Source organism: Parasteatoda tepidariorum, chromosome 8, assembly GCF_982258835.1.
Source record: "Parasteatoda tepidariorum strain Cologne lab strain chromosome 8, Ptep-v5.0, whole genome shotgun sequence".
In the NCBI taxonomy this organism is placed as follows: Eukaryota; Metazoa; Arthropoda; class Arachnida; order Araneae; family Theridiidae; genus Parasteatoda; species Parasteatoda tepidariorum.
The window spans coordinates 105,402,698-105,518,242 of NC_141762.1; the positions used below are offsets into that span (position 1 = coordinate 105,402,698).

The 115,545-nt window shown below is 29.0% G+C and overlaps 2 protein-coding genes and 3 long non-coding RNA genes across 11 annotated transcripts; 3 read left to right on the forward strand and 2 right to left on the reverse strand.

The window, feature by feature from the left end:
* Nucleotides 1-4,996: 4,996 nt before the first annotated feature.
* Nucleotides 4,997-61,810, forward strand: LOC147806619 (coatomer subunit gamma-1-like). Of its 6 annotated transcripts, none has more exons than XM_087169559.1 (9): nucleotides 4,997-5,071; nucleotides 10,855-10,929; nucleotides 15,404-15,706; nucleotides 18,525-18,648; nucleotides 31,013-31,089; nucleotides 36,418-36,601; nucleotides 40,254-40,383; nucleotides 41,701-41,763; nucleotides 60,458-61,809. In XM_087169559.1, exons 6-9 carry the CDS (start codon nucleotides 36,599-36,601, stop codon nucleotides 60,502-60,504), a joined length of 243 nt encoding a protein of 80 aa, XP_087025685.1. In that variant the 5' UTR covers nucleotides 4,997-5,071; nucleotides 10,855-10,929; nucleotides 15,404-15,706; nucleotides 18,525-18,648; nucleotides 31,013-31,089; nucleotides 36,418-36,598; the 3' UTR covers nucleotides 60,505-61,809. The 6 variants fall into 6 exon arrangements, with proteins under 6 accessions (XP_087025685.1, XP_087025684.1, XP_087025689.1 ...); XM_087169558.1 differs by lacking the exon at nucleotides 60,458-61,809 and adding an exon at nucleotides 45,166-45,215 and having other exon boundaries at nucleotides 41,701-41,768; XM_087169563.1 differs by lacking the exon at nucleotides 60,458-61,809 and adding an exon at nucleotides 45,166-45,215.
* Nucleotides 61,811-61,816: 6 nt separating this feature from the next.
* Nucleotides 61,817-80,398, forward strand: LOC147806620 (uncharacterized). Its single transcript, XR_015436041.1, has 3 exons — nucleotides 61,817-62,489; nucleotides 63,578-63,637; nucleotides 79,710-80,398. It is a non-coding gene; the product is annotated as an uncharacterized LOC147806620 (long non-coding RNA).
* On the reverse strand, nucleotides 80,347-88,219 carry LOC147806621 (uncharacterized). 2 transcript variants are annotated; one of them, XR_015436042.1, is made up of 4 exons: nucleotides 87,726-88,219; nucleotides 86,807-86,842; nucleotides 86,484-86,600; nucleotides 80,347-80,641 (listed from the first exon to the last, which is right to left on the reverse strand). It is a non-coding gene; the product is annotated as an uncharacterized LOC147806621 (long non-coding RNA). The 2 variants fall into 2 exon arrangements; XR_015436043.1 differs by lacking the exon at nucleotides 86,484-86,600.
* Nucleotides 81,619-85,273, forward strand: LOC147806622 (uncharacterized). Its single transcript, XM_087169557.1, has one exon. The coding sequence runs from the start codon at nucleotides 83,807-83,809 to the stop codon at nucleotides 85,157-85,159; it is 1,353 nt and encodes a 450-aa protein (XP_087025683.1). The 5' UTR covers nucleotides 81,619-83,806; the 3' UTR covers nucleotides 85,160-85,273.
* Nucleotides 88,220-107,559: 19,340 nt separating the features above from the next.
* On the reverse strand, nucleotides 107,560-111,450 carry LOC147806623 (uncharacterized). Its single transcript, XR_015436044.1, has 2 exons — nucleotides 111,374-111,450; nucleotides 107,560-107,666 (listed from the first exon to the last, which is right to left on the reverse strand). It is a non-coding gene; the product is annotated as an uncharacterized LOC147806623 (long non-coding RNA).
* Between the last annotated feature and the right edge of the window lie 4,095 nt (nucleotides 111,451-115,545).

Sequence of the window (115,545 nt, forward strand, 5' to 3'; positions counted from 1 at the left end):
ATAGCCCATTGTGCAGCTCTAGTGTGACGTAAACGAACAACAACATAAAATATATAGCTTACTTTTTTTTAATTTCATTTAGTACTTACTACCAAGTTGTTTCATTTTAGTGCACCGTTTATTTTTTTTATTTCAATTTGTACAGATTACCAAAATTAAGCTTCATTGGAGTCGATAATAGTATGGTGATTTTTCACCGTTCTTCAAAAAGAACAAGTACCTTTTCTTAGGACATACTTTTTTTTAATTTCAATTATAACCTATTACCTAGTGCATCGTAGGTGTCAATAATAGTACGGCAATTATTTATACTTGTCCTATATAAATTAGTACTATTTCTCCAATAATTTTGCTTTTCAAAACTTATTTTTCATTTTAATTACTTTTCTTTTCAAATTATTTCGTTTCATAGATTCACGTTTTAAAAACATAGCTATAAATAAAATAAACATGAATTAAATTTAAAATTTGTGGTTTATTATTTAATGTTTAAGAAAAACTCATTTTGACCTTTTTTGACACTATCATTTGGCACTATCACTTGTAAAATGTAACCTTTTTTGTAAAAAAGTAGGCTAAAAATAATTTTGACTGTTACTCTTTTTCTAATTGGTTACCTAGCAAAAACTTTTTGTTGGGCTTCCGATTTCCTATAATAGTTTAAAAATTGGTGGTGAAATTTAAGATTGTGGCTAAGTAATGAATTAGCTAAAATTTGTTTTACCCAATTTATTTTTGGTGGGTGTGCTAACGTACTGTAACGATTCTTTTCGATATGCTAATGTCTGATTAGAACATATTTTGGCTCGTGTGTTTTTAAGTTGACTTTCTTTGGTCATTTAAAGATCTGTTGGGTATTTAATTCAAACTTGTGGTTTTATAAGTCATAAATCAACTAAAATTTGTTTTGGACGTAACTTGTTTCTTTTCGCTTGTGAGCTATTGAAAAAATGTATCGGATTACTGTGAACTTTCGATAACTTACAATGACATATATAAGCTTTCTAGGTCCAAAGTAAGCTGAAACTTTTTTCGGGGATTTAAGTAACGAAAAGTATTTTAGGCTAACGTATGCTAAAGATTTCCAACAATGTGCTAAAATTTGGTTCATAACCTTACTTATTTGACGAGTTTCAAACATTTTTTATGCGTCATTGAATTGCTAAAATTGTTTTTGCCATATCTATTTTTGTGGATGGGCTAACGATTTTCTAACATAGTCTTAACTTATTTAAACAATATTTGAACTTTGTGGTTTCCAGGTCAAAAATTCGCTAAAAGATTTTTTTTGTTGCTTATTTGAATAAAGTTTGCCGGCTAAAAGAATTTTTTGATGTGTTTGTGTCGGCTAACGATTTTCTTCCACGGTCCAAATTTTAAGAGCGAAATTCAAGCCTTTTGCTTTTTTGTCAGGCTTTAAATTTTTAGCTAATTTTTTGCTAACAATTTATTACAATTGGCCAATATTTGGAAATAGAACTCAGACTTGTGAGTCTCTGTTTCAGAAGTTATCTAAAACTTTTTTTTGATCCTAAATTATTTTGGCTAACGAAGAAAGGAAAATTTATTATGGACTAACAATTTTCTATCATGGTCTAACGTTTGATATTCAAAGTTTCAAATCAAATGTTAGCTGAAATTTGTTTTTGCCATACTTTTTTTTTAGTTTCTAAACTAAAGAAAATATTCGTTGAGCTAACAATTACGTTCATTGAGCTAAGGTTTAAAAGGCAAAACTTAAAATTGCGGTTTCAAAGTCAAAAGTCATATAAAATTTGTTTTGGCCATATTTTTATGCGATTTAACTAAGAAGAGTTTTTGTTATATAACGAACTTTAAAATTTCTTTGATTTTCAAATCAAACGGTGATTAAAACTTGATTTGGTTAAATAATGAACATTTGAAAATTTTAACTTTAAAAAAAATTTCCTTAAAATCCTATAATGAATTTATTTAATTTTTAAATTGTCCTTTTCTGTAATAATCAACACAATAAAAAACATAATTCAAAAGTATTCAAATTACTTACTTTAATAAATACTTCTTCCACTTCTTTTTTTCACTGAAATTTAATGGAGAAATTCTTACGTTACTTTATTCTTTTAATATCTGAAATTTTACTTAACAAAACATATGGAAAAAAAAATCTCAACGTAAAAATTTTTCAAGGGTGTGGTATCAAGAAAGCATCTAATATTATGAAAATAGCTTGTAATTTTTTTGATGTAAAAATAACTTTCTACAATTCGATAATTAATTAAAGGTGCTCTATGCACTAAACCAACAATCTTGGCCAAAAAGTTACATAATATTTAAATTTTAAAACCAAAAAAAAGTAGTAAATATTATGCTTTATCTAAATTAAATTTGCGCAAACATATAATTGCATACGAGAATGAGACGAAAAAATATAAAATTTCTTACATCATCTTTTTGAAGCTGCATTTAGTATGAATTATCAAATTTTGACTACAATCAATTACTCTTTTGAGATCGTTGCTATAACAAAAAGGATTTTTGTTTAAAACAATTGCATTGCCTGTATTTCCCTGATAATAGATAACGCTTTATAAACATAAATAGGTTAAAGAAAAATTAGGTGTAAACATTTTAAATAGAGCTTTTTATAAAGAGAAAATTATAAAAATTGAGCAAAGGCTGGAGTCAAGTTTCCGACATTGGTGAATTAACCATAAAAAACTATGACATGCATTTAAAAAACTTGCTTTCACAAAGAATATACAGGACCTTACAGATGAAAATTTAAACGCGATTTTTTTCTACATTGATTTAAATTTTTTGTTTTTTACACTATAATGTAAATGTTCTTCAGCTAAATTTTAAATATTGAGCCGAAGAAATTTTTACTATTATCATTATTTTCTATTATATTATTTTAAACATGATATAAATAAAAATAAATACTTCTTATCTCAAGTAAAGTAATAAATACAATGCTAATAGTAGTATAATAGTAGTAGCCAGTAATTAAAGTAATAAATGCAATGTTAGTAGTATAAGTATACTTCTAAGCTAAAGTTTATGTTTAACTACAATGTTAAAATGAAATTGCTTTCAATATCTTGAAAATTCTAAAGTAACCAAATTTTGAATATATCTGTTTTCATAGTACTTAAGCATCACTATAAAAAAATTTCAAACAATATATGTTATTAAGTTTTACTAATGAATATATCATATCTGCCTACTGTCAATGACATCAGTTAGACACTGTGCTTTTATTTTATTATTATTTTTAAGTGATAAAGCTTTCCGAAGCAATTTCATACAGTTTTATTCTGCCAATGCAAGTTATTGTTCACTTGGAATGAAATCACACAGGCATGCGCCTTTCTTCTAACTTCTACACAACAACCAATAACAGGACTTTGAGCTACGAGAGATTTAAAGTGCGCCTTGCTGCAAATACACATCAGTAGCTCCGTTTTCTGTCAGGATCAAACTAACCACCCCCAATTTTCTACCAGAGTGTTATTTTCCATCTGCAGTGTCCAGCAGCACATCTCAAAATTAATTATTCTTTTCTGGCAGATTCGTTTGTAAATCTGGCAGACGAAGCTAACATTTTACTAGAAAATAGAAAGTAAAACTTTACATTGAAAACACGCTACATTTAAAACTATTAAGAATTGAATATTTTTTAAAATTTTGATTATTTAGTTCGAAAATATCTTTAAGAAATTGTGATATCCTTTATAATTAAATTCAAAGGGTAGATTTCCGTATATATTGCGCCAAAAAATCACGGTATCACCACACAAGAATCGAAAAACGTAACAGAAGGAAGGTGATTAGCTAAAAGCGTTTAATTTAACCACTGTCAAGTAAAAATTTTATTCTTTCTCTTTAAAACAAAATTATAGTACAAAATATTTAAGCCCTTTTTATTTGAAGTGAACATTCGAGCATATACTGATACAAAAAATCTCAAGTTCAATGCTTTTTTAAAAATTTTTAAAGATACAGTATGGCGCTTAACTATCTAAATATTTTGTTACATTGTATAAGCTCATAGAGCCAATAGGAAATGTTCATACTTATTTTCAAACTTCCTGAATAAAAATTGCAACTCGTTTTCATTCAACTTTAACACACTTGGAATAGACCATATTATTGCTTATTTTTTAATCATATTCTATTATTTACAAATTAATATAAATAAATATGCATCAAAAATCAGTCTGTATTCAAGGAAAGAAAGATCTTTAACTCGTTATTTCACAATAAAACAGGAAATTTAAATTAAGAAACAATAGTGTTCGTCTTGTGAATAAAATTTCAAACATTCTAAAATGTAATGGCTTTAACTGAAAATAAGCTGACTAATTAATAATTATTTTATCATGGCATATTTGTTTACAGAAAATTATTTTTATCTTTCTCATTGTTGTAGAGAAATTTTGTCAGATGCGAATAACCAAGTAAAAATTTTCTACTATGAAAAAAATTTCCAACTGAAAATTTCCTACTATGGACTGCGTATGCGAAACAATGCATTGGTTTTAAGTCAAACTGTTATTAAAACTTGATTTTGCTCTAGTTTTATTTAGTTTGATGGGTCAATACTATTTATTAGGACTAACGTGTGCTAAAAATTATTCAGTAAACTAACTTCTGAAGTTAAAATTTAAACACTCTAACTCAAAAGTTAGATTTGACCTTTTTTGGTCGATAGGCTAACAAAAATATTTATTAGGTTAACGATTGATTACTAAATGCTAACCATCGAAAAGAAAATTTTAATAATTCTTATTTTATGTTATAAATTAACTAAAACTTGTTTTTCTTAGTGGGCTAATTTTGGCTTTCAGAGAGGTATGGGAGTGTAAGTGCTTCATTTAATCACTTTTTTTTTCCTATAAAATAAATAATACTTAGAATCACTGCTAATTTATACAATGTCTATATCTATTTATATGTCTCTTTAGAAATGTTTATAATTTAATTTGGAATCTTATTCTTTCTTCATTTTGCAGATATGTTGTATTGAACTTCGTGAAGATTCATAGGATTGACTTCATCGGTATTTTGTGATACACCACTAGTTCTGGTAAGAATTTCATTATGCTTCAGCAATTTTAGGATTTTCAAATATGTAGGGTAATTCAAAATGAATATAACGATTACAACCGGCTATAACTATTAATTGAAAAAGGATTTACTCAGAATGTAGAAGGAACTTCAAAATTTTGTATAAATGCGTGACAGATTTTCTATGTGACTTCAATTGGCAGACGGACCATGTCTAGGCAGTAGTCCATTTCACGTCATACATTCTAACGCATTTGTTCAGTCGCCGACGCAATCGCGCGTTATTTGAGTTCTTCAATTGTTTTTGGGCATGGGGCGCACATACATGGGACCACATAGATGGAAATCGCAGGGTATCAAGTCCGGAGATCTTGGTGGCCAAGATCAGAAGACATCGTCGCCATCTCCACCTTGAACGATTCAAGGGTTTAGAAAATGTTGATTTAAAAGTGTGCGAACCATCGTACCCCAGTGTGAGGGTGCTCCATCTTACTGAAAGATGTAATCCGTCGAATCAGCATGTGGCACCATACCTTAAGCATGTTAAGATGCATACTAATTATGCATACCTTAAGCATAAGGAAAAAAGACTTATGCAGTCTGCTCTAAATGTGAAGCCCAGCAGGCCTCAGCAGAACATATCCTCGACTGCTTGGGCCTTTCCAAGGAGGACTTATATACTTCTCCACTTCTTGTAATCGACTTTTTGAGAGTCAACAACTTACTGGATCTTGTCTGACCTCGTCAGACAATTAGAGGATAAGCAACAACAACAACAAGATAACGTAACACTTCGCTCACAGAAGAAAAAGGAAGGTACAATTAACGTGATGACATCGTGCAGAACATCTTACCTTTAGCTGAGTCATGTTCAATTACAGTGGAAGGCCTCTTCGTACCCCATATTTGACTGTTGTGCCGGTTAACCACCCAACTTATGTGGAAGGTTTCTTCATCTCTAAAAATGAAACGATCAGCCGTTGTTTCATTCTCCATGCTTTCAGCATAATCCTTCATACGTTTGCCGTAATTTTCCTACTTCAATTGCTGTAGCAGTTGAATCCAGTACGGTTTCGTTTGCAGGCTCTGTCTAAAAACGCGCCACACCGCTGTTTTGTAACTGCTTTCGAGCGCCGATTTTCGCGGGTTTCGTTCTTGTTTGCGGAGAATTATTTCAACATTAACCACTGCTTTTTTTTATTTTACAAACATCCCGTTTCTTCAAACATCCTATGCCAGCCGTTATGACTCAGGTTATAGAGCGTTCGGCTGTCCAATAAGGTGAACCGGGTTGGAATCCTAGCGATGATCTTTTCTTGTCGTTGATCATTTTTGTAACATTTGATATGAGTATTAAAAATAGATGTAATACATTTATTGAATCATTTAATACAATTAATGGAACATCTCAGTAAGGAAAAAGTAACATAAGCACTCTACATACTTTTGGGAATTTTAAAATTCATTTAGAGCATTTAGCTATAAAACTACAAAGATCGTCAATTTGTAACGGTTTACGAATTCCGCATCCGGCTTGCACCAGCCGCAATGCTGACGTGAAATATCCTCAGTGGTAGGCGGATCATGGGTTAGTGTCCATTTGTCGTTAGGGTAACCGTGGGAGGTTCTAGTGGTCTTCCTCTCCACGCAAATGCGGGTTAGTTCCATCGAAATGTCCTCCACGAAGGCAAATGTTTGCCAATACTTGATCCAGGAGTTTCCTTGCCTTCGGGATTGGGTTCAAAATGACAAGGCTACGGAGTTGAATATTTGTAGTCGTAAACCCAAAAATTGGGTCGGCTGTTCAACGACAGTTATAATATAAAATAAAACATCCCATGCCATCTGCGTATGTTGTTCCTATTTTATAACGATGACGAAATCTTCTCTGCACTGTGATAACAGAATGAAATTTTTTAAATTCTAACACGCAGCATGCCTTCTACACGGGACTGATCATTCTTATTAATAAACTCGCGCATGCTTAGGATTCCGCTTCACTGCGCCTGCGCCTTACATCAAGAAATTTTGATGTTCCATCTACATTCTATGTTAATCTTAGCGATAAATTATTTTTTATTAAATAGTTATAGCTTTTTGTAATCGCTATATTCATTTTAAATTGCCCAGTATAACTTGAGGCATAGGATGCATTAAATGAGTAAGAGATTAAGTAAAGACAATCACGCACTTAAAAGTAATATAAGCATAACGTGGGGAGAGTAGATATCGTCAATGTCAACCTTCGTCTAGGAAAAGTCACCCCAAAATAGAATCGAGTCAATATGTCTTATACATTAATGAATTGGAATTATATTTCTGTAGTGATACACTACAGTACTCTCCCACCAGAATTATATCTGTGATAGAATTCGATGAACGTATACCACTAGTTGATTCATTGCTGTCTTAAAAGCTGTATTAAAATCACCGTACTTTTTGTTGATCGTGAGAGCTGTATTAAGTTCACGGTCGTGGCTGCTCCTGTGTTGCCATTAGCAGTCGAGTGTTTGCAGGCCGACGTTGCGTGTGATACAGACTGAGTAGCAACAACTCAAGGAGGTGGATACGGTCTCAGTCACAAATAGCAAGTTGATTGTTTAATCTATCGAAGTAGGCGTGTAAAAATCGAAGTGGGAGTTTCTGTCATGGTAGGCGTGTTCACATCACGTCCGAAGTTTACCAAAGTGGGGAGAGTAGATATCGACAACCTTCGTCTATGAAATTACAAGGCTACGGAGTTGAACAATAGTAGTCACAAACAAATTGGGTCGACTGTTCAACGACGGATATAAAATAAAATTAAAAATTCCGTGAACTTGAAAGGCAAAGAAAAATTCAGAACAGTCTTCGTCTATAACTTTTCAAATGCCTTGGCAAACACGAATGTGTAAATTCTGAAAGATAAAAAGAACTCCAGACTATAAATTTTATCAAACCAACGTGGAATTAAGATTTCTTACAGAGCACTATCATTAAAATGAAACATTACACTTTCTAGGTCAAAAGTAAACTAAACATTGTTTTGCATGTTACTCATTTTTAGTTGGTATGCCAACAACTTCATTTACTTTTGCGTTGTATCTATTTTATAGTGGTTTAGAAGGAAAAGTTTATTAAAACTTGTTTCGGCAATGACTTTAATGAATTAGTGGTCTAAATTAAATTTAAGGTTTGACGAAAGTTAGTTTTGGCCGTTTCTTTTAATTGACGATTGTAGAGCCGAAATTGCTTGTTGGGCCAGCAAATTCCTTCAGTGGACTAGTGTTTAGATGCGAAATTTAAATTTGTAATTAGATCAGAATATCGTTAAAAGGTTTAAACGGTAAGGTTAACAAAAGTTTATTCCACTAACGTAGTGCTTACGTTTTCTTACCATGAATTAACGTTTGAAGGCAAATTTCAAACTTCTTCAAATTTCAAGCTGTTTTCTTGACCATAAATGAGCAGACATTTGTTCTGTATTTAACTTATTTTGGTATTTGGATTAACGAAAACTTAAGCAGGAAATTTAAATAAAGTAACAATAGCGTTCGTCTTATGAATAAAGTTTCAAACATTCTAAAATGTAATGGTTTTAATTGAAAAGTAGCCAATTAATTAATAATTATTTTATCATGGCATATTTGTTTACGGAAAAGATTTTTTTTTCTTTATCATTGTTGCAGAGAAATTTTGCCAGCTGCGAATAACCAAGTAAACATTGTTTTTACAAGCAACTAACTACAATAATTATTTATTGTTGGACAATACATTTTGACAGAAAAGTCTACTACTAAGCGCAAACTACTCATTGTTAATAAAGAACACTATCATAAAATTACTGACTTTATTAAATATTAGATGCATGATCATTAAATTAATTCTTAACTGTTATGTTTAAGCGGTCAAGATTATTAAGTACACTGAATGTTTCTACAACATCATCTCTAACACATCATGTATTTAAGTACTTTATATTACTTTTCTAGTTGATTTTTAAGAAAACAACAAGCATTACTTACGATACTACTTTATAAGTTTCAATGATAGTTACACAAAATATTAAAATTTACAAAAAAATTGCTAGATTATAAATAACTTTGAAATTGAAGCGATTCATTCTTGCTGTCGACCACAAATTAAATGGCGATATTAACAATCTTAAAGAAGTTACAACTCAACAGTTGAAAAAGTTTTTCCAGTTTTGAATCGTTCGCGAACAAAACTAACACTTCCGCAAATCTTTTTTTGCGTTTTCTGTCATGAAATTACATTGGCTAAAAACGATATTAAATAATATTAATTTTTTTTCTTTCTTAAATAAGGGTTTATCTATTAATAATGTGGGATGCCCTTTCACAAAAAAGTAATAAAATAGATTAATGTTAGATTGGACGCTATCTAACCTTATATAATATGAGATATAATATTAGAAGATAGCATTCAGGAGACTAGCGTTTTCTAGCAAATTTAGTATTATATTACATCTTTCTAATGTTACATAATATCCTTTCGCTACCTGGGTAGCGACATTTAAATATTCTAGCTAAAGTGAAATTTAAATTTTCTGAGTCAAAACTTTTTTTTGGTATGTTGTCAAACATTTTTCTGAGCTAGTGATTTTCTGCAATGAACTAACGTTTTATGATAAAATTCAAGCTTGTTTATAGTTAACAAACAAAGGCCATATTTTTCGATAAATTGATTTTCTAACAATTTTTTTTTTTTGATTCTGCCTGCAATTTCCTATTATGGGTTAAAGTATAAAAACGAAAGTCAAAAGTTTCTAAATCATAAACTAACTAAAACTTGACATGACTTTTTTGGCGGGTGGGGGGCTACCAGAAAATTCTCACAATGCGCTCCTATTTGGAGTTAAAATGAATTTTTCTAAATCAAAAGTAAGCTAAAAATTTATTTGGCATAACTCCTTGATCTAAAAAAAAATTTTTTTTTCGGGCTACTGATTTCATATAATGGCCTAGAAATTGGTAATTTCGTACAAACAATTTTGATGGGCTAACATAGTACTAACGTTTTTATGTAATACTTGAACTCTTAAAAGAAATATCGCTGCTTTTGGATCATAAATTAGCTTTCATTGTTTCATTATATAATTTATAAATTGTTTTAGACTTCTTTCGGTGCTTTAACTAACGAAAATACTTGCTGGGCTAACGGTTAGTTGAACAATTTAAATTTGTGCTTTCTTGTTCGAAAGTTAGCACCCAGGCTCTTTATAATACAATACCACAATAGATTCTTTAAAAAATTATTTTGAGAAAATTTCGGATTGAAAATTTTCTACCATGGGCTACGTATATAAAAAAATTGCATTGGTTTTAAGTCAAACGGTTATTGAAACTTGATTTTACTCTAGCTTTATTTAGTTTGATGGGTCAACACTATTTATCAGGACTAACGTGTGCTAAAAAATCTATTCAGTAGCCTAACGTCTGAGGGCAAAATTAAAATTATCTAACTCAAAAGTTAGATTTGACCTTTTTTGGTCAGTAGGCTTAGAAGAGTACTTTATTAGGTGAACGATTTATTACTACGGGCTAACTATTGAAGAAAAATCTTTAATACTTCTTATTTTATGCTATAAATTAACTAAAACTTGTTTTTCTTAGTGTGCTAATTTTGGTTATCAGAGGTATGGGAGTGTAAGTGCTTCATTTAATTATATTTTTTTCCCTATCAAATAAATAATTCTTATTGACATTATATAAATTTACAGTGATTCTTTCGATTTATAACGTCTCTTTAGAAATGTTGATAATTTCATTTGGAATCTTATTCTTTCTTTGCATTTTGCAGGAGAGTTTGTATTGGTCTTCGTAAGGAGTCATGACATTGACTTCATTGGTATTTTGTGATACACCACTAGTTCTGGTAAGAATTTTACTATGCTTCAGCAATTGTAGGATCTTCAAATATACAGTGTACTTCAAAATAAATATAGCGATTACAAACGGCTCTAACTATATAAAGAAAAAGGATTTATCGATAAACATTACACAAAATATAGAAGTAACTTCAAAATTTTGTATACTTGAGTCACAGATTTTCTATAGGACTTCAATTGGTCACACGGACAATATCTAGGCCAGGGGTCCCCAACCCTATGCTCGCGGGCACTATGGCGCCCTTCGATCGATCTAGGTGAGCTCGCTGCTTGTGCCCAACGATAAAGTAATTCCATTTTCCCTTAAAATTCTATGCAAATGCATACTGAAGTACTCTGGCTCAGTAAAGGCAAAGTACTTGATAGATTTCTACATTTAATTGAAGAAATAAAAAATCAAATATTTTTAGAGCTAAGAGATCCCTCGCAGATTTATCTCTCCTAACCGACATGATGGAAAAACTAAGTAATTTAAAATTTGGAGCTGCAGAGAAAGGACAAACATATAGCAAGAATGACAGGGGCTCATTCAGAGATAAGTTATTTTTGTGTATATCACATTTGAAAATGAATTCTCTTCGGTACTTTCCAAACATGAAAAAATGATAGGTGACAGTGAAATTGGCTTATCAACGCTTCAAGCTCAATTTAAAAAGCGCTTTCAACAATTTAATATAATCGAGCCTTTGATCACCTTTTTTTGTAAATTCTTTCACTAACCAAATAAACATATCGTAATAGCAACATACCTGTGCATTTCAGAATTTCTTCAAGTAAGGCGAGAAGAAGGGAAAAGTTTTTGATCTTCAGGATGACATTATCCGCAAAACTATTATATCAGATGAGAAATTCTGTAATATATGTAGTTGACAGAAATAAATTCCATTCTTAAAAGGAGCAGCATGGTGCCATGCGACTTAAAGAATTCTGATCAACGGTGTGATTAAGGAATTTTAATGGGACAAAGGGCATGAAATTGTAAGTTACAAGTCACAAAATAAAGCATTAATACATTCAAGGAGAAAACAAAACTTATGTGGGGGAAATTCGAAACCTACATGCTTTCGGTTCGAGAGATGGGGTTAAACTAACTTAGAACTGCTCTATTTGAGTCTCTTTAGTGTTCATAGATGGCGTTGGCAGGGGTTTCGATTGTCACAGCAGCATATAAAATAAAGTCGTTTTTAGGTTCCACATACTTGTTTGAATCATTGTTTTCGACAATGAATGTCATAAACTCAAAATATAGATCCCGACTTACAGATGAACAAATTGACGATTGCCTGCGAGCAGGAATTTCATCATATTCTCCCAATTATGAAGCGCTGGCCAGTGAACTGCAATTAAGATAACATTAACTGTATTTTATATATTTTATAAATAATTTTTATGCTTCGTATGTTTTAAAAGCAATTTAGCAATAATTTATTTTACACAAGAATATGAATACTCTTTATATTCACGAGGTAAATTTATTTTTAAAATTAAATTTTTTCTGCATTATATGTAGTGTGTATTATTACCTATGTCTATCAATTATAAATTTATCTTGAAAAATAAATGGTCACCGCCATTCGATCGATATTCTGGTATTTGCTCTTAGGTACAAAAAGTTTGGGGACCCCTGATCTAGGCGGTAATCCATTCCACACCATACATTTTGACGCATTTTTGCAGTCGCCGACTCAATCGCGTGTTCTTTGAGTTCTTCCATTGTTTTGAGCGTGGGAAGCACATACATCCGTCTTTCACATAACCCATAGATAGAAATTGCAGGGTATCAAGTCCGGAGATCTCGGTGGCCAAGAGTAGAAGACATCGTCGACATCTCCGCTTCGACCGATTCAACTCTTAGAAGATGTTGATAAAAAATGTGCTAACCATCGTACCCCAGTGAGAGGGTGCTCCATCTTACTGAAAGATGCAATCCATAGAATCAGCATCTACCTATGGCACCATACCTTAAGCATGTTAAGATAACGTAACACTTCGCTCACAGAAGAAAAAGGAAGGTACAATTTACGTGATGAGATCGTGCAGAACATCTTTCGCTGAGTCATGTTCGTTTACAGTTGAAGGTTTTGTGGGGAGAGTAGATATCGACAATGTCATTTACAATTGTGGTTTTTAGAAGGGGAAAGGTTGCTGAAATTTGTTTTGGCCATAATTTTAATGGATTAGTAGACTAAATTAAATTTTTTTGCCGATGATGTTCGAAGACAGAGAAGAATAATGTTTGACGAAAGTTAGTTTTAGCCATTTCCTTTTAATCGATGAAGGTAGAGCCGAAATTGTTTGTTGGGCTTACAAATTTCTACAGTGGTAAGATTAAAATTTTTAAATTTTTATATAAATCAAGTGTCTGTTTAGAAGAAATTTGGGTCCGCTAACGGACCATTTACAAAATGATCTTTCTTTTAATCGGACCCTTCACAAATTTGTTTATCTTCGTTATTGTTTTGTTAATCGAATAAACCCTTCCCAAGGGAAAAAAATAAAGATGGATGTAAGCAAATTAAGTTTTGTCTTCGGCAGACGCTTCTTTCTATATTCGTCCGAAATGAATATTCTGCGTTCAGCAGTATCGGCTAAATACCAAATATTTGTATGTTGCATCTCTAATTTAGAAGCAGCAATTGCTGTTTATTTTTGAAAATTTAATTTTTTTTAATTATAGTTTTACAGTGTTGGGCATAATCTTGTATCTATTTACAATTTAAAAACTCTTTGAAAAAGTTTTTCGCATTAACAGGACCCTATTTGCACAAAATCATAAAAGCAGGATCCTGGTTGAAAGAATGTGACTTAACGTTTATTTTATATTCACAAATTACGAGTGATTTTTTCACAATTTTACAAAAACGGACCTTTTACAAAATGTCTGGACAGACTCCTGTAAATGTTTTTGAGATCTTCAATGACAAAATTTTGTTAGTAACTTGAAAATTTGTCGTAATAGCGAATTTCTTGTTGCATGCCGTGTTTGTATCTAACTTTCCCTGTACTCAACACTTTATTTACCAAATTATTACAAAAATTATCATAAGTGTGAGTAACTTTTTTGTCCAATTAAATATCGTTTATTTAACATCTTTGAGAGAAAAAAATTAAAAATTTCTAATTTACATTACATTATAAATTTTTTTATTTAAATCAAACATTTAATACTTTGTTTTAAATATAGTTGAATTAATGAATCAATAAAAAAATAAGAAAGACATGTGAACTTGATCGAGATAGAAAGCTGAGAATTGATGGAATAAAATTGAGGAATCATAAAATGGCGTCCCATAACGAATTACCAAAATCTAAATGGTTACTTTGGTGATGTTCAACTTCAAAATTCTCTTGAGTTGCTTCTATTTTTCAAAATATTCTTGAATTGCTAACCAGAAATGATAAAGGGAAAGTCATATTGCAGTGACGGACAAGTTCCAATGGGATATTTTGTTCTGGCTCAATGGCTTATAGAAATAATATTTGTTGACAAATATTTATTGTATGTAATATATGCTTATATAATATATGTTTATTCAGAAATATGTTTCATTGCGTGTATCGTTTTTAAAAAGTGCTTAAAGGTTCTTATTTTCGAGTTTCTTTTTTAAACACCCTTACAGGTGCTTTTTGTATTGGATGTTTTTAAAAAGTGCTTAATTTTCCCTTTTCGAAAATGAAATTTTTTTTCTTCTTTACCATATCGATTTTCATCACGTATGATGCAAAAGCGTGCTTTCCACATTGTTCTATTCAACGTTGTCACAATGCATTTAACCACAATACATTTCGGCGTACCATTGGTCCATGGCGTTTAAAAGCGTCAATCGTTTTACATGTTTGATGAAATACTTGCGAGTCCGCATGTGCGTCGACTGAGCTGGGTTCGGAGAGATTCTTGCACTCTCATTTGAAACTCTGCTGCATTTTGCAAGATATTCTCAATTTCAGGCTTCATTTTCCGCCCTCTGATATCGAACCTAAAAGTTTCTTGATCATTTTATAACGGCTAATATAGTCAAGAAAAAGAGCTCTTTGTCAGAAACTAGTTATATTATTATGATCGTGTAAAATCTTTGAAATTTATTTTGCATTTTGTTAATGTATATAGTGCTTTAAAGGTGCTTATTTTTTGTTGAAAGATTTGTCTACGCACCCTGTGTTTAGAATATACGTTATATAATATATGGCTATTCAGAAAAAGGACGCATTTGTATTTTGTCTGAGTTCGTAACTTGAAATGTCTGAACTGGTTAATTAGGATACTTGAAGTCACCCTCAGGAACCATTAAGACGGAATTTCTTCCCCGGCTGTTTAGTTTATCAACTAAATTGATAAACTAAAATCTATTAATTATTACTAAGTGAACTGTTGTTATTGTACAAATGACTGTAGTATTCACTTTAATTTACATCAGTTAAATTTAAAATATTTTTTAATTAATCATTTATTTTCACATATAGGTTGATCAGTTAAATGAAGCTTTGGAAGTATACTCATCAGAAGTTTTAAAACTTTGAAGAATATGAGCTGGAATGTAAAAGTGCTGGAAGAAAGGTTAAATTTATTTCAATAATTGTAATTGAAAACTCTGTTTCATATTTGTATATTTCTTAAATACGTAACTTATATTTTTTAAGCTTTTTATTTTGTTTCCCTTCCCAGCTGCTCGTCCTTTGTTGACAGCTTTGTTGACCTACAACCCTAGAATACATTAGAAAAAAGTTATAGTAACAGTAAAATCAAGGTATGAAAGTTTATTCAAGGTATTCTTTTCATATTTTATTTTATTTGCATCCAATGTTATTTAGTTAGACCACCGTTATAATAAAGATTAGTTTTTTCCGCTTTTTTTAAAAAATTAATACAGTCAAACCCCCTATAGTAAACATAATTTATAGTGAACTTCTGAATATAGTGAACGAAATGTTCGCTCCCTTGCCTTGCTATGCACATATATTATTTTTTGTGGATATAGTGAACCAAAAAAAAAAAGAGAGGAAATTGGAAATTAGGAACTTTTTTCTGTCTTCGACTGATTGTTTCTTCATTTTTTGGTAATTTTGAAATTTTTACATAAAATACATAAACCGATTTTCAAAACCATCTACTGAGTGGAATTTAGCCATAAGCATTTTTTTTTCTTGTTTGCTTCTTCTATCTCAGTTACTCATCCTTAAATAAAGGCCATCTCTAAATTTTTTTTGTGCGCAAAGTGACGAGTAATTAAAAATAAAAGTTATCGCTTTTTTTGTTGCTACATATTGTTTTTTTTTAAAAATTATATTTGTATTTCTTTTTATTAGTCATTTGATTAAACAATGCGTAATAAAAGGAAGTAGTTCGGAAAAATTAGTTAAAATTGCTTGCAGTACGGATATAGTGAACACCCCGTTAAAGTGAACCGAAATTTCGGTCCCTTGAACGTTCACTATAGCGGGGTTTGACTGTAAAAGAAAAATTCCGTCATTCTTAGAAAGTTCTGCTTTTTCTATTGACTGAAAAAACTTCCATATTTCAAATTTTTTTCCTTTCTAGGTAAAACGAATTTTAAAATTGCATTCACTTGATTTAAAATAATGGATCGCGGTTTATATGCATACGATTAACGAGAAAACACATCGCAGTATATATTCAGGACGTGATTTAACACTTAACCATAACCGTTCAATTGACCGTTAAAGTGCTTTTGCATCGAAAATGCTCTCATCGTTTTTGCACTTCATGACTTTTTCTAACAACTATATACAGTTAGTTAAAATATTCGTTTATTATTTTTTTATATTTTGTTTGTTTCGAATAATACTTGTCGTATACCTATTTCGCCCACAACCGGTCATTTGACCCGGAGAACAATTTATTGCTTTCGAAGGTTATCGAATCAGAAATTACGATGTAATGCGTGCACAACGTATTACATTCGATGAGTTGCACATTTCTGCAAAGACTATTGCGTAGTGAGTTCAATCACAATAACTGTGAATTCAAATTTCAAGGAAGTACCTAAAATCTTAGATTGGCATTTTTGTATAAGAAATAGTGGCAAAAACTAAATGTGTTGGTAAGTAGCTTATATTTTATTTTGTTGGCGTTACTTCATTTCTAACTAACTGTTAGTTTTTACCCAGAAAAATGTCGAAATATAGCGATTTATAGCGATGTAGCCAAAGATAGCGCAAATTTTTAGAAGAAATAATATTAATTATAATAATAATTGTAAGAATTATAGAAATAATAATGATTAGAAGAAATATTTTTGCGGAAAATGTACAATGTAAATGAGCAATGAATTAAAAATTCTTATTCTTTGTTATACATAAAAATTTGCAATATATAATTTCGTTTAATTATAATAAAGCTTTTTTTAATTTATTTCCTTCCTAACGTCCACATTTCATACATTCAATCAAGAAACATAAAGTACGGTTATTTGACCGGCTATGATAAAAATAGGTATACATTAAGTGTTAATTCTTATCCTAGGTGGTGGTAATTTATTGTCATTTACAATGCTTATGACTATTTTTAAAGGATGCAATAAATGTATCAGTAATACTTTTCTTATATAAAAATTTTATTCACTCTTTTTGTGCTATGTCAGACCAATTGTGTGGTTTCTTTTGAGGTTAAAACATCTGGCCTTTTCAGTTAACTCGGTGTATGTCAATTATCTATAATAGCAGCCCTGGCAGAGCATATTAAGGTATTATAGAGCATATATAAGTATTATTTTAACTGTCACTTTTATGATATATTAATGAAAAGAAAAAGTTGCCCTAGTACGAAATATTTCTGCTTCTAAAGTATGATAAAAGTGAAATGTAGTGTGTCTACCACCACAAAATTACAATTCCTACTCACTAGTAAATAAAATGTGTTACCTCGGTTCTACGTTGGGGTACATGTTCATAGATGAAGGTTGACATGATCGATAAATGTATCCCCATATTGAGGACTCGGGCGTGATGTGAACATGCCTGCATGGACAGGAAACTCCCACTTCAATTTGAACACGCCTACTTCGATGGATGGTCCACAATTGAACAGTTGACTTGCTACTTGTGACTGTTACAATATCCACCTCGAGCTGTTGCTACTCAGTCTCGATTACACACAACGTATTCACTCTACTGCTGAAGGCAACACAGGAGCGACCACGATCATGAACTTAATACAACTCTCACTATCAGCCCTAAAAAGTGGGGTGATCTTAATACAGCTCTCCCGACTTCTCACAAAACAGCAATGAATCAACCACTGGCATCCGTTCATCGAATTCTGTCACAGCTATAATTCTGGGGAGGGGGAGTACTGTGTCGACCGCTACAAAATTACATTTACAATTCACTAGTATATAAGAGATGTTCCTTTCCAAAAATGAAGGCTGACATGGTCGATAAATATATCCCCCCAAATATTTTTTTTTGGCTATGACAGTATTCTTGTGCATTCACGATACAGCAACCTCACATTATAACAATCATTTCTGCTCAAGCTACGATATTGAGTATTGACTGTGTTATTTAATTTCTCTGATTTTTCATATCTGTTTTTATATTTATTCTTTAATTTCCTCTTTTCTAGTGAACTGGAGTGTGCTTTGATGTACCCGCCCTTTATTCATGTGTGAGACTTCTTGAGAATATTATTTGAATTTACTGATAAGGGTTGGGAGACTGAACTTTGTGAAAAATGCACTTCATTTTTAGTAAGTACCAATTTTCCTGTTTCGACTATATTTTCAAAATTTTCTCCAAAAAAAAAAAAAAACCTCAAATATAACTTTAACACTTACTTGAATCTTGTATATCCTCAACTTTCATTCTTTAAGGATCTTACCAGCATGGTGCTTAGCTTTTTCAAAAAGTGCTTAAATGCGCTTATTTTCGATTTTCCTTTCTTAAAAGCCCGGGTGCTTTCTCCATTGGGTGTGCCCTTGTGGAGGACATTTTGATGGAGCTAACCCATGACTCTTAGATAGGGTGAACAAGCCTTCAAGTAAGAATTGTGACGTCACGAACAAGTGGGTAACATGGTAGAAAAGAATGTCTTGCTTTTTCTTCTCTTCAGATTAATAATTTTAGGTCTCCCTTGCATGTCAGAATAGTTTTTTTAAGATCTGAATTGAAAGTGATAATTCAAATGAACTTCACTTCATTATTTAACATTCTTATGATCTTAAAACATATTAATCGTTTTTAGGAAAATAAAGCTATCGATTATTTTTTACTGTCATCCATTTATAATTTATATCTGTTGATTGAAAATGTTATATTTTTCATAATCCACTTTAAACTGGAGAATTTTTTTTTTAAAATTTTGTAAATAATGCAACTAAAGATTACTTTATTTTATGATTCAATTTTTGCACAGAAAATTATATTGCTTTATTTTCTTTCCACATCATTATTATGTAAAGAATAAGTTTCAATTAAAAAATACTACATGCTGTTAATAATACATAATGTAATCTTTTCCTGCTCAAACTATAAACAATCTGAAGTAAATATTTCTTAAAATTAAACCCATACAAATATACTGAAGATTGGAAAAGTTTTTATTCACAATAATGCTAATAAACTGTACAAAAATAAAGATTTTTGTACTACCAATATTAAAAAATGCAATACTCATAAATAAAAATGGAAATATTATCTTTTTTATGAATGGCAATCCACTGGTCTGGCAGCTTCTTTTCAAAATATCATATAAAATCTTCATAATATTTAATTTTGTCATCAGCAGACCATTGCTTAAATTCTTCTTCCCTTCTTTTTTCAAGAGCAATAATTCTTTCTTCTGGTGCTTTTCTTTTTGGGGGCCTTAATTCCTTAGTTAAGTAATGATAGGTAAATTTGGGAGAATAGAGGGAATGCATCAGAAGTCTGTGCTCTTTCGAGGTACAACAAGTATCGAACCATCTGCTCGTACTGCTTTATGCTCTCTTTCAATAAAGCGTTCTTCAAAGTACTTAGAACAGATAACTGTAGAATCAGTAACTTGAAAGTCTTTTCGATGAGAGAATTTCTCCCATTGATTCCTTCTTTCTAAATCTTTTGGGAAGCTAGTGATATTTGTATATGCTTCTCCTTCGTAACTAGAAGGGTACCCAGGTACACAACATGATCGTGGCATCTGCAAAAGAAATAGATATAGCATGTTCCATTTATTTACAAACAAATAAATATCAAATTTGATATGAATTTAAAAAACAAATAAAAAATAATAAAAAAAACTCAATTTCATATACTTCTAATTGAAAAAAATCTAAAATTATAAGTTAAATATCATCATTATAATTTCAGGAACAGTTTTAGCAAATTTATAACATATGGCTCAAGCTAATGCTTGAAAAGTAAGAAATAAAAAAAAAGTATATGAAACAGATTCAAAATATCATGGCAAATTAGTCACATAATTTGTTTGAAAATAATCACTTTCTGTAACTAAAATGGTGAAAAAATATCTTATTGCTTTCATTCTTATTTCATGCAAAATTATGAACAAAACTAGTTCCAGTAATAGCTTTTATAGTCAGTGATATCTTTTCTTAGTGAGATTTATTTATCACAAGTGAAAAGAAAATAAATTTTAAAGATTATTTACTTATTTATTGTAAAAACAACAATAACAGAATTACTGTTATTTAATTAAACTTACGGCTTAATATCTGTTAATTTTTTACACAGACAATTACACCTATGAATATTAGTGTAGTAAATAATATCACTTGATAGCATGTAAGGCATAAAATAGTTGAAGAAAAACATTTTATAAGTTGACTAAGTTTTAAAAAAATGTACGACTTCATACGCATAATGTTTTGAAATAAACTAAAGATGCAAAGTAATATTAAACCTATATTTAAAAATCTAGCAATAAATACATAATGTCATAGCACATCATAAAATAATATGCTATGTTTAATCTATTGAAATTAGCTTTTATTATTTTCATTAAAAAATTATTTTATTGTTTTCACTGTCATTTATAGTACAATTATATGTGTTAGTCTTCATAAAATGTATATATAGATTTCAAAAATATTTGCTTGTAAAACAAAATTAAAACTATATGTATTTCTAGTTTTGCTTTATAGTGTATTTAAATTATTTGAAGTATTAGAAACAGTTACTTTATTGTTTTTTAATGTTATTAAAAAAATGTCAGGTAATTAAAAGAAAAGCAAAACAGTAATATAAGATTTATGTTTACAAAATGCTTCAAACCAAAACTAAGAAGCAAATCAAAATAAAGCTGCTTAAAATTTAAATGTAGATAAAATTAGGTTTTAAGTTGGTAAGATCAGAAAATTTTTTAATTTTTGAAAACTGGAAATAGACTAAAATAAAAATTAAACAGCAATTAATAAAAAAAATTAAACAGCAATTAATTTGATGTTTAAAACACTTTTATACACACTGATAGATACTTGCTTTTTATTTTACATGTTACGTAATAAGAAAATACTCAATAGAAAATACTTAAAAATTAAATAAGACCTGATGTTTATATAATGTTTCAAACCAAACCTAATGGAAAATCAGAACTAAAACTACAGTATAATTTTAAGAACATAAATTAAAATTTTGTATATATGAGTAATCTGTGTTTCAAGAATTGAAAATTAGAAAAATTGTACTAATAATTCAAAACTGAAAACAAAAAAATAAAAACAATTGTTTTTATATGCATGTGTAAATAATTCAATTTATAGGTACCAGACCTTAGTAAATATTGATGCAGCAAGCATTGCCTACTATACTACATAAATGGTAACAAATAAAAATATTTAATAAAAAATACTTAATAATAAAATATGACTTCATCTTTGCTTTAATGTACTTAATCGAATTAAAGCGGCAAAGAATTTTTAAAAATTTGAATTAAACAAGGAACTATAACAATTATTCATTACTGAAAATTTAAATTAAAAATTCAAGCATTTAATATTTTATACATTTAATTTATATAAATCAATTGAGAGGTACTTGTGTAAATATTATTGATATTTATTCGTTACTAAGTTAAATGTCAAATAATTATAAAAAAATCAACTTAATACTAAAACTGTAAACCAAAATAAAGATGTTATGTAATTTTAAAAACTCATATTAAGTTTTAAAGGAAGGTATAAAATCAGTGTTCTCAAAATTTAAATCTGAAAATTAATTATTCAAGACTAAAATTAGAAGAATACGAAAATTTATAAAAAATTATTTTAGCATATAGGTAAATGGATAAGTATTATTGCTTGATCTTCAATATTACATGCAAGATTAGTAATAAAGTATGACATAAAATCTCATGTATATGTTTCAAAGCAGAACTAATTTTTACTAACATAACTAATTGTCATTGATATGTTGATAAATAAGATATTCAACAGAAATGTACTATAAATTTTGTTTGTACTTAATATATTACAAACAATAAAATATACAATATGAAAAATATTGTACAAATAAGAATTACAGGTTTTTCACATCAAAAAAGAGAAAAATGCTATATAACGTCGAATAATCCAATATTTGCACAATGTAAAGCTAAAAAATAGATTTAATGTAATCTAAAATTATTTAACTAATCTCAATTACTATGTGATCTATAAAATATCTATCTAATAAATCATATTAGTAACCTTTATACAAAATAAAAAGATGGAGTTAGCATTTTAGTAACTTAAAAAGGAATGAACAATTTATTTTGAATAAAATCTAGTACGTAACAATTTTTTCGATAAGTTACTCATTGTTACAGGGTGTGATTATAATCGATACGATTTTAATTTAAATGTTAAATTTGATTAAAACATCACAATATATCTAATACATTAGAAGAAGCATTTAAATGTATTTAAATAAGATAAAAGTGAACTTACTTCTCAAAAGGTTTGCTTTTCAAAGATGAACACTTTTCAAATAGGTCGCTTGCAATCGGTTTAAATGGCTACCTCAGTTCGCTGTCTTTCTTTTCGACCTTCGTCTACTTAAAATCTAACCCCCCAGAGAGTAACATCATAACTAGAGAGTAGAAACAATATTTCGGCTGGAACACCCTATCTAGGAGGCTTTGAGCTAACCCGCAGTTACGTTACACGGAGAGGAAGATCGCGAGTACCTCCCACGGTTAGCCTGACGGCAAGGGGACTCTATCCCATGATCCACTGAGGATATTTCGCGTCAGCACTGTGGCTGGTGCAAGCCGGATGCGGAATTCGTATCGCCTGGGTTCGCATTATTGGAAGACGAACGCTCTATCTCGAGCAATCACGGCTCGTGATTTTCTCATTTTATTTTATTTTGAAAAGTAGTTTATTTTATTTTGAATCGTTGAACAGCCGTAGCCTTGTAATTTCGGACCCAATTCAGAAGACAAGTGAACTCCTAGATCGGTACCCCAAGAGGTATTGATTTGTTATGGGAACATGGAGGACTTTAAGACACGACATATTTAACGTGCATCAGTCACCATTTACTACCATTTTCATATATTCATTCTTCGGCCGGCTAGGATCGAACCCGTGACCTCTTGGACATCGGCCCAGCACCCTACCGACCAGGCTATCACGGTGTTTACACTGGCCAGTTAGCGAGGCCAAAACAGCCAAAAAGAATAAAAATTGTAAACGGCAATACTGTAAATCCCTAATATCGGTCGACATCAAGGGCGCCTTTGACTCCATACAGTGGACACACATAATACACAGATTAAATTCTATAAACTGTCCGACTCAGCTCACAAACATAATCAACAGTTACCTCTCACACAGGTCAGTTGAGTTCAACGGTGGAACTGATATAACTAAAGTCGATATCTACAAGGGTTGTCCACAGGGCTCCTGCCCAGGACCCCTACTATGGCTTTGCGGATATCTTTTTACAACAGTTCAAACACGACCATGTTAAAACACAAGCCTTTGTAGATGACTACAGCTTCATTGTCTCAGGCAAAACAAGGAAAGACCTAGAATCAAATGCTAATGAGGCAATGACACAATTCAGCAACTTTTGTGAGGCACAAAGCCTAAAACTGTCAATTAACAAGTGCAACTACATCACTTTTAATAATCCTTTCAAGCAGAGACAACCAATAATCAAAATAGACTGTAACACAATAAAATCAGTAAATCACATCAAATACCTAGGTATAGTATTGGATCATCATCTAAACTACCTTGAACACATTAAATCACTAAGAACAAGAGCCACAACACCACACAACAATCTCAAAAACTAGCCCCAATGACCTGGGGCATTAATACTAAAATGCTCAAGTATTGGTACAAGACTGTGGCAGAAAAGGCTTTTACGTACGCTGCAGCAGCATGGGGTACTGAACTAAATAAAACCGCAATCAAAGAGCTGTACAAGGTGCAGCGGCCCCTACTAGTCAGAATAACAAGATCATTCAAAACAGCACCCACACCAGGTCTGAATGTTCTGGCAGGTTTACCGCCATTGCACCTGCAAATCCAAAAAGAAGCACTACTAGCTAACACACTAAGATTCAATCAAGAAAACACATAATATAACATAAAAGCGGGTGATTATCAACAAAAGATAAAAACACATATGATCCACCCGGTCCATAAGACTAGCCATAAATACACTAACCTACCAACAAGTACTAGAACTAGCAAGACAACGACGGTACAAATCTACACCGATGGTTCCAAAACAGACAATGGCGTGGGAGCTGCATTCTGTGTTCAACCAACATACAGATACATACAATTTTACGCTAAAACAAGAAAACACAGTGTTTCAAGCAGAGGTTTTAGCAATCAATTGGTTAGAGACACACAGCTGCAAAGATGCAACAATTTTCACAGACAGTCTGGCTAGTATACACGCTATTAGAAAAACGAAACAAAAAGATCCACACGTGGCAACAACACAAAGACAACTAGAACACCTAGTCAGAAAATGCAACACACAAATACACTGGGTGGCAGCGCACACAGGTAACACAGGTAATGAAGCAGCGGATTTAGCAGCTAAAGACGCAACAGCAGGTCACGGGATTCCCAGCGGTGTTCTGCTTCCACCATCGAGCCTAAGAAATAAACTTAAAAACATCACACAAGAACTTTGGCAAGCATACTGGGACGAAAATGAAAAAGGCTATACAACAAAATCATATTATCCTAAAGTAGACACAGACCGACTCATAGGCCATCCAGCAGCAATACAATTCCTTACATGACATGGCTTCTTCCCCTCATTCTTACACAGGATGCAGCGAATAAACACAGACACATGCCCATGCGATGACACAGGTACCCCAAGTCACTACCTACATGACTGCCCACTAACTGAATCGTACCACCCTAAAAAACCCAATGAACAAGGCAGAACGATATTTACAGACAGTTTCAAAAACAAGCATATTATGCAAAAACTAATAAATATTCTAGCCATAACCAGGAACATCACAGACAATATGTCATAAGCCTAATAATAACTTTGTAAAAATACTGGCAGCAAATACAATCATGAGGTGTCAGGACTCCAAGCAACAGGTCTCGAAAAAACGCAGAAATTTTACCCGTCCCTGAGGACGGCCTGTCCAACAATGTACCCGTCCTCCTTTGAAACTAACCCGTAGCTTTTAAATAAATGAGAATATAATTTTCTCTTATTTATTACAAGCATTTATGTAAATTGCACAATGAATTAGTAGTTACTAAGATTACGTTATTTAGTAATAAAAGAATTAACGGGATTTTTAGATTAGAGGGTCATTTTAGAAGTGAGGCGCTATAAGACTCTTGTAAGATAACAAAAATTGAAAATGTATCACGAACATTAACGGGAAAATGTCCGTCCGCGCGGACGTCGGATTCAAGAAATTTGTTGCCCGCGAGGAATTTTTGACCGCCGAGGACGGGCAGTTTTTCGAGCCCTGAAGCAAACCATTGCTGCAGCATAAAAACTGCTGCAGCATCCCTGACCAGCAAACATTTGGCAGGCAGGCAGTCAGTCAACACAAGCTGTTGTCCGTGAGGCTAATAATAATAATTTTAAAAAAAAATAAAATAAAAAAAACCCACAAGCTCGATCTACACAAACAAGAGATGGCTTAACTGTCGATAAACGCACACACAATAAAACACTAATCAATATCATGATCCACCATAACACTGCCTCATAATAAAAATAGGTAAAACCAACAACACAACATAAACAAAACATACATATCACACAATCAACCACGGACTGGCTCACAATAGCAGCCAACGTGACTGATCACCACACACGCCACACCACTGACCCTGCCCCCAGTCCCCGGGGACAGACAGTGAGTCCGGAGCTTTTCAGCTACCCGTGATGGCCATTTATGTTAAATGTTAAAAAAAATATATATATATATTAAGAAAAAAAAATTTTAAAAATAAATAAATAAATAAAATTAAAAAAAATATCTGTGACGTGACTAGCTATTTTATATTGTACTGTTATTGTCGATGTCCATCCTTTGAGTCTGTAATGTAGCGCTGCTAGTTTATCTATGTAAAATTAAATTGTCGCTACTAGGCCGGGATAGCCTGGTCAGTGGGGTACCGGGCCCATGTCCGAGCGTTCGTGGGTTCGGTACCCGCCGGTCGAAGACTCCCTGTGTAATAAATGGTGACTGATGCACGTTAAATCTGTCGAGTCTCAAAGTCCTCCATGTTCCCATAACAAATCAAAACCTCTGGGGGTACCGATCCAGGAGTTTCCTTGTCTTCTGGATTGGCTCAAAATTACAAGGCTACGGCGTTGAACATTAGTAGTCGTGAACTCAAAAATTCGGTCGACTGTTCAACGGCTGTCATAAAATAAAATAAAATATAACATTTAACGTTTACGCAATTCGTTCGACTACGATCCATTTCGACTTACCGTCGATCTGCCAAAATCATTTTACACGCTTGATTAAATATTTGCTTGTCCGCATAGGCGTATGCTGAGCTGAATTCGGTAGGAAGGATTCTCGTACTCTCATGTATAGCGGCCTTTTGAAGGCGATTCTCAATTTCAGAATTTTCAGGCTTCATTTTCCGCCCTCTGAAATTGAATCGAAAAATTCTCTCATTTTTGCTGATCACTTAAAAACTAATTACGGATTAACTAAACGTAGCCAATTTTTTTCCTATTAGCAAAGGAAGAAATTTTTTATCTTGTTAATTTCATCGTTGGTGAAGTGCCGTCGTCTTCCTTACTGGCAAGCTTCTCGCCTTCTCGCGCTCATTATGTATAGATCAGTACTATAATCCTTGAATTTGAGATGGGGATCATTCACTAATTACTTATTTTGATGTTTATCCCCAGAGCAATCAAAAATTACAAAGCTTTATTGCCTCCAAATTTCCGTCTCGCATTTATTCCTTAATTTAATAAAGATAAAAATTGATTTAGATTTTTAGTAGCAATATTTTTATCTGAGGGACCATTCACCTATAATTTACCAGATTTTTTTAAAAAAAATTTCTTGTACTTAATAAATTTTTTTATTACTTTTTGTTGTTGTATTAATACTTTTAAAATTTTCAGTGCTCTTAATTTGTTTTATGAAAAAACTCAATAATACTTAAAGGCAAGATTTAAAAAAGTATGGATTGTTTTTCGCAGCATGTCCTTTAGACTTCGTGCCATTAAACCCTACATTCAATCAATAAATAAATCAATTAAAAAAAGCATGAAGTTAGTGTCTTTTGCTATTTTAAATGCAGCAAAAAATCTTACGTTACTCCAAAAAACTCTAAATTCATTTCTTCATGATTTTATTTAAAAACAATTGAGATAAAAAAAATTCAATCATCTCAAGTTTGTTAAATATTATGAATTTAGGGGCCATATAATAATTTACTCCTGACAAAAATGTTTTGTTTAAAAACATTTAAACAATAACAATAAAAATTATTAGGGGTCATTTACTAATCTACATTTGTAATACCAATTTATTTAAATTTTCTTAATTTGTTTAATTCTTTACATATCTCTATAAATTCGATATAATCAAAACATAATCTTGTCAATGTTTTGTTGAATATGCTTTTATAAATAACTTTTATTTAAATCTAAGAAATACACTTGTGAACCTTTATAAATAATAGTTAAATTAATTAAAATTTTTAATAAATTTCTTTACCTTATTAAATAAAGTAATTAGTATTGATTTAGGAAATATAATGGGTCGCTCAATATTAAATATGCTTAAAATTGGGTTTATATTTTTTTTATGGGGGCAAATGTAATCAAGAAAAGAGTTATTTGTTAGAAACTAACTATTTAATCATGATCACATGAAGTTCTTGAAAATTATTTTGCATTTTGTTAATGCATATAAGAGGAACTTCCAACAATAGGAAGAGAAACTTTTTATAAGTGCGCATATCCTAATTATGATATTTTTTTAAAGTGCTTACAAATATATTTGAGCACTTAAAAGGTGCTTATTTTTCGTTGAATTTGGCTACGCACTCTGGTTTTAGCACATTAAAATCGATGATTAGATCAAAAGTTATTAAGGGTGGACTCTTTAATTTTTCGCACTCTACATGCCATGTACACTGAATTTTACACAATTTTTTTTATTAAAACAAAAACTTTTTATGAAAGTTTTCTTCAAAATTATGAGGTCATTAATGCTAATTTCACTCTTTGCGTATTTCGTCAGATCTCGAAAATATTTTAAATCCAACAAAAATTTTACCCACATTAAAAAAAGGGTTACATTCAAAACACATTTTCGCTGACCAAGAAAACACAAGACAAACGTAAGCGCAATGTGGGAAATCGTTCGACCACACGACAAAAATTTCTGTCTAAAACAAGTTTCAACATATTTACGATCTAGAAAGAAAGGCTTGAGTTTAACCTCCTTATAATTTTTCTCTTCAAATAAAATTTCTGGCTGCAGCTGTCAACTGGTAGGCTCCTTAAGGATCAAGTACAGGGCTGCTGTTTATTATTGTCTAACCTACTTATTTTGAAACAACAAAACTATTTGTTAAATATGAATAAAAATATGTCTTAGCCCATTAACCGACCAAACAATCACGTGTTTTAATTTTTCTCAGAACATTAACGTCTTGTGAGCAATTGTCAGCCTGTGAAAAAAAATTTGTTATTGCAAACGACAAAAAGGTTACGACCAAAAACATCCTGTATCCAACTTCTGAAAAACTGATTATTCTGGTTAACTAGTAGTTTTTATTTGAAGTAATATTTGAAATTATACGTTATCCTAGCAGTTCACAATTTTTTTTTCCGTTTGTGGAACCCTTAATAATCAAACTTCTATCTGTGGAACCCCGATTTCATGAATTGTGTTCATTAGGTGAATATACAAACTAATTATTAAAAATTACTAATATCAAAGTGAATGAAAAACTGCTAAAAGACAATTATAAATTTATTAACCAATAATGGGCTATTTCATTTTTGAAATATTTAATAGTAGGAATGAAATTTTTTCGTATCTTAAATTAGGTTTGATATCCGACTGTTGAATTAGCAAGCGGAATCTAATCTATGCATAGATTTGTTTTCAGTCATAAGTTAAAAATGAATGAAATAGGCAGTTGAAATGAAAACTAAAAAGAACTTAAGTTGAAATTAGTTGGTAGGGAAGCGCATTTCTTTATTAGCGAATTTAGTTTTGATTTGAAGATCGCAATGGAAATACTAATGCAAATTTGTGTAAGTCCATTAATAAGTTGTTTGTATTTATTTTTTCATAAGTATGTGCCTTTTCTTCTGTCAATTTACTTTAAATAATTCAGTAAAGACATCCGAAATATTAAGTAAATAATGATTGTAATAATGATGTAAATAATGATTAAGTAAATAATGATTAATGTACCTAAATATAATTGTAGGTTTCAAAAATGTTATACAGTTCAAAGTCTCGGTACCCCTTTAAATCTTCCACGGAACCATAAGGTTCCGCGGAACACCATTTGGGAACAGTAACTTTAGCCCACAGAAGAAAATCGTGATCGCTCTAAAAATTTTCCTCGATCATCATACAGACATAAGTTACGGTCATAACAAGTTGTAACGAATTTTTAATCTACGTGGTGCGTAGCGTTTTTAAAAAGTGCTTAAAGGTGCAAATTTTTATTATCGTTTTCCAAAAATCCTAAAAGGTGCTTAATTTTCCCTTTTCAAAAATGAAATTTTTTTCTTGACCATGTCGATTTTCGCTACGTATTATGCAAAAGCGTGGTTTTCACATTGTTCTATTCAACGTTTTCACAGTTCATTCAAACAAAATGCATTTCCGCTTTCCGTCGGTCCGTAGCGTATGAAAGCGCCTACCATTTTACATGTTTGATGAAATGCTTGCGGGTCCGCAAGTACGTTTACTGAACTGGATTCGGTGAGATACTTGCACTTTCATGTGGAACTCTGCTGCAATTTGCATGATATTCTCAATTTCAGGTTTAATTTTCCACCCTCTGAAATCGAAACCGAAAAATCTCTCGATCTTTTTATGGTGGATAATGAAATCAAGAAAAGCGTTCATTGTCAGAAACTAGTTATTTTATCATGATCATGAAAAGTCTTTGTTAGCTAGTTTGCATTTTGTAAATATTTTTAGTGCTTAAAAAAAGATTTCTAGTGCTTACAAAGTATTTAAAAAGCGTTTATTTTTGGTGAAAGATTTGGCTACCAACTTAGATCTAATAAACAAGAGAACAAATCACACATAGAAAACTGGAAATTTACACAAAAAGAAAATTTATACAAACATGTAAGTCAGCTTGTCTTTACCTATTAAATAGTAAATCGCATGCATGGATTGTGAGGGGAAGAAAAAGCAATGCATAAGATTTTTAATTCATTTTCATTGTTCAGTGTATATCTTAAAGAAATAATCAAACAAGCCTTGCAAAACCACAGTAAAAACTTATGCCATCTCTTCTATATTACTCGCATGTTTCTTTTGCACCATGCGCATATTCGTTATTTTAATTAAAAGTGTTGTGAACATATTAATACATTTTTATTTAATTTTGTGATTTGAAATGCTTATTAAAACTTTGCTTATGCTTTTTGTTATCTTTTCAATTTACGCAGGACAATTTGTGGCCCTTAATTTTTGGACAGGGATGTTAGGGTGCAAATGCTGTCTAATGTGGAGTAACATAATTCTGGTAAGAAATTTTTTCTCTTGTTTCATAAATTAAGATGACCACGTAACTTTTATTTATCAATTATGGTTCTAAAAGTATTTTAGTGTTGTTATACTTGCAATGGAAATATTGTTTAATGATTTTTTAAAAGATTTTGATGCCACTTGTCAACTTTTGATACGTGTTTCTTTTGCTAGCTTTCTTTTCATCTCAAAACTGCATCACAAACATTTTCTCTGAAACTACTGCTCCAATAAACTTTAATTTTGTTGAACACATTTTTTTTATATTCAATGAAAAATTTCTGGAGTGATATAACCTATGGAAAATTGCTGAAGATAATTGAATTAATATTTTGAAAAACACCCTCGCGTTAAATTAATGAAAAGCGTATACTAATTACTAAAAAACATTTATCTAGTGAGGGATGTTAAGTGTAAAAATGTGCCTCTTTATTTTAATTTTTAAAATCAACTGAAATAAAATTAACCATTTGACTCAGATAGAACATCGGTTTCCCTTTTATACATTTTTTCTGACAATCTAATTACAAGTAAAAATATATTTTGGTATTCTTCAATTATAACATCAGTCTAATGGTTACTAAAAAAATCTCTTACTTTATCGGAATTATATTTGTGCTAAAAAATACAATCTAAAAAAAGTAGTTTAAAATTTTTTATCCTTGATATTCAAAAATTTATCAAAAATTGACTTTAAAATTATATTTCAACGATGAATAACTGTTTCTATTCGATCTAAATAACTGCGAAGAAATGAAAATTTGAAAAATTGCTTGGACATGAGCCATCCGACATTTCATGCTGTATTTCTTAACCATAAATTGTTAAAATGCTAAATATGATATTTTCACTCATTTTGATCTAAATTAATTCAAAATTTTATGAAAAATGTGTTTAATAAAAATTCTGCGTCATTGCTAAATTTTAAAGAAAATAGTAATATGAAACACGAAACTAAGAAATAATTTATTTTTTATACTTAAACAATACAGATTTTCATTTCGTTACTAAACATTTAGTTGAATTATGATAGAAATTAAAATTTAAAATAAGTGTATAAATCATTTCCAATGAGCAAGAAAATGCAATAGGGCTGATTCTTACTTTTCAATACCGATTTTATTTTTAAAATTTTTGCAATTATTTTGCTTGTACAAATAACAAAATTGAAATATTTTACAACGATGACTTTTTTAATTTTCATCAATTCTTCGATGTATAATCTGAAGTTGAAAATGGTTAAAGGATTTTAAGATCTTCATCAATGAATAATAAACGTTATTTACTTTTAGCAATGTTTATTACGAATTAGCAATAGATAACACACATTCATAAACTGCAATTATTAATAATGATTTTATAATAAACGCTAAAAAAATTAGCACCCCTGTCGCTAAATATAATTATGACCAAAAACAAGTTCAGCTGATTTCTGACCATGAAATTGGACTTAGCGTTCAAAAATTAGCCTATCGTAGGAAATAATTAATGAAACTTTTTGTTACCTACCCCGCCTGTAAAAAGTTATTAAAAAAATATTAACTCACTTAAAAGGCCTGGATAGTAGGGCACTGGACCCATATCCAAGAGGTCTAGAGTTCGGTCCCCACCGACCGAAGACTCCCCGTGTAGTAAACGACGACTGATGCCCGTTAAATCTGTTGAGTTTCAAAGTCCTCCATGCCCCCATAACAAATCATATCTCTGGGGGTACTGATCCAGGAGTTTCCTTGTCTTCTGGATTGGTTCAAAATTTCAAGGCTACGGAGTTGAACATTTGTAGTCGTAAACCCTCAAAACTGGGTCGACTGTTCAACGACAGTTATGAAATAAAATAAAATAACTCAATTAAAGAGAGCAGCGAAAACAGTTTCTTAATAAATTTTTTTGTTAACTAAAAATCCAAGACTTTTCAGGGGAAATTTCAAATTTAACAACGCAGAGTTAGCCCATAACAGTAAGCCTATATTTGGCATCAAAAACTTTCATTTCAAAAACGTTAGTTTTTGTAAAAATAAAAGAAAATATTTAAAAAAAATATTGCTCCAAAATCTTTGGTTAGCAGCCTCGCCAATAAAAAGTAATGGCCAAAACGTTACTCAAGCATCAGTTTTAATTTGGCCCCAGTTTTGCAGTACATTTGAAAAAACAACGTTAAAAGTGGCTTCTCAACTATTTTTCTTTCTATTGCTATAAACGCTAAAATAGAATTTTCGAAAATTGATAAAAACAAAATTTATTTTTGAAAATATTTCGTTGCAATATGTAGCGTATCATGCGAAGGTTCCAAATATAACTCAATTTTGATTTTTTTTTCTTTTGCACTTCAGAGTTGGGCTAAAATTTGCTTCAATAAGAACATGCACCGAGGGTTGGTTTAACATTGGGTTGTCTGGTAATTGGTAATGAGTATTAGTCCTAGAAGGACTTCCATTATTGGAACAAGATTCCTTTCTATCTAGGACCAATATTAAAAAGTATAGACACCCCACTATTTAACTAACATTATAAGCCTATAAGGGACCTAGATAGAAATGATATTACAAAGCTTAAACACTTCAATCTCAGTTCAATATCGGAAGCTATTCCAAGCAGGGTTATCTACGCACCTGGAAAATCTTGAAAGTCATGGATTTCAGTATTGAACAAAATTTGTCCTAAAATGTCATGATTTTAAATATTTTTTTAAAAAAATCATGAAAAGCCGGTCGCCGAAAAATCTAGTTTTTAAAATGGAATTTACCCCTCCCCCCCTCCAATTTCATGAAGCTCCGAATATCTAAATTTGTATCAAAATCCCCATTCATAGTTATATTTTATTAAAATATAAAATGTTTTTATCCTGTTCTTTAAAAATTATGGTGTTCTTTCAAAAAATGAAAGAAAAAACATCATTTCTAGAGTGAATTATCTTTTAAATTTGTGTGATTTCAGAATTTCTGTTATTTTCTATTTCATCAATATAAAATTCTAGCTGTAACAATCTTTAGTGGTTGCTCTTTGTGGTATTCTCTCTATTCAGCTCTTTATTTAAATTAAGTAATGTTTTTAAAAAGGAGTCATCTCGATTTACTATTTAAAAATATTAAGAAATCTGAGATGAAAAATCATCTGCTGGAAGGTTTCTACTACTGGGGACATATCTGTAGAAAGTTTTCCTTAAACGTAATTAAATTTTATTATCATTTTAATTTATGATTTGTTAAACACGAAATCAAGAAGAAAAACTAATTTTATTTTAACCTGTGAAATAAACATTAAGAAATTAAACTAAATTTAATTAGGAATAATAAAAGATTGATTTAGCATATCTTTTAAGTTTGACTCATTTATTAAGGTAATATAGTCTATTAAATGTAACAAAAAAAAAAACAATTTTAAATTACTTTTTACTTTACAAATAAAAATTGCACTAAAACATAAATAGAAGAACATTTTTTGAACCTGCAGTAACTGCTATTTTTATTCTCCAACCTAGTTTGTAGTTTGCACAGTCTCAGCTCATTAGTTTGGCAAACTGCTGCACTCATTGACTTCTGGAAAAATAGACAGCATCTATTCTTTGGCTCCATGGTCAACCTATCAAACAGTGTTTTGCTAGTGTGAGGGAGATATGTCTTTAGTCTATTTACGAATTAAAAAGTACCAAAATAATGAGTGCCACTTAATAAGAGTAGATCATCATGGAATAAAGTGTTTAATAACTAACCATCACATTACTGTCTAACACAACATATGTTAGATATTGTTATTAAAGATTTAAATGTTGACAACATTAGTTCTTTTATAATGCAATTTTTTCTTTCTTCATTTTCCTGAGTTTTATGCATTTTGTTTCTTTTTCAAAGTTTTTAATGTAAATGCAATTTTTTGGTTGTAGTTTTTGTCATTATATATGCACATACATAAATGCTTGCTGGTCCTTAAAAATATATAAATATTAGGTGTATGAAAAACTTTTGTGTCTGGGTGGGTGGGTGTTTATTGAAATTTAGTATAAATATGGCAACATTGAGAAGCAAAATGGAGCAATGAAGACATTTATTTACATGACACATAATTTGAAGAAGAAAAGAAATATTCAAGAATTCATTTCATTTATGAGCATGGTAGCCAGGTTAAGATATTCCATGTACATTGAAGCATAATAATATTTATAACTTTCACATGAAATTATTTTTATAAACTTTTTGAAGTGGAAAAAAACTTTGAAAAACCTTATTTAATAATTGTATATTTTGTTCTCACTGCCCCATATCTCTTGTGAAGCATAACGTTATTTTCGCATTTTATTATTACCATACCAGCCAATTGTTTGCTTTACTTCTGTATTTTACGACTATCACCTGTCAACCCATATATTCTAAAATTTCTCTGTATTTTTTCAAGAAAGTTATTTAAAAAAAAATTTACCCAATAAAATATCCGCTGATGACAAAAATACTTCTCTTATACCTCAACAGATAGTGCTATTTTATTTTATATTATAACCGTCGTTGAACAGCCGACCCAATTTCATGGGTTTACGACTACTTACGTTCAACTCCGTAGCCTTGTAATTTTGAACCAATCCAGAAGACAAGGAAACTCCTGGATCAGTACCCCCAGAGGTATTGATTTGTTGTGGGAACATGGAGGACTTTGAGACTCGACAGATTTAACGTGCATCAGTCACCATTTACTACACGGGGAGTCTTCGGCCGGCGAGGATCGAACCCACGACCTCTTGGATATGGGCCCAGCGCCCTACCGACCAGGCTATCCCGGCCCCTAGATAGTGCTATTGCTAGCACTGCAGTACGTTGAGTGTTAATAGTTTAAGTATTCCTTGTAGTTAGGCTAATTGTTGGACGTTTTCGTGGTTTTCCCCGCCATGTACTGCAAAGACGGGTTAGTTCCTTCAAAAAGTTCTCCACGAAGACAAATTTTGCCCTGTTCTTGAATGATCCAAGAGTTCCCTTGTCTTCTAGATTGGGTTCAAAATGACAAGGATACAGAGTTGAACATTAGAAGCCATAAACCTAAAATTGGATTGGCTGTTTAACAATGGTTATAAGATAATTTATGAATAATGGTTTAAAAAATCATCTTTAGATTAAGATTTATGTACATATTATTTTGCTAAATGTAAGTTCTTATATTATTTTCAATTTTGAATCTCTCTTTTTGACTTTCATGATTATGCATAATGCATCGAAACTTTACTCGTAGCCTAATAAATGTCGATAGTAAAATCTCTGTAATTTTATTTGTTCAGTGTTGTCAAGTATGTATTACATTCATATGATTCATCATTGTTTTGAAAGTATATGCATTTATTTTGCAGCTGCTGTCAGTTCCTTGGCTTAGTTTGGCGCTCACTGTGAGAAGCTTCTCTCAAATATTTTAGTCCTTCTTTCAGCAGAGGAGCCTCCTGGATTGTGATGATGAAGTGAGAGACAGAGCAACCTACTATTTTAATATCTTAAATCAGAAGCAAAAAGGAATTTACTCCCAGATCATATTGAATGGTACATCTCTTTTTGTTTATTAAATTTATAAATAAAGCTTTGAAATTTATATTTACAATAGTTTAGTGAAAGTAGGTATGAAGTGATATTTTAAGAAAAGCTTAATTTTTTAGTGCAAAATCAACTATTGCAGATATGGTTTCCAAATAGAAAATACATACAGTTTCCTAATTATCCAGGGTTTCCACTTCACAGGAGAAATACAGGAAATTTTGATTTTTTTTCTCTACAATTTTGGAAAATACAGGGAAGTTAGTTTCGTTTCGTCTCTGAAAAAATGGTGACCACTCAATGCATAATCTATGAATCTATGATACTCCAACTATACTAAACTGTTTCAATTACCATAGCATTATTTAAATATGTTCATCTGTTCCTTTTTTTTCTCAAAGTTTTTCCAGCAATTAAAACTAGCGTAGTTAGACTAATGTAGTTCACACAAGACCACAGTAATTGCGTTTCCTTTAAATATATTGTCTATAATGTACATGGTGCGTTGAAACAGATTAACTTGAATGCCCACAGATGGCGCTCGAACTGAACGAACATTAGTGTTTTTTTCTTTTCTGTTTTAGTTTGATTTCTATGAAGGATGATCGTTTTTATGTCATGTCCGTCCTCTCATGAAATTTTTTTAATTATCAGAATTCGTTTTCTTTTGAACACAAGCGACGCAGTAGCGAAGTCTGGTAAAAAGATAAAACCAGGTAAGAGAGAAAATTAGAATTATTTCTACTATACCTTTACCATGCGTATAGCGTTTTTTAAAAGTTCTTAATGGTGCTTATTTACGATTTTCGGTTTTTTAAAAGCAATTAAAACTGCTTTTTTCATGAGGTAATTTTAAAAAGTGCTTAACTTTCCCTTCTCGAAGATTTTTTTTTCTTTACCATGTTGCTTTTCGCTGCGTATTATGCAGAGCGTGATTTTCACATTGTTCTATTCAACGTTTTCACAATTCATTCAGCCACATTTCGTTTCGGCATCTATTTGTCCGTGGCGTATAATAGCACCCATCATGGTTGACATATTTGATGAAATACTTGTGGGTCGGCGTGTGCGTCTACTGAGCTGAATTAATTGAGATTCTTGCACTCTCATGTACAACTCTGCTGCATTTTCTCAAGATATTCTCAATTTCAGGCGTCATTTTCCATCCTCTGACGAACTGAAAAATCTCTCAATCTTTTTATGGTGGCTAATATAATCAAGAAAAGAGTTCTTTGTCTGAAACTAGTTATTATGATCATGTAAAGTCTTTGAAAATTCTTTTGCATATAGTGCTTAAAAATATTTTTTGAGTGCTTAAAAAAAGTACTTTAAAGATGCTTATTTTTTGTTGGGAGATTTGGCTACGCATCCTGCAATATGCACAGGGAATTTTTTTTCTTAGATTTAAGTGGAAACCTTGGTAAAGTTTTGAAATTTTTATTAGCAATAGTTTAGAGAAAAAAGATTTGAATATACAAGGTTATATTTTGAAAAAGCATTATTTTTTTTAGTTTAAAGATGGTTTCCGAAAATGGTCTCTAATGTGAACAGTTACTTACTTATGCTTTATATTGTTTCAAGCTGATGTTACGTAAATGCTGCTTTTTCACTAGCACATGAAGTACACATCTGTACAGTTTTTATTAAAAAGAAACTAATCTTAAATACAAAAGTATGGTTGAAAGCAATAGATAGGGTAAAAGTTAACTGTCGGTTCTGCCCCTGTTAAATAAGTCACATTAAGGTTTCAGTTCATTTAAACCAGGGATGGGCAAACTTTTTTGGTCGAGGGCCAAAAATCAAGAAAAAAAATATTTGGTGGGCCAAGTAAGATCTTCAAAATTTAAGAAAGAAAAAAAAAGCGATATACAAGTTTTAATTTAAATATTTAGTGGGATGAAGGAAATTGCGATTTCATTTCTAAAAGTTCCTTATATTAAGGTTCGAAGTGAGATGTGCTTATTTTAAGGAACAAGGCTAAATCCTTTTCTGTTAGTCTACTTCTGAAATAATTTTTTCTAAGGTTCATAATTGAAAACTCTTGTTCACGTATATAAAATTAAGCTAACATAGCACTGATTTTCTGGGCGTGAAATTTTAAATTTTGGAAACTAGCTTTTGGTAATGATTTGTCAAACTTAGGCATATTTAGAAGCAACTGCTTCAGATGATTGTTAGATTGTCCGCTCTTTGGAGCGTAAAATGCGCAGTCTGCCAAATGTGAAGTACAATTTACCTATATTAGATTCCATAAGTCAGCTCCTCGAGAAAGACAAACGCTAGTTGGAGCCAATCTACGGCTATTCTATAAAGAACTTCTGCTTTCAACATTTTACCAATAGAAGCTGTCTGTGCTAACTATTTCCATCAATTTATTTTTTTCTTGAACAAAAATAGAGAAAGTAAAAATGTCATCAGTACTTTGTTAAAAAAGGAAAAACAGAAATAATTTCAAACATAGTCGACAATAAAATGGATGTATAGTGTTTATATTTGCCGCTGATCGGCAAATAAAAATTCTATCCGCGGGCCGGATAAAATCCTCCGGCGGGCCACAGTTGGCCCGCGGGCCGTAGTTTCCCCATCCCTGATTTAAACTAACAATGTGTGGATTTGTAGTTTAATGGTTAGGCTATCCTCTTTCAGCAGTTGTGTGTGTGTGTGGGGGGGGGGTCAAATTTCAGATGGGCATTTGATTTTTATCTCTAGATTTCTGTTCTGAGATCCATTTGGTATATTTTATTCAGTTTATATAATATTTTAATTTAAATTATTTAAAAATAAATTTAAAATTCCAAAATCAAAAAAAACTAAGTATTTAATTTGTCAAAATATATGGATTATTTTTCTTTTAAATTGTCGTTTAAAATTTTTTGATAAAATAACTGAATTTTTTTCTATTTTATAATAAATAATTTAAACTTTTATTAAATTTAATTATGAAAATGCAGACAAAAGTATGTTGGACTAGTTTTTAAAAAAAAGGGAAGCTATTTATTACATAACTAGAAAATCATTCTATTAAAAATACAAAATTTGTTTCGAATGCATTCTGATTATTTGAAATTCAATGGATTATAGTTAAGTAATAAATAGTCCATTTTATCTTTTTTAAACAAGCGTGATAATATAGTTTTGTTTAGATTTTCATAATTAAGTTTAATGAGAACTTTAATTTATTATAAATTTAAAAAAATCTAGTTATTAAAACATATTTATTACAACTTTTTTAAAAAATTATAAACCTTAGGTTTTTAATTAAAAATATTGAACATCGATTCATTTTTTTTGTTCTTATAAATTTTAAGTTTTTAAAAAAAAATATTTAAATTCAAAAATAACTTATAAATTGAATAAAATATTATAAAAAAATATCCACTTGCGAAATGATAGTTGATAAATTCTTTCTCCTCAGCTGGGATACAAACCCCCGACCTCTCTTGTATAACTTGAACAGACTAGCATTTACACTACAAACCATAATGAACTGGAAAGTTTGTTAGTTTAAGATTAACTGAAACTATGATGAGGCATATTTTAACCTAGGGGCAGAGCTGGCAGCTAATTTTTACCCTGTCTAAGGTTTTCAACTACGCTCTTTAAATGTTCCACATGATTAGAATAGCTCCCTTTCATTTCTCATCAACGCATTTTTTTTAAGGTATGTCAATTTCTATCGTTGGTTTGGAAAAAACTTTGCATCAATACACATTTAGAACCTTCAGAATTGCCCTTCGATATCAAAAGTGTGTCCGTGGCTACTCAACCTTTGATAGAAGATAAGAAAGCTGGTAAACTTCTTTTAAATGGAATTTAAGTGTATTTATTATGTGTATGCAGGGTATCTGAGCACCTGGAAAGTCATGAGAAATCATGGAAACTCATGAAGTTCGTTATTGAACAAAATTTGTCATGAAATGTCATGATTTTATCTATTTTTTTAAAGAAAATCATGTAAAGTCATGGTTTTTGGTCACCGAAAAAATCTAATTTTTGAAATGGAATTTACCCCCACCCTTCTCCAATTTTACGGTGTTGTGAATATCTGAATTTGTAACAAAATCCCTACGAACTGTCATATTTTATTAAATGTCATATTCATGTTCTTTAAAAATTATGGCATTTGAAAAAAAAAAAAAAGATGATTGTGCTCCGGAAAAATCCATATTTTCGGATTTTTCGGTAAACGCGATCTGGAAGTTTACGGAAATCCAAGGTTCAAAATTCAAAAATTTCAAGAAATTGTTGATCACATTTATGCATAAAAAATTATGTTTCATTTAGAAATATTAGAACTCGAATTTATACTTGGCATCACTTTCATTTGTAAGTATTCTTTCGGGTAGAATAATAAATGTGATTATAGATAAAAGTAAACTTACGCATAATTATTCATTTAAATTATGCTGCATATAATTTATTTAGAATTTCATGTTTTGAAAATAACAATGATTTAAATGTATAAAGACGTTAATTTTTTGAAATATGTAATTAATGATTTAATTAGAGAAATTTTCAGGATTTTTGAGTTGGGCTTACAATCACCCCTTAAGAAATGAAAGAAAAAACATAATTTCTTGAGCGAATTATCTTTTTAACATCTGTGATTTCAGAATTCTTGTTATTATTATTTTTTTATGATATCAATTAAAAATTCTAACTGAAGCAAGCTAGTCATTGACGAATTTTTTTTTATTCCGAGATGAGAGCATGAGAGCTTTTCTTTCCTATGAACAAGAAAAGTATCTTTAGAATATAATTCTGCAGAAAAAAAAAAAGAAAAAAAATATTTGCTTTTATATTTTTTCAGCTATTTTATTGTTTCAACTCTTTCAATTATCTGTTTTATTACATTTGAAATCTATAAATATGAAGATGCAGAGCATAACAGCTTTGGCTATACCTATAATTTCAAATAATGTTATTGTAATGCTTTTTTAAATTTATTGCTGCGTTTTTTTTTTCCGGAGAAAATAGTAACTTGGTTAAGTCATGAGAAACTCTTCCAATTAGTCATGGAAAGTCATGAGGTTGAAAATCTAAAAATGTTGCAAATATCCTGTGTATGTAAGTATGATTTTTTGATATTGTTGATTTGTTATTTTCAGATGTTCCCATCATTGGGAAGTCCAAAGATAAAGTTGCTGCTTCACGTCAAGATATATTTGCAGGTGAGGTATTTAATCCTTTTCTTTATTTAGTTTAACACTATTTTTTGAAGCTCTTGCTCCAAGAAAAATAAAGCCACAGTATAAGTGCCTTAAATTTTATACTGCATGTGAAACATTCTCCGGCTAATCCGACATTTGTGCCCTTCTCCTTTATTGAATTATTATTTCCACTGCAAGTGATGCTGAAAAAGTTAGTTAATTTGTTTTTCAATAACAATTAATAATTCTGCATACAGCTTGATGCTTATTTTGGCAGCCTACTGCTTCGTAGGAAATAGCTGTCTAGTTTGTTTTCCAGATAAAAATTGTGTTTTTCTAGAGCATCTGGAGTACATGGTTTCTAAGCTCAATTTAAAGCATATGCCAGTGCACCAGTATAGCAGCTATCATCTTTGATGCATCGGAGCTCTGATTAAGCGGCCAACATGAAAAGACGCACGCCATGTAGCGTTATAAGGGCTTAACTTTTATTTTTACTGTTTTTATTGTACTTTTTAACGGAACATTTCTGGTAACCAATTGATTTATTATGATTTTGTTTAATGTATATTAAAATATAAACCTGTCATAATGGGTATATATGTTATGGACAACTTAAAACTTGAGTGTCTAATAATATCGTAATAAAAAATGAGATTTTTGAAATCTCGTTGAAAAGTTGTAATAACTGCTTAAGAGTCATTAAGATTTACGATAACATCAGAAAAAACTCGTGAAGAAGCTATTATTTAAAATCTCGTGGAAAAGCGTAGAAATTACTATTTGTAAAAAAAATCCGTCATTTTAACGATAAAGCTTACAAAGAAAGTGTAGTGAAATAAGATTATTTGAATGCGTGATTCAACTTCAGGATTAATAATATTATCACATTAAAAATTTCAAGATTTTTAAAACTTTGCGAAAATACGTTGTTATAACTGCCGAATAATCCAAAGATAATCGATGAAATCGACAGAAGTAAATCGCGTCAAAAAATGATTAATCAAATATGCGATAGATAACTGAGTAGACAAAAAATCGTATTAAACGTTTCGGGATTTTAAAAAATGTAACGACATAGGTAGAGTTGTAACTGACGAAAGAAGGATCGAAACGTCACTTGGATTTACGATGCAAAAAAATTTTTTTAAAAAAAAAGCTAGTTTAGAAATGATTACTAAAATTTAAAGTTCGTGTATCGTACTATCGTGTTAAAAATATTGGGTTTCTTTTAGCCACGCAAAATTCCATACAATGATCACACAAAAGAGATCTAGAAATAAAATAGATTTACTATAGAATCTGTCAAAATTGAGCACGTCAAAAAGTGATAACTCAAAAAGAGAAATATAAAATTTTCAATATTTTTTTAAAAACATTTTGGAAGAAATTTTTTTTTTTTACATACCTGCCATGTCTCCTGTATTTCATTACTGTTTCCTGTATACCCGTATATTCTCAAATTTCTCCTTATTTGTTGAAGAAATTTTTTTTTGAAAAATTGGCGATAAAATATCGGCTGGTGGAAAAATACTAATCTCATTCCTCAACAGATAGTGCTATTTCCAGTACTGCAGTATGTTGAGTGTTAATAGTTTAAGTAGTTAGAAATAATGGTTTAAAAAATCTTCTTTAGTATAATATTTATATACATATTTTTTACTTTACTAAATGTAAGTGTTTATATTCAGGGTTCTGTTTAGAAGAAATTTGGGTCCTTTAACGGACCCTTCACAAAATATCTTTTCATAGAAACGGACCCTTCACAAAATATCTTTTCATAAAAACGGACCCTTCGCAAAATGATTTTTCTTTTAATCGGACCCTTCACAAATTTGTTTATCTTCATTATTATTTTGTAAATCAAATAAACCCTTTACTGGGCAGAAAACAAGAAAGATGAATGTAAACGAATAAAGTTTTGTCTTCGGCAGACGATTCTTAAATTATTCGTCCGAAATGAATATTCTGCGTTCAGCAGTATAGGCTAAATACCAAATATTTGTATGTTGCATCTCTAATTTAGAAGCAGCAATTGTTGTTTATTTTTTAAAATTTAACTTTTTTAATTATAATTTTACAGTGTTGAGCATAATCTTGTACGTCTTTATAATTTGAAAACTCCTTGAAAAAAATGTTTTTTTGCAATAACGGACCCTATTTGCACAAATTCATAAAAGTTGACACTGCTTGAAAGAATGTGAGTAATTTTTTCACAATTTCACGAAAAACGGACCTTTCACAAAATGTCTGGACTGACCCCTGTTTATATTGTAAAATAAATTGTTCCTGCGTCTAATTATGCAGTGATTTCTGACACAAAAAAAAAATTTTTTTACTTGTTTTTTATTTCAAAAATTATCTCAAATATTTATTTGTCCCCTTTGTTACAATTTTTCTTTTAATTTTTTTTTACTCATTGCGTAAAAAACCTTTTAACTTAATAACTGGTTTCTACAATAAAGTTTATTATTACAATCATTTTATGTTATATATTTGAAAAAAAAGTTTTCAAATTTTAAAGTTTCTCATATAACAGAGAGGACAAAACTTAATGTCCCCTCAATTACACAAAATTGAGAGGTTGACCATTAAAAATTAACTATCGGAATGTAAACAAGTGCTAATGAATCCTGATTCAACTAGTTTAAACCAGTTCCTCCACTATTAAAGCCCACTTTTTATACAAAGCTGTGCCATTTTTATTTGTTAGTGTGTTTAGTTTACAGTTAAAAAGTTTTTTAAGTGAGTAATCAATAGGGAAAAACAGCCGCGGAAAGAATCAGAGAATATGGAACTAGATTTTCAGTTTCCCTGAAATACAAATCCAGTGTGAAATAAAATTGTTGAGAGTTTCATTATTCAAAATTAAGTAGAATTCTAATTTTTTGGGGTCACTGTATTTGCTATTTAGTACATTTTGAGCAAAAACTACAAAACTAACACTTTAAAACATTTTTTATTCACTAAAAGTAATATATTCTACAAGGTAAACATATTATTTTCTTCACATCTATTTAAGATGATATATTTAAAAAAAATAACATTTTAAATAAAATACTTTATTATATTGACACTTTTCTTGTACTCACCTGCACTTTATGAGAAAAGAAAACACACTGACCTGGAAGTTTTAGGATTCTTACTGGAAAACCTGGAAAAATCAGGGAAATTTTAAACCTGATTTGAGTGGCCACCCTAATAAAAAATTTTAGCTCATTATCAAAAAGTTCAAGTTCTGTTTTTACTTATTTCAAAATAATTTAACAAAAAAACTTTATTTATTTTTTAAATATATTTCGATAAATTTTATTCTTTGCACTATATGCCATAAACTGAATTGGTATTTTTAAAACATTATTTTTTTAAAAACACAGTTCTATCCTATTTTTTTAACTGTGTATGTTTTTTTTCCCTTAACAGGTTGATGCTATGAAAAAAAACAGAAAGAGGAACAAGAAATGGAATTAGAGGTTTGTTGCTAAAAATTTAAACTGATTTTGTTAAATATTTAGTCTTTTAAAGATTAATTAAATGATATTATTACAATATATTGATAATAAATTTAAAGTATGTTATTGTTTGAACAATTAAATTTATGCTTATTTAGATACAAAAAAAGGAACTGAATGAAAAGCGGGTAGAATTGAATGAGTTAAGGAAAGAAAAGTGCCAAATGGAAAGCAAACTCAATTCAAGCACTTCTTTTTTTACAAAGTAGCCACCCTTCAGGTAAGCCGAGTAAATAATTTTATGTTACTTAATATTGTTTATTAAATTTTAGCTTATTTTTAAAAACACGTGTAATTATAAAATACAAATAATCCACTATAATGTGATAACAATCGTAAATTAAAAATAATGCATGAAATCACAGATGCATCATTCTCACTTAATCTAACACATATATTTTCTCCATTTCATTTTGCTTATTTGGTTCAAAGATTGAATTTGAGGCACTGAAATTTATCCCCTGTAAAAAACAGAAATATTTTTTGCTTGTCTCTACTTATTTGTCTTTTTAAATGAATGTAAAGCTCATTTTACAATTTGCTTTTTATGGAGCGAAAAAAAAAGATGTAAACACAGCCTTACTTCATCCTTTTTCTATTTAATTTTTAAAAAAAAAAATAAATTTCAAGTTTATGTAAGCAATTAAATTTTTTGTATATTTGCTAAAGTGATAAATCACGAAAATTGTACTTATCATATTCCTACGTTATGCTTTTCAATTATATCCTCTGCTGCATTATTATGTTCTTGTAAATTGAGCTTTGAGTTACTTGTTAAATAAAACTTGGGAGTTTAAAATATTTACAACTTAATTCGTCTTAGTAGATTTTTTGTTGAAAACAATTAAAGTTGCCTTGTTTGTGTATTTTAAAATTGATCAAATACAAGACCAAATACAATACGACACAGGTTAATGAGTGAAGCTATCAAGGATATGGATAAGCAATTTAATTTTTGTCTACCTGTTGAAGTGATAATTCACTAAAATTGTAGTTATTATACTCCTTGGCTACACTTTTCAATTATATCCTTTTGCTGCATTAGTAAGTTTTTGAAAATTAACTTCTTAATGATAAACTTGATATCTTAAAATACTTAATTTGATTGTAGATTTTTTTGTGGAGGGCAATTACTTAACTTTTCCTGTTTGTTTTATTTTCTTCTAGATTAAAATTAAAATTGACCAAATTCTACACCTAATGATGACATAGCCTGTATTTCACCAACATGTAAGTATGCATTTAGTTTTGTATCACTTATAAACATTTATTTTGTTTATCTTTTATTCACATAAAGGTCCATGTAAGTCTTAATTATTGTAATCTGTTAACATATATAAAAGAAATTCTAATTGCAACTTATTTCATGTATTAAATGCATTGCTTACATTTCTGTTCTAATTTTATATATAATTTTTAAAAATAATTATCAAACATCTAAGTGTTAAAGACAATTCCTTTTTTTTTACAAGATTGCAAATTTCTGGTACGTTGGGAGTATATGTCGTTTGCGGAAAAAGAAACCTAAGATAAAAGCTTTTGAAATTTAAAAAGCATAAAAAAATATCAAGTCTCCAAAATTTTCCATTCAAACCGTTACAGAGTGGGACACTGCTAACTTATTGATTCCAACTCATATGATGTCCTTGAATCTTAAAATTTCTAGTTTTATGGTATATTTAAAACAAACATTTTCATCATGTTTTATTTTTTAAAACACTCTTAAAAAATATGTTGATTTTTTTTAAAATTTTTTCATGTTTTTTTCTGGTTATAAGTATTGTTTTTTAAAGGAAAACTTTAATACGTAAGAAAAATATTATGAAAGAAATGAATATCTATTAATGTCCATCAATTAATGTCCATCTTCACTACTGGTGTATAAATAGAGCCCCTGATTTTTGTGAAATTTTAGGGGTTCAAAAATTCGATTTATACAATTTGATATATGGTATTTTAATTATTCTACTCTTGTGTGTTTCTTTAAAAGACAACACCTTAGAGCGTCCCTTTTATTAATAAGTACTGGTCTCATGACTTAGACCTAGTCATATTTAGTTAGTTTTGATGATTGTTACATTTGTGTTTGGTGCAGCATGACCAATTCTAATTCTTCTGTCATTAAGTTTTACATATATTGTAATCCATAAAAAAATAGTTGGTATTATCGCCTGTATGGGCTTTTATTTTATTTAAACAATTTTTTAATTTTTATTTTCTCCTTTATTAAATGCATTGTATCATATTTCATACATTCAATGCCTTGTGTTACTTTCATAAGTAAGGGGAAAATTTTCTTGTGGAGTATGATTAAAAATATACACTAAGTGCAAGTGCAGAAAAATAATTCCATACTTTTTAATTATTAAAATTCTTTTATGAGTCTGGACTTTTCAACTTAATTCGATGTTCAATCTTTTTTTCATATTCAAAAGATAGTTTTCAAGTGTTTACTGTAATCAACTTGAAGAAAATAGTAAATGAACTATGAAGTATTCGATATAATCACTTTTCTATTCCACAAATGTGCAAGAAGTGCCTGACTGCATCAGAGATGTATAAAAAATGTGTTTTGTTTCAAAAAGTTAGTTTTCAGTTTATACATCATTTAATCCCTCTCCTAGAAACAAAAATGGTTTATATTTCTCAGAAAATATTTGTTTATACAATGATATTTATTAAATTTTTATTATTGTTGTTTTTTGTTATTGAATTGGCAGATGTTAAATTAGTTGGATTATACAAAGTCTTTTTTTTTAGAGTATAGAAGTTTTGACATTAACGATTTACCTAAGTGTTTTTAATTTTGTGTTTAAAAGCAAGTTGTTTTGTGTACTTATATTGCAACTTATAATGTCTTTCAGTACTTGGAACATTAAGTAGCACATTAAAGTACTTAGTTAAAGATTGTGATCCAAATTGTGGGGAACAAGATGATGAAGAAGGCTATGAAGATGAATATGTAGTGAGTATTCTTATTTATCTTATCTTTTTATCAAGCTCAAGGAATGACTCTATAACAATTGTGTATATTCCTTTTTGTTGCAATGATGGTGTGTGTATGAATTTTCTATGGAGTGACTGAACAATATATATCTATGCACATAAGTTAAAAATGAACAGAAAACATGGAAAATATTAAAGATTAATGAAAAGTAAAGAAGAAAAAATAATGGAATAAATTTAATTTTTTTTTCTTTTAATCTAAATTTTAAAGGAATGAATTGGTTACGAGTCTTATTAATATTGGATGAGCTGTTTGTTTCGAATCTCACGCCTAATTTGACTGATTTTTTGAATAAAAAATAATGAATATCGCTCACACGATTATGTCCGCAAAAATAGCAGATAGCACTCCTTTTTGAGCTGATGAAGAGACTATATCCTTTTTGTTTTCCGGCTTTTAAATAGTATATATATATATATATTATTGTATATATTATTGTATTTAAATATTTTATTGTAATAATTTCTCCTCTTCTCTTTTCATCAATCTTTAATATTTTCCCTGTTTTCTCTATATTTTCAACTTATTTTATGAGTTCTGTATAATTGCAGCTTATGCGCAGCAGATAAAACTTATTAGTTTTCTTAATTTCCTTCGTTATTTTTTTCTTTTTATCATTTTGTCTTTATTGGGCTATTTATACATATGTATAGATGTTTAAAAGATAAAAATGCGAAGAAAAATATGTTTTAAGAAAGAAAACATTATTAAATAAATTTTAAAAAGAAACTAAAAGCCAGAAAATAAAATAATGAAAAGAATTTTGTCATCAGCTCACATGATTATATCCGTAAATTACAGTATTTTATTGTATTAATATAGCCAAAGCAAAACAAAACTTTTTTTGTCTTGTTATTGTAATTCATCTCCAAGTAGAATTTATCGTCAGTTGAAATTTTGACAATTGATTAAACTAGATGAGGTGCGGGGGTGATTGTCATCTAGATATACTCCAGATTTCAGGGTTTTTCGTATCATCCCTCCAGGTCTATACACTAGGAGCAGGACATGTGATTTTTTCAGGGAATTTTCGCATATCTGAAACCCATTGATTTTGAGAAACTTGTATTGGCCATAAGTTTTCCTGGTGGGAGTGCTAGTTTTTTTTATAAGTTTTGTTAAAGCAGCGTATTCTCTAACAATTTTGTGAAGTGAGCCTATGTTTTGAGGCGAAATTTCTTTTTAGATTAAAAGTTTGTGAAAGCTTGTTTTAGCCATGTTTTTTCCTGGGTGTGATATGACATGCGTCGTTGAACAGCCAATCCAATTTTAAGTTTAAGACTACTAATGCTCAACTCAGTAGCCTTGTAATTTTGAACCAATCCAGAAGAAAGGGACACTCTTGGACCAGTACCCCCAGAGGTATTGAATTGTTATGGGAACATGGAGGATTTTGTGACTTGACAGATTTAACGTGCGTCAGTCACCATTTACTACATGGGGAGTTTTCGGCCGGTGGGGATTGAACCCACGACCTTTTGGACATGGACCCAGTGCCCTACCAACCAGGTTATCCCGGCTAGATGGGATATTGAAATTTTTTGTTGTGCCAACAATTTTCTACAATTTTGGGCAACATTTTATAGTTTTTATGTAGTAAATTAGCTAAAACTTATTTTGGCCTTAATTTTTTTATATTTTTGGTTGGGCTAACAGGACTGTTAGGATAACTATTTCCTACAATGGATGGATATTTGAAAGCATTATTCCAAAATTTTAAAGCAAAAGTTATCTTACTCTTATTTTTTCCATAACCTAATTTTGGTTGATGGGATAATGAAAATTTCCATTGGGATGACAATTTTGTTCAATGAGGTAATTTCTAGAGTGGAAATTAAAACTTGCGTTTTCTAGGTGAAAATTAAGGTAAATTTTGCGTTGATTGTTCTTAGAGTCTTGCAGTGGACTGATCGTAAGGACTTGGTTCCCAGTAGAACACCGAAGTCAAACATCACTGGCTGCGGTCAGTAAGTGGGTGGTTGACCACTTTAATCAGTCTGCGTTAGGGACCGAGGGTGTGCGGTATTGGTACTCGTTAAACTGTTCTAACGTAAAGTGGTCGACTTTGCGTGCAGGTCGTTGGGCAACCGAAGCGGGGGTGCCATCTCCTCTGCAGAGGATCAAAATTGTGATAGCTTGTCTTCGGATCATCCTCGGAAATGTTTCCCAGACCGTCGCCTATAGCCCATTGTGCAGCTCTAGTGTGACGTAAATGAACTAAATTCTGCGTCTTACAAAAAACAAATTATGGCAATCAACGCTTATAAAAAATTGTAACGATGAAGAGAAAAAAAACTATCATAGTTTTCCCTAAATATTAGGTAAATTAAATTAATTGAAATTATTAAATGGCTGGAAAAAAGTAAGAAGAATATACAAATACTTTACTTAATTTTCGTCTATATTTATTAAGCATTTTTGAGCAAATTATCAACGTTTCATGTTAGCTTACATAACATACTAAAAAACAGTACGATTAAAAAAAAAAGCTTACATTTATTGAAATAGATAGAAACAAAAAATTACAAGTAAAGAATTAAAAAAAAAGAAAAAAAAACAATTCTAAGAATCTCAGTTTTTCATATTACCACAATTTCAGGAAAAACTAGCCATAAAAGATTAAATTTCTAGTATAAACAGTTAAAAAAACAGCGTCATTATATAAACAGACATAGTAAAAAAATTAAGGAAAAAGAAAAAATGGAAAAAAATAATTCTTAATTCTTAAAACAAAACTTAAAAGTAAAAAATTTTAGAAAAAAGCGATGATAGAAAAAGTTTATCAAAAATAAGACCTAAAAAATGCGCTTGAATAAAATCGCCGTTGAAAGTAGTAATTTAGAATTTAATTCTAATAAAAAAAAATTATAATTCTCTAAAGAAACCTTAATTACTGTAAATCTCGCTTTTTCGTATTACCGCAAGTGGGGAGGATTAAAAAAAAGAATAGTTTTATTCGTCATTAAATTTTTTTTAATGTAATCTTTGAACGTTTACGAATGAAGTTGATAGAGCGTTGAACTAGGGCTCGAAATACCGCCCGTCCTCGGCGGCCAAAAATTCCCAGCGGACAACGAATTACTCGAATCCGACGTCCGCGTGGACGGCCATTTTCCCGTTAATGTTCGTGACACATTTTCAAATTTTATTATCTTGGAAGAGTCTAGCGCCTCACTTCTAAAATGACCCTCTAATCTAGAAATCCCGTTAATTCCTTCGTCAGACCAAATTGCTCATGCTCACGTAATCGGTAAACAAGAGAAAAGTTGCTTGTGATTGTGCATTTGTACTTCTAACGATGAGCTTACAAAAAAACACAATACGTACTGGTCTTAAGCAAAAAGCGTTAAACGCAATCATGAATATCTACCTAAATGGAAAACCGATTTCAGATTTCTGTGCAGAAACCCCTGTAAATCATTGGAGAGTAATAAATAAGAGAAAATTATATTTTTATTTATTTAGAAGCTACGGGTTAGTTTCAAAGGAGGACGGGTACATTGTTGGACAAGCCGTCCTCGGGGACGGGTAAAATTTCTGAGTTTTTTCGAGCCCTGAACCCATGTCCAAGTGATCGTGAATTCGATTCCTAACCACCAAAAGCTCCCCGTGCAGTAAATGGTGACTAGTGCACGTTAAATCTGACGGGTCACAGAATCCTCCATGTTTCCTTAACAAATCATACTTCTAGAGGAACTGAATTGGAAATATAGTTCTCTTGTTCAGGTCAAAATTATGATCAGTAGATGTATGAATGGATCCACCCTTCGAACGGGCTTCGACGTGTGTGTCTGAAGTCGCATTCTTGATCATAGATGGCTCCCTGTGCTTTAAAATTCGTTTAGTTTCACCCAGCAGGCTTTCTGGTATACGCACTTTGCATTAGATACAAAACCAACAAGATAGCTTGGAATGAAAATTTCGGTGAAAATAGCATCTCTCTTGCGTTATTACAAGAAGACGAAATCATTAATTTTGGAGCACATGGCGCAATTTTGGCGAAAAAAAGCTCCAGGGGCAGGCATTCGTTCCATCGCCATATTTTATATATTCATTTTCCCTACGGCTGGTGGCGACTGATCCTAATGTTTAGAGGGCTAACTTTGATTGACAGAGGTATGGAAAAAAATTGAACGCATATAGCAGTTTTGTAATGAAATTTTTCTTCGAACAAATAAATAATAGTGACTACATATTCATATGTGTTGCAAATATATTATTATTTTAAAAGGCTGATATTTTATTCATATCTTATTGATTACTTTGCATTTTATAGGGCAGGATGTTGTCTTTATAATGGAGAGTAGTATTTTGGGATTCATCATAGATCTGGTAAGAATTATACTCTTATAGAACTTCAATATATTTTCGGACCGTCCAATTATAACGAAAGCACCTGAAGACAGAAAGGGATTTGCTCACTTTTTCGGGCAGAGTTTGAGAAAGATTATGAGCGATGTCTTATAAAGAAAATTGAAATTATTTCATGCTCAAATTTACTAATATATCATAACTTACATATGTTATGGATATTTCAAATGCATCTTGTATTTATATAACGTGTAAATTTGGTTTAAAGGTGCGACAAGTAAGCCCCCTGACAGTTCCTACACTCTTCAGATTTCTAACTCTGTCCCTAATTATGAGCATTATTAACATGCGGCACTAAAATCCCATTATTTTTATAGTTTGTACTCCAGGAGTTGGCATTTGGTTCCGCCTTCTTCGCGTGGTATCCGGCGATGCTAATTCGCTTTTTTTTGGGAGAGGGTTGTAAACAATCCTGAAAAAGGTTGCTATTTGGCGATAATATGACAAAAATATTTCTTTCGCAATCTTTATGTGCATTTTTTTCACATTAATATTTAATAAATTTGATGATATTTCTTTCTTTCGAGTGAATAGTTTGACCTTTTTGATATAATGGCAGAGTACAATAATAACGTATAATAGCAGAGGGTAAAGCGAATTAAGTGACTGAAAAAGAATTCGATGTTTGCGTTTGGGCACGCTTTAAGGGTCGTTTCAATTTCAAGCGCGGTAATGTTTCTCCTCTTACTCCCACGCGAAAATGAACTCTCCATCCGAGGAGGTAGAACTAAGTGCCAACTCCTGGTGAACGAACTGTAGTTCGGATCACAATTGGAGGTAAAATAGAAACTTCCTGCTTCTTGGTATAAAAATTAAGGTAAACTTAGCTTTGATTGTTTTTGGAATCCTTCAGTGGTCTGATCGTAAAGACACGGGTCCCAGTAGAACACCGAAGTCAAGCTTCTCTGGCTGCGGTCACTAAGCAGGTAGGTGACCACTTTGATCAGCCTGCGTAGGGACTGAGGGGGCACGGTACCGGTTCTCGTTAAACTGTTCTACCGAAGAGTGCACGACTTCACGTGCAGGTCGTTGAGCTACCAAATCAGGGGAGTCACCCTCTCTGCAGAGGATCAAAATTGCGATGGCATGTCTTCGGATCATTCTCAGGGATGTTTCCCAGACCGTCGCCAATAGCCCATTATGCAGCTCTAGTGCAGCGTTAAATAAGTACCTACCTTGTTTTTGGATTATTCCTATAATTTTCTATAATGGGAAAACATTTGAGCACGAAATTCAAGATTGAAGTTTCTAAATAATAAATTGGCTGAAATTTGTTTTAGTTAAAACTAATTTTTCAGATGTTTTTTTAATTGATGTTTTTATAATTTTGTCGCTAACAAATATTTACGTTAATGTTATGATTTCGATGAAGGGACAAATGCGTAGAGGTGAAATTTCAACACGTAGTTTATTGTTCAGGAATCAGTTAAAGCATGTTTTGACCATAACTTATTTATTTGATAATTTTGCAAAATTCAAGTTTTAGTTTCTATGCTATAAAATAGCTAAAGTTTTCCTTACTTTTGTTGGATGAGATTACGTTACTTTTTGGTGCTAACGTGTGTTAACGAATTTGTACAATGCGCTGACATTTGGAGGCAAAATTCTAGCTTGCGATTTTTAGAACATAAGTTAGCTATAACTTGTTTTGCTTAGCTGACAAACTTAGGTTATCGTAGACTTGTCATAAAAGTGCTCATGTAATCTAATTCTTACAGTATTTGTTTTCAAACATATAAATTATACCAGTAGACGAATATTAATTATGCAAATCAACGGAACTAAATTTATTAATCATTTTTTTTATTTAAAATCCTTTTGAAATAATAATTACTTCATATGAAATCTAATTGTTTCCCATACATTTTACAAAATAGATTGTTTTTATGATGAGATTAAGTTACGTAATAGAATTGATCGGTATTTTGTAAGACCGATAGTTTTATTGAGAATTTCAACTTCATGCTACATCAATTTTTATCTTTTTACAAATATAACGAAAAATTCTAAATTTATTTTTTCTGACAAAGAGGGAGGAAGATAACGAGCAATGCTTATGGAAGATATAAAATTTCCCCTCATTTTTACCGACTAACGACTTACTGCAATGAGCTAATGTTATACACTTGCCACCGGGCTGACTATTGGAGGTTTTCGTGGATTTCCTCTCCATGTAACGCAAATGGGGCTTTGTTCCATCAGAGTCTTCCAACAAGGCAAATTTCTCCCAATACTTGATCCAAGAGTTTCCTTGTCTTCTGGATTGGGTTCGAAATTACGAGGCTATGGAATTGAACATTTGTATTCGTAAACCCAAAAATTGAGTCGGCTGTTCAACGACGGTTATAAAATAAAATATAAAATGGAAAGGTTTCTATAGTGTTGCATAAATATTTATATAATTTTAACCAATGTGTCGTGTTTTTTCAGGTTTTGGACACTCTATGGTATACAAATCCATCTAAGAGTCGATGTCTTAGATTATTAAAGGTAAGTCATGCAAAATATTATCTTCATGTTCTTATTAACCGGTATTTATATAAGTTTTCAAAAAAATAAAAAGAATACGCAATAAAGATATATATTAATAGCGAACATAATTTCGTATACATAAAAGAAATTACATTTAAGACTTGCCACATATCTGAAAAGAAGACAACATATATTAACGACATAAAAAAACTGTATTTTTAGTCAAGAAAATGTATGAGGCTTTCTAATTAGGTTAAAACCATTTTTTAAAAAAACAATAAATTTCATAACGGAAAAAAGCCACGATATAAGCAGATTAAAATAATTATTTTTTCTGCTGAAAGCATTTAATATCTTGACGTAGACTTAAGATAAATAGGTTAAAAAACTTTAATCAATGAATTATAAATAACAATTGTAACTTTAGCGTCATGATAGGGAATAAGGTTTTCTAATAATGATAATAAAACCATTTCGTGATTCATCCCCTGTAGTATTAAATAATTTAAGTTTTATTGAAATGTCTCGATAAAAAATGGTACATTCTCCAATTAAAATAAAGCTGTTTCTAAATAAATTGCAATGCAGCGAATAATAAAATTAATTGAACTTAATACTATCATAATTGTCCTAAAATGCGATAAAAAATAAAGATAAAATCTTGTTTATAAATAAGCAGAAGTCATTTTGTCGTATCTTCGAATATGGGTTAATTTTGCGTGAAAAATGATCAATGAATTTCAGATGCAAATGTCTTACTACATCGTCTAAATAATAAATGATGCGTAATCAAAGTATGAAGTTAAGCGTACAATTAAATAAAGAATAAAATTTAATGTTAAGCGCTAAATAAAAATTGCATACAATAAATGCATAAAACATAAAGTAAAGCGAAAATATAAGGTGTAAAATATTTAATGAAGTAAAAAGAAAGCTTAATATGAAGTAGTACTTAATACATTGAGTAGCAATTGTAACAGAGAATAAAGAATAGTAAAGTTTGAAGTATCAGGGAAATTTAAAGCATAATATATGAAGTATAAGATAAAGTGTTACGTAAAGATATAGAGTGAAGCAAAAAATAAATTTAAAAAAGAGTCACGCGTAAGTAACTGAAAGCGCAAAATATGAAAGTAAAGCTTAAAGTAAAAAGGGGATGGTAAAAATCTGAAAGAATAAAAAGGGAAGTATAGAAAAAAAAGTAAAGCATAGTAGAAAGTATATCGTAAAGTAATGTGTAAAACATAAAGAAACTCGTAAAACGAATAAAGTGTAAACTCAAGTAAAGCGTGTAATATATAGTAAAAGTGTAAAAAAACGCGTTAAATATAAAATAAAATAGAGAATAATATAAAGCAGAAGATATAAAAAAACAGCAATGTGTAAAAAATGAAATAAAGTAAATATTGAACTATAAAGCAAAGCGTAAGGTATAAAGTATATTATATTTTTGAAATATAATAAAAAGGAAAGTGTAAAGTAAAGAAGACACTAAAATATAATATAGTAAAAAGTACAGCTTAGTTTAAAACAAAGTATTAAGTAAAACAAAATGTGGTATATAAATTAAATCATAAAATGTAAAGTAAAGAAAACAGCTAGTAAAGTAAAGCGGAAAGTAAAAAGCGGAAAGCATAATGTGAAAATTGTGTACACTAAAATGTAAGCGTAGAGTTAAATGTAAAGTAAGATGCGTGTCAGGTAGAAAGTATAGTTAACGATAGAGTATAAATTATATTGTAAATTAAAGTATAATGTAAGACTAAGTTTTGACTAGTCTAGTCTAATTTTGACTGAAACTAATGTAAGACCAAGATTAAACCAAGTTTAAAATTACGTGTAAAATATAAAGTTTAAAGTAAAGAGTAAAATATAAAGAGAAAAGTAAAGTAAACTAAAGCAGAAGGTCAAATAAAACGTGAAGTATAATTTACAGCTTAAGATATAAAGTGAAGCGTAAAATTAAGTGAAGTGTAAAATGTAAAGTAAAACGAGAAATATAAACTATAATGTAAAGTATAAAGTCAAGTGCAAAATTTAGCGTAAAGTCTGAAGAGTAATGTGAAACATATGAAAATATAAAACCATATATAAAAGTTCAGTAATAAGTAAAGAGATTGAAGAAAATATTAAGTAAACTGAATGAGTAAAAATAAATTAAAATTAAAATGTTATTGAATTGTCTTAAACCTGTAATGTTTGGCTTCATGGAAATTTTTTATAAGTATGTGAAGGAGTCGGTCATTTTTTTTCTCATCGTAGAGAGTCGATGTTATTGGAATAATAAAGAAGACAGAGATATTGAAATATGAGAGAATAATTTAAGGTAGATATTTGATAAGAACTATCAAGGTAATTTCAATACCACATGTTGAATACTTTGACTTGAAATATGAAACTCGTTTATGAAACGATTCATCTTTCGACTAACAAGTCTTACGAAAAATGGTGAATAGCACTTTTGGGATTCGTTTTCAGATTTCACAAATCAAGTCGCATTGAGGTATTATGAAATAAATATATCAAATTGAATTTAGTGAATAATTTCTTAAACATACAAAAATTGTTTGTCTTTTGAACAAGCAGTAATAATGCTCTTAGTACCATTTACAACATTTAATCAGGCAAACAATAAATAAACTACGAATTTACATATATTTAATAAGAATTGTTTTCATTTTTAAAAAAAACATTCCGTGCTGATAGAGAAGCAAAAGAAAAGGAAATGTGTAAATATGACGCTTAATGGAAAGTAAACGTTTTAATGTATAAGAAGTATAACAGAGTAAGAGTAAAGCATAAAAAGTTATAAACATATAAGAAAAATAAATGTGAAACAAATTACATGATGAAAAGAAACACGTAAAATCTATTGCGTATAGCACGTAAAAGTAAAAGGAAGGCATAAGGAAAATTAACCCATAAAATTGCCCGCTAAAGAAAAGTGAAGCACGGAAAATTTAAAAAAGAAAAATAACGCTTAAAATTTAATTAAAATTTTTACAAAGAAAAATGAATGCCTAAAAACTATGCGTAAAGTAACGCGCTAAAAAGTAAGTTATAAGAATGATATGCACGCAAAAGTAACGCAAGAGAAAATAAACGCGTTAATTTAGAGCTGAGGAAATGTGTACGCATAAAAGATACGTAAAAAAGAGGAAAAAAATAATGCGTGGACAAGAAAACTCGAAAAAATAGCACGTTATAAAAAGTAAAGCATAAAATATTTTTTTAAAAAATCAATAAATGATATATATAGTACGTAAAGTAAGCCTTATGCTTTACTTTTTTGTAAATCATAAAATTTGCGAAAATTATTAAAAACACATCAGAGTAAAAAGATGCATAATAAAATTTATTTAAAACCGCTTAATTAAACACTCTAAAGTTACGCTTTAGAAAGTAGAGGCTTAAATATAAAGCGTATTAAAATATTAAGTGACGGAAGTAGAACAACGTGTAAAAGTAAAGTATAAAAAATAACCATGTAAAAATGACGCATAGAATAGCATGCAAAGTAAAGCATGAGAAATGTAATGAGATAAATTGAAGAGTAGAACGCGTAAATGTAACGCATAAAAAAATAAAAGAAACTCATAAAAAATTAAGACATACAGAAAAAAGTAGAAGATATAAAGTAAAAAGTGCGTAATATAAGCAAATTGAAAAAAGGAAAGACGCTTCGGAAAATAATAAATAAAATTTACAAAAAACTTTAACGCATAAAGTGAAATAAAACTGTAATATATATCGTGCTAAATTAAAAATAATGCACAAGAAAAATAGACTTGAAAATGTAACGCACGGGAAAAGTAAAAGTTTCCCGCTGAGCAAAATGACGTTTAAAAGTTATGCATTAGAGTAAACTCGTAAAAGAAAAATAAAGCTTAAAAGTAGCACAGAAAAAATAAATGAGTGAAAGTAACACATAGAAGTAAATTTATGCATATGAAAAGTAAACGCGTAAAAATATAAACGCATAAAGATGTAAAGGCATAAAAGAGGTAAGGCGAAAATTTGAATAATGGGCAAATTTAAAAGTAACGTCTAAGGTAAGAAAACTTCTTAAATGAAAATTTAAGAAAAAAAAAGGCGTAAAAGTAAAGCAGAATTAAAGTAAACGTAATGCTTAGAAAAATTAAGTAACGCAAAAAGAAAAGTAACTTGCAAAAAATACACATAAGTAAAGTCTTAAGAGAAAAGTAAGGCGTTGCAATAAACTTTAAAAAGAACGGATAAAAATGAAAGAATTATAGTAACCCATAAAGAAAAGTAAAGCGTAAAAATAAATTGATGCATGAGAAAAACACGCGTAAAATACAAAAATGCGTGAAATTAACTCCCAAGAAAGGTAAACACGTTAAAGTTATTGTAAAGAAAAGTAACACATAGAAAAAAAGGAGCGAGTAAAATAGAGAGTAAAGGAAAGCGTTAAATATGGAGTAAAAAATAGAGTAGATAAACGCATAAAAGTGAAAGCAGCGCATAAGAGGAAAAAAAATACGTAAAAGTACTGCATAATAAAAATAAATGCTTAGATGTAACGCATTGGATAAGTAGAAATAAAGCAGATGAAACGTAAGAAAAGTAAACGAGTAAATTTAAGGAAACTGTATTAAAATATTAAGGGGAAAATGAAGTAAAGCAACGTGTAAATGCAACGTATCAAAAAAGTAAAAGTGTAAATGTTTTGCTTAAAAAAAAAAGTAAGGCGAAAAAGTATTGCAAAAAAAAAAGTAAACGCTTAAAATTAACACATAAGGTAAGGAAGAACGTAAAACGCTTAAATTTAGAGCGAATTATATCATAAAGCGTAAAAATAAAAATAATACATAAGAAATATAAAAGCGTGAGTGTAACGTTTAACATTGTAAATGTAACGTATAAAAGTAAATGTGTAACATAACGCATAAAGAAAAGTAACGCGTAAAATTAACGATAAAATTAAACATATAAGGAAAAATTAGACGTAAAATATTATGCGCAAAATTAAAAGTATCGTGAAAGAAAAGAAAATTGTTTAAGTAACTCATAGGAAAAGTTAGAATTGCGCATAATAAAAGTAAACACTCAAATGTAACACAAATTAATTAGATACCAAATGAATGTACTAAATAGATACCAAATTTATATACTATACATTATTAGGCAAGCTTTGAAGGAATGGTGTAAACAGTCCTTGGTAAAGCTTAAAGATAAGCTTTGCCACAAGAATAGATAAATTACATTCTTTTATTCAGGTAAAAGTTTTATTGATATATTGTGTATTGTTTTATTAATTCCTCTAAGTTTTAATGAGTTATATTAAGTTTATTTGAAAGCTTTCAATTGTTTAAAAGGGGTTGTTTTTCAGGATCCAAAGAAAAAAGTGTATCTGCTAGTATTTTAATATTAGAATAATATTGGTAAGTGTTAATTTCGATTTTATGATCGACTTGATAGGCCAGTTCCACTTACTGTTTTACGTATTCACATCAAGGTATGTATTTCCTTACATAAGGTAAGCTTTTACTGTTTGATAAGATAGGTTTCTTTTTTCCCTTTTAAGTTACGTAACGTACCTAATGCGATTCTATTAATTCATAGTTCTAAAGAAGTAAAATAGTTTTTGCGTTGTTAAAAACAATAAACCAAGTTTAGTCGAGTTTTTTTCTCCGGTTTTTAACATTTTTGTTCAAACGTTTATTCTTTCTCGCGTTTATTGTTGCATTGTCCCCCCCTTTTGTTGTGGATTCGTCTATTTAATTTTTTATAGTTTTCGTCTATTTAATTATTCGCCCATCTGTGTATTTAAACTGTAATTTACGTTCCTGTAAATTTTTGACTCGAATTTATCAATTTTTGTTACAGCCACTTGAATTATGCGTTTAGATTAATCTTTAACGCCTTTTCTGTAAAATTTTTATCACTGCTATATTTCTTTAATACATTTTTCCATGTTTTAATACGTTCCCGTGAAATTTATTTTTGTTTCCTTTTTCCATTCTAGTTGTTCCTCATCTTTTCATGATAGTAGTGTTCTGCTTTTTGGTGTTCGATTTTTCACTTATTCATTTATCCGGGTTTTTCTTACTTTTTGAGTTTCTCTTAAGTTCATTTCCTCCCATTTAGCCATATTTTAGTTCGTTTCGGTGAGTTTGGTTTTGGTGTCTATTTTTCACTTTTTCATTGGTTTTCCGAAGGTCATTGGCGTTTTTCTTTTCATCTCGATTTCGTGTTTGTCTTCCATTTATTCCTGGTGTTTTGTTTATCTCCTTTTCTTAGTGTTCATTTTCAGTGCTTCCATTGTTTTTGTTTTAATTTTTTTATTGTGTTTATTTTCCATTTGTTGTTGGTATTTCATCTTGTTCGTCTTCCATTTCTCGTGGAGGGGTTTTCTATTGACCTTTTAATTGTATTTGGCTTTTCGTTTGTTCACGGTGCTTTGTTTTTCGTCTTTTCATTGTGTTTTCAGTTTATTCATGGTATTTTCCGGTTTTCAGTTGGGGAGTTTTTTTCTTTAATTTTTTCGTTGTTTGTTATCCATTTTTTTTTGTTGTTGCTTTTGTTCATGATATCTAGTTTTTTGCATTTTCAATGTATTTGTGTTTATTCGCAATGTGTTTGTTCACTGTGCCTTTTTTTGTTCACAGTTCTTGGTGTTTTCCGCTTTTTTTTTTTTTTTTTTTGCTCTTTCAATATGTTTCTTTTCTGTTTGCTTATGGTATATTATTTTCACTTTATTCATGGTGCTTAGTTTTTCGTCTTTTAATTGTGCTCGTTTTTCGGTTGTTCATTGTTTGTTTTTTTTTTCTTTTTATTGTGTTCCCTCTTTCGTTGTTAGTTTTAAGTTTTTCATTGTTTTCCATTTTTGCATTTTTTTCCTCGTTTTACATTGTTTTACCCGTATTTTTATTGTTTATTTCTTTTTTTTTCACGCTGATTTCTTTTTCGTCTTTTCATTATATTTCTCTTTCAATTGTCCATAGCTGTTTATTTTTCGTCTTTTCTTTGTGTTTCTTTTATTGGTTTATGGTGGGTTTTTTAATGTTTGCATTTAGTTCGACTTACATTTCCTAATTTATTATTCCCATTTTCTTCGTATTGTTTTTCAGTTTTCCTTCCATCATTAGTTTTTGCATGCTTCTTGCACTTAATTTTTAAATAGTTTAATTTTTCCAAGTTTGCTTCCGATCTTCTACGAAATGAATAATTTTCAACACTTTATGGCAAGGTGATTTTAATACATGTTTTAGTTTTTATAGGATTATTTTGCTCAGTAGTCCGAGTCATTAGGACCGGTTTGGATGATTTAAACATGGATAATCAAGTTTGGGAACTGCTGGACATATTTAGACGCTGATCTATCGAATCGGATCACATTTGAAGACTCTAAAGCGTTTGCTGTAAGTATAGCATTTTCGTTCGGTTTCATTTTTTTTTAACTGCTTTTGAAAACTGCAGACAATAAATTAAACTATTTACTAAATTAAACTATTACATCTTTTTAACCGATTTTTTGCAACCTTAGGCAGTAAAATAGTTTACTTCTGACCATTCTTGCATGGGTGGAAATCCGAGATGATTGTCTGTATTATTCTGTTTTGATAAAATCTGCTCTAGTTCAAAAATAAATCTTACTTAGTTCCGAGAAAAATACGTACTCCAAAGAGTTTTATAAAAGTTTAAAGTGCCTGCAGCATTCTCGTTTTTTATATTTTAATAAAGATCAAACTGAGAAAACAAACGATAATGTATTATTTAGTTTAATGAATAATTGAGTAGATAAAAATTGGAATTTCTAATTCTTTTCAAGATAACGTTGTTCCAGAAAATATTAAGCTGAAATGTACTTTCCTTTGTATGTTTGACACCTTTTTCAAATGGTAAGGTTAAGAAATAGTGCGGAAATAACTTAAAAATTATCAAGGGGGGAAATATAGAAAGAAATTATTACAATATTAACTTTTTTACATAAAAATTTTTGACTTGATATTTTTCATTGTTAGTGTCAATGAAAATAAGCAAATCACGTCCTATGCTTAAGTGAGAAAGAAACAAAGCACTAGCTTTGCTCTAATTTTACCTCTTCCTGAAGTAATCAAATTTTAGAATTCAAAAAAATGAGGTAACTATTCAAAAAATACAATTAGTAGATATTTCAATTCATTTTATAAAAGTTTGTAAACAGTATTCATTATTTCTGTTTTTCTGTTAAAGTTCCGAAACACATAACAGCAATTATTGTCCAATTTTCTTTCTTTTTTCAAACTTCTTTTTTAAATTTGAAGTTATTTCAACTGATATTTTATAGGAAAAATTTAAAATATAGTGATTTAAATGACTTACGTAAGCATGACTCATAAACTTGTCTCATAAAATTAGTAAATCACAAACCCCCCATCCCCTTTATGTCCTTACAAAGCAATTAAAATATTCCTATAATGTTGCATAAGTGTTTATGTAATAATAATCAATATGTGATATTTTTCAGCTTTTGAAAACTTCATGAAAGACAAATTCAAACAAGACTTGACATCTTAGCTTTTTAAAGGTAAGCAATATAAGAGAAGAGCTTAATAATTTTCGCGTTATTATCCAGCATTGATATAAATTTTCAAGCAAACAAAAAGAGTATGCAATTAAAAGGAAGTAGAAAACATAAGCTCACCGGACAAAAAATTAGTCACCCAAGCGACAATCACCGCGATGAATCTTTAGGTTTCGTTAGAAGACGCAGTGGTCAAATAATGTGCTCAACTGCTTCAACGCGATCAAAGTCAAGTAGCTATCAGCGAGATATTTTTTCTGAAGTGAAATTATGTGTAAATATAGGTAAGTGTAAGGATGTAATAGAGTGGCAAAACTGAGCAATTGTGTTTGGCCATGCCCATGTTCATAAGGTGAATTAAGTGACTGGATTTTTTGGTTTTTTTAATTCTGACTGTTAATGTGTCTACAAGCAGTGGTGTAATACATGTGGTCACGAAAAAGATCCTGCATGAAAGGGATCAGAGACGTGTTTCATGACTTCTCAATCAAAATCACTTCCAAACCCAACAGAAATTGCTTCAGTAAGTAAATGAAGGTCCATTCCAAACTGTCAGTGTGAGAAAATAGTGCGACGGGAGCTGCATGCGTAGAACATTTGGAGTCTAACCTCTTGTAAGAGGCCATTGTTCGCAAAGGGACTTGTAGACTGCCGAATGAATTGTGGTATGGCGAATCACGTTTTTGCCTTTATTCAAAAGGCGCATGTCATCGAGTACAACGGAGAGCAGATGAAGTATTTCATCCTGACTGTGCGCAAGGTCAGTTTCAAGCAGAAGGTGAATCTGCTATGTTTTGGGGGAGTTTTTCTTATTATGGATGGGGCTCCCTCACTAAGGAGGCCACTAACACGAGCCAGCATGTTTGAGTATTCCGGATAATCAGATGATGCCTTTCAGTCAACATCTTTATGAAAAGAGTGTGCCGACATCCCTATTTTTCAAGATGACAACAGCAAAGTTCATAGGGCTGGAAGAATATGTGACTGATTTTATGAACGAACACTCAGACACTCAAATGCATCTCGTATGGCAAGCAAAGTTACCCGAGTTTAACCCCATTGAAAATTTGTGGGACATGTTGGAACAACGGGTAAAACGCCGAAATCAGCATCCTCGCAATTTGGTGGATTTGTGCGGTTAAATCCTCAGCGAGAGTCTTGAACTGAATTCGACGTACCTGCAAAACCTTGTGGAACTCACATCCGAACCGAATCCAGGTGGTTATCGAATCGACCTTCACTAAGGTTGACTAATTTTTTGTCCGGAGTGATTAGTTTCGTATACTGAAAAGAAATTGCACTAAGACTTAAAACAATTTCAACAGTAAGACAGCAAATTCTTCAGAATTAAATAAAAAAAAAACAGTTTCGTCCAGAAAATATTTGAATCCTTTAAAACGTGTAAAGGCCATTTTTGAAAACATGGACTCCCTTTGTGGAAAAAAAAACGCGATATGAGTAAAAAAAACAATTAATTTGTCTGCTGAAAGCATTTAAAATCTAAACGTAAGTTGAGTAATATATAAAAGCAGCACGCAAAATACAATAAATGATAAAATTAAACATAACTTTTTATGCGAAAGAAAAAGAAATGCGTGAAGAAAGCGAAAAAAAAACTCATAAGAAAAATAAAGCAGATATTGTGTTAATTGATGAAAAAAACAAATATAGCGGGAAAAATAATGTATAAAAAAGTAAACGTGAAAATAAAACGCTTAAGAAGAGGAATTGCGTAAATATAGGGCGTAAAAAAATAATAACGTATTATGTACGGTAAAGGATAGCGAAATAAATAAAAGCAATGCGTAAAATTAATTATTAGAAAAGGAAACACAAGTATTACATAAAGAAAAAAAATACGCAAATTATAATAATGAGTAAATTTAGTATTAAATAAACGTAGAAACGAGTAAATGTGGCTCTTAAAAATGTCAGCCATGTACAAGAAGAGAAAACGCTTCGAGTAAAGTATAAAAGCTATGTCCAAAATACAATAAAATGTAAAATCAAACATAACTTTTTATGCGCAAGAAAAATAAATGCGTGAAGACAGGCGAAAAAATAACGCATAAAAATATATATATATATATATATATATAAAGTAGATATTGTGTTAATTAAGTAAAAAAAAAACCAATATAGCGGGGAAAATAATGCATAAAAAAGTAAACGTGAAAAAAAAAAACGCTTGAGAAGAGGAGAACCGTATTAAAGCGCGTAAAAAAATAAAAACGTAAAATGTACGGTAAAGGATAGCGAAATAAATAAAAGCAATGCGTAAAATTAATTATAAGAAAAGGAAACAAAAGTATGACATGAAGAAAAAAAAACATAAATTATAATAAGGAGTAAATTTAGTATTAAATAAACGTAGAAAGGAGTAAATGTGGCGCTAAAAAAAACGAAGAAATAAAAGCAGCGCATAAAAATGTCAGCCATGTACAAAAAGAAAAAACGCTTCGAGTAAAGTATAAAAGCTATGTCCAAAATACAATAAAATGTAAAATTAAACATAACTTTTTATGCGCAAGAAAAATAAATGCGTGAAGACAGAAGAAAAAATAACGCATACAAAAAATAAAATAAACTGCTGTTTGTAGAAAATGCAACACCATGAAGGAATCATCAGAATCAAATGAAATTCGCAGCAAATGTCAATTATAGGATATTATGCAAATTAATAAAGTTTCAGAGCCATCGCGCGTGCGTGGCGCGCGCAGCGCCCTCTGAATTGATGCTGAAAGCGTATAAATAAAGTGCTGTAGCGGGACGTTGAAAATAGTCTATGATTATTTGTTAGTGGCAAACGTTTAGTGAGACCTGAGTATGCCTCCACGACGGAAGAATAAGAAATTCAAGCAACTTACGGAGTTTGAACGAGGGAGGATAATCGGCCTTCGAGAAGGAGGATTTTCCTATCGCGCAATAGCAGCTCGTATGCAGCGGAACAGTTCCACAGTGATGCGAGTTTGGAAGCAGTGGACCGACGAGCACCGAACAACTCGAAAAACAGGCACTGGACGACAGAAGGTGACGACAGAGCGCGATGATCGACACCTGCTCCGCATGGCGGTGAATGATCGCACAGCTTCCTCCAGGCAGCTGGCAGCACATTGGTCTACTGCTACAGGTGTACAATTGTCGGCTTCGTCAATTCGTCGTCGTCTGCTGCGCCGTGGATTGCGTGCAAGGGTGCCATTATACAGGATTCCCCTCACGGCGGATCATCGACGGCTGCGTCGGCAGTGGGCTCTTGAGCACAGAGACTGGCGAGCTGATTGGCACCAAGTTGTCTTTTCAGATGAATCACGCTTCAATTTGTGGACCCATGATGGCCGTGTTCGTGTTAGACGTTATGCCGGTCAACGCTGCCTTCCTGAGTGTATTATTGAACGACATAGTGGTCGAACACCCGGAGTTATGGTCTGGGGTGCGATTTCGTATCATGGACGATCCAATTTGATACGAATTGAGGGTAATCTCAATAGCAACAGATACGTCCGTGAAGTGCTACAGCCCGAAGTCGTTCCTTTCCTTCAAGGCATCCCTGGAGCTATCTTTCAGCAGGATAATGCACGCCCACATGTTGCGCGGACTGTTAGAGACTTCTGTTCAGCACAACGCATGCAACTTCTTCCTTGGCCTGCTTATTCGCCGGATATGTCGCCTATTGAGCACGTGTGGGATATGGTTGGTCGGCGTCTCACTCGTGATCCGCGTCCTGCAGTTTCCAAAGACGAACTTTGGTTGCGCATACAAGCGATATGGAATTCTCTTCCTCAAGCAGATATTCAACATCTGTTTGACTCCATGCCACGTCGTATAGCAGCACTTATTGCAGCGCGTGGTGGCTGCACCAAATACTGATTTCGGACGCTTAATTTGTTTCTTTTGTTTTGAAAATTTCATCATTTATTTGTATCAGTACAAGTCGTTTCTGCATTAAATTTCATTTGATTCTGATGATTCTTTCATGGTGTTGCATTTTCTACAAACAGCAGTTTATAAAGTAGATATTGTGATAATTAAGTAAAAAAAAACAAAAAACAAATATAGCGGGAAAAATAATGTATCAAAAAGTAAACGTGAAAAAAAAGTCGCTTATGAAGCAGAGAAGCGTAAATATGGGGAGTAAAGAAAATAAAAACGTAAAATGTACGGTAAAGGATAGCGAAATAAATAAAAGCAATTCGTAAAATTAATTATAAGAAAAGGAAACAAAAGTATTACATAAAGAAAAAAAAATACGTAAATTATAATAAGGAGTAAATTTAGTATTAAATAAACGTAGAAACGAGTAAATGTGGCTCATAAAAATGTCAGCCATGTACAAGAAGAGAAAACGCTTCGAGTAAAGTATAAAAGCTATGTCCAAAATACAGTAAAATGTAAAATTAAACATAACTTTTTGCGCTCAAAAAAAATAAATGCGTGAAGACAGGCGAAAAAATAACTCATAAAAAAAATAAAATATAAAGGAGATATTGTGTTAATTAAGTAAAAAAAAAAAAAAACAAATATAGCGGGAAAAATAATGCATAAAAAAGTAAACGTGAAAAAAAAACACTTAAGAAGAGGAGAAGCGTAAATATGGGGCGTAAAAAAAATAAAAACGTAAAATGTACGGTAAAGGATAGCGAAATAAATAAAGCAATGCGTAAAATTAATTATAAGAAAAGGAAACAAAACTATTACATAAAGAAAAAAAAACATAAATTATAATAAGGAGTAAATTTAGTATTAAATAAACGTAGAAAGGAGTAAATGTGGCGCAAAAAAAAACGAAGAAATAAAAGCAGCGCATAAAAATGTCAGCCATGTACAAAAAGAAAAGACGCGTCGAGTAAAGTATAAAAGCTATGTCCAAAATACAATAAAATATAAAATTAAACATAACTTTTTGCGCGCAAGAAAAATAAATGCGTGAAGACAGGCGAAAAAATGACTCATAAAAAAAATAAAATATAAGGTAGTTATTGTGTTAATTAAGTAAAAAAACAAACAAATATAGCGGGAAAAATAATGCATAAAAAAGTAAACGTGAAAAAAAAAACGCTTAGGAAGAGGAGAAGCGTAAATATAGGGCGAAAGAAAAATAAAAACATAAAATGTACGGTAAAGGATAGCGATATAAATTAAAGCAATGCGTAAAATTAATTATAAGAAAAGGAAACAAAAGTATGACATGAAGAAAAAAAAACGTAAATTATAATAGGGAGTAAATTTAGTATGAAATAAACGTAGAAAGGAGTAAATGTGGCTTATAAAAAAGCGAAGAAATAAAAGCAGCGCATAAAAATGTCAGCCATGTACAAAAAGAAAAGACGCTTCGAGTAAAGTATAAAAGCTATGTCCAAAATACAATAAAATGTAAAATTAAACATAACTTTTTATCAGCAAGAAAAATAAATGCGTGAAGACAGGCGAAAAAATAACGCATAAAAAAATAACATATAAAGTAGATATTGTGATAATTAAGTAAAAAAAAAACAAATATATCGGAAAAAATAATGTGTCAAAAAGTAAACGTGAAAAAAAAACGCTTATGAAGCAGGAAGCGTAAATATAGGGCGTAAAGAAAATAAAAACGTAAAATGTACGGTAAAGGATAGCGAAATAAATAAAAGCAATGCGTAAAATTAATAATAAGAAGAGGAAACAAAAGTATTACATAAAGAAAAAAAAAATACGTAAATTATAATAAGGAGTAAATTTAGTATTAAATAAACGTAGAAACGAGTAAATGTGGCTCATAAAAATGTCAGCCATGTACAAGAAGAGAAAACGCTTCGAGTAAAGTATAAAAGCTATGTCCAAAATACAGCAAAATTTAAAATTAAACATAGCTTTTTGCGCGCAAGAAAAATAAATGCGTGAAGACAGGAGAAAAAATAACTCATAAAAAAATAAAATATAAAGTAGATATTGTGTTAATTAAGTAAAAAAAAAAATATAGCGGGAAAAATAATGCATAAAAAAGTAAACGTGAAAAAAAACACTTAAGAAGAGGAGAAGCGTAAATATGGGGCGTAAAAAAAATAAAAACGTAAAATGTACGGTAAAGGATAGCGAAATAAATTAAAGCAATGCGTAAAATTAATTATAAGAAAAGGAAACAAAAGTATTACATAAAGAAAAAAAAACATAAATTATAATAAAGAGTAAATTTAGTATTAAATAAACGTAGAAACGAGTAAATGTGGCGCATAAAAAAAACGAAGAAATAAAAGCAGCGCATAAAAATGTCAGCCATGTACAAAAAGAAAAGACGCTTCGAGTAAAGTATAAAAGCTATGTCCAAAATACAATAAAATGTAAAATTAAACATAACTTTTTGCGCGCAAGAAAAATAAATGCGTGAAGACAGGCGAAAAAATAACGCATAAAAAAAATAAAATATAAAGTAGATATTGTGATAATTAAGTAAAAAAAAAAAAAAAAAAATATAGCGGAAAAAATAATGTGTCAAAAAGTAAACGTGAAAAAAAAAAACGCTTATGCAGCAGAGAAGCGTAAATATAGGGCGTAAAGAAAATAAAAACGTAAAATGTACGGTAAAGGATAGCGAAATAAATAAAAGCAATGCGTAAAATTAATAATAAGAAAAGGAAACAAAAGTATTACATAAAGAAAAAAAAATACGTAAATTATAATAAGGAGTAAATTTAGTATTAAATAAACGTAGAAACGAGTAAATGTGGCTCATAAAAATGTCAGCCATGTACAAGAAGAAAAAACGCTTCGGGTAAAGTATAAAAGCTATGTCCAAAATACAATAAAATGTAGAATTAAACATAACTTTTTATCAGCAAGAAAAATAAATGCGTGAAGACAGGCGAAAAAATAACTCATAAAAAAAAATATATATAAAGTAGATATTGTGTTAATTAAGTAAAAAAAAAAACAATTATAGCGGGAAAAATATTGCATAAAAATGTAAACGTGAAAAAAAACGCTTAAGAAGAGGAGAAGCGTAAATATAGGGCGTAAAAAAAATAAAAACGTAAAATGTATGGTAAGGGATAGCGATATAAATTAAAGCAATGCGTAAAATTAATTATAAGAAAAGGAAACAAAAGTATTACATAAAGAAAAAAAAACGTAAATTATAATAAGGAGTAAATTTAGTATTAAATAAACGTAGAAACGAGTAAATGTGGCGCATAAAAATGTCAGCCGTGTACAAGAAGAAAAAACGTTTCGAGTAAAGTATAAATGCTATGTCCAAAATACAATAAAATATAAAATTAAACATAACTTTTACGCGCAAGAAAAATAAATGCTTGAAGACAGGTGAAAAAATAACTCATAAAAAAAATATATAAGGTAGATATTGCGTTAATTAAGTAAAATAAACAAATATAGCGGGAAAAATAATGCATAAAAAGGTAAACGTGAAAAAAAACGCTTTAGAAGAGGAGAAGAGTAAATATAGGGCGTAAAAAAAATAAAAACGTAAAATGCACGGTAAAGGATAGCGAAATAAATAAAGCAATGCGTAAAATAAATTGTAAGAAAAGGAAACAAAAGTATGACATGAAGAAAAGAAAACGTAAATTATAATAGGGAGTAAATTTAGTATTAAATAAACGTAGAAAGGAGTAAATGTGGCGCATAAAAAAGCGAAGAAATAAAAGCAGCGCATAAATGTCAGCCATGTACAAAAAGAAAAGACGCTTCGAGTAAAGTATAAAAACTATGTCCAAAATACAATAAAATGTAAAATTAAACATAACTTTTTGCGCGCAAGAAAAATAAATGCGTGAAGACAGGCGAAAAAATGACTCATAAAAAAAAATATATAAGGTAGTTATTGTGTTAATTAAGTAAAAAAACAAACAAATATAGCGGGAAAAATAATGCATAAAAAAGTAAATGTGAAAAAAAAAACGCTTAGGAAGAGGAGAAGCGTAAATATAGGGCGAAAAAAAAAAAACGTAAAATGTACGGTAAAGGATAGCGATATAAATTAAAGCAATGCGTAAAATTAATTATAAGAAAAGGAAACAAAAGTATGACATGAAGAAAAAAAAACGTAAATTATAATAGGGAGTAAATTTAGTATTAAATAAACGTAGAAAGGAGTAAATGTGGCGCATAAAAAAGCGAAGAAATAAAAGCAGCGCATAAATGTCAGCCATGTACAAAAAGAAAAGACGCTTCGAGTAAAGTATAAAAGCTATGTCCAAAATACAATAAAATGTAAAATTAAACATAACTTTTTGCGCGCAAGAAAAATAAATGCGTGAAGACAGGCGAAAAAATAACTCACAAAAAAAATAAAATATAAGGTAGTTATTGTGTTAATTAAGTAAAAAAACAAACAAATATAGCGGGAAAAATAATGCATAAAAAAGTAAACGTGAAAAAAAAAACGCTTAGGAAGAGGAAAAGCGTAAATATAGGGCGAAAAAAAAATAAAAACGTAAAATGTACGGTAAAGGATAGCGATATAAATTAAAGCAATGCGTAAGTTTAATTATAAAAAAAGGAAACAAAAGTATTACATAAAGAAAAAGAAAACGTAAATTATAATAGGGAGTAAATTTAGTATTAAATAAACGTAGAAAGGAGTAAATGTGGCGCATAAATAAATGAAGAAATAAAAGCAGCGCATAAAAATGTCAGACATGTACAAGAAGAAAAAACGCTTCGAGTAAAGTATAAAAGCTATGTCCAAAATACAATAAAATGTAAAATTAAACATAACTTTTTATGCGCAAGAAAAATAAATGCGTGAAGACAGAAGAAAAAATAACGCATACAAAAAATAAAATATAAAGTAGATATTGTGATAATTAAGTAAAAAAAAAAAAAAAAACAAATATGGCGGGAAAAATAATGTATCAAAAAGTAAACGTGAAAGAAAAGTCGCTTATGAAGCAGAGAAGCGTAAATATGGGGCGTAAAGAAAATAAAAACGTAAAATGTACGGTAAAGGATAGCGAAATAAATAAAAGCAATTCGTAAAATTAATTATAAGAAAAGGAAACAAAAGTATTACATAAAGAAAAAAAAATACGTAAATTATAATAAGGAGTAAATTTAGTATTAAATAAACGTAGAAACGAGTAAATGTGGCTCATAAAAATGTCAGCCATGTACAAGAAGAGAAAACGCTTCGAGTAAAGTATAAAAGCTGTGTCCAAAATACAGTAAAATGTAAAATTAAACATAACTTTTTGCGCTCAAAAAAAATAAATGCGTGAAGACAGGCGAAAAAATAACTCATAAAAAAAATAAAATATAAAGGAGATATTGTGTTAATTAAGTAAAAAAAAAAAAAACAAATATAGCGGGAAAAATAATGCATAAAAAAGTAAACGTGAAAAAAAACACTTAAGAAGAGGAGAAGCGTAAATATAGGGCGAAAAAAAAATAAAAACGTAAAATGTACGGTAAAGGATAGCGATATAAATTAAAGCAATGCGTAAGTTTAATTATAAAAAAAGGAAACAAAAGTATTACATAAAGAAAAAGAAAACGTAAATTATAATAAGGAGTAAATTTAATATTAAATACACGTAGAAACGAGTAAATGTGGCACATAAAAAAACGAAGAAATAAAAGCAGCGCATAAAAATGTCAGCTATGTACAAGAAGAAAAAACGCTTTGAGTATAGTATAAAAGCTATGTCCAAAATACAATAAAATGTAAAATTAAACACATCTTTTTATGCGCAAGAAAAATAAATGCGTGAAGACAGGCGAAAAAATAACTCATAAAAAAAATATATATATAAAGTAGATATTGTGTTAATTAAGTAAAAAAAAAAACAATTATAGCGGGAAAAATATTGCATAAAAATGTAAACGTGAAAAAAAAACGCTTAAGAAGAGGAGAAGCGTAAATATAGGGCGTAAAAAAAATAAAAACGTAAAATGTATGGTAAGGGATAGCGATATAAATTAAAGCAATGCGTAAAATTAATTATAAGAAAAGGAAACAAAAGTATTACATAAAGAAAAAAAAACGTAAATTATAATAAGGAGTAAATTTAGTATTAAATAAACGTAGAAACGAGTAAATGTGGCGCATAAAAATGTCAGCCGTGTACAAGAAGAAAAAACGTTTCGAGTAAAGTATAAATAATATGTCCAAAATACAATAAAATGTAAAATTAAACATAACTTTTACGCGCAAGAAAAATAAATGCTTGAAGACAGGTGAAAAAATAACTCATAAAAAAATATATATAAGGTAGATATTGCGTTAATTAAGTAAAATAAACAAATATAGCGGGAAAAATAATGCATAAAAAAGTAAACGTGAAAAAAAAAACGCTTTAGAAGAGGAGAAGAGTAAATATAGGGCGTAAAAAAAATAAAAACGTAAAATGTACGGTAAAGGATAGCGAAATAAATAAAGCAATGCGTAAAATTAATTGTAAGAAAAGGAAACAAAAGTATGACATGAAGAAAAGAAAACGTAAATTATAATAGGGAGTAAATTTAGTATTAAATAAACGTAGAAAGGAGTAAATGTGGCGCATAAAAAAGCGAAGAAATAAAAGCAACGCATAAATGTCAGCCATGTACAAAAAGAAAAGACGCTTCGAGTAAAGTATAAAAGCTATGTCCAAAATACAATAAAATGTAAAATTAAACATAACTTTTTGCGCGCAAGAAAAATAAATGCGTGAAGACAGGCGAAAAAATAACTCACAAAAAAAATAAAATATAAGGTAGTTATTGTGTTAATTAAGTAAAAAAACAAACAAATATAGCGGGAAAAATAATGCATAAAAAAGTAAACGTGAAAAAAAAAAAACGCTTAGGAAGAGGAGAAGCGTAAATATAGGGCGAAAAAAAAATAAAAACGTAAAATGTACGGTAAAGGATAGCGATATAAATTAAAGCAATGCGTAAAATTAATTATAAGAAAAGGAAACAAAAGTATGACATGAAGAAAAAAAAACGTAAATTATAATAAGGAGTAAATTTAGTATTAAATAAACGTAGAAAGGAGTAAATGTGGCGCATAAAAAAGCGAAGAAATAAAAGCAGCGCATAAATGTCAGCCATGTACAAAAAGAAAAGACGCTTCGAGTAAAGTATAAAAGCTATGTCCAAAATACAATAAAATGTAAAATTAAACATAACTTTTTGCGCGCAAGAAAAATAAATGCGTGAAGACAGGCGAAAAAATAACTCACAAAAAAAATAAAATATAAGGTAGTTATTGTGTTAATTAAGTAAAAAAACAAACAAATATAGCGGGAAAAATAATGCATAAAAAAGTAAACATGAAAAAAAAAACGCTTAGGAAGAGGAGAAGCGTAAATATAGGGCGAAAAAAAAATAAAAACGTAAAATGTACGGTAAAGGATAGCGATATAAATTAAAGCAATGCGTAAAATTAATTATAAGAAAAGGAAACAAAAGTATGACATGAAGAAGAAAAAACGTAAATTATAATAAGGAGTAAATTTAGTATTAAATAAACGTAGAAAGGAGTAAATGTGGCGCATAAAAAAGCGAAGAAATAAAAGCAGCGCATAAATGTCAGCCATGTACAAAAAGAAAACACGCTTCGAGTAAAGTATAAAAGCTATGTCCAAAATACAATATAATGTAAAATTAAACATAACTTTTTGCGCGCAAGAAAAATAAATGCGTGAAGACAGGCGAAAAAATGACTCATAAAAAAAATAAAATATAAGGTAGTTATTGTGTTAATTAAGTAAAAAAACAAACAAATATAGCGGGAAAAATAATGCATAAAAAAGTAAATGTGAAAAAAAAACGCTTAGGAAGAGAAGAAGCGTAAATATAGGGCGAAAAAAAAAAACGTAAAATGTACGGTAAAGGATAGCGATATAAATTAAAGCAATGCGTAAAATTAATTATAAGAAAAGGAAACAAAAGTATGACATGAAGAAAAAAAAACGTAAATTATAATAGGGAGTAAATTTAGTATTAAATAAACGTAGAAAGGAGTAAATGTGGCGCATAAAAAAGCGAAGAAATAAAAGCAGCGCATAAATGTCAGCCATGTACAAAAAGAAAAGACGCTTCGAGTAAAGTATAAAAGCTATGTCCAAAATACAATAAAATGTAAAATTAAACATAACTTTTTGCGCGCAAGAAAAATAAATGCGTGAAGACAGGCGAAAAAATAACTAAAAAAAGAAAAAAATATATATAAGGTAGTTATTGTGTTAATTAAGTAAAAAAACAAACAAATATAGCGGGAAAAATAATGCATAAAAAAGTAAACGTGAAAATAAAACGCTTAGGAAAAGGAGAAGCGTAAATATAGGGCGTAAGAAAAATAAAAACGTAAAATGTACGGTAAAGGATAGCGAAATAAATAAAGCAATGCGTAAAATTAAATATAAGAAAAGGAAACAAAAGTATTACATAAAGAAAAAAAAACGTAAATTATAATAAGGAGTAAATTTAGTATTAAATAAACGTAGAAACGAGTAAATGTGGCGCATAAAAAAACGAGGAAATAAATGCAGCTCATAAAAATGCCAGCTATGTACAAGAAGAAAAAACGCTTTGAGTAAAGTATAAAAGCTATGCCCTAAATAGTAGAAAGTAGGTAGTGCGTCATTTAAGTAAAAAAATATAAATTTAGCGGTTAAAAATAATGCACAAAAAAAGTAAACGTGAAAAATAAACGCTTAAGAAGAGAAGAAGCGTAAATATAGGGCATAAGGAAAAAATACCGTAAAATGTATGGTGAAGGATAGCGAAATAAATAAAGCAATGCTTAAATTAATGATAAGAAAAGGAAACAAAAGTATTACATAAAGAAAAAAAAGCGTAAAATATATTAAGGAGTAAATTTAATAAAAGTATAAATGTGGCGCATTAAAGTAAAAGCCATCCAGAAGTTATAGCAATGCGTAAAAGTAAAGTATCAAAAAACAAACCGCTTTAAGTATAGAAAAAAAAACGAGTAAAGTACAATAAACTTTAAAAGTTAAACATAACTTTTTATGCATAAAATAAAATAAATGCGTGAGGAAAGGCGAAAAAATAACGCTTAAGAAAAATTATATATGAAGTAGATAGTGTGTTAATTAAGTAAAAAACAAATTTATCAAGTAAAAATAGTGCATAAAAAAGTAACGTTTAGGAAGATCAGAAGCGTAAATATAGCTTATAAAGACCCGTAAAATGTACAGTAAAGTATAGCGTACATGAATAAAAGTACTGCGCAAGAAAAGTGAACAAAAGCAATGCATTTAGAAAAGAAAGCGTAAATTTATTAGTAGAATAAAAGCAGAAACGAATAAATGTAGCCCCTAAAAGTAACACAGAAGAAAAGTAAAAGCAAAGAAGTAAAAGTCATCTGGAAGCAAAAAAAACATACGTTTTAAGTAATGTATCAAAGCGACGTGCAAAATACAATTGTAAAAGCTAAACAAAACGTTTTATGCGCAAGAAAAATAAATACGTTAGGAAAGACCAAAAATTAACGCATAAGAAAATTAAAAACAGCGCATAAGAAAAGAAAATATAAAGCAGATAGTGTGTAAATTAAGTAAAAAAAACAAAACAAATTTAACGTATAAACATAATTCATAGAAAGTAAGCGTGAAAAAGTGACGCTTAAGAAGAGGAGAAACTTAAATATAGTGCATAAAGGAGAGAAAAAAACATAAAATGTACAGTAAAGGATTGCGTAAACTAGTAAAGCAATGTTTATAAATATTGGATAAGAAAATGAAACAAAAGTAATTCACGAAGTAAAAAAACGTAAAATATAATAATGCGTAAATTTTATAATAGAATAAACGTAGAAACGAATAAATGCAGTGCATAAAAGTAACACGTTATAAAAGCAAATAAGTTAAAAACAATTCGTACAAAAGTAAAAATCATGTATAAGAAGAAGAAAAAACGTTTTAAGTTAAGTATAAAAGCAACGTGCTAGCTACACTAAAGTGTAAAAGTTAAACATAACTTTTTTATGGGTGTGAAAAATAAATGCGTGAGGAAAGGCGAAAAAATAAAGCATAAGAAAAATAAAATATAATGTTGATAGTGTTTATAAATTAAATTTAAAAAAATGGACAAAAAGTAATACTTAGAACGAGAAGTGTAAATATGCGTCATAAAGGAAAAAAATTCTAGTAAAATGTAGAGTAAAGGATAGCGCAAATAATTAAAAGCAACACGTAAAAGTAATGAGAAAAGAAAACAATAATAATGCATAAAGAAAAAAACGCGTAAAATGAATTAACGCTTAAATTTAAAAGTAACTTAGAAGAAAAGTAAATGTTACGAATTTAATAAAAAATTAATTCGTATTAAATCATAACGCGTAAAAGTACGAGACACGTAAGGAAAGTAAATGCGTAACTATAAAGAAGAGTAACGCGTAAAATATAAAGTGTGGAGAAAAGAATGAAAAGGAGCAACGCTTAAAATTAAGGCATAATAAAGTAAAGAAAGTCAAGGCGTAAATGCAACTCTAAATAAAAAGAAACACATAAGATAAAATGCATACATAGATCTTGTAAAATAAGGCATAAAAATTAACGCTTGAAGAAGTATACGCGTATAAATAACACATAAAAAAGTAAATTTAAACTTAAGAAAAGTTATGTGAAAGTATTTAATGTCTAAATGTAACGCATAAAGAAAAGTAATTCATAAAATTAAATAACACTTAAAGTAATGCGGAAGGAAAGTAAAAAATAATGCAGAAAAAATGTAACGCATGAAAAAAAGGAATTCAAAAAATTTAATGACAAGCAACAAAGTTAAGTAATAACGTTTAAAAGTCGCGTAACAATGAAACGTATAATGTGTAAAAATAACTCATTCGCATAGAGAAAAGCAACGCGTAAAAAATCGTATATGAGAAATCGCGTAAAAGTAATTCATAAAGAAACGTATCGCGTAAATTTTAATGCATATTATAAGAAAAAAGTACCAAAGAAAGAAAAATAATCCGTAAAATTAGATTACACGTCAAAGAAAAGCAAAGCGTAAAGAAATGAAAAGCTTAAAGAAATTGGAAAACTGAAAAGTTACGCATAAAAAATAAACAAGTAAAAACTCATAGAAAAGTAAGAGTATAAATGTAACGTATAAAATAAAAGAGAGGAAAAAATGTACAGTAAATGGTGTTTAAAATAAGAAAAGTTAAGATAAATAAGGAGTAAAAATTATAAGAGAAAGTAAAGTATTAAGAGAATTAGAGCCTAAAATATAAGGGGGACTGGAAAGTAACGTAATTTTGGTGCATTTGATATTTATTATCAAGATTTTCTTTTTAATCAATAAAGTATTCACCCTCCTTAGCAACAAGCTTTCAATGTCGGATCGAAATGAAACGGATTGCTTTTTAAGACTAACGAATATTTAATGCCCCGAAACACTACTTTCCGGTCCGCCTAATATAAGGAATGTAACCAGTAAAAGTGACGTCTGAAAAATGAAAACGCATTGAAGTCAAGCATAAATAAAAGTAAAGCGTGAAACGTAGCAAATCTCGAAATTAAAAGTAATGTGCAAAATAAGGAAACTCGTTAAAGTTACAAATATCAAAAGAAAAAAAAATAACGCATTATAAAATTAAAAGTAACTCTTAAGGTAAGTAAGGCGTACGGAAAAGTAATACATAAAAGTCAATAGCGCATGAAAGTAAGTATAGTGCGCTATAGCAATGTGTAAGAAAATCATACTCTAATAGTAACATAGAAGAAAAATTAAAGTAGTTATTAAAAAAGTAAACGCGAAAAATATAAAACTTAAAAGTAAAGGTTAACTAGATACCGCTAAATGAAAAGTAACAAGTAAAATTTAGGGCAAAGGATTAAATGTTAGGTTTAAAAACATAAAAATGCCACGCATAAAGAAAAACTATATCTAATTAAATTTGGTGAGTAATTAGTTAAACAAACAAAAATCGTTAGATCTTTGAACAAGCCTAATAATGCTCTTCACTACATTCAGTCGGACAAAAAAAAATTATAATAAACTACGAATTTACATCTCTTTAATAAAAATTGTTTTAGTTTTTAAAAAAAACATCTCGAACTGATAGTTTAACAGTAAAATTTGTAAGAGCATGTTATAAAGAGGTTAAATAGTGCACTTTTTATTACAGAATCTTAAAAGATATCGATTTGTAGAAGTGATTGTTAAAATCGATAAGTCGCAGAACTATTTGGAAGATTATAGTACATATGATTCAGGTTAGACCATCCTCGTCGTGTTCGTTACAGTCTCCATCGTACTTTAAATTGGCTCCTATGCAATTATTCCTATTTATGCAAGAACAATTTAAAATCTTCAAGAAACTGAAAGGATTTCCAAGTGTTACGATGGCGAACAATTCAAGTCACTGGACAGATTTGAGCGAGTAAGTTTCGTTGAAAGAAGACTATTTTTGATGAAGTAATCGCATATCTTTCGTGTATACATAAAAAGGACTGAAATATGTTAAGTCTGCTAAGTTATATTATTTAAATGTAAATTTATTTTTCAAATATTTTACAGCTGATTCTTGCAAATGTAATTAAAATGTATGGCGTGTGTGTATCTTTCTTTACCCCCAAAAGCATGAAATAAGGTTCTAAAAATAAGAGTAAAACACAAATGTTATATTCTTGAAACTAAAATACAATTGAAAATTCATATCGTAAACTATTAACTGAATCTTAATTTTATCGAAATCTCAGTTAATTGCTTTATAAAGTAAAATTTACCTAATTTTTGTAAGATAAAATTCAATTGAAATACACTTTCTCATTTTGTTGATTTATTACAAGTAAACATGCTTAGTCAGATAAGAGATGAAAATATTTACCCCGTCCTGCCCCCAATTCAGGGCATACGGGTAAATGTTAATTACAACCAAGTAAAGAACATAAAGTGCATAAAATACAAAAGTCTTATGACAACAGCGCGATTATTTGCGGGCGATCAAGACTGTTGAACCAAATTAGCCATCTACAATTAGTCAGAATATTATATCTTTAAGAAAACATGACAAATATATCAGTCATGTATGCCATGAAAAGTTCAGTTCAGCAGATCCTAAAGTATGGATTAAAAGCACAATTAAATTTAAAACACCAGCAATATTAGAAGCAAATTAAAATATAAATTGCCATTCTAGGTCAACAGACCCTTATATTGAGGCAATCAAATGGCATAAAATTTTAAAAAAATTGGCTTAGTTAGAAAAGAGAGATACTATTTCAGTCATTGTGTAATTAACATCTGAGCATTGGTTACAAATTCACTTATTGCAAAGTAAAAAGTAGCACTCTAAACAGGCAATTAGTTTGGTAACTACTAATAAGTAAGAAAGTGCTTGTACAAACTGTATAATAATTATTAGAAAATTATGGTTCCTGTAAACAATAGTGATAATTCTAGCTGTGAACGCGAAACAGTAAGACACAAGCTAAACAGACTTAAGTGAAGTAAACGCTTAAAAATAAACAACTCGTGAATTAGCGAGAGAATAAAGATAAGTAAAGCGTAATATATAATATCGGGCAAAATTAAAAGAAGCTTATAAAAAGTAAATAATGAATGGGATAAATGAAAACACACATAATAAGAGTAAACACGTAAATTACAAATATTGATGCTCAAAATATAATCTGTAATGGAGACGCATGAGGTAAGTAAAATTAAAAAGAAGGGCAAATACAACATCATGTATAAAGTACTGGTAAGATAAGAAATTATAATACGTGTAACAAGTAAAAGCAAAGCATTAAAAAGTAAACGTATATATAGCCATTTTTTGTCTATTGATATATAAAAGTTTTTTTGTAAAGCGAAGCATCTCAACTAACGCGTGAAGTCTATCTTTTAAAATAAAAATCGCCAAAAGTTAAAAATGTCATAATTAAATTGTAGCATCTTGACAATTGGGTATAATATTAAAAAAACACAACTACTTCCACTTAGTAGGAATAACATTTACCATGACGCAATGCTAAATTCTATGCCACTATCCACATAAATGCCCCTATCCACATAAATCAATTATTAATCGAATATCAATTACTTTTCTTTATAATGCAATAAAATCTGGCGAGCAGCTTTTTAAACGATCAAACACTTCGTTTGTTTATTTGTGGCTTGAAGTTAGGCTCGCAGAAAATGCCGTTCATGGGTTAAATTTTGTAGGAATAACACAACCTAAGACGTAGGCTATAGTATACCCAATTAACACGTAATAAAAGTAATCATGTATATGTAAGGCATAGAGAAAAACTATCTTTTAAAATAAGCTACGAATATTTTCATGCTTCAATTTACACCCAACTAATGCATAAAAAAGTAAGGCAAAAATGTAACTCGCAATATAAGAAAAGCTTAGAAGTAACGCATGAGATGCTCGTGAAAGAAAAGTAAGGCACAATCGAATAATAGAACTTATAGTTTTTTTTTTAAATGCAAGACTGTAGTAAATTTGTAAAAACAAACTCAAAGAAAAGGAACTCCTAAAATTATGCAGAAGTAAATCATAAAAAAGTAGCGCATAAAAAATTAGATGTAATTTGTTGTGATCGTTTATTATAAGGCATGGGATATGTATTTAGGATGATTGACAATGATAGCACTCATATTGATAACATAACAATAACTTTATTCACAATACGTACATAGAACACATCAACAAAGAACATACTGGAAATCGAAACTAAAACATACAATGTAAACACAGTTGCAGTTACATCACAACCGCGATACTAGCGCCAGTGGAATTACATGGAAGATCCCAACAGTCTCCCCCACTTAATTAGAATTGAAATAACAGTTAATTGAAAACATTAGCTACTTAAAAATTGAATATGTTAAATATATAATTGAAAAATACACTTAATTGAAAATACTTAAAACAGATTTGAAATATGCTTATGACATTACGAAGTCCCTAAAGCGTGTAGGTAATTGTCTCTTTCTTTTTGGTTTTGTCACAACGTCCTGTTTGGAATTTGTTGGAAGTTCTGGAATACTAGGCTGAGTAGGTGAGATCTTAGATGGTCTAGGTATGTCAAAAGACTGGGTTGGGCCAAAAGTCACACACTTTTTTTTCTCTGGAATTAATGTTGATCTTAATTGGTTTATGTGTCTCTTTAATTGCCGACCTGAGTCTAGTAAAATCAAATAATGACGTGTGCCATACTTTTTCACGACTTTGCCAAACTGCCATACGTTATGGTTAGTTATGAACAACCTCACCTGGACTCTCTCCCCCACTGAAAAAGATCTTACAGGAGTACTGGAAACTGTTGATGGTGTTGGATGATAAGGCAAGATTGAGTTTAAACGTATGCGGATTTTTCTATGTAAGTATAATTGAGCAGGTGACTGTCCACAAGCTAGAGGTGTTGCTCTATAACGGAATAATATGTTTTGAACTTTACTTGGGATTGAGGATTTTTCAAGAAAAGAAGCTTTTGCTTTAAGGTTTGGACGTTTCGCTCTGCAAGGCCATTGGTGGCAGGATGTCCTGGAGCGATGAATTTTTGAAATATTCCTCGATTAGAGCAATAAGAATGGAATTCTTCACTTTGAAATATTGAAGCATTATCAGATACAATAACCTGTGGATAGCCATGAAAAGAACAAATTTTTTCTATCAAAAGGATAGTTTTTGAACTAGTTGGGGCATCTTTAATGACTTCGACTTCCGCCCATTTGGACTTAGCATCAACACACACCAAAAAATAGTAATTTTCAAATGGACCTGCATAATCTGTATGAATTCTGTCCCAGTTATCTGCTGGAGATTCCCACGGATGGACAGATACCTTTGGAGGATTAGACTTTGTCAATGCGCAGCCTTCACATCCTTTGACTAAATTCTCAATGTCACGATCAATGGCAGGTCAATAAACATACTGTCTTGCCAGTTGCTTCATTATAGTTATTCCTAGATGAGTTTCGTGAAGTTCTTTTAGTATGTTTGAGCGTAAGCTTTTTGGAATAACTACTCTTTCTCTTCGAAAAAGTATGCCATCAAACAATGTAAATTCTGAATCTTCAGAGTTGTTGTTCAGCCTTTCAATTATTTCGCTGAAATAATTGAAATGAGGTGGTCAAATTGTTCTTCTAAACAAAACAGACTATTTGGAGAAATCTAAACAACTTATTCTTGATGGTCCTTATAAGGAAATTCCCAAAGATCCGAGCACTAAAGAATTAAATGTTATAAAACCAACTATTAAATCCTCTATGTTAATTCCCAATAGACTTAAGGTTGTTTTGACTCCCTCTGTTTCTCATTGCGCTAGATTTTATTCTTTACCTAAGGTACATAAAGTAGGCACTCCTTTTAGACCAATTGTCTCCAACATTGGTACCTCGTCTTACAAACTCGCAAAATTTTTAGTTTCTGTCTTCTCTCCTCTCCTTGGTAATAATTCTTTTACTACCAAAAATTCCCTTGAGTTTGTTAAAGAAGTTAAAAATCTAAAACCTGATGGTTATTTGATGGCCTCATTTGATGTAAAATCACTGTTCACTAATGTTCCTGTTGAGGGGGCTTTGGAATGCCTAAAACTTAGACTTTCGGAATATCATTTTTCCCAATATGAGGTCGATGAATATGTTAACCTTACCCGTGTTTGTTTACAACAAAATACTTTCGCGTTTGACAACAAATTTTACCGTATGACCAATGGTCTTGCCATGGGAAATCCTTTGAGCCCTATACTTAATGACATCTATATGCATTATTTTGAGAGTAAACTATTCAAAATCTTAACTTTCCCCTTTTATAAAAGATACGTTGATGACAGTTTTGTTTTGTTAGAGGATAATAATTGTAATTTAGATCAAATCCTTAATGTTATGAACAGCATTGATTCTTGCATTCAGTTCACCTTTGAATTAAAGTCTGATCAAAAACTTCCTTTCTTAGATGTGCTTGTGACTCGGAATGATAATTCATTCCATACTACTGTCTTTCGTAAACCTTTTGCTGTTTCTCTTCCCCCTCACTACAAATCCTCCCACCCTCCCAACCAAAAACTTGCAGCTTTTCGGTCTTTTGTCTACCGTGCGGTAAATATTTGTTCTAACAATGATCTTCTTGATGCAGAATTAAATTACATCAAAGCCATTGCTCATGACAGAGGTTATTCTCCTAACATTATTGATAATATTCATAAAAACTTAACTAAACAATCACATGCCGATAAACCTTCCAAAGAATTTTCTAACAATTTAGTCATTTTACCCTATTTTCCTAAAATAAGTCGGCAAGTTGCTAATATCCTAAAGAAGATTGATTTTAATATTATTTTTAGTCCCATTAATAAGATAAAATTTTCTAATCTCAAGCAGCCCATTGACAGTCAAAGTAGCTGGGGTATATACCAAATTAATTGCCAATGCGGCCTTTCATATATTGGCCAAACTAAACGTGCCTTAAAGTGCCGTGTCAAGGAACATGAAGCTTATGTCAAAAAACAAGAATTTAAACGCTCATCTATTGCCCAACATTGTTGGGACTCTAATCATAATTTTAATCTTTCCTCCTCTAAAGTCAAGTCATTCAAAATTGTTCTTCAATATTCGATTTAGATTTTTACGAGTCTTATCATATTTTCAAAAATTCCAAACTGTTGATCAATGGCCTATCAAGTGTTCCTTATATTTCTCCTGTTTGGAAATCTATGATAAAAACTAACTAACCCCCCCCCCTCTTTGTTTCCTTGCTTCTTATTCGTCGTCTTCCGTTCACCCTCCCCTCCTATTGGCCGTTGCTCTAAACCCTCTTGTGACGTCATCTTTCTATATATATTTACTCTGTTCTCTCATTGTTTTCTGTTGCACTGATGAAGGTTGCCCTTTGAGCATCCGAAACAGCTGTCTGCTTTTAATAATATTTTTGTGCTCTTTAACGTTGTCTACCTTAGTTTGTATTTTAGCACAAAGGTCGCCCACTTGTGTATTTAGTGAAGCATTACTCATTATTTTGAATTTAACTTTTGAAAGTTCGATTTTTCAACTATTTTAAATATGACATCTGTTGTAATATTTGTACTTAGGGCATATCGAAGATTTAAAAAACTTTTATTCAAAAGAAAAACGATTATTTAATAAAATTTTTTCCTATCAAAGCGTAAAAGAATATATAGATTGAAAAAAAATCACATATTTCTTCTTTTTCTCACTTTGCGAGTCGTCATCGCATACGAAAACTAATAGAATAAAAATAAAAAAAACATGGAACCTATGACAATAACTAAGAAGAGATTTTTGATAAAACCGCGTGTATTTATGACAAAATCGGACGCGTCAAAAAGGGGTTCATTAACTGCACGTTTCGAGATTCTCGTTTGTGATAAGGCATCTTTAAGAATTTTCAGGACAATTTTTTCTGGTCATACAAATCAGACAATATCAGAATTACTATATACATATTTGAATTTAATAGTAAATTTTTTAAACCTAAATTTATTATTTCGCTTAGAATAATATATAATTAATTACAGCTACAGATAAGAAAAAAGTGAACCAAAAGGTTTTTTTCTTACCTTTTTTATTATTTTTTTTAAAAAAGGAAAATAGTAAGCTTTGAAATGAAATTCCATTAAATATGAAGAAAAAACGAAAGGTATCAATTTCCATTAAATATAATTTGTTTTTAAGCAGTTTTATGCAATGAAGCAATATTATATGTGGAACATTTTTAATATTCAGTGCGAAATAAATTTAGCAAAATAAATAAATAAAAGGAAAAATTATATTATATAATCTATATGAATATTTTTTTTTTTATTAATATAATTTATTTATTATTATTTTTGCATTCAGAAAAATTTATTTACATTTTCTAAACAAAAAAATTTTAATTTCTAAAAAAAATATGCAAAAGAGTCAAGTCATTTTGTAAAGAATATACTTATTTCACTGATCAAAAGTTGAAACTGGTCCAAATAACTTTAGCCATCTTCATGCACACAGTTAAACCTAATTTACGAATACCTCTGTGAAATTTCTCAGCTCTATCAAAGAGATACTGGAAAAAAAATATTAAGTGGAACACTCTTTTGTCTCATAATTAAATTTTCAACACAAATTAAAGTGCACTAAAATGGAATAACAAGGTGAACTTCAAATGAAACATTGCTAGCCAATTTAAATTTTATCTAGAAACACGCAAAAACTTAAATAATAACAAAAATAAATGGATGGGCTAAATTTTAAAATTTCACTAATTGTTACCTTTTGACCATTTTGATTCTTGTTTTCTCTTAAATCCTGTCAAAGGAAAAGAAATGTAAACAAAAATTATGCCATTAATTAAACTACAGACTAATACTGAAGTAAAAAAATATTAATTATTTAATTTATTACATAAGTACAAATTTTTTTAGATCATTCTTATTGTAAAGGCAAAATAGTAAAAAAATTCACCCTTTATTAACCCTTTGACGGTCAGGGAAATGAGCAGTTTTCGTTGACTTAATTCACGCAGTATTACTAGCAAACAGCATTTGAAAGTAGCAGCTGTTTTCCCCCGTCGTTCTTCCGAAAATGTCTTCCTTCTCTGGCGATGCTGTTGTTGTTAATTTACGTCGCACTAGAGCTGCACAATGGGCTATTGGCGACGGTCTGGGAAACACCCCGGAGGATGATCCGAAGACATGCCATCACAATTTCGATCCTCTGCGGAGGGGATGGCACCCCCGCTTCGGTAGCCCGACGACCTGCGCGCGAAGTCGAGCACTTTACGGTAGCACAGTTTAACGAGGACCAATACCGCACACCCTCGGTCCCTACGCAGACTGATCCAAGTGGTCACCCACCAGCACACTGACCGTAGTCAGTGATGCTTGACTTCGGTGATCTGCTGGGAACCGTGTCTTAACGATCAGTCCACTGCGGGACTCTCTGGCGTTGCCATAGATAGCTCACCTCACGCACTTCAAAAATTTCTTAAGTATTTGTAGTACATAAATAATAGTTTTTACATATTTTAAAATAATTAATAAACGATACTATTTAATAGTAAATTCTAAATGATAATCAATTATATAAATAATAATAGTTAATTATAAATATAAGACAAATATTAAATAGAAAGGGCTCAATAAATACAACTAATGTAAAACTTTATGAACCATTAAAATACAGTAATTACCTAAATACTGTGAACAAAGTCTTCATCAGACTCAAAACTTGATAAGCTTTCTGTATCATAATCATCATCTAGCTTTCGTTTGTGAGCCATTTTACTTTACAAGCACCCTAAAAAACGTGCCAAAATATGCATAAAAATGACAAGGTAAAAAGAAAAATTCCCGCTTCATTATGAAAAGAAATTAATGGAACCCGTACTGCCATCTGTACACAGTCAAACTAACTAAATTTCGCGAGTAGGATTCGTTTTCAACATAATGAATGCAGAATAATGACGGCGAACGAGCTCAACTCGTCAGCATTGCGAAAAATTTCACTACAAGACTACTGCTCGTTTTTAAACATTTTGGTCGAAATCTTTCTCCCGAGCAGAACTCGTTTGCACGCATTATGAAGCACGATTCGATTGCGAGCTGAACCCGTTTAGAACCATCAAAGGGTTAATCTTAATTTGATGTGCTCATCATAAAGAAATTAGGAAAATATTTTAAATTTTTCCTCAGAAATTAGTGAACAAAATTTATCTAAAATTAAACAATAACATCATGTAACTTTAATTTTAAAAAATTATATCATATTAAAAAATGTTTAAGTCGCTTACTGTTGAGTAATTAACATAATGTTGATTAATTAACATAACACCTATTCCATGAGTAGGTATAGAATTGGTTATGTGGCCAATATTTATAGTACTCAAATGCTTATTACTACTTGAGCGTTCAACAAATATCTTTAAAAAAATAAGAAATATAATAGACACATAATATAAAATCTAATTATATTATAGCTAATTAATTTAAATGGAAAGCGTACTTTTGAAATAAACAAATGTAATCTTCATATAACAAAAAATTCTATGCCACCAAAATATAAACAAATGACTTTAAATAAATTGTAAAGAATTTCATTAGCTTTACCAGCAGTTTTATTTTGTTCTGAATTTCAAATATTTTATTTTTACTCATGATCTATTTTACAAAACTTATTCACGTACCATGTTAAAGAATATTATAATATCAAGCATGTTAACTATTCCAAGTCTCTTCCTGTTCATTTTTAACTATCATAATTTTAGACAACAGAGAGTTTTTTATAATTTCCAGATAAGTAGCTGACCTATAAATACTACACTCTAACATACTTATACATTAAATCCAGAAACCTTATTAAACATGAGAACTTCATAAGAGGATCCTGCAGTAATAAATTACCGTGCGTTTTAACAAAAGAAAAACTAACACCATATAACCATTGAGAAAAGTGTTAAGAATGAGTAAAATACAACAATATGGTAGGGCAGTGAGTCCATGTCCTAGAGTTTGTGGGTTCGATCCCAAACCGACCGAAGACTCCCCGTGTAGTGAATGGTGACTGATGCATGTTAAATCTGTCGAGTGGCAAAGCCATCCATGTTCCCATAACAAATCAATACCTCTGGGGCACAGACATAAAGGAGGAAGATGAATCACTTCACCTGAAGGGCGTCACGGCAAAGTTGAACATTGTAGTCTGTACTCTATGTTCGGGGCATCTAGTGACCATTTATTTCATACATTTTGTTCTCAAATATTTTTAAAGAATTATCAAAGAGCTTATGTTTGAAACATAACGATAGAATGTAAATAATATTTAAAAATTGAGTCTTCAACGATATCAACGCTAAAAAAGATATTCATTTATAAGAAGCGACTGTGCGAAATATTATTTTATTAAATATTTCGTATTTTTACATTTTCTACAGTAATTTTCGAATAAAAATATCAAATATCATAAAGGATTTTTTGTTGAAATTTTTTTATTTGTTTGTAGTTTTCAAAGAAAATAAATTGCGATTCTTTTCCTTCAAAAATAAAAAAACGTCCCAATATTGTAAAGTCAAATCATTACATTCATAAATCAAGGAATACATAAAAAGTTTTTAGATTAAATAATCATCTGCATGAAAAATAAATATGTCTACAATAGTTTTTAAAAAAAATTATTTTGAGTTGCCATTTTTGTAATTATACCTCTTGATTTTATTTATAAGAAAATTCAAAAGCTATAATTGAAAGCTATTTTCTTGCATGAAATTTACACAATTTGGAATTAATTGCACTGCTTTATTATTTCAGTTTTAATGGTACTTTTAGTAAATTGTAAATTCCTTTACTGTAACTATTTATTTTTATTACAACTAAATTATAGTTAAGCTTTTATTTTCGTTTTAATAATTGAACAGAAAACTTTATTTTGACCTAATATCAAGAAAAATAAATGCTTAATTATTATTGATACTAAAATCCATTTAAAAAGCTGTTAAAATCATTTCTAACAAGGTATCATACCTTACAATAAAAGGAAACCTTATATTTATTGTAATAAAATATTAGTGTAACTAATAAAATTTCAAACTCTACACATACTATAAATAATAATAATGTATACATACTCATGCTTAAGAATCATTTGAGACATGAGAATTTCAATATTCCTCCATCATGCTTTGCCAATAAAAACTAACTCAGCCAAAAGATTGAGCTATGATGTCTTGCTAATCAATAATTCAAGTTCATCAAATTGCCAAAGAAAGAATCTAACCAAATATTTAAATTATATTGGGTTTTTAAGCAATTATACTGAAACCCTAATGCAATTCAACATTTAGTTCTCAAAACTTCAGAAAATAAAGAGCTATCTGAAAATATAATTTAAACTTCCAAACATGTAATTAAATTTTAAAAAAAGTTTAATATCAAAGTTTAAATAAAGGCATTGAATTAATGCTAAATGTTAAAGCTTTTATATGCTTTTTTTTCTACCTTTATATTCTTCAAATTAAGTTATATTCTTCCAATTAAATAATTTTTAATTTATGTGGCCTACAAAAAAAATTGCTCCATGTCTTCATGATACAGTGTTAAATTAAATAACTATTTCAATTGAAGAAAAAAATTATAAAAATTGGACTCCCGTACATATCTTTTAAAATTTCATAAAATATAGTATGATTATTGAAAACTCTATTGGATAATTTCAAGCAGTTCTTATGAGTTAAGAAAAATATAAAAAATATTTAAACCCACAAACATCCTATTAAATAAATATTTAAAAAAACAAACAATTGCAAATTTAAGCTTTCAACAAAACATTACATAGTTTGTTACAATAGAGAAATAATACACATAAGCTCCGAAATAGTGCAGAAAAAAATTGCATATGATAAATATTTGACTCAACTCTGTCTATTTGTTTGACTTAATCACATGAGTTTGAATAATACCAAAAGATTACATGGCCCTGCATACAGGGTTAAAAATCAAAAATTAATGATATAAAATAATTAAAAAGTAACTAAAATTAAATAATTATATTATATGATTATTGAATACATACCTAGATTTAAGACCAGGAAGTATCAAAAATTTCTAATCTTCTATACCAACCTTTTCAATAAGAACTCTACACATAAAACTCATTCGGCTAGAATATAGTATACTCGGATTCACAATTACACTAGGCAATAACTCTTGCTTCACTGTCCACCATTTGGCCAAGAAGTAATCTAACCAAACGTTTGAACTGTATTGGATCTTTGCAATTTCACTTAAACCCTAATACAGTTCAACATTTAGTTTACGTTTGAATCTGTTAAAAATCTGAAAATATAGCTTAAACGTTCTGAGATTTTAAAAATAATTTTTAAGTAGAAACTAAATAATAAATAAAAAAGATTAAATTTACATTAAAAAAAACATAAAAAAATATAATAAAATATGGGACAAAATTACTAAAAAAATCTAATAGTTTTAAAAAAAAATATTTTAAAGAAATATTGGAATTTATTATATCATCTAAAGAATTCATTTTAGAATAAACTATAAATATTATTAAATACATATCAAAGTGAAACATCAAACAGGAAAGTAATTCTCATCACACTCTAGAAATTATAGCAAATAACTACAATACTAATTAATAATATCAAAGTTCCAGACATTAATAAAAGCATGCATTGAGAACAAAAATATTATAAAATACTAAAAAATAAATAACAAAACTGCATGTAAACCTGTAACTTTTCCAGCTTCATCATGATACAAAAATCACATGCAACTAAAATTAATTATTAATACATTTATATATAAAAAAAATCCTGACGAAAAATTGTAAAGTTCTAGACATTAATAAAAGCATGCATCAAAAAAGAAAATATTATAATTTTTTTAAAAAAGAAATAAATATATAAATTAAAATAACTGTATGTGTAGATATCAGTAAAAGTTTCCAAAATCCAGCCAGATGCTAAGATTACATGCAACACAAAATTAATTATCATTAAATTTATGCAAAATAAAATCTTGATGATAAATTGCAAATATAATTAATAGCATACATTGAATAAAAAAAACTGTACATATAAATTTCTGTAAAAAGTTTCCAGGCTCCAGCCAGATGCTAAGATTACATGCAAAACAAAATTAATTGTTATTAAATTTATGCAAAATAAAATCTTGATGAAAAATTTCAAATATTAATAAAAGCATATATTGAATAATAAATATAAAAAAATACATATAAATCTTTGTAAAAAGTTTCCAGGCTCCAGCCAGATGCTAAAATTACATGCAACACAAAATTAATTATTATTACATTTATGCATAATAGAAACTTGATGAAAAATAAAATATTATAAAAGTAATTCTTAAAAGGCAAATAAAATAAATAAGTAAACAAATAAAAGAAAAAAATGTAGGTATAAATCTGTGTGAAAAGTTTCCAGTCCCAGAGAGGATAAGAACAATTTTTATAACCTCCCACAAATTTTCACATTTTTTTTCTCCATGCAAATATTTCGAAAAAAATTATCTAATCTCTTTTGCTGTGGATTAAACTCTAAGAAACTCTTTTGCTCTTCTTTTTTTTTTTTTTTGGCAGCATCACAAAACAGTAAAAATTCCTTTTTTGATTTTTCTGCTGTTGTTTCAGCTACTATTGTCTGTAAACCAGTTATTCACACAAAGAGCAATAAACCTAGCAACCCCATCAAAAATTCCTTATCATTGGATAAACAGGAGGAAAATTGCTAACAGGACAGGTTCTACCATGGAAAGAGGAATGTTATTATGAGGAAATTACATATTTTGAATTACAGAATTTTTCCTTGAAACTTTATTTTTGCCTGTCAGTTTTTGAATGAACTATAGTTTTTTTTATTTTCCTAACTTTATGAAAATGTAAGAAAAATTCTGACATTTACCTGACTTTATGAATATGTAAGAAAAATCCTGACTTTTTATCCTCTCTGGGACTGGAAACTTTTCCCACAGATTTATACCTACATTTTTTTCTTTTATTTGTTTACTTACTTATTTTATTTACCTTTTAAGAATTACTTTTATAATATTTTCTTTTTCAATATATGCTTTTATTAATGTTTGAAATTTTTCATCAAGTTTTTATTATGCATAAATGTAATAATAATTAATTTTGTGTTGCATGTAATTTTAGCATCTGGCTGAGCCTGGAAACTTTTTACAAAGATTTATATGTATTTTTTTATATTTATTATTCAATATATGCTTTTATTAATATTTGAAATTTTTCATCAAGATTTTATTTTGCATAAATTTAACAACAAGTAATTTTGTTTTGCATTTAATCTTAGCATCTGGCTGGAGCCTGAAAACTTTTTACAGAAATTTATGCCTGCAATTTTTCTCTCTCTTAAGAATTACTTATATAATATTTTCTTTTCAATGGCTGGATAATGATAATTAGAACAATATTTTTAGAAGTAAAAGTTATAATCACTATTGATTGATTTATCTATTCTGATTTAAAATACAAAAAAAAAAAAAAAAAAAAAAAAAAAACTACTGAAATACGTAACATAAGTATTTATTTTTAAAAGAGGGTTAACTTAATATATAAAGTTAATTCATCTTAACAAATATGAAGATTGATAACTGAAGATTGAAGTCAAAAGGTGTAATAAATTTAAACTTGTCAAAATCAAATTAATTAATTTAATAATTAAATTAACAAATCCTTTATTATATAATTTTGATATTTAACAAATAAATTTGTCAAATATCAAAATTACATTAAATAAATTAATACATAAATGAGGTAAAAATGCTGTGTTTTGAATATGAATGGTTTAGGTTAATTTAAAATATATATAAAAAATATGAAATGAAATTACATTTCACAAGATTTACTGTTCTAGAAAAGTGGTATTAAAATTTAAACAGATAAATAAATTATTATATAATAAATATTAAATGGTAATGGACAGAATGTTTCATGTGGTCAGAACAATTTCAATTGTGATGTAATCATGAAATTTTTATGAAAACAACATTTTTCAACAACACATGCTTACAAAAAAGTTAATAAAAATTTTTTCAACACTCAGCAGAACATAGAACCAGAGGATATAAATATTTTAAAGAAAGAAGTTTACAAGGATAAAATCATAACAGCCATTACCTGATATCATCCTTTAAGAAAAGGCAATATAAAGAAAGCAAATTCATGCTTAACCAATTCAAGTGATAAATCTGATATTGTACAGAAAGAATGAAAACCCTATCAATAAACTAAATTATATTAAATGAGCTATTAACTTTTATCATTCTGTGAAGTTATTAAGTTTTATTATATTAGTACAATTAATAGTAAATTAAATATAATTATTGAATTTTAATTAATTTCAGCTATTATACCATTCAAAAATATTCATTTACATACAAATGTTTTAATTTAAATAATATTTATTTTAGCATAGTATATATTTTCCTTAATTCATCACTTCTTCATTATATGTAACATATTTGTTATATTGTATTTTTCAATTTTAAATTATATTATATATATATATTGTATTGTATTTAACGTCAATATATATATTTTATTTTTCAAAGAAATTTATCACAAAACAATCATTGCAAAATTTTAAACAATAGCTTCGTTTCATCTCCAAATGCGATACAGTTTTGAGATCGAAACTACACAATGATTAATGATCATCAATTCATGATGTATGTACTATATCAATGTATGATGCATAATCATAACTTAGATACATATTTAAATAGCACATGCACATACCTTTGCTTGAAAAAGACTGGGTACTTTTTTCCAATCTTTTATTGTTTCTCTTCGTTGTTTCACATACCCGGTATTGCATCCTGTAGAAAAACACACTCTTGGCATTCTAAAATTGTGAATTTTATTTCAAAATTTAAAATTTTTTTAAAATTAATACAGAAAATATATAGTAACACAGCGACTATTCAACTCTAACGCATGGAAAGAATGTATGGAATGCACTTTTTTTTATCCCTGAAAAGTAATCAGCACCACTTTTTGAGCAACAAACCGGTTTATAAATGGCCAGCTACTTTTCAAACTTCCGGGGGGGAAAGTAAACTGTCCTTATCCCCTATTGTAGTCCCTGCTCTGGGGGTAGTGATCTAGGAGTTTCCTTGTCTTCTGGACTAGTTCTAAATTACAAGGCTATGGAGTTGAACATTAGTAGTCGCAGTGTTTTCACTACAGCGCGAGAATCTCGCATATTTTTTTCTTTTCTCGCGTTAAAAAATGATTACCGAGAGAAATTCGCGAATTTCTCGCATTTTGGAAAAAGCTTCGATTTATGCCATTTAAAATAAAACCAGTTTCACTTTTCTTCCTGGATCTTTCATTATTTTCAACATTTGCCCCGTTATCTAGCTTCCCTATTTATCAGTATTGTTCAGAACCTTTTCGAACAACAGAACACAACCCCTCCGAACCCCTTTCGGAACACATTTCTCTGCAACCGTGTTTACCGTAGGTAAGGTTTTTTTATGTAAGACGTTCAAATTTTTTACGCACTAATGTAATATGGATAAATACCTAGTAAAGGCAAAATCTTCTATGATGATGCAGCAAAAATATTCAATGCTTTAAAAAATAGAAGACGTTAAAAATGTATTATAATAAAAAAAAAAAATGATTTTTTTTCCAGTGTTTTTTTAGTTTTTAGAAATCTCACTTAACTTTCTGAATTCTCATCCATTTTTTTCTATGATGAAATCACTGTAGTCGTAAACAGAAAATTGGGTCGGCTGTTCAACGACGGAAATATGTAAAATAGAGTTATAATGATGACTATAACTCTTTAATAACTCTTAAGAAAACATTAAATTAATTCAAGATTAAGATGAATAAAGAAATTATTAAATAATGTGTACATTGATATAGTGAAGAAGCTTCACCTGATTATAGAGATCGTAGAGGTAGAGATTATAGAGAGAGAGAGTTTGGATACAAATTTTAAATGAGTATTCCTCATAATTTCAAGAACATCTAAACCCTAAACTAATGATTTAAGCAGAAAAAATTTTGAAATTTTAAAACAAACCTGTTCTAAATTTTGACTAGGAAGGTGGGCATTGACAGCTTCTAAGCGATACTTATATAAAGTTAAGCTCCTCATTTCACCATATGTTTTCCAATCGTGAAGGGCAACTGTTGTTAAATTATGAAATATTTTGTCAAGATTATGTTCACACATATATATAATAGATAATGTTTACATATATAAGCTGGAAAACAATACTTACATTTAAAAAAAAAAGAATTATAAACATACAACACACTTTTTTGAAAATTATATTTTATAATTAAAATTTATAAATGCATTTCCCTATTAAAGACTGAAATTAAAGCAAACAAGTTCACACATATTCTCACATTATACAAAATATTCCAGCATTTTAATTCTATTAGATTTTCTTCCCTAATATAAAAAGAGGCATACAAATAGCTGTAAAAACAATTGTTAGAATTATTTTTAAAAAAAAAACTTCAACCATTCAATCGAAACAGAATCATTTTTTAAATTTGGTGTCACTCGAAAACTGGAAAAAGAAAAAACACCTTTTCATTACATGAAAATTAAAAATAATGCAGAGTGTATAATTTTTAAAAATACAAAAGTAAATAAACTTCCTTATTATTTAAATCTTTTTCATATTTTTTATACGTATTTTTAATTAATACATTTTCGGTTAGATAGGATAAAGATTGGCAAGTCTGTTGCCATAACACTTATTAATTTTACATATTCTAGACAAAAATATTTCTTGCATAATTTTAATATTGAATGCAAACAAAGTTAAGTTTTTTAAAAAAAACTTTTCAAAAAGAGTCATGTCTGTAAAAGAATGAAAATTCAGAAAACAGTATTTTAATTCTTAAAAAAAAAATCAGAAAACAAAAACAATAAATTCTATTTAATTTAGACGAAAAAATTAAAAAGCTAAATTATTCAGTTGAATAAATAAATATTTTAAATACAAATAATTATAATAACAGACAAGGCATAGTAAAAAAAAAAATAAAAAAAAGCTTCATCAACTAAACGGAACATTTAAAGTAGATGATTTCCTTTCGAAACCGTCTTCAATGATAAAAAAGTAAATGAATGCTGACATATATGACATCAATTTAAGGACAGCGGTAATAAGTTTTAAAAAAAAAGTTTACATTTTTATTAGTTTATTTTTACAATCTTTATAGAATCTTTTAAGAGTATTTAACACTTAAGTTTAAAATATGACAGAGCAGAAGAGAAACATTTTAGGGTTTATTTCAAGAACCACTATTCTTTAAGTTTCCTCAAACTTATCACTTTAAATACTATTTTTCTAAAATACTATCAAAACTTATAAATAAATAGTATTGGGAATGCTATTTTTTTTTTATTTTTTCTTATGCTTTTATATTTTTGAACTTGGAAAGTATCTACCTAATGTTCATTTAATACACAAAAATTATGTTAACTTTGACATCTTCAAGAAAAAATATTTTACAGACACCAAATTATGAAAACGACTAAAAAAATAGACACACAGTAGAATGAATTTTGTGAATGATAATAAAACTATAAGCTACAAGTGTAAGATTTCTTTCTCTCTTTTTGGAGACTTTCATATTTGAAATAAAAGGTGAAGTTATTTTTGTCTTATGTATTACAAATTATACAAACATTTATTGTATAGCAATTTGGAATTCAAAGATTAAAACCTAAGCTTCATTCATAAAAACGAAATATATGAACTGATTGAGATACTTACTGAGATACACTGACAAAAATGAACCAAATAAGGGTGAAAGTTGCAAAACGTTTTTATATGAGCATGATATTTGCATATAATCTAGTGAATAAATAGTTCAGTTAAAATCAACAGTGTTCAGTTTTTAAAAATATTTCAAAAGTCAATAGAAAGTAAAGAAAGGTAGAGGAAATAATTGTAACTAGTTTTTTGAGTTAATTAAATCAAAATTACTAAAGTTATTCTAGAAGGAAAAAAATTCAATTTTTAAAATAAACTCTTATTCTCATATACAAAAGCGATAGCGTAAATTTAATTTTTCAAATAAAAAAAAGAGAATGCTTATTTTTTTACAAAAAATATACAAATTAAATAACTATTCCTTTAAAAAAAATTGAGATATTGTTAAATTGAAGATTTTAAGAGGAGATAGTTGAAACTAAATCTATTCTGTACATAATACAAGATAAGTCAGCTCCTAAGTTTTACTGCTCAATGCACAAACTAAAAAAAAAAAACCTAAATTATTTTTAATGTAATCATCATATTATCACCTAACATTTATTCCTAATGATTTAAAGGAATAACCTTAAATATGCTAATTAGAGCAGATAAAGTAACTAAATAAGACATAAAAACTTTTTGTCTGTTAAAGCTTAACTTCTCTGAATCTCTATGCATTTTTTCCCCTCACAGATTCAAATTCTTAATCTCAAAGTGGACATCTGTAAAATATGGCCACAGTAATTTAGTCTGAACAGCCATTGAAAGTTAATGTGTTAATTTTAATTTTTGCATATTTGATCATAGGTTTGGAACTATTTAAGCAAATCAAAATTTTTTTTTGAAAAGATATGAAACTCATTCAATTATTGTAAGATAATATTATACTCATAATTTATTGCAAGATAATTTCATTGAAAATGTAATTTAATATAATTTTTTTTAACAAAATATTTTAATAATAAGCAAAACATTTTCAATTCTGAGCTACAAAAATTTTTTGATCATTTTAAACTAAGTAATTTTAAAAAAGAAAAATCCAAAGATCAATTAGAATCAGTGAAAAAGTATAAAATCTTATGAAAAAGTATAAAGTATTAAGTCTTATTTTATATATTCTTTCCTATATTAGTGATTAATCCTGAATTTTGCATTTCATTATTAAAAATTATAGTTTTAAACAATGTCAAAATCTATATACCTTACAATTCACACATTATACAAAGAAAATTATTCTGTTTTACAATACAGAAAGTTATGAACCTCGTTACGAATTCGTTATTCAAAAGTTAAAAATTTTTTCTTTATGTAAGTTTTACGAGTGACAAAATTTTTCTTTTGATTTGCTTGAATGGTTCTATAAATACAAACAAGTAAAATGATAATTAAGGGGACCAAACTTATGCCTACACTCCTGGTTTAGTTAATTTCCAGATAGCAATTCCCACTATTTTAAGATACAATAATCCAAATACATTGGAAGAAAAGATACCTTTATTCAGACAAAAAACAAAAAAAAAACAGTTTACTGGCTTTAATTAATTGTCATTATTAAAATTCGCCTTTTCAAACATTAAGATTGCATGTAAATAAGTGAAGTTTGATTCACCAGGTAACAAAGTATTAAATTGTTTTATGCATAATGTACAGGCATATTGGTATTGCAATTAAATACGTATGAGTCATTTCTAGTAACAATTGTAAATTGAGCAAATTTATTAAAACATAATTTAATGTTTCAAATATCCTTCTAAATTCTGATTAGTCATTAATTGTTCATAATAAGAATTTTTTTTGCAATTTCATAGGAAAAAGAATGCATTAATGATCTGAAAGTAAAAATATATACATGCAATCAATCATATGGAAATATTTGTCACAGCAAAAGTTGGGAAAATTGTCAGATGAATAACAACAAATAATATATAGCATCTAAATGCAAATCGTAGAATAGTCCAAACTCACTTTAATAATTTTAATTTTTATCTAATGATTTAGGTACTAGCAATAGGATTATGAAATAATAGCAATAGTCTATATCAGTCTTTAAAAGCAATTTTTATATTTGTCATAAATCTTTACATACATTTTTGCTTTGCTTTTTATTGCTATGTTTCTGTCTTATCTTTCCTCAATCTTTCCCGTTACTACATATTTTCATATTAGGGGTCTATTTATGAAAGCATAGATGTAATAACATTTTTCAGTAGTTCAAAATTGTAAAGAGTAAGCTTGCTTAAAAAGTATTTGTTTTGCAGTATATTGATTATAATTATAGATGTTACTTCAAAAACATATCTTCAGCCAATTTTGAAGAAATTGTAGCTCTTGTTACAATTTTTTTTTTTTACATGAAACAGCATTAGTTCTACCTCATATTACGATCAGTGGCATAGTGATAAATAAATTTTTGGAGAAATCAATTTCATTGAAGCAAATTCCAACAGTGTCTGCCTAAAAAATAATTTATTTTAAAAAATATAACAGGGTTAACATACGAAAATTTATTTGTTTTCTTAAGATTTCAGTTTAATTATTTTATATTTAAAAATATTAAGCACTAGAATGATTGTGAGGAATGCAATGTTCCCAAAAAGCTCCTTGGATTAAGCTTTCATATTCATTCGAATGCCCCTTAAAACTTCCTAATATATAAATTGCAATTCTTTCTAAAATAATTTTTGAAAAATATATATTTATTGAAGTTTTTTTAAAAATAATCAATGATGTTAATAAAACAGATAGAACACAAGTGATTTCGTAATTTATAACACATGACACAAATAAAATTAACTTGAGCTAATCTTTATAATATTGTATTTAAGCAATGAAACTTTTTACAAAAATGGTTTTAAACTATTTTTGAAGGCACATATTAATGAATTTCCTTAAATCAGTAACCAAATCTAATTTTTATAAAAATGTGAAATTTATATACATCACATCATTGCCAAATTTAAAGAACTTTCTTATAAGTTTTCAAAAGAAACTTTAAAAACATCTATATTTTAATGTATGAGATATTTACTTTCTCAATCAATCAGTTTTTTTTTTAACTTTCAGTAAGTCTCTTTAAAAAAAAAATTTATTACCAAATTTTTTATTTTAAATTATTATTTCTAAGCTATTAACTACTCAGTAATTATTGCTTCTTATTAAAAAATAGAAAAATAGAAGATGAACTATACGTTTCCTGAAAAAACAAAATAAGAAGCAATTTTTTTTTATTTAAAAAGTGATATTAAGACAAGCACACATTATATTTTCTAGCAAGAAAAAACGTAAGGAGAACAAAGGAAATGAAAAGTGAACATATAATTCATTAATAAAAATATTTGAATTTTGAACATTCTTTTAGTTTAAAAGAAAAAAATCTTTCAAATACTAACTCTCTTTATAGTAAGGTAAATTTTCTTCTGAAATGCAAACAGCAGAGCCTCAGGAGTAGATTCATGATGAGATGATAATATTGACCAGACACTGTCATGTAATGCTGATACCATATACTGGAAAAAAAATTTTACAAGTGAAACAAAATTACATCAACATTTATAAGATTTTAAATCTAATATACAAAGCAAAACAGATATAATATAAATTACTAAATAATAAAACAAAATTGCCGTCAATTTTGTTTGCTTGTTTGTTCTGTTTTGCATTATTTACATTTACATCACATATACGAAACAGATTCTACAACAATGTTACATATTTCAAGTTCAAGCACTCCTTAAACCTAATCTTAGAAGATAATCAAAATGCACCATTTGTTCAGTTATGGTCATAAACTACTTACGGGTGTCATTTATGTTCAAAACTTGAGCGGTAACCTTCATTGGTCGAAGTTTATGAAAAAAAAAACTAGATGTGAAAAGTATTTTTAATTATTTTACTTACATATAATTGCTTATTGGTATATTTTCGGAATTTTAATTATGACAGCATATTTATAATCATTAATGAAATATCTCGGCACACCACTAAATACAGAATTTAATTGTGCGGAAGGGAGGATGCAACTGTAGTGTATCTACCACTACAAAAATGCAATTCCATTTCACTAGTATATAAAACATGTTAATTCGATTCTATGGTGGGGTGGCTTTTCATAGGCGAAGGTTGACATCTGCGATAACTTCTCCCCCACATTGGTGACCGGGTAGTTGTTCTGTTGTAGTGGTAGATATACTACACAATAAATAGGGGTAAATTGAAATACTTTTCAGTAAAAATTACTATAAAATTTGCATAATAATCATTGAGGTTTTATTAACTAAGGAAGAAAAGAAAACTAGAAATAAATTGTTACATTTTATTCATTATATTTTGATACAGAATGCTCGACATACTTTCAAAAAAACTGAAGAGATAAGAACAATTAATAAATAAACTTGTAGATCTGTATCCAGATCTGGACAGAACTCTATAGATCTTATTCCCAATCAGAATTTATAGATGAATTTGTCTTACAAAAATTTTAGCTATTATTTCTCTTAATGAATTCATCAGTAAAAGTGGATTGGGCTATGAGCTACGCTGAAATTATTTTTAATAGCATAAAATTAAATTTGTTGGGATCAGTTAACTAGCTGCTACTGATTATTTTTTACACACTTTTACACTACTCAGTTGCAAAAAGACACGATATGAGTAGACTTGTGCATTAGCAAATTATAATTTTTCTTTTGGCATGCAGATGATCACTACACAACAGATTCCCGAGCAATGCTTCTAACTTACAAGATGACAACACTGCAGCCTCATCACATTCTAGTTCTATAAATTTTTTCCCTGATTAAAAAAAAAAAAAAAAATTCAAGATTCCTATAGACTGTAAAGGTGACAAAAAGAATAGTGGCATACGAGCACTTATGATCATTTCAGGAATAGAATAAATAATAAACCTTCTTAAATCCATAAAAAATATTATTTTCAATTTTAATTTATAAAATTTTTTTTTTAAAATGTAGAGAAAACATGGAAAAAATTATAGAACAATGAAAAAAGGGAAAAAGAAAAATAATAATAATAAAAATCCGGGAGAAAAAAAAAGCCGAAAAAAGGGGGGAAATTAATAAAAATCCGTAAATAATCTTTTCATCAGCTCACACGATTATATCTGTAGAAAGGAATACTTTCTAATATTGTATCAATATAGCCAAAGCAAAATATATCAATACAACAATTAAAAGAAAAATTTACAAAGAATTACAACATATAAAATAGAGCACATTAAGTAAAAATATCACACAAAATCAGAAATTAAATAAAAAACAGAATAAAACATAAAACAAAATCTATAAAGCAAATAGCGAATTCAATTGAACTTACATGAATGGGAATTTTTTCAAGAATGATTTAAAATATGTTTACAACAAGATTGCCAGATTACAAAATATGAAAACAGAAGCTCAAATTGAGGTAAAAGCATAAATAGAGGGTTTTGTTTTATAGTGGATTCTTACTGCAGCACTGAAGTGCGTTTGATTTGTTAGTTATCAATAATGGGTCCGAAAATAGATATTCACAAGGTAATATTATACTGGATAATTTAAAGAAGATAACAATTAATAATTTTAGAAAATTAACTTCTATTTAAGAAAATAATAAAATAGGAAAGAGAAAAAAACATGAATTGCCAGTTTTGCAAATAATTTTTGTCATGGATTTGCCCGAAAAGGATTTGCGCATGGTAAAAATTATATAAATTAACAAAGAAGTTTTTTAGTAAATTTATTTACAATAATATACAATTAACTAAATGATTTTATATAGAATTTAATTACTTTAGTTGTTGTTCATTGTTTTTTTTTCTAATCAATTTTGAAAGAGTTTTTCTACTTGTTTTTTGGATAAATAAACATTACTGCATATTCATTCAATTCTATTCATTTGATTAAAAATGGTATTTAAATAGATGTTCTTAAAGTTCTAAGTAATTAGTTTATTTATATTAAAGTTAAAATCATTTCTTTTATCTTACAAATCCACAAAGCAGATATTTTCTTCTTTTATAATATCCAAAAAATTGAAATTAATATTATCATCATTATTACAAAGCAAAAATAATTCCTCGGGGTAAATGTTGTTTAATAAAATAGTATAATCTTGAAAATTATAGATAATTAAATCATCAATAAATCTAAAAATAAATTTAATATTAAGAGTATAATTTTTTTACTAATAGTGCAAAAATAAGTTAGATAAGAGAGATGAAAAATTAGATCCTTGTGGTATTCCATCAATTTAAAGAAAAATATCTTTTTCACCGCAAAGATAATTATTAAAAATACAAAAATTAATTAGAATTTCCCAATAAACAAAATCATGACTAAGGATATTTTTAAAATCATAGTAAAAATTCAAAAGTACATCTTTTAGTTTAGAAAGGGGAATGCTATTGAAAAGATCCTGGAAATCAAAAGTCACAATAGAATTAATTTTAATATGTTTAATAAATTCTAAAATCGGTTGATTGTTAGTGATAATCCAAGAAAAACCTTCTTTAATAATATTGTTAATAATTTTATTTAAGTAGTTAGAGAAATGGTGCCAGATTTAGTTAGGTAAGTATTAGTGACATGGGATTGTTCTAAGTTTTATAGGAATTTTATGAAATTTAGGACTGATAATTAAGTAAAGAAATTGTATATTGCTAATTTAAATTTTTAATCTCTTATATAAAGCCAAAAATTGTTACTATTTTTTAACTCCATATTTAAAAGTGCAATATAGAATTTTTTACAGAAGGTTGGATAGTTACTGTTAGCTTTGTCTATGGGGAAACTATAAAGTGTTTTTGTAGTTGCTTTATTTATTGAACAATTATAGAAAAATTTGTTGAATTGTTAGATATTTAAATTATCCTTATTATTAAAAACAAAGTTTTTAAAGTAATAATAAACAACCTATTTCCATTCTGTTAACATACTTAAAGGTAAAGAGAATCTATTTGATATCTTTCAACAAAAACTATTGAGATCATTAAGAAAGTATTTTAGAAATTTATTAATTGATATATGGTAAATGGGTCTAAATTTTGTGCCTTTTATCATTAAATTCCTAAGTTCTCTATAATATTTAAATTACCAGTAATAATATGTTTATGTTTATCAATACAATTTTAATCTTTTTCTTCTTCACAGTGATATTCAAACTTTTCCCAAAATTTTTGATAACATCATTATAATTAAATATAGTTCTACCAAGAGATTTATTATATTTAAAGCTTTTAATTATGTGAAATTCTTTTAATGGAAATACATTTTCAAAAATATTATGAAATTTGATCTTATTCAAAATAGGATTTTGAAAGTTAACGAAATATTAATTATCTAAATTTTTCCTTTTATTTGGGGAAATTTTACTCATTTTAGTTTTTACAAGTTCGAAACAAAGTAATGAAAATTAATAAAAGAAAAGTTAATAATAAGATCTTGAGGCTTATATACATCATTATTCTTAAGGGGGAAAATAAAATCTTTAATTGGTTTAATATTATAATGTTTATTAAAATCTTTTTCCATTTTAGAAATGAAATTTATATTTAATTTGTCACTATTAAGAGAGTTTCTATTACATCTTGATCCCTGTTTACCCCGATTTGTACGCTTATCTTTTATATGAAAAAGTGAATAAGTTGAGGAGTTATTAAAGTTAATCTGTGTATGTTGGAAGGTATCGTTTAGCCCATACGGCAAAATTTTTTGTATAAAAGTCTGTAGTAATTTTCTTTTTGTAGTCTTAAATCTAAATCTTCTACTATATCTAAAATATTAATTTTGACACTGTGAAAATTATGTTCCCTATAACGATTCAATTCCAGATTATTGATAATTTTATTACTGTTTACTGTTATCAGAACGGTATTGATTAATTCAAATATTACGAGAGTTATTGGTTTGTCCAACATATTTCATATTATAAAAACCACAGGTTTACATATAAATAAAATTTTTACTTTTACAAAAAGAATTGGAGCTATCGTTATAAAGAAGCATATGTTTGTGGTCAATATTAGGGCAAGTTTTGCACCTTTTAACACCACACGCTTTATAAGCCAGTAAAATTTCAGACATTGAATGTCATACCTGCTGACATTGGAGAAATAAAATAGCAGAGATTTTACTAGCGACATATTTTAGGCTACAAATAAAGTTTTGATACATCATGCATAATCAAGTAACTCAAAAAGAGAAAGATATAAAATTGGAAATATTAAAAGCAGTTACTGTTAGTTGAAGTAAAAAATTTGTATATAATTCTTAATCTTAAAATAAGAAATTTTTTTAAAGCAATATTTATAATTACTTAAAAATATAAACACTCAACATACTGCCTGGCAATAACACCATCTGTTTAGGAATAAGAGAAGTATTTTTGCCATCATCAATTATTTTATCTGCAAAAAGTCACTTTCAAAATTTCTTCAACAAATACGGAGAAATTTGAGAATATACAGGTAAACAGGAGATAGTTATAAAATACAAGATTCCTAATTAAAAAACAGGAGACTTGGCAGGCATGGAATGTAATTCAAAAAATCTTTAGCTTCCAGAGTAGCAAGATGTCTATCCAAATTTCCCCTCTAAATTAGGCTCTTTGTACTGGGTACAACATGAAGAATAATTTAAATAGTGAAAAAAAAATTTTTAAACATTGAACATATTTTTTACCAGGCACTAAATTGTTATAACTGTTTAAATCCATAAAAATAGGCTCATAGAGCAACGCCCTAAACCAGGGATGGGGAAACTACGGCCCACGGGCCAACTGTGGCCCGCCGGAAGATTTTATCCGGCCCGCGGACAGAATTTTACCTAGCCGATCAGTGGCGAATATATCTACTTTGTTTAAAATTATTTTTGTTGATATCTTTTTTAACAAAGTACTGATGACCTTTTCACTTTCTCTACTTTTATTCTACAAAACATAAATTAATTAAAATAGTTAGCACAAACAGCTTTAACTGGTAAAATGTTGAAAGCAAAAGTTCTTTATAGAATAGCTGTAGATTAGCTCCAACTAGTATTTGTCTTTCTCGAGGAGCAGACATAAGGAATCTAATATAGGTGAATTGTACTTCACATGAGGCTGACTACGCGTTTTAAGTTCCAACGAACGGATTTTTCTGCCGGCTCGAGTTCTAACATAATTTACTGCTTATGGAAAGGTTGCACACATACAACGTCATTGTAAATAATGGTGAAGATATTAAATGTATAAAATGGCTACTGCCTTTTTGAGTTATTTGTAAAAATTTTTTATCCCAAAATGGCAACTAAAAAACGCAAAGTTGATGTAGAGTGACATGCACTCAATGATGAATTGACTTTATTTTATTTCAGAAGTTTTTACTCGGCTCACCAATTTTTTTTTTTCTAGATTTTTGGCCCACGACCAAAAAAGTTTGCCCATCCCTGCCCTAAACACACACAACATCCCATGCACACGAAATTAGAAAAAAAGAATTAATAAACTGAAGCAGAAGGAAAATGAAAGTAAGTTAATAGTAGATAACATTAAGAGCTAAGCTGCATTAAATATGATCACTAAAACATAGCATAATAAATAAATACCAAAACGACAACAAAAAAAGCTTATTAAAAACTAAGACTTATTGTTTTTCTTAATTTTCTTTGTTTTTTTTTCCCTTTTGTATTTAATCATTATGCTATATTGTATAGACATATATACACATGCAGAGCATTAATGAAATAACAACAAAATCTACATGCCTGTATCAGGTTTGATCATGTGTCAGTGCCATTGTCATACAAATCAGCAACATAAGTAGGGAAAACTGCACAGTGCCAGTATAAGAAACTGTAGTCAGAAGCATCCTCTTTAACCTGAAATAAAATAAATTAAATTTAGTAGAAATATTTTTAATTAGCAAAAATAAGTTTTAAAAAGCTGATAAAAAATAACTTGAAAAGCATAAGCTACAAAAAATGCTTATGACTTCCACTAATACTAATTACTTATAAAAGCGAGAAGAGTTTTAAAACTTATTAAAATTGATGGGCTCAAGATACATGGTAGCTAAGCCCTTCAAATTAAGTTATTTATAAAATTTAACAAATAATTTAAAACATAATTTACCCTTAAAACATAAGATTTTCAAGTAGTTAAAAAAAAAAGATACGTTTTCTAAATGCATAAAAAAAAACTTGGATAGACATACCATAATTTTGCAGAGCATACCATGGCATTTATGATTTATAAACATTAAACTTTGGTATGCGTTGCGTACCTAATGGGGCAGCCTGTACAGTATTTTTTTTTTAAACTACTTGAGCTAGAAAATTCAATTTTGTTCAATTGATTCTCCAAAATTTCATTATTTTTCTTCATCTCTTTATCTTTTGCAGCAATCTATTTTTATATTTTATGCTCAATAATAATTTAAAGAATTAACAATGGAGGTGTAAAACAGTTTGCAAGAATGTATCAATAGTGCAACATACGTTCTACCCTTCACACAAAAATGACGTCGGTGAACTTCCCTCTCGCAATCACTATGCTAATAGTCTCTTATAAAGCTCAACGGAAGTATGATTCCACCTTTTTTCTTCTGCAGGTGTGAAAAAAAAAAGTGAAAGAAAAATATCCAATCCAATGAGTTGGGTGAAATGGTTAAATCTTAAAGGTCAAGTTTTTTTCCCCACTTTTAGCTGAAGATTAACTTTATTATTAAAAGAAACGATCATTTAATGCTTTAATTTCGTGCAATTATTCATCCATTTTTAAAACTATTTTTTTAAAAGTTTTTAGCTGTTATCATTTAACAGGTTAAAATTTTAGAAATTTAAAATTAGTAGTAAAAAAAAAGGGATGTGTTCATGATTGTTTTATTGTAAAATTTAAGTCAAACAAGACTTATTTTACTTCATTGAATCATTTGATTTAATAATATTTAGGTATTTCAAATCAGATTATTACATTAATTGCGATAAAGTCACGTGAGCAGCAATTCATTGTATTTTGATAACTCATTTTAATTATATTTGGGTTCTTAATCACTTGGCTTACATAAAATTAGAGTATTTTAAATTGGCATTTATTAACGTAATACATTTGTGATTGGATTAAATTTAAATTGTAAACAATTGTACCTGGTACAATTTTGCATACATTTGAAAAGTTGTGATGAAAATTATCAAATTACATAATTTCTAGTTTTATGTAAGAATGCATATATTAATTTATTGTAGATTTAGTAATTATTTTATGGATTTTTAAATGTCTAATAATTTATTTTGCTTATAACTTTTTATTCGAAACAGATGCGTTAACTTAGCGAACGATTGTAATAAAATTTTGTGCATCATATCAGAGGGTCTGGCCTTTCTGATGAAAACACCGTTCCTTTATAGTCAAATTTTACACATATACCAGGTGCAGGGTATATACCAGGGCAGTGTATCTCCGCAAAAAGCTGGTATTTTTATTTTATAAAATACTAATCATATACCGAATACACATTACAAATCATAAAATATACAAGGGGTGAATAATTAAGTTTTACATTAAATACATGCATATAAAAACATTCCAATCATGTCTAAATGCAATAAGAATTATTACAGCATGCAGCATAAAAAATTTATATTAACTTTTCTTTTAAATCACACAAGAGATCAAGTTTTTTTCACCACATTGAAAAAATTGTCCATTTCATCATCTTTAAATAAGCTTAAAATAAATGTATACAAAACAATAAGTATATTCATTAGTAGCATGATACTAGGCAAACATTAATGAAATTTAAAATAAGTATTAAATAACTTTCTTTATGTTACAATGTTAATTCGGATAGAAAAATATAAATAAAGATGATAACTACCTAGCAAGTTTTAGCTCTATAATTTGTGCAATTTAAATTCTTGTTCAACATATTATTCAAAATTTTTTAGGAAAGTTTAATTTCAAGTAAAAGGTTAAATTTATTATTTATTTCAGCAATCAATATTTTAATAAGGAGAAAAAATTATAATACGTTAACCTTTTATGCTAAAATTAAATTTTTAAAAGTCAAAAAAAGGTAGCATACAACATTTTTAAAAAATAAAATATAGTAGCACACTATTTTTCACTTTAAAACAAATAGCTTTTAAAAACAGACATTCTATTTTCCAAACCAAAATTTTAAAAAAAGTTATTAAATCTCTATAGAATAGCCAATTGAAAAAATATCAACTGCCATTTATTTTGTCTTAAATATAGATACATAATCTGTTTCAACTTTATTTAGAAATAATCTATTTTGTAAATTACATTGTATAGGAACAGTAACCATTAAAATAAATTGTATTGATTTTATTGTATCATTAAATTAAACTTATTTTACCATGAGAATTTTTATGAGAATACCATTCTGAATATTAGTGTACAGATTCCCATTAGTACAAAATTTTCATTTTAAAATATAAAAAGATTTCTTTTTATTTCACATATTTTGACAATATAACCTTTGAATTTATAAAGTAGGAAGACAATTAATCAATATATTAACAATATATAGCACTACTTATCAAAAGTAATGTAATTTTATTAGCCAGAAAGGCTATATATGCAATAATATATCAAAACATACTGATGGTAATGCAAAATTTGAACTATGTTCAAAATACTTTTAGAGGAATGGGTGTCACAAGATATATTCTTTTTTTTTCTTGCGTGTGTTAACATTGTGTTAAATTTTTCAAAAACTATCAATTTCAGAAATGCATGCTCTTTGAAACTTTTGACCCAAATAAAAACATTTTAATTTTAAAAAAATGCAATTTTCAACTAGACTCTTAGTGCACCAACTACTAATTTTGTGAAAGATATTCAATAATATGTTAATATGTTTTAATTCAAATAATATGTTAATTAAAGTCATTTGTATATTAAAATCCAGTAACTGAAAAATGCAGTTGTTATGGAATTATTCATCATTTTATGTAATTCAAATAAAATAAAATGAATAATAACATGTTTTTCTTTTGACTGAAATGTGAAATAATGCTACTATTTGCACTCCTACAGGCATAAGCAACCAGTCTTCATTCTTTTGCACATTTAAACTCACACTTTATAATCAAATAAAAATATAAAACATAGCAAAAGTTTTTTTTTATTCATTTTTATGCAAAGCTCTTTGCAATATTTTTTTCTTATTTCCAATAGGCATTGTAATATTTAACACTAAACAGGGCATTGTAATATTTAATACTAAATTATTTTTAAAACTTCTTGAATGAGTTTAAAACCAATTTCTCTAAGTTTAAAGGGGAAGAGAACTTATTAAGCAAGATGGAACTGGACATTACAAATGTTTTTTTTATTATATGAAATAATTCCACTGCATAAAATGCAATCTATCATACATCGGAATAATTTTAACAATATACACATAATATATAAATATTTATTATAGTCAAAAAAATATCCTTGAAAAAATTATGAAATATTTTTAAATATTATGATCAAATTCAACAAATTACTGAATTTATAAAGGAACTCAAAACATAAATATTCATACAATTTGATATTTTAAGGAATTACATACCTGGACCATTAAGAGCAGATAAAACAAATATATATAGTTGACACTCACTATACTTTTTGAAAGATACAAATCTTTTCTGTAAAAAAAAATAAGTACATTAAAAGATATCATAATTTCTAAAGCTTAAATAAAAAAGTAACTTTTAATCAGAAAATAAACATTCATGATATTTTAATGTAATTGGTTTAGCAATTTTGTGATTGACAAATATAATTAAAATAGCAAAGATACAGTAGAGTAAAACAATAAAATTTTTATCATAAAAGCTAAACTAAACTCAGAAGTGCAACAGCTCAAGGAGACCTACTGTACACATCCTGGTTTTCTTGACATCTGCGTTACAGCAGCAGATTTTACAATTGGGTTGTCAACCAAATGTGGAATCCTCAGAGTTTAATCCCAAAGCATGCGTGGCATTCATTTTATCAACCAACTGAAGCAATGAAAGGCTGAGTTAACCTTACCTGGACTGAGGATAGAACCCAGGACTTTTGACATGCTACCACTAAGCCATTGGGCATCTACTATTAAAGCCACGTTATTATAATTTAGTTTTTTTAAGACTATATTCGAAAGAAAAACCAGAAAGACAATTTAAAGCTGAGCTCCACAAAATGTTGAATTGAGTGAACATAATATAAATTACTATAATACTAAATATTGAAAGGTCATTTTTTTAGTAGATATAGCTGCATTGAGAAATACAAATGGCAAAACATTCTGAATTGAAGTACATTTATCAAACTTACTCATAAATGAATAAACTTTATTTAATGATAAAAACTTAAAAATGCTTATTTCATTTTTATCACTATAATTTTGATTAAGTTGATAATTAAAAATTTCAAGCATAAAAAAATCCTTAAAAATTTATAAGGCAATTTTTTTCTCTCCGTTAACACTTGAACAATTCAGATCATTTGCTTTTTATGAAATTTCAATTTTGTGGGATGACATATACAAAGGTAAATAAAAATGGCGGCGACGCTGATGAAGAAAATAATCAGATGAAATTTTTTGTTGATGAAACAGAACAGTTTTTTAGTTTAATAATAACATTTGCCTTTAAATTAAAGCATTAAAAATACTTTTACATGATGAGATGAGAATCTCAATGAAGTTGATGTACCATAACAGGAACCTGCACATCATTTCAAAAGTGGTGAGTTCAGTAAACTATTTTCTACATTTTCTTTTAAAATATTTATATTTGGTTTAAACTAATAAAATTAAAACTTATTATAATTTATTCCAATCAAAGTTTTAATTACTTTAGATAGAAATAATTTCTATTTTTATGAATGTAAAGATTTATACTGGTGAATAGCTTCATTTTGAAATATCTGCCAAGCAATTCGCCAAACTTTGTGGCATTATTGTAACATAAAATATAATAATCATTGTATTTTTTTATTTTTAAACTTTAATCTTTATTTCAGCTGATTGTTAAAGCATGTGTTCGATTATTTGAAAAATTTATTTTATTTTTATTATTGAAATAGTTATTTTATTCTTCCCTAAGAATTCTTTTAATTTTTGAAAAGTTAATTTTAAAACAAGTTAGAAAACATAAATATTTATCTTCTCTCTCTCAAAGCTACACCATTTTTCGGTAATTATTGAAAAGTATTAGAAAAAGGTAGTAGTATTATATATAAGAATTTTTAAAAATAGAAATTCCCAATTTCCTTATACATTCATCCCCTCTTTTTTTGTTAAATGATGATTTGCATAATATTTTGTTTATTATTATTCAAAGTTAACTCTCGATACTTTACTTTTTATTTATACTTTACATTTATCTATTGATACTTAACTTTTCTACAATGGTAGTAAGTATGTAAGTTTACCTTACTAATTTTTCAATATACTTTCATTTTTAATAGTCTTCGTTTATAAATACAATTTATTTTTTTAAAACAAATTTCAGCCCAAACATTAAAGCTACAAAACCAAATATCTGCCATCTTTCATTAGAGTATAGAATAATCTTAGAACTATAATCAAAATATCTGGCAAACTTTAAATCAGTTTATAAGGGATACCTGACGGCTTAACTGATTTCAAATTAATGGTATTTAATCCCCCTTATTCTAATGTGTGTATTCTAATGTTAATATGTAAAATTTTATCATGATAGTGATTTCTTTCTTTTATTTCAGATATTTTGTGGAATCTTGCAAGGTTTTTTTGGTGAAGAAGGAAAGAGTTGTAAAATTTTTATGAATGAAATTAAAAAATAAAAAATTTAAATGAATAATGTTCTAAACATTTCACTTGACTTTTTCAATTGATTCTTGTATTATTTAAAATACAAAACACATTTAAAGCCTATAACAAAGTAATAGGGTACATGAAAAAGTATGCTCTTTATAAAATACAGTTTTTTTTCCTAGTTATTAATGAATTTATATAGTGTATATATTACAATAAATTTGTCTCAAAATAAATTATATAACTTTTAATTAAATTATCATATACCAATAATGAATGCTTATCACAAACGGGTTGGTCGCTATGGCCTCTGGCCACGCGCCAACCAACCAAAATCACCATAGTGATATTTTTCCTCCACTTGTTGCTGGTGGTGGCAACGGGTGACTGAGATGGGGGATATGTGTTTTTAAATGTAACCAAGTAGTGTGTTTTAAAAGGGAGATTAAAAAACTATCTCCTATAATTGTACGATGAATAATTTTTGTTTTTAATATTTTTAATAAAGTCTTATAACTGAAGCTTTTAAAAGTGTTATATGCTTTAAATTTTACAATAATAAATTGCAAGTATGAAATTGAAAATCTTCTTATATTTCAAAAATAATTTTAAAAAGAAATTGGTTTTTCATAAAAATGATATTCCTGATATGCAATATGAAAATGACGAATAGAAGTTATGATCCCTTAATGCAATGTAAATTAATTTTATGACAATAAATCCGGAGACATTATTTATTGTGTATTTTTTAGACTAAAGTAAAAAAAAAATAGAATTGATTTGATAGATCTAACAGTTTTGATGTTACAAATATTTTAAGATTAAAAGGTAAGTCAAAAAATGCATATTTCATACATTAAACCCTCATTTCTTTTTAAAAATTATTTCAAAGGTCTATTTTATTAGGTTAAGCATAAAAAATTGAATTTGAAGAAATGTCTCATTTGTTTAGATAGCAATGTCAGTTGCATAAAAAAGTCAAAAAATTGTACTTTCTATACATGAAACATTTAAAAATTTTCGAATTGCTTCACTATTAAATCAGACAGTTTGATTTTATTCTCATTCAATTTAGTGTATACATAGCAGGGTTTGAGATTTTTTTGTTTTTTAAAAAAAATTAAAAAAATCAGATTTTTTTTTATTTAAATCAGATTTTTTTGATTTTTTACTCAAATACACTGTAAGAAATTTAATTTATGATTAAAAATACTTCATAAATGTTTAGTCAAAACTAAATTAACATTAAAACTATATTATAACAATATTTTAGGAGCTTTAACTTACTAAAATAATTTTTCGTGATAATACATAGCTTTGAATGCATGGCAACCATTTTGGAACAAATGCATGATTGAAATTTTAAGACTAGATGAAATAGAGAATTTAAAGAGTACTTCAGGGGTCTGTTTAGGTTTTTCTGAAAGGCACCTATTTTGTGAAAATTTAGACAAAATTTGTGAAAATAAAAAATTTTATTAAAAAATCAACACAAAAATATTGTAAAAATATGTATTTATCGTTTCCTACGAGACACAAAACTAAAATTTTAAGAAAAAGTATTTTTTGAAATTATTCTACAGTTTTCCCTAAAGTTGAATTTGTGAAGGTACCTCTAAAGGGTAGTAAATTTGGCTCGGACAGACCCCTGTACTTTAATTATTAAAGCAAAGTTTCAATTAGCAAACCATAATTTTAATTTAAAATTGTGATTTCTTTTTTTTCCTCTTGATTTTTAAAATGGCAAAATAAATGTAACAGATTGTGTTTATAAATGTAGTCATTCATCAAAAAATAAATAAAAATTTAATCTATAAATTTTTATATTAAAATATTCATTTTTAATCGTACATCAATAAAATATAATGTAGATTTTAATTCCATACTTTTTCAATCAAAAGGTAGAATTTTAATCAGCATTATTTGCATTTTTTTTTAAAAAAAAAGTCATGTTCATT

Bases quoted from the DNA above. Each gene is read 5' to 3' on its own strand.
- LOC147806619 (XM_087169558.1), top strand. The intron at 40,384-41,700 runs GTAAACTTCTTT...TGTTATTTTCAG, and splicing joins GATAGAAGATAAGAAAGCTG to ATGTTCCCATCATTGGGAAG. The intron at 41,769-45,165 runs GTATTTAATCCT...TTCCCTTAACAG, and splicing joins AAGATATATTTGCAGGTGAG to GTTGATGCTATGAAAAAAAA.
- LOC147806622 (XM_087169557.1), top strand. From the start codon at position 83,807: ATGTTAATTCCCAATAGACTTAAGGTTGTTTTGACTCCCTCTGTTTCT.